General features: G+C 35.0%; 1 protein-coding gene across 1 annotated transcript; it reads left to right on the top strand.

The window, feature by feature from the left end:
* The first annotated feature begins 29,573 nt into the window (after nucleotides 1–29,573).
* On the top strand, nucleotides 29,574–130,712 carry NDFIP2 (Nedd4 family interacting protein 2). The gene is made up of 8 exons (XM_044670574.1): nucleotides 29,574–29,752; nucleotides 83,777–83,933; nucleotides 88,180–88,313; nucleotides 105,711–105,798; nucleotides 122,953–123,077; nucleotides 125,993–126,059; nucleotides 128,802–128,907; nucleotides 130,586–130,712. The coding sequence occupies exons 1-7, from the start codon at nucleotides 29,711–29,713 to the stop codon at nucleotides 128,903–128,905; spliced, it is 717 nt and encodes a 238-aa protein (XP_044526509.1). The 5' UTR covers nucleotides 29,574–29,710; the 3' UTR covers nucleotides 128,906–128,907; nucleotides 130,586–130,712.
* The last annotated feature ends 6,825 nt before the right edge of the window (nucleotides 130,713–137,537 follow it).

The raw sequence follows: 137,537 nt of genomic DNA, 5'->3' as shown, positions 1-137,537 counted from the left end.
CTGGTCATTTTTGGTCTTCAGTTGACTTGTCTCACTTTCCAAATGCGAAATTCTGCCTTTTAAACTGTTATTTTCTTGTCAGATTTCTTCCATCTTCCTCAGCATTTCATTTTTAAACTCTTCCATAGCTTGTGACCAGCTTTCATTTTTTGGGGGAGGTTTGGATTTTTGTTTTCCCTCCTCTGTTGTCTGGATTTTCTCTGTGTAGAAGTTGTCCAGTGTTCCAGAGTTTCTCTTGATAGTCTTTTTCTTCTGGACATCCTTATTGCTGGCCATTGTTAGCCCCGCCCCTTTTCCCGCTTTGTCTTTGCACTCAGGGTCTGCCTGGGCCTTGCAAGCTCCCGGGGGCTCTGGGGTCTCCTTGTCCTCGGGGTCAGGCCTCCTGGTAGTTCCCGGTCTGCCCCTCTGCCCGAGGTTCCTTCAGCAGTCTTTGGGGCTGCTTCCACAGCCACGCTCTGGTCTGCACAGGGTCCTCACTGGAGGTCCAAGCCTGGGCTGGAGATAGTGATTCAAGCCTAGGCACTGCCTTTGCCTGAGCAGATGCTCTTAGGGCCTGCCTTCACCCCCAGAGGAAGGTAGTGAAAGTCTGTGGGCTAGAGATCTTTATTCGCACCTGAGGCAATGCCTTCAGTGCTTGGGAAAGGCCGTGTTTTAGAGGCCTTTATCCAGGCCCAAGGCGGTGCCTTCACCCACAGGGACGCTGGGGGAAAGTCCGTGGGCACCCCCAGCCACCTGGGGTCCCTTTTCTTGCAGCACACAGGTACAAGCCCCGGGGCTGCCAGTGATTATCTGGTTGCCCCAGTCCTGTTTTCACACTTGTGCGTTGGCATTGTGTGAGGTGTGGGGGGTGGGGATGGGGGAGGGGCTTCTTCCTCTCCCGTTTTAGTGAGAGCTGTTTCTCCCCTTTATAGCGTGGAAATGCCCCGATTCTGCGTACCTTCAATGCTGCGCCTTGTTGTGGGGTTCCTTCGTTCCTCTGGACTCGTTTTTATTTCCCCTTGAGGAGTCCTGTATGGTTCGGTCAGGAGAGATCAAGGAGCTGCTCCTTACACTGCCTCCATCTTAACCGGAAGTCCCAGAATATGTAGGTTATAAATGCATTGCTTTCATAAGGAACAGTAAATGTCCTTGCGGTTTATAGGTGGACCTTGTAGTCAGTCATCTTGTCTAACTAAGATAATGAAATTGAAACTCTAGAGAGGATAATTTGACTTGCAAAATATTACTGGGCTTGTTATAGTATTGTTCTTAAGCAGAAAATATCTGGTTCATAGGCTTGGTTCTGATATTCTTGCTAATTGTAGCCTCAAACTTTTTTCTTTGTGAAATTTTTGTTTTGTCCTTTGTTTTTATTCCTGCCATCTTATCTATCAAATTAGAAGCATTAAGAATTTGATAAATGAAACAGGTGATTGAGAAATATTATATAGGCAGAGAACTATTTTTTGCAAATGTCTATAAAGAATCTGAAATAAAGAATTTCATGCCATTATTATAATGATAGAAACTCAAATTGGCAGAGAAATGACTAGTCCTAACTGTTCATTGTGACATAGCATTGAATGTTTACTCTGCCTCTTGAACAAGTCATTAGAAAACAAAATTAATGGGTAGTGGCATATTCTCCTATAGGTTTAAATTTCATCAGAGCTTCCTTGGATACAAATCTGTATGTTTTTCTTTTTCATTCTTTCTACAGACTTAAAATCATAGTAGTCATTATCTTGATCAAACTTGACCCAAAAAATGAAACCTTTTTTTCAGAGTTAGAAGACTACAGGTGTGGAACATTACAATAATGGCAGACTTTTTCAATATGTTGGTGAGTTATGAGTTATGATGGCCTTTTTTTCTTATTTATTTTAAGGGATGGCTCTCTATTCATCAACAAAGTACTAGGACATGGAAACAGAAAATTATATCTATAACAACGAACAACAGGAAATGATGATGGGCTGGTTAGAAAGAATATTTGTTTTAATATTTCAAAGATCTTCAATTTCAGTGAGGAGAGTAGTCTCTTCATTGACTCTGATTACAACTTTGCTTTAGCTTACTAGATGATTTTTGAGAGTTCTTATGGCCAAAAAAATAATCACCACATAGAAATTTATAGATTTTGAGTACTTTATACCAACTCTTTCTCTTACTAGATGAATTTATTGGGCCACACGTCAAACTCAGTTGGAGAGACCCTAAGCCCTCCCCATCCAGAATTTTAAAGCATTTAACTTTCTAATGTAACCAAGCAGAAATAGAGAGGAAAGAGACCCTCATTGCCTGATGAATATACACTAATTCTAGCTTAGCCATTCAAGAATCTGCCTTTTTACCCTGTGTTTACCAGATTGGAATGAGTTATAGAATGTTAGAGCATCCTCCAAATTGAGGAGTAGGACATTCCCATGACAAGTCATGGTGTCTTTCCAAAAGCAGCCTCCTTAACCCCTGCCACATAGACTGGCAGCAGGGATGGAACCCCATTGGCTGACGCCCATGACAACAACACAACCAACCTGGTGATAAGTCTCTCACCTTACATAGGCTGGTCCTGGGACAACAGATACAGTCTGTTACTGGGCCACTACAATAAAATTCTCTAATGCCCCATCCCAGTGTGAAGGTGAAGCCGTCCAGCAGCTTCACGAAGATTCCTAGTGGGTTGGACACTTAGAAAGGGGAACCAAGGACTGAGTGAAAATGGGTTACGGGTTAAGGATTAATGGAAAGAGAACATAAGGCGAAAATAAAGACACACAGACACAGAAAGTTTTGGCACAAGGTAGACAGACAGCGAGTAAACTCTGATGGTCTAGAGCTCTCTTGCCAACTGATTTCTTGTCACTTTTATTGGGGTTACAACAGTATGGGGGGAAGGGGAGAGGCCAGTGGCCTGATACATTAACATTATGAGGTAATCATCATAAGATGCAAACTGCCAAAACCTGAAACAATAGGTAGAGCTAAGATCTGGATCCAGAGCGGATATGGCCTAAGGCATCTACTGATGTTTGATACCTATGTTAATTGATCATTGAAGGAAAAGTAAGGAGACTGAGATAACTGACCTCTCTTCTGAGGTGTAGCCTTAGGGAAGGGCTAGGGATTTGGCAAGATCCAGGTTCAATTTGACTCAAGATTAAAGAGATCAATCATTAGCAATATAAGAGTTTGGTTTTTTTTGAATACTTCTTAAAATAATATCACAATTAATGTATACCTGGATTGCTTCAGAAGGTAATGCTTGAAGCAATGTGCAAGCTCTGGCAGGTTCTATCAATCAGGAAATACTTTGAAAATGGGCTTGTGGATGATTAGGAAGAATTTTTTTAAATCAAATTCCTAAAGACCTCTAGAATTTACTAAGTTTTTCTTTTTGCCTCGAAGCAGGAATAACTTTAAACTGTTTTGTTCAGAAAGGTTGAAATCTTACCAGGGAGTGTCTTCACTATCTCCCATAGCAACTCCTCAATGTTATGTAATCAATTGTAATTCAAGGCAGTATGTGATGCAGTGTTTCAGACTGAGGGAAGCAAAGAGGAATAAAACTAGGTGGGTAGAAAGGGGAGGAATAGAATTGAGGAGGGAAGGGAAGTATAAAATTGAGGAAAGAAAGGATAGATAAAGTGAAGAAGGCTGATGTCATCTATGGACTGTTGTACCCAAATTTTAATAACTAACCCAGGTTCCTGGCCAAAGGAAGAATCACACTGACAATGCAATATGCAAGAAGAGGCTCATTCTTTACTAGCAATAATAGCTAGGGTGGCTAGGCAGAGAGGCATGCCTGAACGACCCCTTGGAATTCTCAGCCAAGAGTTTATATAGAAATGTTTGGGGAAGGGGGTTGGTACATACATAATTATCAAGGTAGTGTCAGGGACAGGTGGTCAGGAAGCATCTGGGGAGGGGGGTTTCAGGGTCAGGAGTCTGGAAGTATTTGGCAAATATACATTAAGTAGGCAAATATTGTTAAGCAGGCAAACATAGACAAACATTCCTCAAGAAGGTTAATATCCATCAGATAAGATAGCTTCAGTTTTAGGTTTATGATAGGGGGAGATAAAAAAGACTGTACTGGGAAACATTGGGGGCTGGGGGTAGCTTGTCCAGGCCAGAAATAGTTCAGTAGACTGCCAGACTGATTTTTAAATCCAACATGGACCTCCAACTTCTCTTTGTTCTCTTCTTCCTTTTTCTTCTCTTGGATAGGTTTGCCTAAGTTTAGGCAGGCTATTAGCCCATGGCTCCTGGAATCTCACCATATTGGTGCTGAACTTAGTGCAAACTTAAATTGACAGCCTTCTGCAATTCAGAATGCCCATGCACCAAATATTCAGTTTATATCTTATTTTATGAAACATTGTACACATATTCTTGCATATCTTACATAAATTTATTTGTAGACATGATGATTTATTGACTAAATCAATTACATTAGGTGGGAATTCATCTTTATTGAATCAAATCAATTAATATCATTCCAGCTAAATGTGAAAAGGTCTAATTTATTAATATGTATTATATACCTCCTTTGTCACTGTAGAAATCACATTTTGCCTGTTAGCATTTAGAATGATGCTATGCACACAATAGATGTTGAAAAAATTAAAATTAAAAGGTAGCTAAGTTAGTACAATGGATAGAATTCCAGGTTTGGAGTAAGGAAGACCTGAATTCAAATTTGACCTCTAATAATTCCTAGTTGTATGACCTTGGGCAAGTCACTTTCCCCTAATTGCTTAGCCCTGCTTGCTGTTCTGTCTTAGAATTTATACTGACAGAAGACAAGGATTTAATTTTTTTAAAAATCATGATAATTATAAAATAAATTATTGCAAATAAGGGGTTCATCTTCCTTAATAGCACCAGCAATGATTGATGAATGGATGCCAACTGGTCCTACCTCTAGATCAAACCTTACATTTGACTCATTTTGCTATATATTTGAGAAATGAGGCCTTTATTAGAGAGACTTGCAAAACTTTTTTGTACCATTATGATTACTGGGTATTACTTTCTATCTATTTCTCATTATTTAGCTTCTGATCACTACATCCCCCAATTTGGCCTCTTTTCTATCAGTCCCAAACTCATTTTTTTTATCCCTTTGTCGTTCTTACTGTGAAGATAGGATTAACTCTCCCCTTGCCTATTTTTTTAGCTAATTAAATAAAGAACTTAAAATACCCCTACTTGACACCAAGTGAGTTTTCAAGTCACTTGCTAAAGTGGGTGACAACTCCAGAGGCCACTGCCCCACCCCTGGGAAGTGCTAGGCAAATGGAAAGACTGCAATTGGTTCCCATAAAGTGGGGAAGGGACAGGAAGTGACATGGAAAAAGGACAATAAAAAGTCCTGAACTTCCTGTTCAAGGGACTTCTCCTTTGGAGTTTGTCTTTGGGCTCTTTCTGTGTTGGTGAGCTGGACTGAAGGAGGATACTCTTCCCCTGGATCCTGCATTGGCTTTCTGGGTGAGTAGCTGGCCTTCTTTTCCTAGCTTCTGGAGAGACTGGTTCCAGAGAGACCTTCCTTTCCTGGAGGAGGCTGTGTTGGTGGAACCCTTGCTGAAAACACCACTGGGACTCCTGCCTTAAGAGACCACCACAATGCTACGTGGAGATTGGGACTTGAGAGCCCTTGCTGATTGGTGAGCTAGACTTCTTTGGACAGAAATTATAGGGTATCAAGCTAGGCAATACTTTCTACTTCCTTCCTATATTTCTCTCTTTTACTATATCTCTATTAAACTAAATTGTTAAAAGCAGCTAACAGACTCATGACTTAAGAGTTAATTTTTTAAATCAGCAGCCACAATATTACTTTAGAACTTTCATATTAGCATAAAACCTAATTTTTAAATTCTTACATTACTTTTCTGTAGGGTAAGATAGATTTCTATACTTAACTGAGTATGTATGTTCTTCCCTCTTTAAGCCAATTCTGATGAGGATATGGTTCACACACTCCTTCCTTAGCTCTTCTTTTCCTCTTACAAAAGCTTTTTCAGGCCTCTTTTATGGATAGTAATTTATCTCATTCTGTTTTTCCCTTCCTGCTCCTCCCAATGCATTTCTATTTCTCATGCCTTAAATTTTTTTTATAGCATCTCATCATATTCAACTCACACCCTTGCCCTCTGTGTGTACTCTTTCCAACTGCCCTAATAATAATGCTCTTGGGAGTTACAAGAATCATCTTTACATGGAAGGATATAAATAGTTTAACCTTACTGAATGTCTTTTGATTTCTCTTTCTTCTTTACCTTTTTATGCTTCTTTTGAGTCTTGTATTTGAGAGTCAAATTTTACATTATCTCTGATCTTTTCATCAGGAATGTTTGAAAGCCCTTTATTTCACTGAATTCCCATTTTCCCTCAATTTTGCTGGATAAGAGATTGTTGGTCGAAGTCCTAACTCCTTTGCCCTCTAGTATGCCATATTTCAGGTTCTCATATCTTTTAATGTAGAAATTGCTAAACCTTGTGCTATCTTGACTGTGGTTCTGTGTTATTTGAATTGTTTCATTTTGGTTGCTTGCAATATTTTTTCCTTAACCTGCAAGTTCTGGAATTTGGCTATCATATTCCTGGTAGTTATCCTTTTGGGATCTCTTTCAGTGGGTTCTTCCAATTTTTGTTTTACCCTATGGTCCAAGAATATCAGGGCAGTTTACTTTGATAATTTTTTGAGAGATGATGTCTAAGCTCCTTTTTTGAACATAATTTTCTTTTTTTGTTTTTTTGATTTTTATTTGTTTATAAAAACCCTTACCTTCCATCTTAGATTCTATTGATTCTAAAGCAGAAGAGTGGTGAGGGCTAAGCAATGGGAATCAAGTGACTTGCCTAGGGTTACACAGCTAAGAAATGTCTGAGGCCAGAAAGGAACCCAGGACTTCCCATCTGTGGGCCTGATTCTAAATCCACTGAGCCACCCAGCTGCCCCTTGAACATAATTTTCAGGTAATCCAAAAATGCTTAGATTATTTCTCTTAGTTTTATTCTCTAGATCACTTGTTTTCCAAAGATATAATTTACATTTTACATTTTCTTTTTTTCATTTATTTGACTTTGATTGTTTCTTAATATCTCATGGAGTCATTAGCTTCCATTTGTCCAATTCTAACTTTTAGGAAATTCTTTTCTTGAGTGAGTTCTTGTACCTCTTTTTCCATTTGGCCAATTCTACTTTTTAAATAATTCTTCTCCTCAGTGAATTTTTAACCTCTTTTCCTAACATGGCCAGTTCTGTCTTTTTTGAAAATCTTGTTTTCAGTGCACTTTTGTATATCTTTTTCCATTTGGCCAATTATGTTTTTAATAATTTACCCTTTTTATTGGATTTTTATGCCTCTTTTACCAATTGGCTTATTTGAATTTTTAAGAGATTCATTTCTTTTTTTTTAAATTTTTATTTAGAATATTTTTCCATGGTCATATGATTCATGAACCCCAACCCTCACTTTCTCCTCCCCACTGCCAAAGCTGGCAAGCAGTTCCACTGGGTTATATATCTTTGTTCAAAACCTATTTATATGCTATTCATATTTGCTGTAACATCAAAACCCTAATCACATCCCTATTGCACTATGTGGTTGACCATATGTTTTTCTAAGCCATTTCTGTTCCACAGTTTTTTCTCTGGATGTGGATAGCATTCTTTCTCCAGTTCCTATGGATTGACCTGGGTCATTGCATTGCTACAGGGAGAAAAGTCCATAACATATGATTATGCCAAAATGTATCAGTCTTTGTGTACAATGTTCTTCTGGTTCTACTCCTTTCGCTCTGCATCAACTCCTGGAGGTCTTTCCAGTTCACATGGAATTTCTCCATTTCTTTATTCCTTTCAACACAACAATAGTCCATCACCAACATATACCACAATTTATTTATCCATTCCCAAACTGATGGACACCCACTCATTTTCCAATTTTTTGCCACCACAAAGAGCAGGGCTATGAATATTTTTGTACAAGTCTTTTTCCTTATTTTCTCTTTGGGGTACAAATCCATCAGTAGTATGGCTGGATCAAAGGGCAGGCATTCATTTAAAGCCCTTTGTGCATACTTCTAATTGCCCTCCAGAATGGTTCAACCAATTCACAACTCCACCAGCAGTGTATTAGTGTCCCAATTTTGTCACATCCCTTCCAACATTTATCACTTTCCTTTGCTGCCATATTGGCCAATCTGCTAGATATAATAAGGTGGTGCCACAGAGTTGTCTTTATGTGCATTTCGCTAATCAGGAAGGATTTAGAATACTTTTTCATGTGCTTATTGATAGTTTTGATTTCATCATGTGAAAACTACCTATTCATGTCCCTTGACCATTTGTCAATTGTGGAATGGCTTGATTTTTTTTGTCAATTTGACTTAGTTCCTTATATATTTGGGAAATTAAACCATTGTCAGAGAGTTTTGTTATAAAAATGTTTTCCCAGTTTGTTGCTTTCCTTCTAATTTTGGTTGCATGGGTTTTGTTTGTACAAAACCTTTTTAATTTGAAATAATCAAAGTCATTCATTTTATATTTTGCAATGCTCTCCATGTCTTGCTTGGTCTTAAATTCCTTTTTTTCCCTACAGATCTGACAGGTATACTAATCTATGTTCACCTAATTTATTTATTATTTCACTCTTTATATTTAAGTCATTTACCCATTTTGAATTTATATTGGTAGAGGGTGTAAGATGTTGATCTAAACCTCATTTTCCCCATACTGTTTTCCAAGTTCTTGTCTCAAAAGCTGGGGTCTTAGGGTTTATCAAACACTAGCTTACTGAGGTCATTTACCTCTAATCTATTCCATTGATCCTCCCTTCTGTATCTTAGGCAGTACCATATTGTTTTGATGACCACTGCTTTATAGTACAGTTTAATATCTGTTACTGCTAGGCCCCTGACCTTCTTATTTTTTTCCATTTCCCTAGCTATTCTTGATCTTTTGTTCTTCCAGATGAATTTTGTTATAATTTTTTCTATTTCTCCAAAAAAGCTTTTTGGTAGTTTGATAGGTATGGCACTGAATAAGCAGATTAATTTGGGTAGGCTTTTCATTTTTATTATATTAGCTTGTCCTACTCATGAGTAATTAATGTTTTTCCAATTACTTATATCTAGTTTTAATTGTGTGAAAACTGTTTTGTAGTTGTGTTCATATAATTCCTGTGTTTGTCTTGGTAGATAGATTCCCAAATATTTTATTGTCTAGAGTGATTTTAAATGGAGTTTCTCTTTCTAACTTTAGCTGCTAGCTGATTATTTATGTGGGTTTATTTTGTACCCTGCAACTTTGCTAAAGTTGTTAATAATTTCCATTAGCATTTTAATTGATTTTCTGGGGTTCTTTAAATATACCATCATATCATCTACAAAGAGTGATAGGTTATTCTCCTCCCTGTCTACTTTAATCCCTTCAATTTCTTTTTCTTCTCTAATTGCTACTGCTAGCTTTTCTAGTACAATATTGAATAAAAGAGGTGATAATGGGCATCCTTGCCTCACTCCTGATCTTATTGGGAAGGCGTATTAATTTCTTTAGTATATTTTTGTGACTCCTTTACCAAGCTGTTGACTCTTTTTTCACAATTTTCTTGTATCACTCTCATTTCTTTTCCCAATTTTTCTTCTAAATTCCTTATTTGATTTTTAAAACCATTTTTGAGCTCCTCCATTAATTCTTTTTGGGCTTGAGATGAATTCATATTTTTCTGGAAGGATTTGGATGCATCAGTATTGATTTTGTTGTCTTCTTGTACATTTATGTTTTGGTCTCCCTTGTCATCAAAATAACTCTTATGGTGAGTTTCTTTTTTTATTGTTTGCTCATTTTCCTGGCTTTTTCTTTTCTTTAAATTAAAAAAACAGATAAAATTGGGCTCTGAAACTGTGTGAAAGGAGCATTGTTCCAAGCTTTGAGTTCTTTCTGCAGCTGCCTTCATAGCTAGCTATGGAGATCTATAAGCTTTCAGTTCTTCCAAGATGATTTGACGTAAGGAGAGGTATGTTTAATACTCTCTTGGCTTGTGCTGTGGATTATGAGCAACTACAAGCACTCTTTTCTGTCTTAGAACTGTGACTAGGTTTCCCTGGTTTCCCAGCCACCAGCATTGTTGTGTGTTATTGCTCCTCCTCACCCTGAGACCAGACTGGGACCTGTATCTATCTGTATATGGGCAATGTGACAATAGTCTTGTACTTAGAGTCAGCAAAAGTACCCCTATAATCTTCTCAGGAGTTGTCTGACTCCCTACCCCTTATCATCTGTATTTGAGAGGTCAGAAAACATTTGCTACTGATTTAGTTGCCCCAAATGCCTGTTGCATGCTGCTTTGTGCTAGTCTTCTAATTAGTTTTAGGCTGAAAAATTATTTCACTTCATCTTTTTGTGATTTCTGCACCTCCAGAACTCATTTCAAGGCATTATGACAGTTTTTTGGAGGGTAATTTGGTAAAAAAATCAGGTGGTACTGTGTATCTTCTTCACTATCTTTACCCCTGCCCCCATATTATTTTATTATTTGCAAAAATAACATATACTAAGAACTTGGAGACTAATTTTCTATTCCTTATCAGTGTAGAAAAACATCCACAAGGCATACGAATAACTTATATGCAAGACTTAATTTCCTCATGTATTTCTCCCTCTTTCTCATTATTTGATTATATTAGATCCTTTCTCCATTCGGAATGATATTAAACTTGGGGTATACAAGAATATTCTTCTGTAACTAAATCCTGAATACTTAGAAGATTAAAAAAACATATTGAAAGCAAGGTAGTGGTAGAACATTATTTTGTATTCTCATCAGATTATTTCTATGTCTCTATGTAGGATTAGATCCTGGGCAGTATTTCATCCTATATCTGGGGGAGGGGGAGAGAGGAGGGAGAATTGGAAAGTTATCCTAAAGGTCCATAGACTAAGATTTTTTTAAAAAGCAATTTTATGGAAAAATATCACTAGTCACTGGGACGAGGAAAGCAGATCTTCCAGAGAAGATGCTGTGAGAATCATTATGATTCCAGACAAAAAAATGACAGCAGTAGGGGATGTTTCCAGAAATTAAACACTATAATCATGAAACACTGAGTGAGCCTTTGGATATAATGAACTGAACTGTGTAGGGTTGGGCCCTTCATCCACTTCTGTCCTTCCCATGTACCATTATTTTATCTTGATTGCAAAACCTTTTTGCTAGAAAAGGGGAATGTCCCCAATTGCTCCTTATCAATGCATCTATCAATCATTTTTAATATGTTAAAAAACACCCACTTGTAATTAGATTCTTCAAGAAATGCACAATATTTTGGGGCCTTTATGCACCTTGGTTAGACAATCCTGATTTATTGGGGAGACTAATATGTTTCCTAAAGAATAAGAAGATGGATTGTGAGAATTGAATGCCAGTTTGCAGGCCTTTTCTTAATACCCTAAGATTAGTCTTGGGGTGTTTCTCTAGTGAATTGGATTTCAGTTTACCCCTCACCCTTTGATAGGTTTGAAAAAAGACCTAATTGTTATCTGGATAAGGGGGTTGCATGCTTACTATGGGAGGATGCCAGAAGTCTCATAGCTCTCTGGTGTTTCAGAAGATGCTTGCCTCTTGTTCTACTTGACTGGCATCTCAGAGGACCCCTGCCGTTTTTCTCACGTGATTTGTGGCACCAAGAAGACCAGTGTCTGATCCAGACTGAGGTCATCTGTCTAATGAAAAAGTGATGTCATTGGGTGTGTGTGTGTATAAATTATGGATCTAGGAAGCTTGAGGTTTCCTTTTTTTTTTTTTTCCTGGCAAGCAGCAATCTTTCCTGACCAAGGAATAGTCTGTTCTGGTGAAACAGCTGGAGCAAATGGAGATGTGAGTTGAGCAGCTAGGTTAGCTGGGTGATCAACCATACAATGAATTAATATACAGTCTCCAGAGAATTTTAATCTTGACAATAGTTCATGTATTTAGATCTTAATTCAAGCATGCTATTTACTGTGTGTAATGCCAAATATGCAATGTTTTATATTTCTTTATTGTCTTTCGTCACAAGATCTGAGAAAATACTACAGATAATAATTAAGCTCCTCTATGACATAAGATATAGAAATGTATAATAAAAGTAGCTTCCTCAAACTAACCAAATAGGTTATTGCTTTGAGACTAGAACTTAACATATTGGACCTAAGCTCTCTATTAAAGTTATCCTTAAATATAGATTGGTTTAGGAATATCACCAATTGTAAGAATTAAAAATGATAAGGGCTGCTATAAATATATAAATTAGTATTTTAATTAAAGCCATGTTGATAGATAAAATCATTAGACCACGCGCTTGTAAGCATTCAAAACTGCCGCCTCCATACTGCCTCCTAGCCAAGCCCTACTCGCCAAAGAAGAGCACTCCCTCCTAACCCACGAGATTTAAGCGCTCCCCTGCGTCAAGACGTCGGAAACGGAAACCAGTTGGACCATGTTGGATCACGGGAAATGTAGTTTTGATACATTTCCCTTGTCCATAGAAATATATACATTTTTAGATGGTTTCTTCCAATTTCCTTTTTACAATTCCCCGTGAGGTCCGGCAAAAAAAAAGGTTAGTCCTTTTTTCTTCGCTGGACCTGTAAAAATAGACAACTTCTAAATTTTTCAGGAATTTGGGGATAAAGAAATAGATGAACAAATGGTTAAAATTAGACGCATTGACAAAAAAAAACAATTTGGGGGGCTGTCCCCCACTGGCACAACAGTGTACAATTTAAAACAATACATACAACTCAATTTCAACTCCCCATAGTTCAATCAACTGCACCCCAAAGTTCAAAGTTTGGTCTTCATGGTACAGTGAAGGCTTTTCAGACACCTTCATGGTGTCTTCACCAAAACAAGTTCGTCATCTGGATTCTGGGGAGATGGCAAGATCCTTATCCTGAAATTATTCTCAAAAGAATTTAAACTTTACATTATAGATTACAAAACATACATTTTCTTCTAAGATTTTATATAATTCCCCGTGAAATTACTCCTAAAAGAGTTAAATAAATATACATATATTTTCACATTATCGAATTTTAAAAAACTTAACAGATATCCCCGTGAGGTAATTCTTAAACACACCTTTTTTCTAAAAAAGGGTATCTCAGGTCAGGTAAGGATGACAAAATACAAAGAATAGAATTCAAGAAAAAAGATGAAAAATTAACTTGTGAAATGAAATGTAAAATGTGCAAAAAAATCTAGGGAAAATAAACTTAGACCTTTGAATGAAGGTCTAATTAAAGTGAATTCAACAGTGTGCAATTACCCATTCAGAGCCAGGACTTAAGGAAATGTCTCTCTCTGATCTGACTTATCATCAGCTTTTTAGGGAAGTGAGCCAAATAATTAACCAATCTTAGGTGCTTTCTAGGAATCTAAGTCGAGGGGACCCACGTCCTCTAAAGTTTTAGAAAAGACTGGGACTCCAGGACTCAACCCCAATTTTTCAAGCCCTAAAGTATTGGCATAGAACTGCTATTTTGCAGATCTTAAGTCAGTCAAGTCTCTGACCATGTGCTTTCTTTAGCACTATTAATGGCTTTCATATTCCCTTCTGGAATCAGAGAGGCATTTAAATCACAGTCCTATAGGCTCAGGTATTTGCTGTAGAATCAGAAAAAAAGATAAATAATGATTATATATGTACTTCCAGTACAAGATGATAAAAAGGAAAATCAATTTCTCATTAGAAAAATGTTTCAAAAATCAAAAAAATATATATATATATATACATATATATATATAGCTTAGAATTAGAAGGGTATGTTACCCAAAAATGAGACTTTCTGTGAGAGAAAGTGGGTTTTACAAAATAGCAGATTCACAATGCACATTCAAATAGAGTACCATTATTTCCAATAGCACATTTTAAAACAATAAATTAATGATGTTTAAAATCATATACTTGTTACAACTTTTAACCCTTGGCAAATGCTGTTATTGCTTCCATAGCAAAGTGTGATATTTAAAAAAGAAACCTTCTGGTATAATCATCCTCAGATAAGAATATACAGGAGCTCCTTGGCTTCCTGTTTTAAAAAAAATCCTGGATAGGAATGCTTCTACCCATTTAAGGCAATAATATCTCTTATAATAAAATATATAAGCTTTATCCTATAAGACAACAATTTCTTAAGGATTTAAAGTAAAAGTTAAAAAAGATCTCTTGTAAAATTACAAGGTAATATTTAAAGCATGGAAACTTTCAAGGTTCTTTGCAATTACCAAGACAGAATAAATTTTAAAAGACATGTGCTCTATAAGATGTTCATAGGTGGTACATATAACCGCATTGCTTTTGATACAGTAAGCTTTTAAGTAAATTAGGAAAATATAATAACATCATAAGCAGAAACTTCATTAGCGTAAAATGATTCAGTGCAACAGGAAAATCAACGAAGTAAGCAAGATTAATTAACAAAACTAATTAGCAATATACAGTAAGATACAGTCTTTTTAAAACAGAAATAAAGCTCATTCAGTTCCGAGGTTTTTAAAGTTCACCCCTGATTTCAATTTTAAGGTTCTTTTGATTGAGTTCTGCTGAGTTTAAGGGTTTTTTTTTTTTTCTTCTAAAAGTTCAAAGTTCTTCCCCTGAGTTCAGTTTTTTAATCACAAGAAAGTCTGAATAGGCAGTTAGGCCGATAGGTCCACGTGGTGTCGTCCACATGGCTCGGGGTTAGTGGAGAAAAGCTCAGGAAAACTACCCACGTGTAGAGTCTGTGTGGGTTGTTGCCTAATTAGGTCTTTAGAGAAACACGTGGAAGGCTAGAAATAGGGAGAAAGGGGAATATACCCAAATGGTTTGCGTCAGAGCTGAAGCAGTCTCTGGAGGTCTCGATCTCAGCAAAGGTGGCAGGTCATCGCTGTTGGGGCTCGGGGTTCTGGAGTGGAATTAGCAGGATCAGCAGCACCAGAATCGGGGATCACAGGGACTGGAACGCTGGCAGGCTTGTAGGCTTTCGGCGCGGCAGGAATGGAGATCAAGTCAGGAGATAGCCAGTAGGAATGGAGATCAGCAGCAGAGAGTAGCGGCAGAGCACATTGGCTGGGCTCCGGCATTTTAGTTTAAAGCCAAAAGCCCGAATCGGCTGGCCTGACCTCCCTCCCAAGGTGGCTTGGGCTGGACTGGCCGGCTGAGTCCCACTGGAGGCAAAAACGTGCTCTTGCTTTTAGCAAAAGCATGGCAAGGAAAGTCACTTTCCTTTTTTAAAAAAGTGCTCAAAAGAGCTGAGCCAGGCCAAAAAGCAGGCATGGCTATCGTTAGGCTATCTGGAAGATTCGCTTCTGAGACTCTGGGTCCCAGAGCCGCATGGCTTTTTCTTAGGCTATCTGGAAAATTGAGAGTTCGAATTTCGACCTTCTGGTTCGCCAAATTGTTAATATGAAAAATGATAAAGGCTGGTATAATAATATATATTAGTATTTTAATTAAAGCCATGTTGATAGGTAAAATCATTAGACCACGCGCTTGTAAGCATTCAAAACTGCCGCCCCCATACTGCCTCCTAGCCAAGCCCTACTCGCCAAAGAAGAGCACTCCCTCCTAACCCACGAGATTTAAGCGCTCCCCTGCGTCAAGACGTCGGAAACGGAAACCAGTTGGACCATGTTGGATCACGGGAAATGTAGTTTTGATACATTTCCCTTGTCCATAGAAATATATACATTTTTAGATGGTTTCTTCCAATTTCCTTTTTACACTATATGTTTTACATATTATAAATTATGCTTATAAATGTAGAGTAAGTATTTGAATATACATTGACCATCAGAAATTAAAGGTAATTACATGATATCTCAGCTAATGTTAACTTGATTTTAAAGCAATTTCTAAAAGAGTGCATGTGAATGTTAGACATAATATTTTTTATTAGATGCTCTACTATTTCAGATTATTGCAAAAGTTCAGGAAAAAATGTCTAAAGGTTTGGCTAAGGGGCAACTAGATGGCTCAGTGGATAGAGAACCAGACTTAGAGATAGGAGGTTCAAATATGAATTCAAGCACTTACTAGCTGTGTAACCATGTGCTACTTAGTCACTTAATTCCAATTCTCCAACCTTTACCTCTCTTCTGCCTTAATACAAATACTTCGTGCCAATTAAAAAAGAAAAGGTAAGGCTTTTAAAGAGAAAATAATAGTTTGGCTAGTTTTCTCCTAGATAAATTAGTAGGTGTTTCTTGTAGCAATCAGTTTAGTTCTAAAGTTTGTAAATATTTTTCTTTCTAAAAAAACAATGACTAACCATTTAAAAAGTTGTTTTATATATTAGAAAAATGGAGAGTTTTTTTCAATTTTTTTTTGAGAGAAGTGCTGAACAAAAAAATAGGTGGTAGGCCCTCCTTGAACTCGAAAGTGCTCTAATTTTTCTGCCTCCCTGAGGATGGTAAATGGATTGGAAGATAAATGACACGATCCAGAAGAACATGTTTTACAAACAATTCTTTTCCTTCATTATTTAAAGCACCACAGAATCAAGCAAGCAAACAAAAATACTTGAAATATAATTAATTATGCTATTTATAGACTTGCTACTCAACATATACATACATAAATATTCAAGGTCTGTCTGATCCTTTATTGACTAAATTTCTTGGTCTGGCCACAAGAAAGTGCAAATGAATATTATTGCATTGTTCCATAACTCCTATTTTATAGACTATTGAATTTCTACTGCCCAGTCCACAGTATCCTTTTATTCAATAATTTCTCCTTCTTGAACCTTTCTCAAGAAATATCTTGAAAAGGACATAAAGAGCCAGAGAGGTCAAATACACTAGCTTTTTCCTTATTATCATCTGGTGCCTGGTAACGAGCTGGAGTCTGTGAACTGGGTGGAGTCATTTTGCCTGATGATTTCAGATTAAGTAATCCAGTGGACTTAGTTCTCTGTTTTAAAGTATGAAATAAAAATACACTTACATCCTGCCTTCCAGTGTGTAAATATAGTTGGAAAATCATTTTTGTTATTTTATCATTGTAACTGTAATACAAGCAAGGCAGATTCAGTTATTTCCCTTTCATACATAAGGAGATGGAGGGTCAGATGGACTTGTTCAAATTTAAATAGCTAATAGTGACAGAATTAGGATTCAATCCAAATCTTTTGATTCCAGGTTTCTTGCTCTTGACACTATACCACATGGCTAAAGGGCTCTTTATGATAAATAATAACCTACAAAAGAGGATCCTCTCTTTGCTTATGAAGTTTAACTTTTGTCAGCACAGTCAAGAATACCTTGTAATTTAAAAACATCTCACGGCGGGACTCTTGTACTATAATTTCTAGCTATTAGCATTTTCTTTACATTGACATTCTCTTGAGATTTCTCATCTTAATTTGGGTCAGAAGCGCCTTAAGAATATAAGCTGAACTTCTTAGTCTAGAAAAGCAGGTTGTATGAGAAAAAGGAGAGGATCTTTTCTGTAAGACTAAAGAGGTATAATATAGTTTATCCCAAGGTCAAAGGGAGGAATTAAGTTAAAAGAAGTTGGATCTGCTGTCACTTACATTTGTATTTCTATCCAATCCACATTAAAGTGGAAACCTATCGCTACAATGCACAGGAGGGTAAAATTATTGTCATTGTTAATATATGTGTATATATAAGCTATATATATGTCTATAATAACAAATGTAAGTATCCAATAAATTTATAATCACTAAAAATTTGAGGGAATGTATGAAAGGTGTATCATTTTTTTAAAGTGGTAACACTTAAGAGGGCAATTATATTCATCCATTCTTTTTTGACTGTTGTAGCCCCCGTGCCAGAGGTACCTGCAGCAGAAAGGATTACCAGGGTTTTTCTGGCTTAAGTACTTCTTGTCCTAGGTAAAATATTTCCACTAGATAGCCCAGAAGGCAACAATTTTCTCTGACAAATATGTCGATCACAATATGTCAGAAAACTATTTTATCAAAAGTTAAAGTAAACTGCCTCTACCTGAGCCTTTTATCTCCTACCTTCCTCCTCAACAGTATACATAAGATCATAGATATTCTACAGTAGTATTTCTCCTATCAGGAAACACAGATAAGAAAACAACTTTATCCTGGATCCTTTGGTTTAGGGGAGAACATGGAATAAAAACGGCTCACAATTTACGTAACACTTCATGGTTTACAAAATTATTTTCTTATAACACACCTGTGAGGAATGTAGTATACATATTATATACATTTAATAAAACTGTAGAATACAATAGCTAGAGATGCTCTCAGAAACCATCTGGTCAAATCTCTACCTGTCAGTCACCCTCCTCCATGCTTGTGTTTGAAGTCCCTCCCAGAGAATGTCTTCCTAGACACAACCTGGTGACACAGGTGACTCATTCTACTTTTAAATTGCTCTAATGATTTAGAAGTTTTTCCTTATGTCACAATAAAAACTATTTATATTTCTACCCACTACTCTCAGTTCTTCATCCAGGAGCCAAATAGAGTAATTTTAATTCTGCTTCCACATGTCATCCTTTCAAATACTTGAAAACAGTTTTGTTCCCCTATAAATTTTTTCTCCTTTTGGTTGAACATCCCCAGTTTCTTCAACCCACTCTCATATGGCATGATGTCAAATCCCTTCAACATTCTGGTTCCTGCCCTCCAGTTGCTTTCTAGTTTATCAATTGTCATTTCTAAAATGTGGTACCCAGAAAAACACTAGGGAAATGATCAGACTAGTGCAGAGTACCAAGAAATGATCATTTCCTTTTTTTTGGTACATTATCCTTTTCTTAATGAAGACTAAGCAATATTCATTCTTATCTTTGTTTTTCTTAATATGTAGTGGGCAGATAATGTAGTTAAAAAAAGTTGGTAGATTTGGAGTTAGAATATCTTCTTTCAAACAAAAAAATAAGAAACTCATTATAAGGTCTATGCAGTTACTGGCTTCACATAATAAAGAACAGTATGAAAGTTTGGCAATCAGAAGTCAGAAAAATAATGAAGTTACCAGGTTTTTGTTGAGAGTAAGGGGATTGGAGAGTCAAGAGAAAGGTCTGGCTCTGGAGGGGCAGGCAGGTCAATATAGTAGTACTAAAAAGCAGAAACCCTGAAGAGAATCTGATCATGTCAATTCAGTAATGACTTACATGATGTCTACTATGTTGTAGACCTGTGATAGACCCTTAGAATACAAGAAAAAAAATGTAGGTCTCTGCCTTACGGGAGCTCAAGTCAAAGAGGAAGCATGGCTAGTTGTCTGTGGGGAACTATTATTCTCAGTGTTGTTTGGTTCAGTGTCTTGGGCAGTCTCCATTGAAATTTGAGGGGAGGTGATGTAATGATTTGACTTAGTGCATACTCATTCCTGTCTTTCCCTAAGGGTCCTTTACAGTATTACTCATTGTGGAAAACTCCTTAAGGACAACAATTGAGAAAAGGCCATTGAATTGACTAAGAGATCATTTATAATCTTGTCAAGGGGATTTTTTCAGTAGGGTTTAAAGCAACATTGTAAGAGGTGGAGGAGTGGAAAGTGAGGAAGTGAGGGCATTGAATGTAAACAGCTTTTTCTAGGAGTTTGGCTATAACAAGAAAGAAACACATACAAATTGATAGCTTGAAGGGATGGCAGAGTCAAGCAAAGATTTTTTTTTAAGATGGAAAAGATAGAAATATAAGGTGGAAAAGATGGGAACAGGGGGCAGCGCGTACCAGATGAGTCAAACCACCACTACTACCTCCCCTCAGATTTCAATATAGGCAGCTTATGACACTGAACCCCAAAGCCCTAAGAATTACAGTGCCTTCTAGCTGTGCTTCCTCCTTGATCCTCACAGCCATCATTGAGGGGTGCAAGAGAAATAGAACCCATAAATAAGGAAAGATGGAAATTAGGGAACCTGTGTGATTGAATGGTGGCAAAATTCTAGAGAAGTGTGGATGGGATCAATGGCATAAGGCGAGTAGTTTTTGTCAAGTAGAAAGACCACGTCATCTTGAGCCTGGAACAAAGGAGACTAGAATGAGGGATGGAGTTTATAGAATATAAGGTATAGAATGTATGGAAAAAAAGGAGCTAGTGGTGAACATTTTCAACTTGGGGTTAGGGATCAATTTTTGAGCCAAGATTCTCTCCTAAGAAGAAAGGAGAAGAGATACCTAACTTGGCTTAAGGAAAGGAGAAGAGATTTTGAATGCTCCATGGAAACTGTAATGATTCAAAATAAGGAACACTAGAAGGATTTATAAGTAGTCATGGGTCCATTTGAGATTAAATAAAAATAATAGTTATAGTGAAATAATTTGACTTTACACTGGACCCAATATAAATTGATTTTAACTATAGTAGAAAGATTTTGTTGGAAGGGAAATAAGGTAAGAGCTTAGATGATGGCTTGGGAGATCAGGGAAGAATAGGGATACTAGAGGTTATAGTGAGGATTCTATAGCCTGACACATGACTGTCTTCTTCTATGATGACAGAGAGGTTCTTCAGAGTGAGGGGGGAAGATGAGAGAATAGCAAATATGCTAGAGGGGTAGAGCTAGAGGGTTGTCAGTGATTTAATAAAAATCCACGCATCAAAGCTTTCAGAGAGAAATAAATAACTAGAGAAATGAGTAGAAAGCTATCTATTAGATTTAGACTTTGAAAATTAAATGGCAAACAAATTAGAGTCAGTGTGAAGCCTCCCAAAATGGAAGAATATACAGAGTACAGGGCTCAAAGGCTAGGAATTACTGAACTCAGGAGTCCTGGGCAGGATATACTTCATTCAAATAGCCTGTGATGCTATTTTTTGAGGTGGGCAGGGCACTAGCTAATTGGAATCTCCCCTTTCTATTCAAGGAATTCTAACTTGATTATAGCCAGCAGTAGACTTTGGCTCAGACGATATTTCCCATTGAATATAGGTGATCCTCACATTACCAGTGCATATGAGTAATTTATAGCCTATGAATATTTACTGAAGGAATTACCCTGATGCTGCATTCCTCAGCATTGATAGAGCCTATCTTCCTCAGGGGATAAGTGCTCACTTACTAGCCTCTATCCTTTCATACTGTAAGGAAAGGAAAAAGATAGATGCAAGTTGATAGCTTGAAGGGGTGGCAGAGTCAAGTTTATTTTTTTTAAAGTGGAAAAGATGGATAGTATTGGCACTGACAACATTCACTATCTAGAATCAAAAAGGAGGTATGAGGGGCAGCTGGGTAGCTCAGTGGATTGAGAGTCAGGCCTAGAGATGGGAGGTCCTAGGTTCAAATCTGGCCTCAGTCACTTCCCAGCTGTGTGACCCTGGGCAAGTCACTTGACCCCCATTGCCTATCCTTACCACTCTTCTGCCTTGGAGCCAATACACAGTATTGACTCCAAGACGGAAGGTAAGGGTTTTTAAAAAAAAAAAGGAGGTATGAAATGCGTTAATCTGATATTGAACACCCTGAAATCAAGCAACCCCATTCTTTGATTAATTTATCATAAGCACTATACTGTGCCTAATAGATCAGGGATAGCGTCTGTTATGTTACAAAAGTGGGAAAATGACTATTAATATGTAGAGAAAATTTCTGCTTCCATGACAAAGGTAAGATAATTCCAGTCCTGGAATTAATCATTATATTCTACTTTTATTATTCCTATCTTGTCTTTTTCAGATCTTTGGACCCTATTTCTGGTTTTTCAGTACGAAAACCAAGTTTGTCTAGCTTCAGCCTTTAATTATTCATTTGCCATGCTTGCTTTTCTTTTTGGATTGATCCTTTGGCCTTCCAGTCTTGATGCCAACTCTCAGTCTATTTTCTTTACTATGCATATTGTTCTTGGGCCAAAGGTACGACCAGCTAATTCCAGACTTCCATCTCAGATTCCCAATCTTGCCCATATCTAAAAGCATTTTAGAAACAACCTTAGTTTTACTCTCAGAACTCATAGTAACCATTAGATTTTTCGAAGGCCAATATAATACAATGCAAATATAGAAATATTTAATAATTATTATCCTGTGCATAAAATATTTATTTTAAGCTAATGGGGAGGTATAGAAGTTTACATAATACTGTTGTTGCTTTCACAGGACTTGAGGTCTCTTGGAGAGATATGGAGATATATACATTATTAAAAATATACAGTAATATATGTTTATTGCATAAGAGAAGTACAAAAAGCAATATGTAAGGGTGAAGAGGATGAAATAGAGGTTGTTATCAACTTGGTGGAGTGAAGCCGTTACTCTCTAAAAACTTGCTGGAAATAGTTGCGTTTGAATTAGGCTTTAATAGATGGGTAGAAATTCCAGAGGAGTAATTGCTAAAGGCATTCTAGGCAGAAAGAATAGTGTGAACAAAAGCATGGAGACAGAAAAACACAGGATGCATGTGGGTGATGGTGAATTAAGGTTCCACCAGATGGTGGGAAATTCTTTAATTTCAGGCAGAGGAGTCTGAACTTCATATGATAGGCAAATGGGAGTTTCTGAAGATTTTTTAATAGAATAGTTACATAATCACACCTATGTATATGAAAGATTATTCTAACATTCATACAAAGGATGGCTTGGAAGGAGAGAGTGAAGGTCAAGAGACCTGCTAGGAAACTACTACAATAGCAGAATAAAAATGGCATTGGCAGAAATCGTCATTAACTGTTAGATACTTAAGTTTGGGGGTGGGGGAATACTAGAGATAGAGTTTGGACTTGAGTGTTTGTTATAGGACACTCCTGGATGAGGAAACTCTCAGGTCAGTCCCTTCTTTGCAAGTTATATTCTTAATTTTCTAGTGGACTGTGAGACTAAATGACTTGTCTAATGTTACACAGACAACATGAGTCAGAAGTGGATCTTGAACTTGAGTCTTCATGGTTCTAAGACTGTTTCTCCAACTGCTATGTTATGCTGACTTTGAAGCTGATAAACTTTATGTTACATGTATTGAGTTTGAGATGTTTTGTACACAGAGATGTAAATCTGAAGCTTGAGAAAGAAATTGAGAGAGACATGGCAATGAAGTCAGAGGAATAGTCAAGAAGTAGGGGGATGAGAAGGTAGGGAAAAGAAAGAGAAGACATATTCATACTTTTTTACTTGAAATTCCAGATATTAAAGAATTCCTCTTCCATAAGTAGAATATATAGATTTTCCATGAGTTAAATTCATAAAATATGTGAAGCAAGAAATAGTAGTGGAAATACTTTGTAGTATAGTGAGGTTGTCAGAGACTACATAGATATGGAGATAATCTTTTTTTAGGTTGTCTTTGTACATTCCTAACTCTTTTGGTATCGGAAATTTTCCCATGTTAGAGTCTGGAATCAAAAAGTAGGTGTGAAACATGTTAATCTGACTATTGACAACATTCTATACCATCTGATATGAAATGCTGTGAAATCAAGCAACCCTATTCTTTGATTACTTTAACAAAAGCAGTATACTGAGCCTAATAAATAAGGGATAGTTTTTGTTGCATTAAAAAATGGGAAAATGACTATTAATATGTTGAGAAAATGTTGATATGAAGGAAAGTGTTATGTTTATTCATACTGATATAACAACATAATCACTGGATCAAAAGTGGCTGTGGCATTTGCCCTGTTCTGTCATGGTTGCCAACTTTGGACTTACAATAGTACCAGAAAGGAAGTTCCAGACAGAGAGTTTTATGATATAAATTCTACTGAGATAAAGAAGAAATTGAGAGCAGAATTTATTTTCCTTTTAAAATCTGTCTAGCAGGTAGTTCTTCCTATTGGCTGTTGGCTTTATACTGTTTCATCTCAAATTGCAAAGTTCTTTGATACTGATCAAGAGTCCACATGGACCACTGGAATTTTTACAAGGTCTCTTAAAGGGGCCTCACTTGTTTATCCCTATTACATTAATATATAATTATATATGTGTATATATATATTTATTCCTTTACACCAAGGGCTATATTTTGGGCACTTCAAACTTGATTGGGAAAAAAGTTTATTTTCACACATCTCTAAGTGAAATTTAGTATTTCCTCAAATTCTTTAAAAGCATTATTCTGAGAAAAGAATGACAGCCATTAACAAATGGCAAAAGGAGTCCATGACATAGACAAAAGGTTAAGAATCCTTGTTTTATATGATAGCTATATATGAGTAAAGGGTCACTATCATAATAGTGTGATGATCACTGTCATCACTATCCATTTGTGAATGAGACCATTTTGCTTGCAAGAGAAAAAAATATAACCACAAAGTATACATAATCCTGCTCTAGTGTGGTCAAAAACCAACTTCATATATTTAATGTAAAGCAAACATAGTTTATGAGTTACTACAAATTAAAACTGGAAATATCAAGGTGAAAACTAATTTTGATTTGTTCATGTTTATTGTTTATGACAAAATTAATGAGGCCTGGTAAGGAGCTAATAAGATTAGCTTTTGAGAATTTACGAATCCCTTTTCTAAAATTGCTTTGTAAGTCAGTCTACACATGTGTTAAAAACAAAAGAATGATGGAATATAGCATCTTGAAGAAGTAAATTATAAATGAGGATCTTTCATCTTTATCACTTTTACTGGTAATAGAGAATCAAACATAAGCATGACTACAATTGTCTGCATAGATAATGCTTAGCACTTGTAAATGCTTGATAAATAGTTTTTGGTTTATTTTCATTAATTCATTACAGGAAAGGCAGGGAAGGTAACCAAGGACAGTAGAGACTGAATTGCAGAAAATGTGTGTGTACAATGGAAGATTTTTTCAATTTAAAAAAATTATGAAGGAAAGACTGTTAAGGGTAGTCTTAAAAATAGGTTTAGGTAATGAGGCTATTTTGAACTTCAAGTTTTTAAACTACTTAAAGAATTTTATAAATATAATAGAGAAAGTATTTTCTATAGTAAGGCGGATGCTTATTTTTATACTGCAGGTTAAAAATGATTGGCTTTTGTTGTTTTCTTTTTATCTCCAATTGGAGTTTGGTGTGTGGAAAAATTGAGGTTAAGGAATTTGTGTTAGCTAAAGAAGCTTTTAGGCAAAGAATGTTTATTAGTCTTCCAGAATTTTCCAGATAAACATGAAAAATCATGCATTTCAGATACAGTTATTAGTACTTATGATCACACATTAGTCAGATATTATGAAGTATTCATTTCAGTTTAAAGCCAAGTAGACAAAAAATTTAACTAGAAATTTAGAACTAGTATTAGAAATTGGGCCATCTGTATTCTTTAATGATTCCATTGACTTGCCATGAAATCTGTGGAAGTCACTCTCAGACATTTGTATCTAATTTTTCTTAGCTAGTGAAAATTTCAACAGTAATTTCGTACTTGGGAAGGTTGTAGATATTCTGCACATGAAAAACAGCTTGTTGAACAGTTGACTATAGAGTGGTTGGTTCTAGAGAAAGTGGTATGAGACTTTCTTTTCATTTCATATTTCTCTGAATGGAAAACCACTGGTTTTCCTGGTAGGGATTTATAGAAGAGCTAGGCTGGCTTAGTTGTTGTTTAAAAATAACTTTCATAGCTCTATTTTAAGTAGCATTGAAAAAAATTATATGATTAATAGAGTAGGAATCTGGAATTTAGGAAAATTAGTTTGGAGCTTTGTGACAAATTGCTATTGTTTTAGCACTGTTTTCCCTGCAACCTTTATGAATAGTGATAAGAAAGAAAAAATGTTTTAAAAAGAAAAAATTAAGGGAGCAGCTGGGTAGCTCAGTGGATTGAGAGCCAGGCCTAGAGATGGGAGGTCCTGTGTTCAAATCTGACTTAAGACACTCCCTAGCTATGTGACCCTTGGCAAGTCACTTAATCCCCATTGCCTAGCCCTTACCACTCTTCTGCCTTGAAACCAATATGCAGTATTGAGTCCAAGATGGAAGGTAATGCTTTAAAATAATTAAAATAGTATTTTACTTTCCCTCAATCATATGTAAAAACAATTTTAGCATTCATTTAAAAACCAAATTCTCTCTCTCCTTCTCATCCTCCCTCCTTCATTCCTTCCTTCCCTATATCTCTCCAAAAGGTAGGTAATCTGATATAGATTTTATTTGTGCAGTCATGTAATACATTTTTCCGTATTAGTAATTTTGTGAAAGAGATATCAAACAAAAAAGAAGAAAGAAAGTGAAATATAACCTGTTTTGATCTGTATTCTTACCCAGTTCTTTCTCTGAAGGCAGATGGCATTTTTCATCATGAGTCTCTGGGGTAGTCTTGGATCACTGTATTACTGTGAATAGCTAGGTCATTCCCAATTGTTCATCAAAAAAATATTGCTGAACCTGGGTACAATGCTCTGCTGGTTCTGCTCACTTCACTTTGCATCAGTTGATATAAGTCTTTCCAGGTTTTTCTGAAATCATCCTGCTCATCATTTCTTATATCACAATAGTATTCCATTACAATCATATAACACAACTTGTTCAGCCATTCCTCAATTGATGGACATCCCTTTGGTTTCCAGTTCTTTGTCACCACAGAAAAGCTGCTATAAATATTTTTGTACAGGTAGGCTCCCTGCTTCCCCTCTACCCCTCATCTTTAATCTCTTTGGATACAGACCTAGTAGTGGTATTGATAGATCAAAAGGTATGCATAATTTTAGAGCCCTTTTGATATAGTTCCTGGATAGCTGGATCAGCTTAGAACTCCACCAACTGTGCAGTAGTGTCCCAATTTTCCCGCATCCTCTCCAACATTTATCATTTAATCAAAAAGAAAATTATAAACAGGTATTTTCTGTCTTTTGTCTGAAAATATGCCTTCCTTATATTACCTAACTTCTAGCATGTTGGGATCTTTAGGTTAGCAAAATGTTAAGTGTGGGCCTTAAGAAAGAAGTGTGAAACATATAGAATTGGTTATTCAAATTGTATTCTTATAGACATTTTAGTCAGTTGTTTAGCTCTACTCTAAACACATAAAATATCTTTGCACTGTGGGAACACTGAAATACTTATATTCAGCAGCGTCCTTACCCTCAAGGGATTCATAATCTCAAGAGAAAATGTGATTAATACATACATTTTATTTTATTATTATTTTTACACTACATTTTACTTTATTTTTTTAAACATTTATTAATATTTATTTTTTAGAAAAGTTAACATGGTTACATCATTCATGCTCTTACTTTCCCCTTCACCTCCCCCCCCAGCACCCCTCCTTGGCTGATGTGTATTTCTACTGGTTTTAACAAATACATACATTTTAATTAGTGAACAAGATGTTAATAACTAAGTATTAAATTGCCTTGTGCTAAATTTGAATTCTTATAGAGGTACAAATGCACTGATGGAGCTTATTTTCTTGATCATTTGAAGTTACCAAGAAATGACAATTTTCATGAAATTGCAAAAGTGAAATCTTTTACCTGTAACAGCAGTGTAAATATACAACTACCAACATTTCTAAGATATAAAAGAAATTGGCCTGGGTTTAAAAGGAATTACTTTTGCTAAACAACTTAAAAGAAAACAAATTAAATGACAATAGCATTGATATTGAATTTTTTTCAGGTTACAGATACTCTTTGCCATTAGCTGAATTATCGACTGTTGGAAGAGGTTGGAAATTTTGTGGGCTGATTGGTTCAATAAAAATACACAAGAAAGCTCTTTGTTTTTATATATATGACCTTCATTTGGCCGTTTTCTTTTAATTCTATCTTTCCTGCTGATGTTACAGATGATCTAAGTAATATAGGGATCAAGCAATCATTATTTTCAACATATGATAAACAGGAAGCTGTATGACCTTCAGTAATTTATTTCCCCATTCTGGGCTTCCATTTTCTAAATTGGAAAAAAAGGTACTGGGCTAGCTAATTTTCATTAAGTTTTCCTTTTTAAAAAAATTATTTTTTTGTCATGCAAAACACACTTCCATATTGGCCCTTATTTTAAGAGCAGATTCATACATAACCAAAGCCCCAAAATAAAACCGTAAAAACAGTGATGTGAAAGATATTATGATTTGATCTGCATCCATCTGACTCCAACAGTTAGAACCAGGCTCCCACATTATTCCCACTCCTTCCTCTAGGTAGCCTAATGTGTGACAGTTATGAAGAAACAATGAACTATGTGTTGAGCTAATTCTATCAAAGACATAACCAAACTGTTAATCAAGGATACTTTATTTTCAGTTGATAGAAACCTACTTCTTGTCTGCCTATATGTTGTCTCTTGATCACATAAAGCTTATGAACTTACTGTACTTAGGATTCATAGATTTTGAGGTGGAAGGAGGCTTAAAATGTATTTAATCCAACTCTTTCAATTTACAAACGAAGAAGCTGAGGCTAAGAAGAGTTTAAGGGACTTTTCACCACTGTCACACAGGTAGCCTGTTGAGAGTCAGAACTTGAATCTGGATCTTCCTGGCTACAAGTCTAGCTCTCTGTCCACTTTACTGAGATACTTAAGCACTGAGGATTCCTAATCGCTTGTTTCTGTAATATATAATAATTAACATTTATATAACCGCTTTCTAAGATATATGGAGCATTTTGCACACATTGTCATTTGTTCATCACAAAAACCTTCTGAGGGAAAAGCTATTATTATTCCCATTTTGCAAATGAGAAAATGGAGGCAGCCATGGCTAAGTATAATTGAATTTTCATTTGTCAGATATTCAGGTATATTTGGGAATACCCTTTGATATCTTGCTGAAAAAGTAACCCTATCTCACTCTAGCCTCTTAGAGAACTTTCTGGGGAATTCCTTTTATTTTTTTGCAATGAATCGATTAATTAACAAGCACTTTCTATGTGCCAAGCATCATACTAGGCAGATGCCAGGAAGACACAAGGATAAAATGAAAGACCCCTTGCTTTAAAGGACCTTACATTCTGAACTATACATACACATTAAAGTATATGCAGGAGAATACACAATGCTGCATTAAGGTTTGCACAGCTCTTTATATAAAAGGTGTCCGACTTTTGGGACACACTGTATCATATTTCATCCTCATCACTGATACAGGTGTTATTGTGATCCAGACAAGAAAGCTGAGGGGGGATGGGTTAAGTGATTGACTTGTCGCTAGATTCTACAGCTAACTAGTGTATGACTCATTTCGGCACTCTATCCACTAAACTACCAGTTTTTGTTTGTTTGTTTTTTGAGGGAAAGGGAAATAGGGAGAGCCTGAGACAGCTGCGGCGTGAAAAACGAGTTTTCTCGAAGGAAAAGGGATGAGTGAAAAATCCTAAACCTGAGGAACTCTGTGATCTGGCTTTGTCTTGTGTATGTGTGTGTTTGTGCGTAATCTAGTCTAGCCATGACTAGTAATAAGTTCCACTGTCGCGGTCACAGCCCACGCGCACTTAAGCCACCACCACCTAGTCAGCTCTTCTTTTCCTCCCAGTCTCTCTACTTCACTCCTCCCAAAGAGAAGTTTAACCTATCTCTAGAAAAGCCTTAGGGGCACTTAAAAAAAAAAAAAAGTCATCGAGCATGCGCGTGTGCCCAAGTGGAGCATGCTCAGTAGCTCCAGCAGGTTCCAGATGCAGACTGCAGCGCCTAGTCCTGACCACGGACAGCGCGGAGGTCTCGGTCTCGGCAGGGGCAGGAAGTGAGTCGGCTCCGTCTGGAGGCGGCGGCGGTGGTAGCGGCAGTAGCTGCAGCAAAAGCAAAAGCGTCCGAGTGTCCCGGAACCTCGGACACCCCCTTTCTCCTTCAGCCCTCTTCTAGTCCAAGAGGTTCTTGCAGCCCGGCGGGGATGGATCTTCATAAGCCGATGACCACTCGCCGCTACCAAGTGGTGAGTGAAGCCGACCCTTCGTCAGTCACCTTCGGGGCGGGATCCCGCTTCGGGAGCTGTCCCCTCACATCAGGCCGCGCAGCGGGAGGAGGAGGCTGGGCTTCCTCCCTCCCTCCCCTATCCAGTCCCGGTCTGGGCTCGGAGCTCGCTGTGGGAGCTCGCGCTCGCGCGCTCTCTCCTCCCCCGCCCCCGCCCTCTCTTCCTTGCAATCAGTTTTCATTGCTCAGATTCCTTCCCTGCTTCCCCAGGACTTGTGTGTGACTTGGCGGTTCGGGTAGGGTGGATGGGTTTCCTTTTGGAAAAGGGCTCTGCGTTCTGGGAGCTCCCTGGATGGGTGGGTGGGAGGCGGGCAGGTACGTGGGCTGCGGAAACTGGGTGGGGTTGTGGAATTTAGTAAACATTTGGGTTAAGCATTTGACTTCTGTTTTGGAATCTTTTTTTCTCTCTTTGGAGTTGCCAGTGGCTTATTCTGACTGCCTTAAATAGATTGTGGACTTTGGAATTAGAAAGACCCGGATTCGGAATCTTGCCTTTGGAACTTGCCAGCAGTGCCACCATGGGCACAGTCCCCTCAGCGTCTCTGAGCCTCAGTTTCTTCTGCTGTAAAATGGAACAGTTGTAGGTTCTCCGTCACAAAAAGGAAAATATGAAGTCTCAAGCGAGATAAATATATGTAGATGATTTCAAATTTTAAAAGAGCTATACAAATACCTATTATATTTTTAGCCTAGATCTGAGATTATTCCCTTGGGAGAGGTAGCTCCCACTACCTGTGCAAATTAGCAATTTATCTAATTTACAATTTATAGTCTGGAGTAGCATTTCTCAAACTTTTAGGTCTCAGGAAGTCTTTACATTCTTAAAAATCAACCCCCCCCCCGGAGCTTTTTAAATATGAAATATATATGTATGTTGCATTATAAATTAAGAGTCTTAGTATTGTTATGAAAGTAATTTTGATTTTGAGGACTCCCTAGGGTCCCTGGATCACTATTCTGGAATGGCTGGTGTAGACTAGACTTCCAGTTAAGATTTAGAGAAGTAAACCTCTTTACCGTCTCAGTGATTTCCTTTTCCAATTTTCTTTTCCCCTTTTTCTTTCTCCTTTCTTTTCCTCATTCTTCTTCCCCTTCCCCTCTTTATTTTCCTTTGTATTCTTCTGTTTTACACATTTTGGGGGCATTCTGTAGTAGAGCTCTTCCAATCATAAAATCTACTTAAGGGTGACTTGAAGTAGTAGTGTTCACTTCCGAATTTAATAATAACTCCATTTGTTCCATAAACTTTCAAGAGGTAAAAGAATTTGGATGAGAGTAGGGCTGAGAGAAACTGAGACTCCATCACATAATCTATTGGTTTTTCTGTTGATGCAACAAATAAAGTGAATTATTTTACCATTTCTAAATGTTTAAAAACCTAGCTATGTTACATAGTATATAGGTTTCAAATTTCACTTTTCATGTCTACTTGTTTTGTTTAAGAATTATTTCATTAACCATTTACTGAGCTGTAGGGCATTGACTTTTGAGTATGTCTAAATGCTCAAAATCATATCAGTTCAAATTGTAATTTTATTTGTAACTATTTTGTGTAAAAATACATTTAGAAATTTACATGACACATTTTCAATAGCTTTTAAAATTCTTCTTTTTTAGAAGGTCCAAAAGACCTTCTAAAAATCCTTTCTGTAATTTCAGAACAGTTCTAATATTGTCTCTATTTTTGGAGGGCCTTTCTATTTTATTAGTGAACTTCATCAATTTTAGTATTATGCTTTAAAAAACTTACTCATTTTGCAGAAATTAGCAAAAATATTCTGAAATAGAAAAAGTTTCCTTTTCTTCCCATTTTGTCTTTTCAAATTCTTATCTTCTTAGGAGAAGGAGGATGATCAACTTTAGAGGAGGAACTTATGCTAAGGAAATTAGACATCTTTTGAAGCATTGAATTCATTAAAAGTAGACAAAGCAGTAGACAAAGATTTTCTCACTCTCACTTTTTTTAAATTTTCATTCTTTACATATAAAGAACCCTCATATGCAGGATATAATTCAAAACAAGTTAAATCACCAACAATAATTGACCTCTAAGGTTATTCTTTCTCTAATCCCTGTGACTAGCTAAACAATTCATTTTTAAAACCTCTGAAATGAAAATACTAATAGAAATTTTTGTATTTTATTTCTGGATTAAAAAAAAATACAACAAACCAACCCAACAACACTCCTTTCCCCCATTCCCTCATCTTCTGGAAATAACATGGAAATCATTGTCTTTATAATGTTTCCTCCTTCTCCCCCCAAACTGAAGAATTCTATGCCTTTTTACCAAAATGAAGAGAATTTCTTGGTATTACTAGATACTACTTTTGGGGGTACATGGTTTTCCACATTCTTCCCATGTTTCCTTTCCTCTCAACATTCTCCAGTCTGACTTTCCACCTCATTCTGCTGAAACTGCTATTCAAAACTTAGTGATGTCTCAGTTGGCTTTTTTCTCAGTCTTCATTTACTTCTCTGAAGCCTTTAAGGCTGTCAGTCACTCTCATCTCCTTGATACTCTCATCTCTCCAGTGTTTCATGACACTGCTCTTTCTTAGTTCATTTTCTATCTTTCTAACTACCCCTCAGTTTCATTTGCTGCATCTTCATCCAGGTAGGGCCTGCTAACCAGTGCCCCTTGGGGCAGTCTCTTGTCTCTTCTATTTCCTTTAATTGGTACTATTCCCTTGGTGGTCACATCACCTCTAGTAGATTCCTTATCATTCTTATGCTGATGATTCCCAGATATGTTTTTCCTACTCTGACCTCTCTTTTGACCTACAGACTCAGATCTCCAGTTGTTGGACATCTCAAATTGGATGTCCTGACTTCTTGAACTGTTTGTCCAGAATAGAACTTCTTATCTTTCCCTCTCTATCCCAAGCTCTCTCCCCTCTTCTGAATTTATTTTAACACTGTCGAGACTACCATCTACCTCCTTGTCACTTAGTGCAGATGATATCTTGGGCTTGACACTTTCTTTCAACCCTTCCATCCATTTCCAGTCTGTTGCCAAGGCTGTTGATTTACCTTCAAAACATCTTTCATGTATACCCCCTTGACACTGCCAAACCTGCTTCCAGCTGTCCTAATCTTGCCCTAGGCTATTGCAATAGTTTCCTGGTTCATTTCCTTGCCTTGTCTCTTCCCATTCTGCTCCATTGCTCCTCCACTCATTGGTCATATTGATCTTTCTCATTGGAAGGTCTGACTATATGTCCTCTCCAACCCTCAATTTAGTAATCTCTAGTGGCTACCAGTTACCTCCAAGATTGAATAGAAAATCTCTATGTGTTGTTTAAAGGCCTGTCTAACATGTTTCCTTCCTACTTTTCTAGTTTTCTTACACCTTAACAATGCCCTTCTTGTCCCCCAATCTTTGATTTAGTGACAATTGCTTCCTGGCAGTTCCCCATGGAAAGCATTCTGTCTCCCAATTTTGGACATTTTCATTGGCTCTCTCTTTTCCCTAGAATTCTTTCTTTCCTTCTTTCCACCTCTTGAATTCCTTCAAATCTCAGCAAAAAACCCATCTTATAAATGAAATCGGTTTCATACCCCATCCCCATGCTAGTTCCTTTCCTCTTTTAATTAGCATCAGTTTATCCTGTATATATCTTGTTTGCATGTAATCATTGGTATGTCATTTTTATCATTAAACTATGAGATTTTTGAGAAGAGGTTTTTATTTTTTAACCTTTCTTTGGGTCTCCAGGACTTAGCTCTGTATCTGGCATAGTAGTGCTTATAATAAATGCTGGCCAATTTAACAGATGCAAAGCTGAGTTTATCTTTCCTCCTAATATTCTCCCTTATGACTTCTCTACTTTTTTTTATCAATGGTACCACCATTTACTCAATGTCTAGGTTAAACTTCAGGGTTATGTCGGAATCTTCTTTTTTCTTCATTTCTCATAACAAGACCTCCTTGTTTTTGTCTCTGTCTCATTGTATTGTTATTATTTTTTGTTCTTCCGCTACTCTACTTGAAAGATTGCGAATAGCTTTATAACAGGCCTTCTGTTTTTTGCTTTTGTTTTCTTAAATCTTTTGCTTACCAGTCTTTTGCTTAGATCTTATGATGTCTTCTCTGCTCATAAATTCAATGACTCTTGAGGCCTTCCATCCTATTTTTTCAGCCTCATCTCATATCTGTCACAAGTTTGACACCTTAGATTAGATTTGAATTGAAATTGAATTGACAAAATTGCTCAATTCCTCAATAGTGCTCTGAATTAGTGTCACCACTCCCACCTCAGTTAAATAGACATGTATTAGTTCACAAAGTGTACTAGGTACAATAGAGGATGTAGCCTTTGACTTTGTAGACCTTACCCTCTAGTGATAGGCAGAGGCAAGACACGAACAGACCATTACATTACACAGTTTATACAAACTAGATTATTGCAGACAGTTGTTTTAAAGGATATGAAAGAATTCAAAAAAGGGAGGAGAGAGGCCAGTCCAGCTATAGGATTCATTGTGAGAAATGGGACTGTAGGGGCAGAATGTATGGAGTGTGTTCTTGGAAAAGAGAGCAAACCTGTTTGGCTACAGCATACAGTTTATGAAGGAGTTTATAGTATAATAATAATAGCTCAACTATTATTAATACTAACATAGCTAATAATAACAACATAGCAATTTAAGCTTAAAACAAAATTCTTTTATTATTATTTTCTTCCCACTGATATTCCTTGCCCCTCTTCCCCCCCAGTCATTTAGCGAATTATATCTAACAACTGAAAAAATAAAGCTCTCGATACATAGATGTGTAGTTTGGCAAACCAAATTTCCACAGTAGCCATGTCTGAAAATGTATGTCTCATGCTGAATTTTAAAGTATCACCTTTTTAACAGAAAGTGAGTGGTATGTTTTGTGTTCATTCTTTTAGAATAGTGGTTTATCATTACATTGATTAACATTTTAAAGTCTAATGACTTTGTTTTTCTCTATAATGTTATTATTATTGTTATAAATTATTCTCCTATTTCTGTTCATTTCATTCTCCATCACTTCATAGCTCTGTCAGTTTCCTCTAAACTACCTATTTTGTCATTTCTAATGGTCTACTAATATTCCGTTATATTTCCATATCACAATTTGTGTAGTCATTCCCTAAAAGGAGAATAACCTTTTAGTTTTCAGTTTTTAGCTCCTACAGAAAGAGCTATTGTAAATATTTTTTAAACATACAGGTCTTATTCCTCTTTTTTGATTTCTTTGGGGTATTGGCTTAGTAAAGGCATGAAATAGTACACAAAATAAAACAAATTAAGGATAACAGATCTCTTTTTTGCCGAGTTATCTAGGTCAAAGTAACAAGTACACTTAGTAACTCCTTGGTCACAGTTCCAAATTATTTTCCATATTTGAAGCTCTACCAGCAGTGCACCAGTTTTCCTCTTCTGAAGTCCTTCCAACATTTGTCATTTTCATCTTTTGTCATCTTTGCCAATCAGATAGTTGTGAGGTAAAACCCCAATGTTGCTTTAATATGCATTTCTCTAGTTTTTAGTGATTTAGAGCACTTAAAAATATGATTGTTGATAATTTGAATTTCTTTCTTTGAAAACTGCATGTTTATATTTTTTGTGTATTTATTGGAGAACAGTCATGTATTTGAACTTGTTCCTTATATATCTTGGATATGAGACCTTTTACAAGATAAATTTGTTACAGTAATTTTTGCTCAGTTACCATTTCCCTTTAAGTTTTGTTTTTTTTTTTTTTTAATTTTTAAACCCTTAACTTCTGTGTATTGACTTATAGGTGGAATGGTAAGGGTAGGTAATGGGGGGCAAGTGACTTGCCCAGGGTCACACAGCTGGGAAGTATCTGAGGTCGGATTTGAACCTAGGACCTCCCATCTCTAGGCCTGGCTCTCAATTCACTGAGCTACCCAGCTGCCCTCCCTTTAAGTTTTTAACTATCTTAGATTTGCTTATTCAAAACCTTTTGGGTTTCATAGAATTAAAATTGACAGTTTTATGTTGTTTAAACTTGTTAATTGTTTCTGCACAAACTCTTCTTTTAGCCATAGATCTGACAGATTATTTCTTTTTCACTCCTCTAATTTAGTTATGATGTGACCTTTATATTTAGGCTATTTAACCATTTGGAGCTTATCTTGGAATATGGTATAACCTATTGATCTAAATCTAATTTCTGCCAGACCACTATCCAGTTTTTGTCAAATAATGAATCCTCCCAGTAACTGGTGTCTTTGAGTTTATCAAACATTGTTTATTTCTGTATATTGTATATCCAATCTGTTGTATTGATCAAATTTTCTCCCCCCCCCCCCCATTTTGGAAACTAGCATCAAAAGATTTTAATGATTACTTTTTTGGTACAACAATTTGAGATCTAGTACTAATTAAGTTATCTTTCTTGCCACTTTTTTTTCATTGTTAACTTTGAGATTCTTGACTTTCTGTTCCTCTGTACAAATTTTGTATTTGTATTTTTTACTTTTATAAAATACTCTTTTGGTAGTTTGGTTGGTACACATTAAGTAAATTATCCTGTACCTTCCTGTATGGCTTTATTCATACTCTTCTCTATATCTGGATATCATCCTTGCCCTTATTTATTGATCCAGGTTTTTAGACCCAACTTCCAGGTCCAATTTACATACCACTTCCTTCAAGGGATTGAATGTGTTATGTGAAATTAGTGTGAGGTAGTGGTCATTGAGTCATTTAAAATTTCATCCAACTCTTTGTGATCCCATTTGGGGTTTCCTTGGCAAAGACATGGGAATGGTTTACCATTTCCTTCTCTAGCTCATTTTACAGAGGAGGAACCAGAGGCAAACAAGGTTAAGTGACTTGTCTAGGATCACACAGCTAGTAAGTATCTGAGTCCTGATTTGATCTCAGGAATGGTTTTGGGATGATCGTTTCCCATATTGAGTATGAGGTTTGAATACAAGTTTAGTAATTTGTCTTCTAATAATCTGGGCAAGTTTGGAGAAGGATTACATTTTTTAGCCATGGTAACTTTTGAAGATAGTCTGTTAAATCAGAGGTATCAGAGGTATTGTAACTGATATACATTAATACTAACAAAATCGTGTATCTTTGAAGTATTTATTATAGAAGAAAACATTTTAGGTGCCAGATAATCTAAGTGTACAGTTCTACTAGTGGGTAGAGATATTCAGTTAGAGTTAAATAAAGGCATCATAAAAGATAACATTTAAAGGTGCTGTTGAAATTAAGCAATAGAATGTAGAGAAAGAATTAGAAAGCTGAAGACTTAAAGAGAGTGTGATAAAGTGGAAAGCTCACTATTTAGTGTCACAGGTCAAATTCTGGATCTATTACTAACTGCCTTTGTAACTTTGGGCAAGTCACTTAACCCCTCTGGGCCTTAGTTTTCTCATCTCCATCATTTCTTGCCACACAATACTTTTCTATTACATGGAAATATCATAATTTGTTTAGCTATTTCCCCATTGATGGGCATCCCCTTAGTTTTCCTTTCTTTGCCGCCACATAAAAGAGCTGCTGTAAAGATTTTTGTTTGTTTAAAACCTACTCTTTCTTTGATTTTTTTTTGGGGTGTAGGCCTAGTACTGGTACCAGTTGGGCAAAAGTTATATCCATTTTGGTGTCCTTTGGTATAGGTCCAGACTACTTTCCAATATGGTTATACCATTTCAGAGCTCCATTCCATCCAAATTCAGAGCTATCGTTCCATCCAAACATTTGTCATTTTCTTTTCTGTCAACTTTGCCAGGCAGATGGGTATGAGATGGAACTTCAGCTTGCTTTAGTTTGCAATTCTTTAATTATTAGTGATTTGGAACATTGGAAAGATTATGGAGAATGAGGAATTTGGAAGGCATGAGGAAAGGAAAAAAGTTTGGAATATCTTCTAAAGAGAGTGGAATCAATAAGGGAAGAATAAAAAGATTATGCCACTGTAATGTAAGTCCAATTGAAGTTAGATAACATGAATTTATAGAGTACTCAGATACTTTGGTTGTGAAACTACTCCAGCTTGTTTAATTGCATGTGAGTAGGAGATGAAGACAGAAGTGGTGGGAGTATTACAGGACTGAGAATTTGACTGGGGAATGAGTAGATAAAAGATGAGGACTTTTGACTGTGTAGAATTAATGGATTAACTATAGGGCTGTGATTAGGAAGGGAGGAAAATGAATTAAGTACCCTTTTGTGAATGTGTGGAAAATATATAGGTTGAAAGTAATGTGTGAAATTAGTATGAGTTGGTGGTTGTTGCAGTGTTTTTAATTGTGTCCAGCTCTTTGTGACCCCAATTGGGGTTTTCTTTGCAAAGATACTGGAATGTCTTGCCATTTCCTTCTCTAGCCCACTTTACAGAGGAGGAAACCATGGCAAAGTTAAGTGACTTGCCCAGAGTTACATAGCCAGTAAGTATCTGAGGCCAGATTTGATCCTCACCAGAAAGAGCCTTTCCAACTCTAAGCCTGGAACTCTAATTACTGTGCCACCTAACTGTCCCTTAGTATTAGTTGGTACCATGGGTTCCATGTAAATAAATCGAACTTCTCAGATGATATGTAGAAGAAGCTTATGATTTGAGAAAAGTTTTTCTTAAAAATCATTTTTCAACTTTATATCTACTTTGGACAATTAAAAATATTATTTCAGTTCCTTCAACTCATTTTCCTACCATATGTAGAATTTCCCATCTCAAATCATGATTGTCTTAATTGTTGATAGTTTTTGTAAAATTTTACTGGTGTAAATGAGTCAAAAGGGAAGCTATGTTTATAAGCTTAAAGGTGAAATAATTTTACTACTTAGGACTTAAGCCAATTGTTTGGGGGGGAAATTTTTCAAAGAACTTTCCCCACCTCCATCATCTCTTAGTTTATGTACAGTTCCATTTCCTGTATTATTAGCAAATTTACTACCAAGAGATAGGAATCTTAACTAGAAACTTCCTTTTTATCTTTGAAAGTTTTGTTACTGTTAGCTTTAGAGTTGTCATGAGTCAGTCAAGCTGGAGTCTAGACTGAAGGAAATTCCACTTCACATAGTTGTGATGTCATAACTAAAGCACAAATTTAAATTTTACTGATAAAAAGTTTTTTAGAGTAACATTTTAAACATGGAGAACCAATATCAGGATAGTAATCTTACTGTTAGAAAGCATAGCCTTTTTGTATGACATATATTTTGAATTTGATCATGATTGAGTTTGAACATGATTATCAGAAAATTTGGATAATCATATAATGTGAAAAATATAGAGTGTGCACATTTTGTGTTAAAGTAATTAGATTAAGTTAATAATGAACATTTTTTTGTTGAACTATATTGATTTGAATGACTTGATTGTTTTTATGATTTAAATACTTTTGGTTTACTTTGCCATGTGTGCAAATTAGGGTGCATTTTATTTAAAGCTCTAATAGGAAAATTCAGTTCATTTTCACTCCTCTAATCTGAAATAATTTCTTAAATAATACTCATGAACATTTCAGGTACATTAGGTGTTATTCATAATAATGACCCTGAGGTACCCGTGCACTTCTGAAATAACTTCTAAATTAAAAAGGGTTAATGAATTCTTTGTGTCTATAAGTGTGACCATATAGTTGTGCACAATAAAATTAATGGCCATTATTATATTCACATTAAAATTTAATGCCATATATCCTAATTTTAAAACTGTGATTAATTAGAGATAGCCATTATATTATGTCAGACATGTGTAAGTAGATATGGAGGTTTTGTAGTTCCTATTAGTGAAGAAATTTTTCTGATGAGATTTTAGATGAATCTAAATAAAAATTTTACTTTTTGTTTTTAGATAGGCTCTAACTATATAAATGTTGATAGAGTTACACCTCCTGTTTGTCAGAGCTACTAATGAGAAAGGTTTCCCTCCACTCTCCCCTTTCTCCATATAATTTCCAATTTCTAGGTTGATTGGTGAAGTTTAAGAAATGTTGTTTGTGAGATAGGTAGAGAGCAGATATGTACTCACTTAAATCTCCACTTGGAACTCAGAATGTAGTTCTTCACAGAAACATTATTACAAAGGTTCTAATCTCATTAGTAATAGCAAGAGTAATGGTTAAATGGAATTTTGTGGTTGGGAATCAAACCACCCTTATTAACATTCTTTCTAATGGGAAAATGTGTTTGAGTCTTATTTGATTCTGAATTTTATCTCTGGAACTGCTGCCCTGCCTTGCACCCCATTAATGACTATCTCTCTTCTGACCCACTATTTTGTGAAGCTATGCCTCACTTCACTGGTTCCTCCCTAGCCTTCAATAATGTCTTTAACAGTTTTTCCATGCTCCTGCCCACTCCTTAACAGTTAAAGAAGCATGATCAGAACCTTCTCCATTATTGTACCTGGAAGGAGTGCTTTAATTCTTGTAGCCTCATTCACTGTCTCTATAGCTTTAAAAACCAAAGTACCCCTCCAAGACTATTCATATCACCCCTATTAGAAAGTATGATTCTTGGGGGCAGCTGGGTAGCTCAGTGGATTGAGAGTCAGTCCTAGAGACAGGAGGTCCTAGGTTCAAATCTGGCCTCGGACACTTCCCAGCTGTGTGACCCTGGGCAGGTCACTTGACCCCCATTGCCCACCCTTACCAATCTTCCACCTATGAAACAATACACAGAAGTTAAGGGTTTAAACAAAACAAAACAAAACAAAAAAAAAGAAAGTATGATTCTTGAAGGCAGAAATTGCCCTTACTCTTGTAAGCCCAGAGTTTAGAGGAAGATTTTTAAAAAATCCTTACCTTCTGTTTTAGAATAAATAATATTTTTATGTTGTTATAATAACTGCCCTCTAGAAGAATGTTGTTATAACCATGTAATAAGAGCTAGCTTTGGGGACAGCTAAGTGAGAGCCAGGTCTTTATAGGCAGGAGGTCCTGGGTTCAAATCTGCTCTCAGACATGTCCTAACTATATGATTTTGGGCAAGTCACTTAACTCCCCATTGCCTATCCCTTACTACTCTTCTGCCTTGCAACTGGTACATAGTATTGATTCTAAAATGGAAGGCAAGGGTTTAAAAAACAAAACAAAAACAAAAAGAACTCACATTGCCCAGAAGATCCAAGTTCAAGCCTCTTCCTTGATACATATTGGCTGTGTGACCCCAAGCAAATTGCTCTCATATTTACTCCTTGTGCTGTAGGTCCTCAAATGATTGACCTGCACTGGTGGAGGAAACATTTCCTCTTTTGGTCATACCCTATACTCGTTTTGGCTGGAGCATGCTAGAGGGGACTGCTCCTTTGTCCCTCTCCATGAGCCTGAGGACATTTCCTGCCCCTCTGTCCAGCAGTCCAGTGGGGGCACTTGCTCCCTCCCCTTTTTGGGGTAAGGGGATGGCAGCTCATACAGGTGTAAAGGTGGCAGTTTGGGCACCCAGTCTTTAAAAGGTTCACCATCTCTGCCCTATACTAATAAAATCATAACTCTAGACCAGTGATTCCCAAAGTGGGCGCTACTGCCCCCTGATGGGTGCTGCAGCCATCCAGGGGAGCGGTGATGGCCACAGGTGCATTTATCTTTCCTATTAATTGTTATTAAAATTAAAAAAATTAATTTCCACGGGGCTAAGTAGTATTTTTTCTGGAAAGGGGGTAGTAGGCCAAAAAATTTTGGGAACCACTGGTCTTGCCCTAGCTATCCCTAGAGCTTAGTACAGTGTTTAGCATATGCATAGTAAATATTTAACAGATGCTTTTTCATTCATATTCATTCCTTTCAAAACCTAGGGACTTTGCCTGTATTTTGAAGACTGTTGTTGGAAAACTGTCTAATTAAATTATTAATTAAACTCATTTATTTAAAATTTTAATGAATAAATTAATTACATTTAAGACCTTGGATTAATTCTTTAATTATTAAGTACATTCCTAGTTTATATTTTTCCTTATTATGACTGATATACAAAATCATAGTTATCACTTTAATATAATTTCAAGTATATTAATGAAAGAGAAGATTTTCTGTTTTTATTTAAAGATTATGCAGTAGAATTTTAACAAATACCTTTGTCATCCCCCTTGAATATTCCTATGACTTGCTGATCCTTCACTTTTAATTAATACTATGTATAATGCTTTTATAATTCTTTGTTATTTCAAGAGTCAATTCAGTGATGCTTTTTTGGTGGCTGATTTGCACAAAACAACTATTGAATATCGTTACACAAATATTAATACAGTTTCAAACACTTTTCGAAATACATTGCTGTTTTAAAAATCCTTTCTCTTTTTTTTTTAAACCCTACTTTCCATCTTAGAATCAATACTGTATATTGGTTCCAAGACAGAAGAGTGGTAAGGGTTAGGCAATGGGGATTAAGTGAGTTGCCCAGGGTCACATAGTTAGGAACTGTCTGAGGTCAGATTTGAACCCAGTATCTCCCATCTCTAGGTCTGGCTCTCAATCCACTGAACTACCTAGCTCTTTCTCTTTGCTACAAATGAAGGTTATTTCCTGTGCCTATGTGGTATATTGTAAAAAAAAATCATATCAATAAAACCTAAAAGAAAAGTCATCATTGGATCTATAAATTGGGTCTTCGTTCACTTGATAGTAGTGATTAGAGTAGTAGGGAATCTTTTGCAAAGGTTTTAACACTTTTTTCATGTAATTTATTATTATTTTTTTACCAATTACATGTAATACATTTCTAATAAGAAAGTTATATGATCCAAATTGTCTCCATTCCCTACCCCCTTGTGGGGCTATAAAGTAATTTGATCTGAGTCATATGTATATCATATTGTTCATTTTTGTTGGTGAATAATCATTTAAAACAAACCCCAAAACAAACAAGTAAAAATTGTATATTTTCATCTGCATTCTGACTAGCAATTCTTTCCTTGGAGTTGGATAGCATTCTTTGTCCTAAGTCCAGAATTATCCTGGATCCTCATTGTATTGCTGAGAGTAGCTAAGTCTATCACAGTTGATCATTCCACAGTGTTGCTGTTACTGTAACACTTTTTAAAAAATGTATGTCAAGTCATTCTTTTTTGGGAGGAATGAAGATACCAATCTATGTGAGATTTGGGAGACTTGGGACATGGAATTACAAGTTAAATTCCATACCATTCATGGCTCATCTAATGAAAACACACACTTCTCTCTTTGAGAGCCACTAGCCTAATTGGAGATGGTCAATCAGAGAACTTGATTTCAAAATCTGGTTCTTTAATTTGCTACCTATTTGACTTAATAACGAATCTTTTATGTCTGTGGGACAGGTTTCTCATCTGTTAAATGAGGAAATGGTAAGTAATCTCTGTTGTCCCTCCTAGTTATAATTATAAGTCTTGTGATCTGTGACATAATCATTGTCTGTCATCCTGAATCACAAACCCGTCCTCTTCATTCTTTTTAGTTTAGTTTTATGATTCTTTTTTTCTAAAAACACAACTTTAGAATCTAAAAATTATTTGATATTTCATTCCTGTATATGTACATCAGTCATTTATTTATTTATTTGTTTGTTTGTTTATTTATTTTAAACCCTTAACTTCTGTGTATTGGCTCTTAGGCCGAAGAGTGGTAAGGATGGGCAATGGGGGTCAAGTGACTTGCCCAGGGTCACACAGCTGGGAAGTGTCTGAGGCTGGATTTGAACCCAGGACCTCCTTTCTTTAGGCCTGACTCTCAATCCACTGAGCTACCCAGCTGCCCCCTCAGTTATATATTTAATGGAATAAGTATGTATTACAGTTTTAAAATCAGTTTGAATTTTGCCTAAGTCTTATCTATCATCATAAAAATTGTCCAAGGTTTTGTTGATAAGGTACTACTGGCAATTATACTTATCATCATGTACTGACATTTTAACAAGAAGTTTATTTTATGCTTAGCATAGATAGACCCCTAGTATAAAAAAACCTAGTGATCTTTAGGCATCGGTTTCAGCAACCTCTTTTAGGTTTGGTCTGATCAGGCTGGAGAGATTCACTGGAATTTTACAGAGGGAAGAAATAAGAAAAGGGTAAAGCTTTCAAAGAACAGATTGTATAAGGGAAAGTTCTTCATCCAAAATTATAAACCAGTCAGTAAACATTAGGGAAAAAATTGGAATTTTTGGAGCTAAACCTGGTTACTTGACATGCTCACTTTAAGTAAATAGAGGTAATAAAATTGAACCAGAAATTCTCTTATCACTAACTAGCTAAAATTTGATGTAAGCTAAAGTCTGCAAGGCCCAGCCAGTTCTGTGACTTGGTCTTAAAGAAATGGTGATCAAAAAGCTAATATAGAACTATTCTCTTATCACACACTATGAATAGCTCCAGGTAATTTTTTTCCTGAAAATGTTACAAATAGTAATCATATAGGGTTTATTTCTCATTTCAAAACTTCTGTCATTTACTCCTTATTTACCTCACCCCTTTATAGATCCTTATTGGGAGAAATTGATTACATTTAGAAAATACTGAAATTTCCAGAAGATCAACTTTAGATACTTTATGCCCTAGTGTTTATTGACTGTTGTTGGTACTGAAATATTATATAACTGTTAGTCATTATTAATAATAATAATAAAGATGTATCCTTAGTTCTTGTCAGAACTAGGCAGCCAGCATATTTAGTTGAAACTAATTCCTGAAAATAAGAAGATAGGTATACCCTAGACCAGGGGTCGGCAACGTATGGCTCTCGAGTCATATCTGGCTCTTTTGAGGGCCAGATATGGCTCTTTCTGCAGGAGCTATAAAGTCAATTTTTTTTCAGACGCTGTTACAGGAGCGAGCACTGTGAGCACTGTATGGCTCTCATGAAATTACATTTTAAAAAATGTGGTGTTTATGGCTCTCATGGCCAAAAAGGTTGCCAGCCCCTGCCCTAGACTTAACATCATATGCATGTGATACTGACTTAGAAGCCTTACAAAAACACTTACAGCATCAAAAAAAATGATTGGACTGGAGATAGAGAACTTTAGGTAGTTTGGGTGAAGCTAAGTTGTGTGGGCATGGGAAAAAATCCTACAAACCAGAAAGAGCATGTCATATCTTCAGTAGACCATATTCAACTCTGATCTATTAGTTCAGAGATCTGCCTGTATATTGTTTTGTTGGTTTGGGTAGTCCTTACGCTAATACAAATTGTAACTCCTTTATAATATACTAAACAGTCTGGGAATTGCTTTGACTGAATTATTCACAATTCTTCAATAATGCATTTGTCCCAATTTTGTCACCTCTTTTCCAACATTTATCACTTTCCTTTACTGTCATATTAGCCAATCTGTATATCTTTAAAACATTTATTAAAAAAAGAAAAGAGGATTAAGGAACTGAATATGAATTACATAAGAAAATCAAGCAATATATATTAAATATGGAAAAGGAGATATTAAAAATTATAAAAACTAGAAACCCCCAAATGTATAGAAATGACAAATAAAACTAAAAGCTCCTTCTTTGAAAAGATGATGAATCTTTTCATTCTGATTATAGAGAAAAAAGTAGAAATTCATATCTATAAAATAGCAAATTGAAATCACAAGAAAACCAAAAAAAATTATTAGTTTTTTAAGCATAATTATATACTGCCAAAACTGAGAACACAAAGTAGAGAAATACTTAAAAAAAGCAAAATCCTCAAAGTTGTATAATATTCAATAGTTTTTAAAGTAATCTTATCTGAAAAAATGAAATAAAAAATAAAAAAATAAATGGAAATAGTTTTATAGAACAAAAAAAACAAAAAACAACAAAAAACCAAACCCAAACTGCCAAACAATCCTGATGAATCCCTAAGATTTAAATCAATGTCCAATACGACAGGTATTATGTTTTATGTTTATTAATAATCACTTGAAGTAAAGGAATAAAAAGGTAATTATCTAACAAAATAAGACCATGTGAGCAAAACTCCCGTTTCTCACCTCACACCCCCTCCACCAAATGGGATCACAGGAAGAGAGAGCGAGAGGCAAGGCTACCCAAAATTTATATCCTCTCTGTGTTAGCACATAATGTGAGGAGGAACATAGGATGCTGGGAATTGTAGTTCTGGGTTTCAAATTGTAATTAAACAAATTTTATCATGCTTTAGGGATTGTTAGCTAGCACAGCGGATAGAACACTAGACCTAGAGTTGGGAGAACCTGAATTTAAATTTGGCCTCTTACATTTTCTACTTGTGTGGCGTACAAGTCATTTAACCCTAATTGCCTAACTTTTGTTGCTTTTCTGTCATAGAATTGATCCTAAGACCAATAAATAAGTGGTCAAAGGATATGAACAAACAATACTCAGAAGAAGGACTGTAGAATATTAACCATATGAAAGAATGTGAAAAAAATATGAAAGAAACTAGTAATAATAAGAGAAGTGCAAATCAAAACAAGCCTGAGGTTTTACACCACCCCCTGCAAACTGGCCAAGTTGAAAAAAAGACTGTCAGTGTTGGATAGCTTGTGGGAAGATATTTCCACTTATTCATTGTTGTTAGACTGAATCTTTGCAACCATTTTGGAAAATGGTTTCAGATCATACAATTCATGACTAAAGTCCATACCCTTTTTACCCAATGATTCCTCTAAGGCTTATATGCCGTAGTGGCCATTGCCAAGATGAAAATCTCCATATACAATAAAATACTTATAGCAGTGCTTTTTGTGATGGTAAAGAATTGGAAACAAAGTAGACACCCATTGATTATGTGAATTGCCTAACCAAATTTGATCTATAATTGTATTAGAATATCTGCTATAAGAAATTATAAATATTATGATACAGAGAAGCATGAAGTGATTTACATGATATGATTTAGAGTGAAGTTAAAAGAGCCAAGAAAACAACAGACATAATGACTAGAACAATGGAAATGGGAAGATAAAAATAAATCAGAAGTTAATATTTCAAAATTTCAAAAAATGAGTTCTAAAATCAGAGAGATGAGAAGAAATCTCTACTCAGAGTTAGGAGGTCCATAAGTGTGGTGCATTGTGAAAATATTTCCCAATTTTTTCCTCTTTATTGATAACTTTTGCTAACCCCACCTCCTTTATGATATTTAAAAATATTTGTTATTTTGGGTGACTGTCTTAGAAATTATGGGGAGGGAGAAAATTTTGGTTATGTAAAAGTACTACAATAAAATTAATTTTTTAAAAAATGGACACAGAGAACAGATGGAATATCTTGTGTGAAGAATAGCAAAAATACTGCATCTTAGAATACAGAGAAGAGTATACATCGTAAGGGGACTGGAAAGGTAGAGAAGTTGAGTTCATAAAGGACTTAAAAAGTCAAAAAGATAATCTTTATGTTTAAAGTCTTAGATATTTTAGTGAAGGGAAATGTGAGGTGACATGGCCAGGCCTGTACTTTAGGAAGATACTTTGGTTGGCGAATACTGGATTTGGGCGTGACTTGAGACAAGGAGACATGCAGAGTTGTAGCAGTGCTAGAGGAGAGAAAGGGTGGTATACAGTTATTTTTGTAAGTATGGTTGTCAAGATTGGTAACATTAGATACTAGACTAGTCATAGACTCCTTAGGATCTCAAGTGACTGAGGATGATTGTATCTTTGACAGTAATAGAAGAATTATAATGAGAGTAAGTTTTCTTTATTGCTCATCCTTCCTAAGATTGTATTTTTATATGGAAATGCTGTTGACTTTTGAGATTTTATTTTGTAACCCATGACTTTGTTGAAACTATTGTCTCAAATCAGTATCTTCTTGAATTCCTTAAGATTTTCTAAGTAAACTATCATGTTATCAGCAAATAGGGATGCGTTTTTATCTCATCTTTACCTATGTGTATGTCTCTAATTTGTTGTCTTATTGCTATTGCTAGCTTTTTAAGACTAGGCAGCAGAATGGAAATGAAGGGTGAGAGAGTTAGGAGTTGATTATAGAAAGTTATAAACCTGTGTGACTGAGAGGATGCCACCATCAGGTCTCAGCATTAATAGGAAAATTACAGACTAACTGATCAACATAATGACACACTATAGTTCTAAAGGACTTATGATGAAAAATGCTCTCTATTTCCAGATAGAGAACTTATGGATTTAGAGTTCAGATTGAAGCATGTTGTTTCTCTTTCTTTTTCTTGTTCTGGCCCCCAGTCCTCTTCTCCCATTCCCCTGAACATGACTAATGTAGAAATTTGTTTTGTTTGTTTACATATTTGTAATGAGTTTTGTATTTCTTGCCCTCTCAAGGCAAGGAGAGGAGAAGGGGGAGGAAGAGAATGTGGAATTGAAAATAAAATTGATTTGGAAAAGAAAAAAATTGATCTTACAAAAGAAAAATGTTATAAATAGGAAAAAAGTTAGGGCTTGGGGTAGGGAAGATGAATTCAGTTTTGAATATGTAGGCAGGACAATCTGTGGTTGTAGAATGTTTTAGTAAAATGTTATTACTTTTGGAAAGATTTTTCTGTAGCTAATCCCATCCATAACACACACACAGGTATGGGCTTTTCCAGAATGGAGTATCTACCTTTCCCTTAGATTTTGGGATCTAAATTGCAAGCAGTGGTCACTATTTACCCAGGAATCTGGCTATGAATACAAAATGACCTTAACATTTCTGCCTTGAAGGTACTACACATGGCTTCATCTATTATGATAGAGCCATTTTTGTTAAAGTAGAAAATGAGACTTTCAGAAGTTTGTCATAGTCACTCTTATTCCTTCTTCTTTATCCCTCTCTAACTTGGAGTTATTCATTGCTTTGGTTCTTGCTATTTTGTTTAGCAGCCTGGGAGAAGATATTATGTTAAAACAGTCACTTAGCATGAATTGAGATTTAATAAAAACAGTCACTTAGCATGAATTGAGATTGAATAAAAACATTGTATTTATAGATTCTGGATATTCACAAGCCAGTGTTGTATGTTGGAAAAAAGTACCCAACTAGATGTCAAGACCTCAGCTTGCCTATAAAGGGATAGCAAGGCAGTGGGACTCTTCCATTTCTAAAATTTTCTGTGTGTGTGTGCACCTATGGATATCATAAATTTTATTACTGGAGTTTCTCTGGAGATATGCTGAAAGAAATATTAGAAAACAGTAACTGCAGAAAGTTACAAGTGTGTGGCTTTAGGAATACAAACTTATGATGGAATTGTTTGTTTCCATGAGCATTTTGGCCTGAAGCCATGATTTCTGCATGTGATCACTGAATACTGCATTGTTGAGCAAAATTATATTCTGAGAAGCATTTGCATCATCATGTAACCATGTGTCACTGGCTTCAGCCTTTGTCAACAGTTGTGATTCATGCATCAATCATGTCAAATATGTTTGAAGTTTGCATGTGTATATGTTTATATGTGTTTTGGGGGAGTGTAGAGGGGCAGAGATACAAAATAAATTTCAGAAATGAGTGAAATTGGTTGGAATTATAAACTTATTTAAATGGATAAGATAAGAAAGTAACCTTCCATTGTTGAAAGGCCCCTAAGGAAATTTTAGGCTGGTGTATGATTAGATGTCTAGAGAACAAGATTGTCTCTGATTTCATATTTTGCTTTGAAGGCTCATCCTGTTTGCCATCTCATGAAACCTTTCACTGATCCTTTCAGTTATTAGCATTCTCTCCCTTTTCAAATTACCTGTATTTATTTACTTTTTACTTGTCGAATCCTGTCAGTTGAATGTGTAAGGATGGGATTTGTGCAAGGGGGATGGGACAAAAGGAGCCAGAGAAGGCAGTTGCTGACAATTGAGACCAGGAGAATTTTGGGAATCTCAAGGAAGAAGAGGGAGGAGAGGTCTTTGGGCAGACTACTGGGAAGAGGGAGGAGGAGGACAACCCAGCTTGGATCCAGTTCTGAAGGTTTCCTGAGGATCTTTCTTTTGGGAATTGAAACCTTGATTCCCCTATCAAAGCCATTCCATCGCATCTCACCTATCAAGACTTAACTATAGAGTCAGCTAAGTTTGGACTCCGTTTTGGGAGCAATTTCTTAGTGTCCTTCACCCAGAAAGAGATCCTTTCAGTCAAAACTTGCAATTATAGAAGAGGATAGAAAGAGAAAACTAGAAATGGAAACAGAAGGAGAAGGGAGGGAGAAGCTTAGGTGTGGGAACCCCAAAGGTTCCTTCCTAAGTGGCAGACCCCATAGAAATAGAGAAGAGGGCATCCCAAAATCCCTCTGCCATTCACCCCTTTCCCCAATCCATGAATCATGAATAATAAAAGCCATTCAACAGTCAGATAGCATTCCAGAGTGCCTGAGAGACAACAAGGGAGAGTGGAACTATAGCTTGGTCTGATTGCCTCCATCTTGAAGTCAGACCACCTGCTGTGAAATTAACTGATCGGGGGGTGGTTTGTGAGAACCCCATCCTTTTTCAGGATTGGATTGGGGTACCACATACCTTCTCTTATAGGGAAGCCTCGCCCCCGACTCCTGTGGGGCAGCACGACCATCCAGGTCACCCATTTTCGGGGTGACACCCCCTAGAAGTCTCTGAGTGTATATTTGGCCCCAGTGGAGAAAGACTCACCACATAGACTCTCTATCTCCCATTCTATCAAACATTGGTTACTGGGACTCTTTTAATTATTACAATGTTAACTCCTTTGTTGCAAGGGGCTATTTAATTTCTGACCTTATATCACCAGTGCATAGCATACCATTTTGTACATTTTATTTAAAAATTTTGTTTATGATGCAGATAGGAGTTAAGAGGTATGGTTTAGGTATGAGATTTCATCTTTCTGGAGAACCTTTATTACGGAAACTCCTTAATCTGTGCACAGCAGCAGGTCTGCTGTAGCCTATAGTCTTAATTGCCTGAGAGCACTGAGAGGTTAAGTGATTTACCCATGGTCAAATAGGATTTGAAGCAGCTCCTAGGCTGGCCCTCTAAGTGATGTGCAATTCTCCTCCTTGCACGTGATAAGTACTCACTATATTGTTTGCCATGTTATTGAGGATCAAGTGAGATGATATGTAAGACTTCTTGTAAACTATAAAACAATATAAATGTAAATTGCTCTTCCTCTGAAGGACCTACTTTAGTAGTTTCTTGCCTTGTGCAAATGATATGGGACTTGTGGCATTGGAGTGCAAGCTTGCTTGCTCTAGCAGTTTCCTTCCAATCTGGAAAAGCACATTATAACTATACATCTTTGTTTGGAGGTTTTGTTTTAGTTCTAGGTCTTTTTAGAGTAGCTTATTACCATAAGCATGACTATTAAATGATTTACTTTTTGGCCATAGCAATTCATTAAATCATCTTTAGTATTATGGGATGGTGATGCATTCTGCATTGGTATAGGATTACCCATATAGATGAAAATACATATTTTTGTATTACTAAAGTACAGATATTAATATTGCTGTTACTGCTGTTAGATACTATTTTGTACATGTCAGACAAATAATGGGAGCAAAGTTGTTATCTCAGATTTTACCATGGAATATGAAGAGAATGATTACTTGAAAAAGCATTTATTTATTTAGTGCCTGTTATGTGCCAGGCATTGTGATAAGTGCTCTATAAATTGTGTAATTAAAATTTCTGTATCCTAAAATTACTATTCCCAGTACCCCATTCTCCTTCTCACGTTACATGTTGATGTAGGGAGGATATAAATTTTGTGTAGCCCTGCCTCTTGCTTTCTCTTGCTCTGGTGGAAGTGGAGTGGGTGAGTGCCAGGAGAGTTTTGCTCATGTTGTTTTAATTTTGTTAAATAATTAATTTTTTTTACTTCTATTTCCCTTTTATTCCTTCTACTTCAAGTGATTATTAATAAACTTAATAAAATATAATTCTTGGAGTGTTGGATATTAATTTAAATCCTACATTTATGGTGATCAGAAGTAGGGTTTAGAACTCTTAATTCTTTTTAAATGAGTAAATTAGTTTGAAAAGAAACTGCATTTTGCTTCTGCCATGGCCTTCTTGCCCTCCTCTTTGTCCTGCCTCTTCCTCTTTTTCTCTTGCTCCCTCCTCTGGCTCAGACCCTTCCTCCTCTACCCAACTCACCACCTCCCCTTCCCCTCCTCCCAAACCCAACCCCCATTCCTCCCCTGCCCTTCTCCCAAACCCCACCTCTGTTCCTCCCATCATGCCTCCCCATCTCCAGACCAACCCCTCCCTCTTAGCTTACCTACTCCTCCCCCTTCCCTCACCTGCTCCACAGCAACCCAAGCATCCAGCCAAGAGACAGATATCCCAAATAATTCGGTTAAAGGCCTATTCCCCTTAAAAGAAGTACCCACCTTCAGTAATGCTGAAGAGTGCCCTTAAGACACTATACACTCTTCACCTCACTAGATATTGAGAGATTCAAGCAAAATACTTCTTCCTTTGAAGATGAGCCTATTGTAGTCATTGAAAATATCTGTAAAATATATGATCTGGTTTGGTAGGACTCAATTTACTCCACAATTTCTTGACAGAAAGAGAAAAAAATAAAATCATCTCTCTTGCTAATGATGAGGCTCAAGGAAGGAGAGCAGTTCTTTGGCCACGTGAAGACCCAAAATGGAAATACAGAGGAAGATTACTTAAAACTATGCCAGGCCAGAGATGCATTACTTACAGCAATGAGAGCTTGCTCTGTTAGGTCTGGCACATGGGCAACATTTGAGAATGTTAGATAAAAACAATAGGAAAATCCCTCCCAGTTTATGGATAGACTTATTGAGCTGGGAGGTAGATATATAGACTTAGACTTGTTCAGAGAAAGGGATGTTAGACAAATACATAGGCAATTCATTAAAAGTTGCCATAAAGTGGTTTGAGACTATTTTAAGACTAGCCCCCTGAATTGGGACTCTGTGGATCTTGAGGAATTGAGGAGGATAACAGTCTGTGTTTAAGAGTCATGAACAGAAAGATGAGAACAGTAACATAGTGTAGGACTTAAGGAAAGAAATAAAAATTCTAAAGGAGGAAATTAAAAAAGAAAAAGAGAATTATGGAGTGGCCATAGCCCCTTTGCAAGAATCCACAAATCAATCATTAATGTGCTACTTCTGTGGAAAAAGGAGTCACATAATGATGAATTGTAGGAAATGGAATCAGGTGATTAGAAATAATAACTTTGGAAATAATAACAATTATAGAATTAATAATCCAAGTGAGACAAACACTTAACTCACACCAAAATGCCCAACAACAATATAACCAAAGTGGGGCTCATCCATGCTATAAACAGGGTGAAAATGCCCCTCAGCATGGGGATCCCAGAGAAATACCCAAGGATTTTTATAAAGGGGTGTGTGTATTGGGGGTGGGTAAGGGCCCTGGAATCAAAGAGTGAAATCTTTGATTTCCCAGACCCTGATGTTTTTAATGCCAATTATCCCCATCCATTCCCCCCTTCCCCATAGTGATGAACCTCATGTTACCCTAAAAGTTGGAAGCACATATTATGATTGCCTCTTAGACACTGGAGCATCCAGATCAGTATTAATGAGTAAACCTGATTCTGAATGCTATTCTATTGGCCTGCTAAATGTAGTGGGGGTATCAGGGCTACCCCAAAAGGCACCAAAGCTTTCCTCTCAAATGGTGTCCATGGGACCCCTGTCAGTAGAACATTCTTTCCTCCTAATGCCTAATTCTCCTATAAATTTGCTAGGAAGAGAATTTTTTATGCAAGCTTAGAGCCACAATAACTTGCTCTCCAGATGGCTCTATGTCACTAAAATTGCCTGAGGAATCTTTAACTTTACTCCCTGTACTTCTTTCAGACAGTAAGGAGATGAAGGAGACTCCCACCTTTGAAATTCCGGCTGATATACCTGAGTCTCTCTGGGCCACATCATCTTCTGATATTGGCCTACTTAAATCATCTATTCCTGTTCAAATTAGGTCAAAAGGTGGGCCACCTCCTTCAATACCTCAATATCCTCTATCAAAAGAGGCAATTGACAGAATTACCCAGTGATAGATTCATTAATTGAGCAAGGAATAATAATTCCATGCAAATCTGAATATAATACCCGCCCCCCCCCATCCTACCTGTAAAAAAGCCAAAATTAGACCCTGATGGAAAAATTGTCTCTCGATTTCTCCAAGATTTAAGGGCTGTAAATAACCATGTCATAAAAAGACATCTTGTGGTTCCAAACCCAAACACAATTATCTCCTCTATTCCTAGCACAGCCACATACTTTACTGTAGTAGACTTGTGCTCAGCATTTTCCTCAATACCAATTCATGAGAATTCAAGGATTATATTTGCTTTCACCTGGAAAGGTTTTCAGTGGACTCGGTCCTGACTGCCACAAGGGTTCGTGGATAACCCTACAGTGTTCTGACAAATTTTGAGTCAAGATACAGATAATATTAAATTTAATAGTCATTTAATTCATTATATGGATGATTTACTCTTGGCCTCACCAAATGCCACAACATGCCAAGAAGATAGCAAAAAATCTTCATTTAGAACTACATAAGAGAGGTCACAAGGTCTTAAAGGCAAAAAGTTCAGTGGTGTTTTCCTAAAGTCAAATATTTAGGGTTCCTTTTAACTGCTTGTGCCTGCTCCATTTCCCCTAAGTGCTTTGAAGTTATTCAAAAATTGTGTGCACTTTCTACTAAGAAACAGTTTAGGGCAATACTTAGAGCCAACAGGGTTTTGTAGGCAGTGGATCCCTTGGCTGTGGTGAAATCAGTAAGCTCCTTATTGCTCTGGCAAAAAATTCAGTCCCTGTCTGCCCCTGCTCTAGGCATTCCAGATTACAGCAAGCCATTTACTTTGTATTTACACAAAGAGAGAGAGGTAGCTTCAGGTGTTTTAACTCAATCTTTGGGACCTGTTCAGTATCCAGTTGCTTACTTATTATTTGGCCCAGCTCGACCCAGTAGCTTCTGGAGGACAATCAAGTCTTAGAGGTGTAGCTGCCTCATTCTTACTGGTAATTAAATCTGCTAATTAATCATAGGATGCTCATTAACCATAATGTGCCCACATGAAGTCAAAGCATTGTTGCTAAGACATAGAACACAGGCATTTTCTGATCAGAGACTTGCTAGGTATGAGGGAACTTTGTTAGGTAATGAGAATATTACCATAAAAAGCTATACAGTTAGGGGGCAGCTGGGTAGCTCAGTGGAGTGAGAGTCAGGCCTAGAGACAGGAGGTCCTAGGTTCAAACCCGGCCTCAGCCACTTCCCAGCTGTGTGACCCTGGGCAAGTCACTTGACCCCCATTGCCCACCCTTACCACTCTTCCACCTATGAGACAATACACCGAAAGTTAAGGGTTTAAAAAAAAAAAAGCTATACAGTTCTAAATCCTTCAACCTTCCTTCCTGATTTACCAGTCTCAGGAGAACCAATGCATAGTTGTGAATCTTTAGTGTCCATGGCTGAAAAGCCTTGAGACAATATCCTGGATACTCCTTTAAATAATCCCGAATTTATTCAGTGATTGTTCCTCTTTCATGAGGGTTGGCATATGCTGCACAGGAGCTGCTGTAGTTACAGAATTTGCCACTCTGTGGTCAGCTTCACTGCTCTCAAATATAAGTGCTCAAAGTGCAGAACTGATAGCTCTTAAGCATGCCTATATAATTGCCAAAGGTAAGAAGGCAACAATTTACACAGACTCTAGATATGCCTTTGGAATATGTCATGCAGTGGGTATGCTATGGCTTCAGAGGGGATTTTTAACATCAGCTGGAAAATGTATAGCTAATGCAGAAATGATTAATGAAGTTCTTTCTGCCCTTCAGCTCACTGAAACACTAACTGTAGTTCATTGCCCTGTCCATAAAAGTGGCACTGACCCTGTCTCTAGGAGGAATGACTGGGTGGATACCACTGCAAAGCTAGCAGCCTTAGAAGAGCCTGAGTATATTTAAAATGGACAACTATTGATGACTTAAATTTATCCCTTTCTTATAATGAAAAGGAATTGGAAAAATGGAAGTAAAAATTTAAGGCTAAATAGATAAATGGAGTATAGGTATCATCTGAAGGAAAACCCCTGCTCCCTGGAAGTTTTTATAACCAAATTTGCCAATCCATACACAAAAATTGTCACTTTGGTACTTATGGTATTGTGGACTCTGTTAAAAGAGTCCTGGCATAACTACCATGGCCTCTAAAGTGTGTTTAGCCTGCCTTGTATGCCAAGTGTTCAATCAGCACTCCTTTTGTGGCAAAACTTTTGGTGGTGTGAGATGGTAATTAGTTTGGTGACTGGGTTTGATTGAACCCAATCTTGGGTGGTGATGAATCTTCCCAGGCCCAGAGAGCAAGATGGCTACTCTCTGTGCAAAGTCTTTAGACATGCACTCTGACTAACTTTAAAACACTAACAGGTTTATTAAAGAGGATAATGTGGATTAGGTATGGATTGAGGGCTTGGAGATTCCCTGACACTAACAAAATCTACCCTTTCCCAGATCTATCACCTTGCAGAAGGTTGCTTCGGTCCCCAACAAATTTTGGGACTACACTGTTCTCCCTTACTGCCTAAATTCCCATTGTAACAAGGCTAAGCCCACAAAAATAGAGTCTTTGGTGAAAAGCCAGAGACGGCAGTTGAGTCAGTAGCTGGTGCCAGCAGTGACCTAGGGTGATAATTGGATTAAGTCTACACTGCACATCTTTAGATTTAATCACCAAAGGTGAGAGCACCTCTAATTCTGGGAGGTCTGTAACCCAAGTGTGCTAGAGTGGGTGACAAATCAGAATAAACTGACTGTCCCCTAGGCAGTACTATGAGAATCAATATTGTGCTTGGACATGCAAATTAGGAAGGAGGCACAGGAAGTGACGCATAAGTGACCCCTTTAAAAAGAGGGAGTTGAGTGAGAGGTCTTTGGTTGATGAGAACATCTGGTGACGGACCTCTTCTGGTTCATGGAGGAGTGTTGGAATGCTGAGACCCTGGTGAGACTACTTTAAATATCTTCTTTGAATTCCATGTGGTGAATTAAAGACTGACTGAATCTTCCTGAACTTCTCTTAAGAAAATTCTTTTAGTAGACTAGGTGAATGAAGTTTGCACCATTCACCTCTGGCCTTTGGCTCTCTAACTCTCGGCTGAGGGTTAAGATCTACCTGGATTAATTAGAGGATTGTAATAAATTACTTATTGGGTTAGATTCTTATTTCCTTATTTCCTCTCTCTCTTCTTAATTGTAAATAAACTTCCACAAAAGTCAGTTTTGACGAGATTATTCTTAATTAATGATAATAGTTCAATCCTCTGGTGACCATCTTTTAATATATTGAACAAACAAAAAAATCAAACCCTTTCCCCCCTTATACTAGTCACCCAGGTAGTGGCAAAGCCCACCAAGGTAACTCAGTAGTTCATGCTACTGCCAATGATACGTTTTCTTGAGAGGTCTCTAGGAGTTGCTTCAATATCTGGGATTGTAGAGGGATAACAGAAATCACAGGCGATGGTTTGGATGGGTTTTCCATAGGATCAGGAGAAAGAGATTTGATACAGAGCTGTTGCTTGCTCTCTGGGTCCTTACTCTCTCCTAGATGACCTTTAATCCCTTCAGAATACTTCCCCAGGATTCTAAGATCTTCCCCTGTATTTCCTGGTTTCTTGCATTCCATCCAACTTCTGTTTCTCTACTCTGGTCCTTTTCCTTTTCCCCAAATTCCCCCTTATCAGTGGGTGTCCTTTGGCTTACACAGCTTTTGAGAACTTGCAAATTGATTTTATCACTATACCAAAGGCTGGACAGTATAAATTTTGTCTAGTCTTAGTGGATCAACTGACCAGATAGCTGGAAGCATTTCCTACCACCCTGGCCAGAGCCGCTTTTGTTGCTAAGGTGCTCTTAAAAGAGATTATTCTTTGCTTTGGCCTGCCTGCATGTATTGATTCAGACTCATTTTACTGATTCAGTTTTATCTCAAGTATATTCTTGTTTGAGGATAACTTCCAAATTCCATGTACTGTATTATCCCCAGAGCTCAGGCCAAGTTGAGAGAATGAAGAAAGGCCTTAAAACCATGATTGACAAATTGTGCACAAAGACTCATTTAAAATGGCCTGAAGTTCTCCTTCTGGCCCTATTTTATCTTAGAAACAGGTCCAGGGGAGATCTATACATCTCACCATATGAGATGCTTTTTGGACATCCCTCTATGCAGGCTAAGCCTTTATCTCCTACATATACATCATTGCTAGGTAGAGACACTTCTATTGCCTCATATATACAGGATTTGCAAATCAAATTGTGAGAACTCCATGAATCTGGAGCTGCTGTACAAGCAGGTCTTATAGACTTCTCGCTCCATGACCTACACCCAGGAGACAAGGTATGTATAAAGAACTTCCAGTGTACTGGGGTGACCCAACCTATCTGGGAAGATCCCTTTTAAGTCCTGTTAATCACTCCAGCAGCTATTAAAATTGGTGAAAAGCACTCTTGGATTCATTGCTCTCATGTAAAAAGAGCACCTTCTGTTGACACTGAGTGACTCTATCCTATCACATTTATTGTATTTTCTGCTTATTTGTTTTAAGTGTTAATTTTGTTTTGTTAAGTTCACATATTGATCTAATCTAATATATTCTGTTATACTATGTCACTTTAAGTTACTGTGTTTTAGTTCTGTTATACTGTTTCTACTTGTACCATCCTACTATCTTTATTTGTGATGTCCTATACCTGAAGTTGAGATAATACCATTGTAAAAGCTCATAGTCAAGTTGGGCAAAGCTTTTCCATTGCAAAAAGATAAGTCCTTATGCATACTAGGTTTGTCACCAGATTGCAAGGTCACATATTGCCTATACAGCCTTTTGTGCCTTAATACCTTTGGTAATTGTCACATAGATAATGAATGCACTCCATCAAACTGGTTACAACCTGTATCAGTAACTTTTGTAGAATTTATGACCTCTTGTGATTTTTGGGATTTTGGTACTTCTTTGAATGTGCATTAGCTGTTATGCTACAGTTTTGCAAAGCTGTTACTTGGTAAAAATCATTTGTGCTCACACTGTGGATCATGGCCAAGTTAAGAAGGAAATGGATCTCATTTTTGAGTGAGAAACCTCTGTATTCTGCCTCCCCTTGACAAACACAGAGTGTCACTGATTGTGAACTATATATTTTTGAATCTTTTAAAAAATTTGTTATTGTTTTTCCTTGTATGTGCAATAGAGTATTTGAGTTTTCTTTCTTTTCTCATTTTTTATACTTGAAGCATGTTACCAGTATTAATTTTTTTTGACTTTGCACTAATATAAGTTTCAATATCCATTAGCCCTAATACTAATGCATACCCCAAAGCTTTAGACTATGGAAACCTGCCATTAATTGTTAAATATTATGGGACTTCGATTAATGATTTTGTCTGATTCCAGGAGAAGAGATCAGAAAAGAACCATTATATAGTGCCAGGAAGCACAAGGTCAATGAGACTAAACAATCCCAGTGGGATTGATGAGAATATGCTCCAAGACAGAGGACTTGTTTGAGGTTGAGGCTGTTTGACATACATCAGACAGAGATCTTCCCTGTGCCACATTTTGACAAGTACCTAAGTTTGGCTACTATCTTGGCTCCCATATCCCCGAGAGCAAAGGTAAAATCAGACCAGGGAATGTTATTTCCCATTTGCTGCTAAAATCTAGTTCCTTTTCTGTCTTTCATAAGTGTGGCAATTTTTTGTAGTCTTGGCTGTTGATTGGGTAAGTGCATATTGCTGCAATGGTCCTACAGGCTCGTGGGAATTGAATCACTTTATTTGGCCCTAATTTTAGGACCTGTTATAGGTTTATTCTTGCCTACTCAGAATTTTTATATACTATTTAATTTTCACTTTTTTCTTTTCTTCTATTTGTTTTTTTTTAATGTTTTTTACTTCCTTTTTACAATTGATTCACATACCTCATGACTCAGTCATGTATCATTGGGTGAGCCATGTGTTTGTCAATACCCTCCTCAGGGGGGAATTGTATAATTATCATATAATTCTAGACTCATAAAAATTTTTCTTGTTTGAGAATAATTTTAGGATAAGAAACTTGCTACCTCCCTGAATCCAGAAAGTGAACTATTTGGAGAAATGTAAGGATGAGGGATGAGACAAAAAGAGCAGAAGAAGGCTATTAGTGACAGTTACTGACAATTGGGACCAAGGAGGATTCTGGGTAATTCTCTGGGGGAAGGAGGAGGACTTCTGGTGGAGGTTCTTTGAGGAAAGAGGAGAGGTTCTAAGGAGGATAGTCCAGCTCGGATCCAGTCCTGAGGATCTTTCTTTGGACATTGAAATCCCGATTCCCTGGTCAAAGGCATCCTATCGCATCTCACCTAGCAAGACTTCAATCATCGAGTTAGCAAAGTGTCTGGACTCCATTTTGGGAGGGACCTCTTAGACTCCTAACCCCATTACCCAAACTTGCTGAGAGACCCTTTCCAGTCAAACTTACAATCATAGGAAAGGGTAGAAATAGAAATAGAGGAGAAGAGACAAGGGAGAAGCTTAGAAGTGGGAACCATTGGGTTTCCCACCTAAGTGAGGGACCCCACAGAAATAGAGAAGAGGACACCCTGAAATCCCTCTGCCCTTCACCCCTTTCCCTAACCCATTAATTGCGAAGAATAAAAGCCATTCATTAGTCAGATAGCATTCCAGAGTGCCTGAGAGACAACAAGGGGGAGGGAAATCACAGCTTGGTCTCGCTGCCTCCATTTTGGAGCCAGACCCCCCTTGGTAAAGTTGACTGACCTCAGGGGAGGCTTGTGTGAATCCCACCCTCATTCAGAATTGGATTGGGGTCCCCCATACCTCATCTTTTAGGGAAGCCTCACCCTCAACTCCTGTGGAGTAGCATGAACTTCCAGGTCACCCAGTTTCATGGTGACACCCCCTTAAAGTCTCAAAGTGCATATTTGGCAAGAGGGGAGACCTAGGAGAGAGTCTCACACATCGTAGACCAGTGGTTCCCAAACTTTTTTGGCCTACGGCCCCCTTTCCAGAAAAATTATTACTTAGCGCCCCCTGTCACATACTATCACTGCTCTCTTACAGTTATTCACCGCTCCCAAATACCCCTGTGGCCATCACTGTCCCCCCTGGATCGCTGCAGCACCCACCAGGGGGCGGTGGTGCCCACTTTGGGAATTACTGTCATAGACTCTCTCTCTCTCCGCCTTCTATACAACATTGGTTACTAGGCTCTGTTTATTATTATAGAAAGCACCATGAAGATGCCTACAGAAACCTCACACTGCACCAAAAGATCCAGAATGAACTTTGGGATGTAGTGAAATTGAACTGTGGGGGGTTGAAACATATTTATTTTGAATGTATGCTTTTATGGCAAAGGGGACTGCCCCCAATTGGCTTTCTGTCAATGTGCCTAGCAACCATTGGTTTCATTTTCTTTCTCTTTTCTTTCCCTTTTGTTCCCAAATTATTATAATTTCCCCTTAGAAAGTGCAATATTGTATATACCTCTAGTTGAAGATCTTTAGAGATGCAAGTTGTGTACTGATTCCATCGAGAAACTAGGCATTTAAATCTGGAAGATTTCTACATGCTTGTTTTCCATGGGAATCATGGGGGGGGGGATTGTGCAATTATAATTTCTGTAACCTAAAACTACTATTCCCAGCACCCAACTCTCCTCATGTTATGTTCTGATGTAGAGAGGATTTAAATTTTGTGTAGCCCTGTCCCTCTCTCTTGCTCTGATCCGTTTTGTAGAAGTGGCATGGGTGAGTGCCAGGAGAGTTTTGCTCATGTGATTTAAATTTTGTTAAATAGGTTTTTTTTATTTCTATTTCCCTTTTATTCCTTCTACTTCAAGTGATTATTAATAAACTTTATACAATGCAATTCTTGGAGTGTTGGATATTAATTTAAATCCTACAAAATTTTGATTCATTTGATCATCACAGCAATAGGTAGGTATTATTATTATTATTATTATTATTATTATTATTATTATTATTATTTCTGTTTTGCCCAAAATACTCTGGTTAAGTATCTAAAGTCATATTTGAACTCAGCTCTGACTTTAGGTACAGTGTGCCTCCAGGCCTGCCTATTGACTTGACAGGCAGTCCTACTCTATCTTATTTCTTAATGGGAAGAATACACTAAGGGGATTTAAGTGGTTAATGGGAGTGAATGTTAGTGATTTTCACAGAAAGACTTGGCCACTTTGTATAATATAAAAGACTTTTCCTTCTTAATACTAATTTCTCCAAACTCAGACTAGTGGTCCAAATCTTATCTGTTTGTTTTAAATTTTTTAATAATTAATTATTATTAATATTCCAAATGTTTACAAATCCAAATAAAATAGTATTTCCATATATGAAGAAAAAGAATATATTACACTAATGAAATCATAAATCCTCATTATACTAACTACTTTTCTTAATATCAACAAATCGATTCCATCCACAAGTGTCCCAACTTCTCCCCAACTTCCCTGCATCATAGGGAGGCCACATGTTGATATAAATTATCTTTCAAGTTTTATCTTACTGTTCACTTTGTGGAAATAATATTCTTAGTTTATTATTCCAATATTAATTCTGTGGCTGTGTATAATGTTCTCCTGGTTCTACTCATTTCACTGTTCATTATCTTGTACAGTTCTTTCCAGGTTTTAAAAAATTAGTTTGTTCATTGTTTCTTATTGTGCATTCGTATTCTATCACAATTATATGCCACAATTTATTTAGCCATTCCCCAATTGATGGGCATCCCCTCAGTTTCCAGTTCTTTGCCACCACAAAGAGAGATGCTGTAAATATTTTGGAACATATGTGTTCTTTTTTCCTCTGTCCCTGATCTTCTTGGTTGTGGGTTGCCGACTGGGGAAAGGGGGGTAGGTTTTGGGATTATAGGAGGGCCAATATCTTCTAAGAACCATGCAGACAAGTCTCTTAGAGCAGTGGCAAAGTTTATTGGGTTGGGGTCTACAATTTATAGGGAAAATGAGGTAGTTTAAGAGATTAGGAAAACCTTTTGTAGGGACTTAGTAATGATTTTTACAAGATGGATACAAAAGATTTAGATTACCTCAGTGGTTCTGAATAGAGTTTTTTATAAGCTAATAAATCACAGGTGAATATGTAACCATCTAGTCCAGATTCTCAGGGAAATGTTTGGCTTCTGTGAGTTTGTATAGAATTTGTATAGTCATTTACCAAGTACATCAGGGAGGGGCTTGGGAGCCTCATGTGAAGAGTGATTCTGGCCAGACAATGGCTTTGATTTTACTGGGGCCTGCTCTCATTACTGGAGGCTACACTTCAGAAATAGATCCAGATAGTGGTGGTATTGCTGGGTCTAAGCTTAAAAACAGTTTTATAACTCTTTGCATGTAATTCCAAATTGCTCTCCAAATGGTTGGATCAGTTCTTAGCTCCAGTAACAGTGCATTTTGTGTCCCTATTTTCCATATCCCCTCTAACATTCGTCACTTTGCCTTTTTGTCATTTTAGCCAATCTGGTATGAGGTTATATCTTAGTGTTGTTTTGTTTTGTTTTTCTAATCAGTAGTGATTTAAAGCATTGTTTCATCTATGTGTATATGACTTTGATTTCCTCTTATAAAATTGTCTGTTTGAATCTTTTGCTTGTTTTTCAGTTAGGGGGATGGCTTTTATTTTTATAAATTTGATAAAGTCCATTATATATTTTAGATAGAAGACCTCTATCTGAGAGACTGTCCATAAAATGCCTTCTCCTCAATTTTCTGCTTTCTTTTTATTCTTGGCAGGATTTATTTTATTTATAGAAAACACTTTTAATTTAATGTATTAAAAATTATCCATTTTATGTTTCACAATGTTCTCCATCTCTTGTTGACTCATAAATTCCTCTCCTATCCATAAATCTTATAGGTAGCATGTTTACTCCAAGCAGTGATTTGTTATCCACAAATCCTGGATCTGTGGTTTTCTTAAATAACAGCTTACTATAATCTTTTACTGCTGTTTGTTGTATGACTTTTCTGTTCTATTGGCCTACCTTTCTATTTCTTAGCCAGGACCAGATAGTTTTGATAATTACTGCTTTATTATATAATTCAAAATCTGGAACTGCTATACCTTCTTCCTTTACATTTTTAAAAATTAATTCTTTTTGACATTCTTGATCTTTTATTTTCCAAAATGAATTTTATTATTTTTTCTAACTAATAAAATTTTTTTTGTTAATTTAATTGGATGACATAGAATAAGTAGATTAGGTAAAATTGTCATTTTAATTATATTGGCTCTGCTCATTCAGGAACAATTAAAATATTTCTCCATTTATTTAGATCTGACTTTGTCTATAAAGTATTTTGTAGGGGGCAGCTTAGGTGGCTCAGTGGATTGAGAGGCAGGCCCAGAGATGAGAGGTCCTGAGTTCAAATCTGGTTTCAGATCCTTCCTGTGTGACCCTGGGCAAGTCACTTACCCTCTATTGCCTAGCCCTCACCACTCTTCTGCCTTAGAACCAATACACAGTATTGATTCTAAGATGGAAGCTAAGAGTTTTAAAAAAAAATTATGTCCCTATATTTCTGGGTTTATTTTGGCACGTATTTTATTCCAGGTTTTTTATTGTCTGTACTTATTTTAAATGGAATATCTCTTCTTGCAGGACTTTGTTAGTAATATGTAAAAATGATGATGATTTATGTGAGTTTATTTTATATCCTGCTACTTCGTTAAAATTATCTGTAGTTTCAACTAACTTTTTAGTTGATTTTCTACATATACCATCATGTCATCAGCAGACAGATAGTTTTGTTATCTCTCTGCCCATTTTGATTCTTTTGTTTTCGTTTTCTTTTTCTTTTCTTATTGCTATTGGTAGCATTTTTATTTAAATTTTAAATTTAAATTTTGAATATTTCCCATAGTTACATGTTTCATGTTCTTTCCTTCTCCCCCAAGCCTCCCTAACCCCCCTTAACAGCCACACAATTCCACTGGGTTTTACATGTATCATTGATTAAGACCTAATTTCATATTATTGATAATTGGACTAGAGTTATCATTTAGTATCTTCATCCCCAATAATATCTCCATCAGCCCATGGATTCAAGCAGTTGTTTTTCTTCAGTGTTTCTCCTCCCACAGTTCTTCCTCTGAATGTGGCTAGTTTTCTTTCTCATTAGTCCCTCAGCCTTGCTCTGGATCCTTGCATTGCTGCTAGTAGAGAAGTCCATTATGTTCGATTGTACCACAGTGTATCAGTCTCAGTGTACAATGTTCTCCTGGATCTGCTTCTTTCACTCTGCATCAATTCCTGGAGGTCATTCCAGTTCACATGGAATTCCTCCAGTTCTTTATTCTTTTGAGCACAATAGTATTCCATCATATTGGTAGCATTTTTAATACTATGTTAAATAATATTAATGATTTTCGGTATTTGTTTCACTTGTTTCACTCCTGATCTTTGCTGATGGTTATAGGTAGATGTTTTGCATCATTTTTAGAAAAACTCCATTTATACTTATGTTTTCCAGTGATTTTAAAATGTTATTTTTTTGGTTGTTTGTTTTTAAAGAAGGAAGGATGAGGATGGGAGAAGGTAGAAGGGAAAAAAGGAAGGGAAGGAAGGTACCTGGGGTAGCCCTCAGCCCCGGTGGGGAAATTAACCTGAGCCTTTTGTAGCAGAACAAAAATCAGGCTAGGATTTCATAGGGATATTAAAGCTGGGTTTATTTAGGTTAGGGAAAGAAAGGTTTGGGAAAGCTAGGAATTAGATATCTGAAGCAAAAGGCTCTCTTGGGGGGAAAAAGGTGCTCTCCCCCCTTTTCCAAAAAAGGTACCAAAACCTGCGCTCTCTCTTCTTTTTATACTTTCTCAGACACCTCCCACAAAGAAAGTGGGAGGTGTCTGAGGAAGTTAAGGTAGAGAGTTCTGGGAGATGTAGTCTTCCAGGGTTCAGAGCCATTCCAAAACACGCAAAAAGGAAAGAGTGTTGCATTTTGTCAAAAGATTTTTCTACATCTATTGATATAATTACATGGTTTTTATTACTTTGACATTGATATTATCATTTATGTTAATAGTTGCTAAACCATCCCTGCATTCCTGGTATAAATCCTCTTTTGTCCCAATGTGTTATCTTTTTGACTTAGTATTGTTGACTTCTGGCTTGTATTTTGTTTAGGACTTTTGCATTTACATTAATTAATGAGATTGGTCTATAATTTTCTTTCTCTGTTTTTGCTCTTCTAATTTAGATATTACCACCATATTTGTTTCATAAAAAGAGGTTAGTAAAACTTCTTTACCTCTCATTTCATGTAATTTGTTTAATTAGAATTAGTTGGTTCTTAAATGTTTGGTAGAATTCATTTGTAATACCATATGGTTTTGGTGCTTTTTTTCTTTAGGAATTCATTTATGGCTTGTTCAATTTCTTTTTCTAAAATAGATTTATTCAGGTGTTCTATTTCTTGCTCTGATATTCTAGGCAGTTAAATTTTTTGTAAGTATTCTTTTATTTCTCTTTCATTGTTAAATTTGTTTTCAAATTGTTGAGCAAAATAACTCCTAATAGTTCCATTAATTTCATCTTTGTTGGTGGTAGAATCATCTTTAATGCAAGTGATTTGGTTTTCTTCTCTCATTTTTTTACATTAACCAATATTTTACCAATTTTATTGTTTTTTTCATAAAACTGACTCAGATTTATTTAATTAATTTCTTCAATTTTATTGATGTTACTCTTAATTTTTAGGATTTTTAATTTGGTGTTCAGATGGGGATTTTTAATTTGTTCTTTTTCTAGTTTTAAAAATTACATTCCCAATTCATTCATCTTTTCTTTCTATATTTTATATATTTTTAAATTATTAACATCAGCATTTAGAGACCGCATCTCATAAATTTTGGTATGTTGCCACTTCATTTTCTTTCTCTTTAATAAAATTATTGTTTCTATGATTTTTACTTTGACTCATTCATTCTTTAGCATAAGATTATTTAGTTTCCACTTAATTTTTAGTCTTTCTGCTACCCATTTTGGAATGTAATTCTTATTGCATTATGATCTGAAAAGTATGCATTCAGTATTTCTATTTTTCTACATTTAGTTGTAAAGTTTTTGTGCCTTATTATATGGTCAATTAAAAAAAAACCCAAACCCTTTACCTTCTGTCTTAGAATCAAGAGGCAGAATACCTTCTGTCTTAGTATCAAGAGGCAAGGGCTAGGCAATGAAGGTTGAGTAATTTGCCGAGGGTCACACAGCTAGGATGTGTCTGAGGCCAGATTTGAACCTAAGACCTCTCCTGTCTTCAGATCTGGCTTTCTATCCTTTGAACCAACAAATGGCCCTCATTATGGTTAGTTTTTCGTGAAGGTGCCATGTACTGCCGAGAAAAAACCACATTCCTTTCTATTTCTTTTCAGTTTTCTCCAGAGGTCTATTGTATCTAACTTTATATATAAAGTTTTATTTATATCTATAATTTCTCATTTATTTTCAATTGGTTTTATCTACTTCTGAGAGCAGAAAATTGAGGTCTCCTGGTAGTTTTACTATTTCCTCTTTTAACTTCTACAACTTTCCATTTAGGAATTTGGATACTGTACCGTTTGGTACATATTTGTTTAGGATTGATACTGTTTCATTGTCTATTATGCCTTTTATCAAGATGTAATTTCCTTTCTCATCTCTTTTGATTAGATCTATTTTTACTTTTTCTGTCTCTGAGATCATGATTTCTATCCCTGCTTTAATTTACTTTAGTTGAGCTATAATAGATTTTGCTTCAACCTCTTACTTTTACTCTTTGTGTGACTCACTTTAAATTTGTTTTGTATACACAGGATATTGTAGGATTTTGATTTTAATACACTGTCATACTTTTCTATATTATGGGTGAGTTCATCTCATTCACTTTCACAATTACTAATTGTATTTCCCTACATCCTGTTTAACCTCTTTCCTTTGAGCCTTTCTTTGTTTACAAAAATTTTGCTTCCAGCCACTATCTCCCTGAGTTCACCCTCCTCCTCCTCCTTTCTCTTATTCCCTTTTCCCTACTACTTTCCTATAGAGTAAGGTAAGTTTCTATAGCTGGCTGAGTGGGGAGATGCAGTGGGTAATGCTTTGAACTCTACTCTCATCAGAATTAGTTCAAAATTACCCACTGCATCTCCCCATCTTCTCCTTCACTATACTGACTCTTAGGCACTGCTCTGTATGATATAGTTTATATACCCTTCTATCTTTCTTTTTCTCATTTCCCTGCCTGTTCCACTTTACCATCTCATTTTTTGTTGTTGTTTGGATATCAATCCATCATATTCTGCTTACTCCTTTCTGTCTATGTATACTCTTTACTATCCTAATAGTGATAAAGTTCTTAAGTATCTAAAGTACTTTAAGGATCTCGAATACCTTAAGTACCTTTTACGACTCAAGTATCATATACATCTTAAGTACCTTAAGTATCACCTTTCCAGGTATGCATTTACTTAATATAACTTTATTGAAATGCTTAAGTTTTCAGTTTTATGTTTACCTTTTTATCATTCTGAATATTGAATTTGGTCTTCAAATTTTCTTATCAGCTTGTGTGTGTGTGTGTGTGTAAAATCTGGAAATCTTCTATTTCATTGTGTCACTTTCTTCCTCAAAGAGTGTTATGCTCAGTTTTGCTGGGTATATGATTCTTGGTTGTAAGTCCTAATTCCTTGTCTTCTGAAATATATTCCATGCCTTCAGGTCCTTTAATGTAGGTAAGCTGCCAGGCCTTGTGTAATCCTGACTGTGGTTCCATGGTATTTAAATTGCTTAATTCTGGCTGTTTGTAGTACTTTTCTGTTGGCCAGGGAGTTTTTGAATTTTACTATGATAGTTCTAGGGTGTTTTATTGCAAGGTCTTTTTCAGGAAGTGATTAGTATATTCTTTCAATTTCTGTTTTTCTCTCTTGTATGAGGATATCAGAGCAACATTCTCTAATGATTTTTTGTAATAAGGAATTTAGGCTTTTCTAAAAAGCAAAGTTTTCAGGTATTCCAGTGGTTCTTAAGATTGTCTTTCCTAGAGCTTTTTTCTGCCAGTTCTTTAATTTTTTTCTTCTATTTTTTCATTCTTTTGACTTTGTTTTTACAGTTTTCTTGTGCTTTATGGTGTTATTAACTTCCATTTGCTTAATTCTAAATTTTTAGGTAGTTATTTTCTTCCTTGAGCTTTTGTGTTTCCTTTTCCATTGGGTCTATTCGAGAGAGAGAGAGAGAGAGAGAGAGAGAGAGAGAGAGAGAGAGAGAGAGAGAGAGAGAGAGAGAATGAGAGAGAATACTCTCTTACTGGCCCATTCTAGTCTTTAGGAAATGATTTTCTTCATTTTTTTTTTAGACCTTTATTTCCATTTGGTACATTCAGGTTTCCAGTTTGTCATTTCTTTTATTATTTGATTTTTATAACTTTTTTTCCAAGTTTTTCCAAGAGATCTTTTGGCACTTGACATTCTAACTTTCCTTTGAGGCTGCATGTTTCCTTTTTGCTAATGTTGTCTTCTTCTGAGTTTATATTTTGATCTTCCCTATCACTAAAGTCACCTTCTAAGGTTAGGCTTTTTTCCTTTATCTTTTGTCCACATTTTTAGTTATTGTTTCCCCCTTGCCACCTTGTCTATCTGTTGGAATTGGGTTCTACCCATGGGATAGAGGGAGTGCTCTTCTAAGCTTGTAGTGTAACTTTCTCTGGTACTTGGGTCCCTCATTGTTCAGTTCCACAGGACGAACTGCTTTCCTTCTTGTGGAGAGGCTTGCAGCAGGTTTTTCAATGTATTCTGCTCCCCCTGCTTTTGGTTTCCCTGTTGTCTCCTGTGTTTGGCTCTTCCCCACTCTGCCCTTTTATTACCTCAGGCCATGTGGAAGTGAATAAGGCTGGATTCAGACTATGCATGGGACTTATCCTGACTCTGAAGTTTCCTTATGGCAGGCCAATATTGGACTTTTCTTGGCTGTTTCCTGTCTGTTGTTTTGCCACTTGAAGATGCTTCCTTACGAGAGGCCTTATTGTCTCAGGCCACATGGGAATGCTCTTCAAGCTTCTTTTCTTCCTTCTTCCTGATCCTGCACTCTATAAGTTCCCCCCAGTGTAGTACTCACTGGGCTATTCTCACCCCTTTCACCCAATAAGAACTGTCCCTTCTGCTTTTCTTTGGTTAAGGTACTTTATGTTCTATTTTTCTGTGTTTGGTATGTCTGAGGGGTTTTTGTGTCTTTTCTTCTGCCATCTTAATTCCTAGCATGCAACTTGCTCTAACTTTATTTCTAGGGAATTAGACACGTTGCTTTTGATGTCTGAAATTCCCCTTTATCTTGAACCAATAAGGAAACTGAATTTGTTTAGAGGAAAAAAGTCAAATCAAGTAGCATGCCTACTTCTTCTGGTATTTGAAAATACTAGACTTCTGGCCAGAGGTTGGGTTCCAGGCCCAGCACTATCACTTAACTAGTTGTATGTGTTTCCTTAGAAGAAGTTTCATACTCTGAACCCATTTTCTTATTTGTAAAATAAGGTTATATAATAATATATACCTAAATGTTATGAGACAACTGATCAAAAAGTTTTATTATTGAAAAAAGTTAATATAAGTTGCTATTGTCATTTGTTTCTTAAAAATTACATGGGTGGGGGGCAGCTGGGTAGCTCAGTGGATTGAGAGCCAGGCCTAGAGACAGGAGGTCCTAGGTTCAAATCCGGCCTCAGACACTTCCCAGCTGTGTGACCCTGGGCAAGTCACTTGACCCCCATTGCCTACCCTTGCCAATCTTCCACCTATAAGTCAATACACAGAAGTTAAGGATTTAAAATAAAAAAAAATTATATGAGTACAAGAGGTTCTGAACCTAATTTTTGCTGTTTCTGCTTATTTTACTCTTTTGACACCCTGTCTTCTCTGGAAGTAGATGATGGTAAAGTAAGTATGTATGTACACAGATCCACACATATGTGTATAAAAACATAGTTATTTTCTTTCATGAAAACAACAGGGTAAATATACATTGGTAAATAAAGCTCAGAAATTTGTTAACACTGCATACATTTGTATTATAACAATATACCTTTTAAGTAATTATAGAGCAAGACCTTCATTAGTCATCATTCAATTCTTTTAACCTCAAGCTTTTTTTAAGGAGCATTAAAATATTTGTTCTTGAATAATGATAAAGCCTTTTATGGATAATCATCTTTCTTTGACTTAATCCAGAATAATTGATGAAGATTAAGATGCATCTCTCTAAATGTAAAGGCTGTAATAGTGTAAAATTTTTAACAGGGTTGATGAATGTACATACTTTATTACCTGGGCCTGTTGTGACCAACATACATTTATATTATGTTATGAATAAAAATTAATCTTGAAGGTTTATTGCCAGATTTATAATAATTTTTTAGTAAAGAGAAAGAGAGAAATTAAGTTTCCAGCCTTTCTAACATGATAAAAATCTAGTCCTCCATTGCAGGCAGCAGTCCCCTCCATGCCACCTCTTGCTAGAGATCAAGAGATAAGATAAAAAGCTCAGAACAAAGTGCCAGTTAGAGACAGATATAGAAGCAAAGAGACCATCTCCACTTCCCGTGCTAGCTTTTCAAATCTCCCTCTCAGCTTCTCCCTCTGATCTTTTCAGTTCCTTCAATTGGCCAATGACTTTTATATGTCACACTGTCATGCTGTCACACCAACCTTGTATTGGGATGCTGGGGTTAGGCCATCAAACACATGACTCTGATTCCTATGCTGAACCTTTCTGAGATGTAGGTCCCCTAGATAATGTTAATTAACATAATCCCGCCTTCTGATTCTTTGGGAGACCAGCATGTTAAGTCTCCTCACTTTTGGTTCTCCAGGAGATTAACATGCTGGTCTCCCCATATATGGAGTCTATACATTTAGGATTTTTCCATCAGGGTGCATCAGAGTGCAAAAGATATTGTAAATTTCATGGAGGGAGTTAACTACAATTCAGGTAATTCAAGAATGAAAAGGAGAGAAAAGGAAAAAAAAAATGGTTGATAGGTGTATTGACAAAGAGCTATTAGTGGGCATTTCCCTTTTACCCAAATGTTCATAATCAGGATTAATGGAGGACTCAACACCCCCCCCCCCACGCAATTAAATTCATTTTATCCAAAGTTTCACTCCTAATCTCCTAATGTAGTGTTTGATTTCTGTAAGCTTCCTTACAGCATCTTCTACAGAACATTTGCTTTCCTGGTCTAGGTTATTGGCTGTCATCTTTCCTTAAAATTGCTTTAAAAAGGTCTTAGACTTTTAGGATAATTACACAATTATAATGTGTTTAGGGATAAAGGTAACCATAGAATAGAAGAATATTTTCCACTGTGTGGAAGGAAACTGGATGATCTAGGAAATAAATCTTTGATTTTGGTGTTGTTTACCAACAAAGCTTATAAAAACACATTGAAAAAGTAGAAAAATGTAAAAAAAGTAGAAAACCAAATGAATATTTATATTCTCAGCTTAAGCTCTTTTTTGAATCCCTTTGATTCTTCAATGAATTTGTGGCTTCATCTATGTCTATGTGATCCCTCACCTATTGTAGGAGTTATGTTCCAGAGACCCCTGCAATGGGTGAAAAATCCCAGAAGTAGTGGCATTATATTTATTTTATTATGTATATATATATATATATATTTAAGGCTTTATAAACCCTTCCCACTGTCCTATAAACCTTTTCCACACTTATTAACGTGTAGTCACTGAGTCAATCAGTGCCCAGGATACAGAATACAGTACTATGGTTGGTCGCCTTCCATTCCATCAACCAGTAGAGTACTGTGATAAGGTAACTCTGTGATACAGAATTAGATATATATTTTTTGTGAAGCTGGGATAAGTGAAATACTATAGCGAGTGATGACTATTCCCAATAATAATACAAAATGCAACCCATTCTCACCTTCTTATCCAGTTTGTCTTTTGTCCTGGCCCTCTCGTATAAATCCTTATAGTCTAGTCTACATGCCCTTCCTCTTTTTTATGACATTTGTGTACATATTAATGAATATTAATATGGCATCTCTCAATTGTTTCTTGTTCTTTTTACGTGATATACCCACCTTCTTTTCCCCTCATAAATCACTTTGATGGGGGTGGAGCTAAGATGGCTGAGGACTAGCAGAAACTTTCTAAATCTCCTTCCAACCAATCAATACAAAACATCTCAAAGGACAAAAATCAAAATCAGACATGTAAAAGGGCAATCCCATGGGATGCAGCTATAAAGGTAGGCCGTGTTTGGGAATTTCCATGCTATAAGGGGGCTAAACTACACTTATCAAAGTGCGGGAGCTGATCACCCCTCCCCCACACTACCTACCCTACTGGAGTCAGAATGAGGGCCAGGCAATAAATTGTGGAGAGCTGGCTGACCACAGACTTACCCCTGAAGGCAGTGCAAGGCCTTGGCAGTGAGACTTGGGTTCTGAGGCTGAAGAATATGGGGCAGCCGAACACAGAGATTGGGCAGAAGTGGAGCTGGCCTCAGCAGAGGCATCAGGGACTAGAAAAATGGCCTTAGGGCAAAATGATTTAGAGTAAGCTACACAAAGAACTGCCTGGAAGATACTACCAAGACAAAGCCCTTTGAGACCAAAGCTAAGAAAGCAATGTCCACCAACATGCCAGAACCACAGTCCACAAGTAGCAAAAGAAATAAGCAACATAAATCACTTTGATGACATCTTTTATATAAAGCTGCTTCTCCCAATATAATTCTTTCTTGGTAATAAGTTGCAACCTACTCACACCCACCATGATCTTTTGAATAACTACAACTTTTAATTCTTCAGAAACTGTGGTATCAATGACTCATAGAAAATCCCTAGGATTCACTTTAACCCTTTAACTAGATTATAGCTAAGTGATGTTGCCTTGCATTGTCTCTAAAAGACTTGCATAGGTAGCCAAGAAAATTAAAGCCACTCTTGTTTGTCCATAGTTAGTGTATTTTGTCTTTGATTCTGTTTGTCCCTACCCTTGCTTACAATCTTCCTTTCCCAGAAACAGCAAGAATCCAGAATAGCCCTACCTGCTGGGCCAGCATTATAAGAGTTTTTCCTCCTACATGACTCAAATCTTATCTACAAGCTTTCAGTAATCAGCTTTATCCAATCAAAAAATGCCCCTTATACAGTTTACCTCCTTCCTAATTTTTTTTAACGAATTATATGAAGAAAAATTTTAACATTAGTTTTCTAAAATATTGAATTCCAAATTCATTCCCTGTCTCCCACTCCTTTCCCTTCCCCAAGATAGTAAGCAATTTAATATAGGCTGTACATGTTATGTCATACACAACATATTTCCATATTAGTCATTTTGGAGAAGAAAATACATATCAAACATACAAACAAAAACTTCATAAAGAAAAAATAAGCTGACAAATAGTATGCCTCAATCTGCATTCAGACTCCGTTAGTTCTTTCTCTGGAAGTAGATAGCATTTTTCATCATAAGTCCTTCAGAATTATCTTAGATCATTGTGTTGTCTTTCATAGTTGATCATTGTATAATATTGCTTTTATTATACACATTGTTCTGGTTCCATCATGCAAGTCTTTCCAGATTTTTCTGAACAACTCCTGTTTGTCATTTCTTATAGCACAATAGTATCCCATTACAATGATAAACCAAACTTGTTCACACTCCCCAATTGATGGATATGCTCTCAGTTTCCAATTATTTGCCACTATAAGAAGAGCTGCTATAAATATTTTTTGTACAAATAGATCCTTTCTCCCTTGTTTTTCACTTGGCATATGAACTTAGTAGTGGTATTTCAGGATCAAAGGGTATACATAGTTTTATGGCTTTTTGACCTCCTGTGTAACTAAAACAAGTATAATCCTTGTCTTTGTTTCTTTAGGAAGTCTCTGCCCACAGAGTTTGCTGCCAAATAATAAATTTACACTGGTTCCTAAATTTCTGGTTCTGGTTTCAGTTTGTTCTGGCATTGACAATTTTACCCACAGTGACAATAGAAAAAATTTTCTCTTGCTTCCTTAAAACTGTAATCCCCAGAGTTGGTTGTGTACATTGGATTTTTAAGATGAGCCATAGTTTAGGTGTTTGATGAAGAGTATCTTAGTATATACTTAGTAGCATCCACACCAGCCCCACTTCCCACCTTGTCACTCTGCCACAGGCTTATCACCTTATTAATTCTTTATTGCTTGGGTTTGGAGGCAGTCATTCAAATAGGCATACTTTGTTTTATTCTTATTAATTTCCAAAAAAGCATGTACTCAAATTGACTTGGCTCCTACCATAAAATAAAATCGGGGCAAACTCATCTGCCATGGATAGCTTCTCTCTCAACCTCAAGTGCCAAACAGAGAAAATCAATATTAATTGCCATAAAAATTTTAGAATATCAAGTAATAAAGAAATATTTTAAGATGCCTAAATAAGCTATAAGCAGTAATGGTACTCACATCTAGGGTTACTTTCGTGCTTTGAGAAAGTAGAGAAAAGGCCTATTAACTGAATTTAGAGCTCCAACTGCTGCTTTTGCCTGGTTTCATCACCATTTAATGTCTTCAGAAGAAAGATGCTTGTTTGCATCTACATTTGGTACCCACAAACTTGGGTGAAAGTCTCTTCAAGGCTTTTAGAATTCCAAAACCAAGCTCAGGTCTCCTGAACAAACTAAAAAAAAAATTTTTTTTTGTACCTCGATTCTAGCCCTTCACAGGCCTGTTAAACGGTCTGTGTTCTTTTAAGGGTGTAGTCACCATCTTCAAAGTCTGTGATTATAGTCGAAATGAACAACCATCATTTACAAATCTTCTCTGTCCTCCAGGATATACAATGGATATTATGAAAAATAGTAAGTTATATTAAATCAGTGATCTTTAAAAAAATAACATTAGAGAGAGGGTGGGATTGGACTTGTTATTTCATTGGTATAAGGAACTTTCAGATAAGAAAAATCCCTTTCCCTGTGGAAGGTGGCACCTCTTCTGAGTTTTGTATCTTAGAAGGTTGTTTAGAGCACTGTGAACTTAGTTGTCTTCAGCAAGTCCCACAGCTAGTCTGTATCAGAGGTGCTATTTGAACCCAGGTCATTCTGGTTTTGAGACTAACACTGATTGTTAACTCTTTGAATCTTTTAGAAGTAGGAAAGCTCTTAGAATATTGTCTTGTCTAGCCTCCTACCCTAGTGCTGGAATCCTCTCTCTATCAAGAGTCCCCGTTGATCTTTATTACTGTCCTTTGGGAGCTTTAGAGAATTGTCTTGGGTTCTATATAATCTAGGATCTATAAACTTGTTACATTTTTAAAAATATTTATATAACAATATTGGTTAAAGGAAATTAGTAGAGTATCTACTCCTAGCATGTGAAGACTTTCCCAGGTGGAAGGTACAGATGAGAATAATTTGTTCCAGTAGACATGAAGTCTGTGAGAGCCCTTAGAGCTTGGGTAGACATTGGAAAAATTAGTCATTCATTGCATCCCAAGCCATCACCAACTGTCTTGACTTTTATCTTACCACCAAACTTTGAATCAGAAGACATCACCCAGTTATGCCATTTTGGTCTTCTTTGAGTATAAAGAATAACAGCTAATCAACCAGTGAACTAAAGTGGCTTCCTTTGTCATCCTTTGTTTTTTATGTATTTGAAGACGTGATTCAGAGAAGGTCATAGGCTTTTACCAGACAAAGGGATCTGTGACATAAAAAAAAGGCTAGCTTCCTGACCAATATTTTTTAATAGTTTTTTATTATTATTAAAAAAACCCTTACCTTCTGTCTTGGAACCAAGGCATAAGAGTAGTAAGGGCTAGGCAATGGAGGTTAAGTGACTTGCCCAAGGTCACACAGCTGGGAAATGTCTAAGGCCAGATTTTTAACCTACCACCTGTCTTTAGGCCTGGCTCTCAATCCACTGGGCCACCTTCCTGCCCCCTATTTTTTTTTTTTTATATTTGAACAATATTTGAAAGTAGCTATCACTTGCTCATCCCACCTCCAATTATTTTCAGGTTTCAGATGCTACATATTATCAGCTGCTTTATATTGGTATGTATGTGTAATATGTATATATGTGTATATATAAAAATTTGATTTCCTAGCTTTTCATTTTTTTTTGATTACCAAGAAGTTACAGGTGATTTATACTATTTTTCATTTTCCCAGATCACTGCTATGCAGAAGACCTAGGATGAATATCCATTTTGTCACATCATGAAACAAGGAACTGGACCTATATCATTATTATTTATAGCTAACCCAATTTTCATGCTGGTAGATTTCATATGTAGGCTGCTACTTCAGAGAATAGAATATGAAACAGCAGTTGAACAGTAAAATATTAGGGAAATTGATACAAATTTTCCCCAAAAGACAAGTTAGATCATTAAGTAAATGTTGTAATTTGATCTTCCATACTTCAAAACTTCAGAGTATCTTATTGATATGGGTACTTCATTGGCACAGTTTATATTTTTTCACATTGTTATAATCTTGGCTTTGTTAACCCATAGATTTTCTACATAGGGAATCTACTTGGCATGCTGGAGTCTTTTTATTTTGCCTGACTACCAGAGCACATTTATGCTGTCCATTTCTTCTCCCTTCTTCTCATTACATGATAAGGCAGCATCATTTTTTGACCTTACATTTCCTGGAGGATATTTTCAGTACCACTTGCATATGAGCTATTGGTAATATGAAGCAGTCTTTCCTTTGTCTTTTGGTACATCTGCAATTTTGGTTATTCAGAGATTGTGTTAAGCTGATTTACAGACATTTTAACATTGGGAAAATGAGAATATTGAGCTTTTGTGTCAGTACCATGGGATTCTTTTGAGTGCTGCACAATTTTCTAAATGTAATCTATCTACCTTTCTAGAACTCTTGCATTAAATTGAAAAAAATTTCAAAATTGGTGTCTTTATACAGAGATAACATAATTTGTAAAACATTATCATAGCCACAACGTTCAAATTGAGTTCAAACTGGTAAAGTATGTTACTGTTCAGCCATGTCCTATTCTTCATGACCCCATTTGGGATTTTATTGGCAAAGATATGAGACTAGTTTGCCAATTCTTTTTATAGCTCATTTTACATATGAAGAACTGAGGCAAACTGGATGAAATGACTTGTCCAGCGTCACATAGCTGGTAAGTGTCTGAGGTGAGATTTGAACTCATAAAGATGAGTTTTCCTGATTCCAGGCCTAGTACTCTATCCACTGTTCTACCTAGCTTCCTATACAGTAGGCTATATTGGTGTGTGTGGAGTAGGAAGGAATAGATCTAATTACATATAACATCTAGCATGGAATATTGGAAAAAGTGCTGACCTTGAAGTCAGAAGGGACTGAATTTAAATCTTACCTCTAATAGAAGTTGACGCTGTGATCCTTGGAATGCCATTTAGCCTCTTAATATTTTAGGTAACTTTATATTGAGACTAAATTGCACAGATACTAACCTCCATTGGTAAAGGAAATTCCTCATCAGGAAGGCTCTATATCAGGAAGTCACAAGTCTAGTTCCTATGTTTATAATGCATGAAGAAAATGTTCAGTGTATAGTGTGTATATACTAGAATATGGCACCTAGCGAGTAGGATCATAGGATTTTACTTACAAGGCCTAAATGTTAAGTGACTGTACAGTATCTCATGTGTCTCACAAATCAGTCAGAGATAGGATTGAATTCTCAGGTCTTCTGACCTGAAATACAATGCTTTTTTCCCCTATGTACCATTGACTTAGTAGATAAATCTTTTTTGCAGTCAATTCAGTTTGTTAAATTATCTTTTTTCCTGCTTCTCCCAAAAAGCCAGAACTGGAGGTGGAGGGTAATATTAAAACATGTTATGCAAAAAAAATATTTTGTGCATTCCTAAACACTTGGATTTGAGTATAAATTTGTAGTTAGGTGAACCTGGTAACTAGATGTTTTCTGCAGAAACAGGAAATTTGTGAAGGGGGTGAGGTTTTTGTTTCGTTTTGTGTTTGTTTTTAGGGAAAATTACTTCCATTTTGAACACATTGGGTTTGAGATACTTTGGGACATACAGGTAGAACTGTTCATCTTCTCAAATCCAGCTACTTTCTTCACTCCCACAGCTACTGTCTGAGTTCATATCTTTATTACTTCTTAACCAGATTATTGCACAGCCTGTTAATTGTTCTCTTCCCACTTTAGTCCTTCCTACAGACTCTTGACAAAGTAATTTCCTAAGGGGGTAGATCTGACAGTGTAACTCTCCTACTCAATAAACACAATTGCTCCCTATTATCTCTAACTCTCAAAAAGCCTTGCACACTTGACCCCAAGACTGTCTTTCTAGCATCATTGTCCATTACTCTCCTTACTTCTTGTACTCTGTGATCCAGGCTAACTGTTTTGTCTGTTCTTAACACAGGATCTTATATCCCCCCTCTCCTGCACCTGGCTCTTTCTTTAACTCCACTCATAGAATGTATTGTACACCATAGCAATATTGTATACCATAGCAATATTGTACAATGGTCATCTATGAAAGACCCAATTACTCTGATCAATACAGTGATTGACAACAGTTCCAAAAGACTAATGATGCAAAATGCTATCCATCTTCAGAGAGAGAACTAATAGAACTCTGAATGCAGATTGCTTTTAACTTTATTTTCTTGCCTTTCTTTTGGTTTTGGCAATATGGCTAATATGAAAGTATGATTTGCATAACTTCTTATGTGTATAGTGGATATTGTGTTTCTTACCTTCTCAGTGGGTGGGGAAGGGAGTGGAGGGAAGGAGAGAATTTGAAACTGAAAATAAATTTTAAAAAATTACCATTTTATTGTGCAGCTTTTTAAAAATTCTATTTAGGCCCTTAACACCTTTCTTAATTACTTCCTTTTGTTAATTTGCCAGGGTCTAAAGCAGTGATTCCCAAAGTGGGTGCTACCGCCCCCTGGTGGGTGCTGCAGAGATCCAGTGGGGTCGGGTGATGGCCATTTTTTTTTTTTTTTGTATTACATTCTATTCTGACTTCAATAAATAGTTTCATAGTTTCCAGGGGATGCTAAGTAATATTTTTTCTGGAAAGGGGGCGGTAGGCCAAAAAAGTTTGGGAACCACTGGTCTAAAGGGAGTATTTCAAGGGCCTCCGCTGTTAAATTTTTACTATTTATTTCTCCATGCTGTTCAATTAATATTTCCCTTATTTATCTCTCATGCCATTGGGTGCAGGCATATTGAGAATTGACACTTAATTTGCTTATGGTACTTTTAAGCAAAATATAATTTCCCTGTTTAAATTTCTTAACTATCTGAATTTTTACTGTTACCTTTTCTGAAATCATTACTATTACCCATGCTTTTTTGAGTTTACCTGAAGCATAATATTTTCCTTTTGAACTGCTTATTTTAACTCTGTGTGAATCATTGTTTCAAGTGTTTCTTGTTAGTAATGTGGAATTCTGCTTTAAGAATCTATTTTTCTATATGCTTGTTTTAAGGGTGACTTCATCATGATTGTATTCAGTTATGGTTGTTAATTGTTCACATTCTCCCATCCTGTCCTTTTATAATCTCTTCTTCATCCTCAGTAAGGAATAAGAAACTAGAAAAAGAGAAAATATGTGATAACTTTCATTTTTTATTTTTTCAGTTACATGTAAAATTTTTTTTTGACAATTGTTTTCTGACATTTTACAATTCAGATTTCCCCTATCCATCTCCTTCCCTCTTCCCAGGCAGTAGTCTGATATAGATTATATCCATACTTTTATGTACTACATATTTACATATTGCTTATGATATGATAGAAGACACATATCACAATACAATAAAAATCTCATGAAGGAAATAAAGTGGAAGATGGCATGCTTTGTTCTACATTCAGACTCCCACAGTTCCTTCTTTGGCTGTGGATAGCATTTTCATCATCAGTCCCCTATGGTTGTCTTGGAAACCTGCTTTACTGACAATTTCATTCACAGTTGATCATTGAATGGTATTTCTGTCACTGGATACATTGTTCTCCTGGTTCTGCTCACTTCACTTTGTATCAGTTCATTTAAGTCTTTCCAGGTTTTTCTGAACTCCTCCTGTTTCTTGTTTCCTATGGTGTGATAGTATTCCTTTACAACCACGTATTATGACTTGTTCATCCATTCCCCAAGAGATGGATAATTCCTAAGTTTCCAATTTTTCTGCCACTACAAAAGAAGCTGCTAAAAATATTATGGTACAAGTAGGTCCTTTCTTGTTATCTCTGATCTATTTGGGCCAGTAGTGGTACTGTTGGGTCAAAGCATATGCGTAGTTTTGTGGCCCTTTGATGCTATTTCCATATGTCTTTCCAGAATGGTCATATCAGTTCACAATTCTGCCAACCATGTATTAGTGTCCCCAATTTGACCACATTCCCTCCAACATTTATCATTTTCCTTTTTAGACATATTAGCCAATCTAATAAATATGAGTTTGTATCTCAGGGTTGGTTTAATTTGCTTTTCTCTAATCAATAGTGATTCGGAACATTTTTCATGTTACTATGGATAGTTTTAATTTTTTCCTCTGAGAACTGGTTTTGTGATCAGCTTTTAATGATTTGTAATTAAAGTGATCTGTTTCCAACTTGCCTGTTTTCAGTTTCTTTCAGCTAGATCTTTATGATGCCTGCTCTGAAATTATTTTGTTTAGATTATATATTCTTTGTTGTACCTTTCTGAACCTCATCGTTCCATTTTCTTTAATTTAAAATACTTCTAAACTAAATTCTGTATGTATTTTCAATTTTCTTTTGTTCTATTAAAAAGTATGATCTTATACTGTTCATTCCTCTCCTACTCCTTTTTCCATATTCTTTACTCCCATTATGAGAAATAACAAATTTTTACGTACATTTTCATAATTTCTTCTTTCAGATGTTAATTTTTTGCTTCTATTTTCTTTCTTAAGGATATTAAAAACAGAGTGAAAATTACATAGATCTTTGTTTTGGCTTTTTTAATCCCCTCAGTGACCCATTAACACATTAGAATTCTGAACGGAAATTTGTATTTTTTCCTCCTAGAAGAATGAAAGCATGTCATATTTTAGATCTTTCTAGTCATTCATATCATTTACTTTACTAGGTTTTAGTTGATTTCTCTGTCATTTCTAGCCTTCATCTAGCATTTATCCCTCACCTTCAGGAATACTTCAAAGTACCTTTTTTTAAGTGTTCATGATTTATTTAATCTTTCAGGGTTAAGTTGTTCTTTGGTTTAGGCTATCATTTTTGCTTTTTTGGAATATTATATTCCAAGATTTTCTCTTCTTTTAAGTAGTACCTTCAAAGTCTTATGTAATGCTAACTATATTTCTCTGAACTCTTTCCTTCTGATTGTTTGAAATATTTTTTAATTTTGGTGATAACATTTCTGGGTATTCTTCCATTTGGAATTTGTTTCAGAAGGTTACCAAGGTATTCTTCCTAATTCTCTAATTATTTTCATTTATTATTTCTTGAAGTATGGAATTTAGATTTTTTTATTTTGTCATTTTTTTGGGGGGGAATCCAGTGATTTTCTTGTTTTTTAAATAGTCTTGTTTTTATTATATCTAATATCTATTCTAATATCTAATAATTTTATCAAATTATATATTTTCCTTCTATAATTCATTTCTCTAGGACTTTTATGTGTTATTTTAGTTTATTTTTTAATCTTGCTTCATTCCTTTCAAGTACTAATTCTTAGAAGTTCTTGTGACCAAGCTATATAATAATTATTTTTATTTTTGAAGCTCTGATCATAGTTCTGAAATTACTGCCTTATTCTGGTCATATCCTTTAGTCATCTTTTGATTCATAATATTTCTTCAAAATGTTCATTGTATTCTTACTCATAACTCCAATATCAGTTTCTGAATTGGGGTTTTGTATTAGGCCTAAGCTTTACATCCTCCTCCATTGTCCTTATCATTCATTCCAAATGGTATAATTGTGGTTTCTCTGAAGAGATTTTGGTCTGTATCCGTAGGATTCTCGTTTGTTTACCTGCTTTTGCTCTGGCTTTTTTGATCCATGCCAGAGTGCATGTAAGGGAACCACATTTCCATATTGCTATCTTTAACAGGATGTGACTTAAAAACTTTTTACTTTCATTGATATATTTGGTTCACATTGATATAATTTTTTTTGAATTTTGATTCCAAAAGTGTCTTTGAAATTTCAGATTTGTTAAATGTCAATGATTTTGTAATTTCATCCAATAAACTTTAATAGTAAAAATTCGATTTACCTCCCTTTTGTTTTTTATTTATCTACCTTTGGAAAATCACTTAACAAATGCGTGCCTTTTATCTAGAGGAAGGCACATTAAGTATTTTATAGAATTGTATACAATAAGTTTATAATACATGAGAGAGTTATAGATTAGAAATGGATGTAATTTTTTTTGACTAGATTTTTTTTTCAGACTGACAATCCTTAACTTCATTTACAATGGACTGTCCTATTAGTGGGATGATAGGGTTGAGAATTTCTAACCTATTTAGGAGGAATGGGGAGTATCTTCTTTTTTTTTTTTTTTTAATTTTTTTTAAACCCTTAACTTCTGTGTATTGGCTCCTTGGTAGAAGAGTGGTAAGGGTGGGCAATGGGGGTCAAGTGACTTGCCCAGGGTCATACAGCTGGGAAGTGTCTGAGGCTGGATTTGAACCTAGGACCTCCTGTCTCTAGGCCTGACTCTCAATCCACTGAGCTACCCAGCTGCCCCCTAGGGGAGTATCTTCTATATTTACCTTGGAATCAGCTTCCTTTTTTGTTTTTATTATGTTAAATCCTTTTTTAAATGTTAAACTTTTTAAATATATTAAATCCTTTTTTTAATGGCTAATGAATTTATGTGACTTGGCTTTAACTTTTTAGATATGGAAAGCAAAACACAATATTTATTAACTCTTATAAATATTCTTTAGTTTACTAATTTTTATAATTACATCAGTTCAACATTGTTTCAGAGGTTCTCAGAAATTAGGTTTTGATTTTCATTTTTTTACATTTTATAAATTATATTTAATAAATTCCATTTTTTTCAGCTTCATAATGAAGATGATAATTCAGAGTCACCTGTGGTTGAGCCACCATCAACTTCAACACAGATACTAAGGACTTCTCCTTCTGCACCAATACTTGAACCTGAGACTTCTCCTCCACCTTATAGTAGCATTACTGTGGAAGCAGCTGCAACTTCAGGTAATTTCTTGAATTATTTAAACCTGATAATTTAAGAATTTTTATGTTCATCTCAGATTAGGGATATTTAGCTTTTATGTGACAGGAGAAATATATACCTGTATATATAATCCCAGTTTTAAAAAAATGTTATTGGTAGTTGCTGACCACATAATTTTCTTCTGTATACTTAGCACAGGCAGCTAGGTGGCACATACCTAGAGTTAGGGGATTCATCTTCATAAATTCAAATATGGCCTCAGACACATATTAGCTATGTGACCCTGGGTAAATCATTTTACCCAATTTGCCTCAATTTCCTCATTTGTAAAATGAGTTGAAGAGGGAAATGGCAAATGAATCCAGGATCTTTGCGAAGAAAACTCCAAATGTTGTCATAAAGAATTGGACAAAACTGAGAGACAACTGACTAAACAACACCTACTTAGGACAATAGTTAGTTTGAAGTAATGTTTTTTTGAGTTTATTACTATTTGCAACTCTTCTGCTTTTCTTTTCAGACTGTCTCTTTTTCAAAAAAAAAATGGAATCATTTCATATGTTGTTTGTGTGTCTAGTTGTTTTTTCTGCTGCCACTTTGTGGCATTTCATTTCTGGTGATCACATGTAATTTAACAGTATAGATGATTTCTAGCTTTCTGTCTTATATTTAGACCCTAAAGTGCTATCCGTTGCATAGAACATGCTATTATACTTTATTTTCCCCAAGAGTCACAACTTCCCGATTATTCCATTTTTGTACTTTTTTCTTAGAATTTTCCTAAACATTTTATATATTTGTCAAAAAAAATTTACCGTTTTAAACCATTATCCCTGATAGTATTTCTATGTGTAGAATATATCTAGTTTTCCTTGAAATTACTTTACTTTCATTATTAAATCACTCTTAAAAGTTATCCTTTAACTTTCTTTGTTGGACCTTTGCTTGTTCCTAATTTTCCTTTTTTATATCATATGCTTGCTCTTTTTGTATGAATTGAAAAAGTCCTTAAAGATTATCTCTTTTAGTCCCAATTGGCGTATAGTCATCTAAAATTTGCAAAGTACTCCATTCTCTTTCAATTTTTTTTGAGCATACCTGATTTATTATAATCAGTTGTTATAATTGATCAAAGCCCATTTGATTTCCCATTTAGATCCCAGTCAAATGGATGATTTACAGAACTTAGTTATATAGTTAATAAAAAAAAGAAATTTACAAAACATAGAAAAATTTTTTCTTTCTTTATTTCTTTTCTTTTTTATTTTTAGAAAAATTTTCCATGGTTACATGATTCATGTTTTTACTTTTCCCTTCACCCCTTCAAACTCCCCCCCCCCCCATAGCTCAAACCCCATATTCAAGGAGTTGTTTTTCTTCTGTGGGTAGGGTTCTTTACCATAAATCCCTCAGAATTGTCCTGGGTCATTGCTCTGTGTACAACATTCTTCTGGCTCTGCTCCTTTCACTCTGCATCAATTCCTGAAGGTCTTTTCAGTTCACATGGAATTCCTCCAGTTTATTATTCCTTTGAGCACAATAGTATTCCATCACCAACATATACCACAATTTGTTCAGCCATTCCCCAATTGAAGGACATACCCTCATTTTCCAGTTTTTTGCCACCACAAAGTGCCCAGCTATAAATATTTTTGTACAAGTCTGTTTATCTATGATCTCTTTGGGGCACAAACCCAGCAATGGTATGGCTGGATCAAAGGGCAGGCATTCTTTTATCGCTCTTTGGGCATAATTCCAAATTGCCATCCAGAATGGTTGGATCCGTTCACAACTCCATCAGCAGTGCATTAATGTCCCAATTTTGCCACATCCCCTCCAACATTCATTACTCTCCCCTGCTATCATTTTAACCAATCTGCTAGGTGTGAGGTGACACCTCAGAGTTGTTTTGATTTGCATTTCTCTAATTATTAGAGATTTAGAACACTTTCTCATGTGCTTATTGATACTTTTGATTTCTTTATCTGAAAATTTCCTATTTATGTCCCTTGCCCATGATTATCAATTGGGGAATGGCTTGATTTTTTTATACAGTTGATTTAGTTCCTTGTATATTTGAGTAATTATACCTCTGTCAGAATTTTTTGTTATAAAGATTTTTTCCCAGTTTGTTGTTTCCCTTCTGATTTTGGTTGCATTGTTTTTGTTTGTACAAAACCTTTTTAATTTAATATAATCAAAATTATTCATTTTACATTTTGTAATTTTTTCTAACTCTAAAATGACAAAGATCTTAAACTTTTTTTTTTTTTTTGGACAAGACAGGTCACTTTGACCAAAGTGTTATTGTTGTGAATAACAGATTACAGTTTTGGAGGTAACTCTTATACTCATTTTTTCTAATATTGCCAACTTTAAGATTGTGGATGTTTAAGAAACTCTTTAGATTTCAGGACCTTGATGCTGTAAGGGGTAAAGCACTCCATTCTTGAAAACCTCCTTGATAACTGTCATTCCATAACCCTTCTCTGTTCTGTGAAGTTTGATTTGAGATTTTTTTTGAGAGGTTTCTCTATAGTTGGTATCCTCTCTTCCTTTCCTCCCTTTTCTTTTGCAGTCTAGCTTCCCACAATATCATTCAACTAAAACTTCTCTTTCCAAAGTTACAAGGGGTCTCTTAATTGCCAAATTTAATCGCCCTTTCTTACTCTTCTTTGTTCTTGATCTCTTTGAAGCCTTCGGCATTTCCAGAGACCCTTTTCTCCTTATTACTTGTTTCTCCAAAGATGGCTATGAAAATATTCTACCCTGGTTTTCCTATTTTCTTAGACAACTCCTCTGTTGTCTTTGTTGAACCTTTGCTTAAGTCACTTTAGGTAAACCAGCAAACAGCTGTAGGGAAACAAAAAGCCCAGAGGTATTAGATAATTTGATTAAGTTTTCACAGCTAGGTATTGGCAGAACTGAAATTAGAACACAGGATTCTTAGCTCTCAGGACAGTGTTATTTTTTGCTGTGTCATAATACTAATATATAAAATGCTATAAAGATAATGACACATTTTATAATTAGAAATTGGGTAGGGCAAAGTACTTCTGGTACCTTTATTTTTCATGCTCAAGATTCTAAAATAAAAGGTCTAACTTACAGTTTTTACAAATATTTAAACATTATAATACCTCTTTGGAAAAGTAACATGAATAACTATCATATGACTTTTTTTGCATATAGAATTCCCTGATTTTTGAAATAGTTCTTTTCCTGGAAATCCTAATTTAAAAAAATAATTAAATAATAATTTAACATGAAGTACTAATGTATATATTATGATAATAAAATAGACTAGATGTTGGATACCATCTGGCCTTGGAAGTCTAGTTAGAGTGATATGCCAATATAAATTAGACTATTTTAAGGCACAATAAGAATTCATGAGGAAGGGATGAATCATCTGGATGAAAAGATCAGGAAAGACAGAATTTATGATAGGTAGGATTTTAACTGGTAAGACAGGCAGTGGGTGTCATCTTATATCTAGGAAAAAACACATAAGTTTATAGTATATAAATAGGAGGGCCTATGTTTTCAGGTACATAGTCCAGTTTGCCTGGAACATAGACTATGTGAATAAGAGTCCTGTGAGATAAGGCTGCAAAGATAGACTGAAATTAGATTATGAAAGGATTATTCATATCAGGCTAAAGAGTATAAATTTCATTTAACATTTGGTGGTGGGCCACTAAAGATTTTTCAGTAGAAGTGCATTGGTCAAAGTTGTACATTAGAAAATGAAATAGTATGTTTATAGGATCGAATTGGAAGGGGTTATACTGAAGACAGACTGAATAGAAGGCAGCGATGAGCTGAACTAGAATTATAGGCTCTAGGTTATTATTAGAAAGTAGGAGGTACTGAGATCATTTAGTCTAACCCCTTATCTTTTAGATAAAGACCCTTAGGCTTAGACCAAACAAGTTGCCTAAAATAATGGAGTTAATAAATGGTAGAGCTGAGGTTTTTTTACTTCCTAGTCTAATTCATATTCTAGTTCCTCATTCACTTTGCTTCTTTTATGGTAGTATAAGTAGACCTGGAAAGGAAGAAATAATCTTTTAGAGATTAAAAAATATTCTGTCTTAAATAATTTTAGTTCCTTTTCCCTCTTGGCTACTTAACTATATAGATAATTTTTACAAATTATAATTGATATAGAGTTGTACAAAATGTGCAAAATTTTACAATCTATAACAAATTCATAACACATACCTTATTTTATCATGTTTATCTTTTTTCTTTTTTCATCAGAACCTGAAACTCACAGTGAATTTTATCCTGTGCCACCACCCTACAGTGTAGCTACCTCTCTTCCTACTTACGATGAAGCAGAGAAAGCCAAAGCTGCTGCAATGGCAGCTGCTGCAGCAGAACCATCTCTGAGAGTAAGAAAAAGAATTATCATCCTTTTTAGAAATGCTGTTTTTGTTTGCCTTTGACCATTTTATCTCCTGCCTCAAATAGAATTGCTTCATCCTTCAGCTGTCTTTAATGTTTGAATCACTTTTTTTTTTCCCCAGGGAATCTTCTTTTATCCAGCTTATGAGATCATTTCTCCTGCTTGAAAGTTCCCAGCACTTTTTCTGGATTCCTCCTTTGTGCTTATCACATTCTTTCTTGTATAACAGTTTTTTGGTGTACTTTTCTTACCTCCTATATTATATTTTAAAACTAATGATATATTATTTTTATATTTATAGTACCTCTTATAAAGGGTGTCTTGTTTGATGAATTCATTTCAGTTTGGATGGCATTATGGAAACAAACAAGGACAATTCATCCTGCTTAAGTCTATATTAAACTTGATGCACAAATGACCCATGTAATTTAAAAATCTAACCTGGGGTACAATATTCTAACGCTATCATTATTAAAAAATCATCTAAGTGTCTATGTGTGTTGCACTGCCAAGTGTTATCAGAAGAATTAGGTAATAATCCAACATCTAGACAGACAGCACTGATATGGATGCATGTTTATAGATTAGATACTTTATATAGATTAGACACTTTTACCTTAAGAAATACATCAATATTGAACTAGTAAGATATATATTATATGTAGTTGAAGAGAATAATCTGTCAGGGTGGTGAATTGCTTTAAAATTCATTAAAACTTTGTGGTTGGAGAAGATGAAATTTCAGGAGCTGTTTAATGATTAGTTAACTGGAGTGCTTTTTAGTAAGAGGTAGGATGTAGCAGTCAGAAGGAGGCTCAGGGATTTGTGCTCAAGTAAACATGGAAGTGGATTGTGTTGTAGGAAAAACAAAGGCAATAATACAGTCCAAGATATATATATATACATATATATATATATTTTTTTTTTTAACCCTTACCTTCCGTCTTAGAGTCAATACTGTGTATTGGTTCCAAGGCAGAAGAGTGGTAAGGGTAGGCAATGGGGGTCAAGTGACTTGCCCAGGGTCACACAGCTGGGAAGTGTCTGAGGCCAGATTTGAACCTAGGACCTCCCGTCTCTAGGCTTGGCTCTCAATCCACTGAGCTACCCAGCTGCCCCCAAGTCCAAGATATTTTTGAAATGATTTTTTAAGAATTTAGACTTAGGAAAATGCAAAATAACAATTATAATGTGTAACAGTTAAAATATGGACAAAATAACTTCTGCAATAGCAGGAGAATAAGCTAAAGGCAAGCCATCTGGTAAGGAGGAAGCTACCATACTCTAGGCATGAGGGGACAAGTTTCTAGAGCTCGAGTAGAGGAAAAAAGACAAACAGAAAGTATAGGTTTAGGTGAAAAAAGAAGCAGCATAATTTAGTTACTTGTTTAACTGGATAGCTGTAGGCTAACTGATTCAGAGATCACTCTTAAATTCCTGACTTAGGGAATTACCTGATATGGTAAAGTTTGACACAACGAATCAGTATCAAAGGAATATGAGGTTAAATGTATTGCTCTTTACATCCTAAGTTGATGACCAGACAGTCCTAAATATAAAACTCTCTGTACTTATGATGTACATTTTTTGAGGAAAAAGGATAGCTTTTTTTTCTTTCTCCTTAATTTTGGGATCTAATAGATCTAGAATTAGGAAGGCAAAAACAAAATATTTCTTGCTCTCATTGGGATACACCATGGGCATAGACAAATAAAACAGGAAATTTGTAAGCGAGAAAGAAAGCATTAACAAATAGAGTGATCAGGGAAAGCTTACTGGAGGAGATAGTAGCAGAGTCATGAAGAGAAGGATTTTGAGAAGTGGAGGTAGAGAATTCCAAGTATTTCGAGTGGGGACAGGATGGAACTGCACAGCTTGTACAAATGCATAGAGGTAGGAGATGAAAGATAAAATTCAGGAATATCCAATAATACAATTTGGCTAGAATGTTTACTGTATGAAGTGAAATAAGCTAAAATAAATCTGGAAAGCTAAGTTAATCAAGATTGGGAAGACTGGGATAGGAAGATCCAAAGTGCCAGGCTGAAGAGTTTGTATTTTATGCTGCAGACTAAAGGGTACTACAAAGTCTTTTTGAGCAGGGTAGTAAAATGGTAGGACCTCTGCCTTAGGATGATTATATTGGGAAGTATGTGGAGGATGACTGGAGAGGAGAGAGACTAAGATGATTTTAGCAACACTATGGGAGAGGGAGAGACAGGAAGCAATGAGATCTTAGGAACTCACCCTGAACTGGAGTAGTTGCAGCAGTGAAAGGAAAGACAGCACTGGATATGGAGATGTTATGGAGGTAAGACTGGAGGACTGATTTAATGTGGCAGCTGCAGAAGAGAGAAAAGCTGAAGTATTGACTCAGAGATGATGAACTTGGATTACTAATAAGTGTTCATTGGGTTAACCTGAATGACTAGATGCATAGTAGGGCCCTCAAAAAGAAAGGGAAGCTTGGAATATGATGACAGAAGCACAATGAAGACATTTAATTATTCCCCATAGAGTGGAAAATACCTATTTCTGACATATATTAGTGATGTCTCATCAGTTGCCTTGCTTCTTGGAAGGCCTAGAGTAATGATTGCCCAACACAGGTATGACTATATTTGGGGTGCTTGACTTTTTTTTTTTAGCATTTATTAATATTCATTTTTAACATGGTTACATGATTCATGCTCCTCCTTTCCCCTTCACCCCCCGCACTCCCCCCACCCATGGCCGATGTGCATTTCCACTAGTTTTGTCATGTGTCCTTGATCAAGATCTATTTCCAAATTGTTGGTAGTTGCATTGGTGTGGTAGTTTCGAGTCCACACCCTCAATCATGTCCACCCCGACCCATGCGTTCAAGCAGTTGGGGGTGCTTGACTTTTGATAAACATGGTGCCTTGGGAATTTGGACAAAGGACTTCTCCCTTAGGAATGAAGGATTTAATGATCATATTATGTATATATGAGAGTCAGTAAGCACTTATTAAGTACCATTCCTGTGCTAAGTACTCAGGATACAAAGAGAAGCCAAAGACAGTTCCTTTCAAATGAATAAGTATGTACAAATAAACTATATAAAGGATAAATAGGAAATAATTAACAGGGGAGAAGTATAGGATTAAGGGGCACTGGGAATGCTTCCATAAAAGGGAAGATATTAGTTAGGATTTGAGAGAAAGAAGCTAGAAGGTAGAGTTGAGGAAGAAGAGTATTCTGGACATGGGAGACAGCCAGAGAAAATTCCTGGAGCTGAGTTGGAGTATCTTGTTTACGGAATGGCCAGGAAGCCTAGGGTCACAGAATTGAAGAGAATGTGGTGGAGGGTTGGGTTAGGGGTAGGGTATGAAAGGTTTTAAGTGTCAGAGAATTTTGTATTTAATCCTAGAGGTGATAGGGAGTCAATGGATTATTAAATATGGGAGCGATGTGGTCAGACATACACTTTAGGGGAAACATTTTAGTGGTTGAATGAAGTGTAGACAGGAGTGGAGAGACTTGTGTCAGACAGACCAACTAGTCTATTAAAAAAGTCAAGGCATGGTGAGATTAGGACCTGTATCAGGATGTTGGCAGTAGGGAGGAGAGAAGGAAACCTGTTAGAAAGTGGTTGCTGAGGTGAAATTGACAAACCTTCATAGCAGATTATGACTTCAGATATTTGAGAGGTGATTGAAGATGTGAGGCTGATGGTTTGCAGAGAGCTAAACCTGAGAATCACCAGCATAGAGATGATAATTAAATCAATGAGAACTGATGAAGTATAGAAGGAGAAGAAAAGGGGCCCAGGAGAGAGTCCTGTGGAACATTCCAGGGTAGTGCACTTGACTTGAATTAAAATCCAGCAAAGGAGATTGAGCAGAAATGGTCAGAAAGTTTGAAGGAGAATCAGGAGAGGGTATTAGTTTGAAAACCTAGAGAAGAACATATCAAAGAACAGAGGGTGATCAGTAGTGTCAAAAGTAATAAAGAAGTCAAGAGAATGAAGATTGAAAAAAGGGTATGAGTTTGGAAATTAGAACATTGGTAATTTTGAAGTGAGCAATTTGGGTTAGAATGATGAGTTCAAGAGAGGTTTATAGGGAATTAAGAAGAGAGTGAGAGAGAGTGGAGGTATCTATATTATTTTTCAATACTTGTCAAAGACATTAATCACCAAAAACAGAATAGAAATGGGGAAGGATCAAGTGAGGATTTTTTGAGGAAAGAGGAGACATGTGCATGTTTATAAGCAGAAAGAAAGGAGCTGATAAAAAGAGAACTTGAAGATAAGTCATGTGGGTGTTTGAGTGCTGGCTCTTGGAAGAGATCTTTCTTCTGTATGCATGCACACACAATTAGATTTTAACAAATCCAAGCTAAGTAGGGAATTTGAAGTGAAACTGTATGGTCACTAGGATCTCTTAACAACTCTAAAAGTCTGTGATTCCATAATTCTTAGTAGAAATAATGCATGTTTTCTAGGTTTGTCTTCCTTTTATTTTTCAATTACTATTCCCCCCTAGAATGAGAAAAAACTATTGATGATAAAATATGCATTTTAATTTTTGCCAGAGGGACAAAGTAGTTGTGAGGAAGGAAATAGTAAGATTGAATATTATTCATAATTTTAAGATAAAATAAATAATTTCTGAGTCTTTTTTTACCTCAAATGAGAGAGGTCCTGTCTCTGTAGAATATGACTTGGTATTCTTGAAAGTACTATTTGGGGAAGAATTTTCTAATTCAATTATGATGAAAAGATGTCTTGTGGGCCTACTCTTGAATTTTTGGGATATAGGTCTATATTTTTTATGTAGTATTCAGATAATCTATTGATTACATGGAGATACTTTCTATCACTAAAAATGACCCTAATGCCATGTTTAGTTTTAATAGACTAATGTTATAAGTATTTCTAATTTGTCATTTTTATATTTTTCTTCACTTTTTTCAATAGTTTCCAGATTGTGTTGATCACATTAAAAAAGCAAAAAGAATCCCCAAACCCTCTACAGTTGTAAGGTAGTAGTAGATATATGAAAACTGCTGTGGATTAATCTCAAATTTATGTGGGGAATGTATTCTTGAGTTGGAACTCTTTGAGATCAAGAACTGTCATTTTTTTTCTTTATATCTGTAACTCTTAGCACAATCACTTTTACAGAAGGATGCTTACTAAATGTTTGAGTCATTTAATCCAAGTCTTTTATCTAATACTGCTGAAAACCAAGCTTTGTTCTTTGAAGTATGAAAGTTTTGTATTTTGCCCTGTTGAACACAGTCATTGTGATGAAAAAACGTGTCATTTGAATAGACCAAATATATAGATCAGTTTAAGTGAAATGCAGGTGTATTATGTAGCTGTGAGTATAGGACAAAGCCTTTAAGTTATTTCTATTTTGTTAATATTTTATTTTAGTTTTATTTTAAATAAATGTATTACTGAGATACTTAGAGAAGGAAGAAAGATGAAAAATCAGAATAGATTATTATATGATGCAATTTTGTCACAAAATGATGTCTCTAAATCTGACATTTGTTGTAGATTTATTTTATATTTAGCTTAATTTATTATGTCATACTTAGTGGGTCCATGCAATTTTCATATGATTAGTTCAGAGATCTAAAACTTAACCTCTGAATTAAGGAAGTGTATTGAACCCTTGTTTTAGACACTTTTTTACTTTGTGACCCTGAGAAAGTCACAACCTCTCCCAGCATCAATTTCCTCATCTGAAAAATGAGAATAACATCATAGCACCTACTTCCCCAGGTCATTGTCAGGATGAAATGATTTATCACATATAAAGCAAACCTTAAAGTGCTATTTAAATACTAGTTATTATTTTCATTAAAATATATTTGAGAAGTAGCATAGTACATATAGGTTATTAATTCAATGTTATTTCCAGAAGTCAGAATTTAAATATCATTGTGATATGACCTTTATGCTTATTTCTTTAGGAAAAAAAAAGCTAAATAGATTATTTTTTATTTGTTTATCCAGTGTAACATCAATTTCAAAATGGTATTGGTGTATATATGTTGCATATATAGTAGCAATGAAAAAGTATATATGTATGTATTATGTATGTATAGGTTTCATTAACATATGCTATTAGATGAAACAACATTGTAGGAAGCAGTTAATTACTGTAAGAACAATTTTATAAATTAATAACCTAGGGTCAAGATGTACTTGTGAAAGGGCTCTGGATGAAAAAGACTAGGAACAATTTGTCTTTTATGCTATGTAATATTACAGTGGTATTGTGTAGATTTATGGCACAATTTATTGTGTATTAACAATGATATTGTAAAACTTCTGTCATGGCTATGTTGTGTGAGGTATACCTGTATATACAGTTGAAAAATCTTTGATTTCTAAAAGATCCCCTCAGGATTATAAAAATAAGCAATCATTATATCTGCCAAAAATGTAAATAAGTGAAGTTGAAAGAGGGTTTGGCCACTGAGTCAGAGGTCAGGGTTTACGTCTTGCTTCTCACAAAACTAGCTGTAAGGATGTGATTCTTTAACTCTTGTGAAAGAGGAAAATATGTGTTAAGGAATAGAAGTTGAGTTCATAGACCTTGCTGCAAACAAGAATAATCTAGTTTAAGTCATCTGAACTAATTGTTTGGAGAGAGAAGCATTATGGCTATTGCAAAATAATGGATAAGCAGTTAATTCCAAGTTTGGAAAGCAATTAGACAGAAACACACATGTGCTCTTCCTGGAAGTCTTGCTTGCTCTCTCTCACATTTATATATCCTGCCATGCCAGCATGATCTAAAGAAGATGGTTTCTTATTGCTGGGAATAATATACATTATTATTATACAATATACAATAAATATTAGAGGTCATCGATCATTTGAAAGCTTCCAAATCATCCAGTTTTATTGTATGGAAATTGACATATTTTCCAAGAATAAACCATGTGTTTTTAAAAAATGTCTACTGAGGAATTGCTTGTTAACTCAGGGAGGGAGGGAGGAAGGAAGAGGGGAGGGAAAAAACATGAATCATGTAACTGAAAAAAATATTCCAAATAAATAAATTAATTAATTGAAAAAATCTACTGATCTCTTAAGTATGTATTATACCTGAAACATTCACTGTTTTATAGAATGCCTTTATTAAGAGGCAGAGAGGTGGCACAGTTGATATAGATAGTGCTGGGCTTGGAGTTCAGATGTGATACTAATTCTGTGACCTTGGGCAAGTCACTTAACCTCTGTTTGCTTAATCCACTGGTGAAGGAAATAGCATACTGTTTCAGTTTTTTTGCTAGGAAAATTCCATGGACAGCGTTTGTATGCTATGGTCCACAGGTTCACAAAGAACTGGACATGACTGAACAATTGAACAACAATAATTATTCATAAAATTTTGGGTTGTTAAATTGGAGTAATTTTTGATAGTTTTGAATTTGAAAATTCAGATATTTAAATTTTTGTCTCTGGTGATGCCAAAAAAACCTCAAAATGTTGACAATGTTTAGCTTATGTATTATGAGTAATTTTCACAATTTTTAGTTTTCATCTTATATTTTTCTGTTTTATTGTTTTACATGCTTAGCACGGACAGTTTAGGGAATCTAGGAGTCTATTTGATGAAATATTCCTGCACTCACCAGAGGTATGGTACAGTTCTACATAGTTTAGACTTTGTGATAATTTTTTTTCTGGCAAATGAATGTGTTTTGTGTTTTTAGTAATATTTTGATAACTAGATTTTGTTATAGTTGGTTTCCTTTATAATTCTATGTATTTTATGCATTTAAAAGCATTATTCTAAGAAGGGGTCCAGGAGAAGTTTCTGAGGGTAATAAGAAGATTTCAGCAGACTGCCAAAGGAGTTCACGCCACAAAAAAGGTTATGAACTCTTACTTTAGTTTGTTATTGCCTTTCCTGAAATGTGATTCTAGAACTAAATATGGTGGTACAGATTTTGTCTGACTAGAACACAGTATGCAAACCATGTAACCAGAGATATCCTAGTTTTTTAATTTAGCCAGTTGTTAAAATTTTAGGGTGAGCATTTTCATCTTGAAAATTGGCAAATGCTACAAATTGGGGCTTAATATAGTATTCGTTTGATTAATCTAAACTTAAGAAAGTGATGGAGGAAATGTTAATAATTCAGATTAAACTTAAAAGTGTGTCATTTGTACTTTGTAAAAAATAAAGATCCAGTTGCTCACCAACACATACTTGTTTACGACCATCCTGTGGCCTTTATTGTGAATAAAAGAGAATTACTGGGCTTCCACAACACACTATTGACTCATATTGAACTCGCATTATACTAAAAACCATTCTTATTTTTTTCAAAGTAGAGGCATGCCTTCTCCAATTTTTACCTGTGAAATTGATTTTTTAAAAAATTCAATATAAAACTTAGTTTAATAGGGATAAATGTAATATTGTTAGAGTCAGCCTAATGTAGTATTTTGTCAAGAACTTTTTGAAATCCTTGGGGCAGCTAGGTATCTAAGTGGATTGAGAGCCAGAGACGGAGGCCCTGGGTTCAAATCTGGCCTCAGAATCTTCCTAGCTATGTGATCCTCGGTAAGTTACTTAATCCCCATTGCCTAGCCCTTATCATTCTTCTGCCTTGGAACCAATACACAGTATTGATTCCAAGATGGAAGGTAAGGGTTTTTTTTTTTTAATGGACTTTTTGAAATCCTAGAGTCATTTAACATTAAATCTTTCCTAATCTTGTTTCATTTTCATATTTGATAAGAGAAGCATATTTACCCAGAATTGTTTGAAATAATAGGCCTACTTTGCTCTGTTTTTTCTTTAGATTTTATAAGCAATTACCTAGGTGCTCTTGGTAAGTTCAGATCACCTAGTTTCAGTGAACAATATTTTATCCAGTTGCTAAAAGAACTGGAAGATGTGATTGCTGTCTTTGAAAGATGGTGACACTGAGAAGTTCCATAGGAATAGAAAAGAACAAATATCTCAATTTTCAAAAAAGGAAAAGAGAATGGGATCTTATAGTATGTCAGGGGGGGTCTGACTTTGATAACTATGAAGGGAAATTTTATGAAAGAGGAATAGTTTTGGTCCATTTTGGCCCCAGAAGGAAAGACTAGGAAAGATGGAAGTGCAGAGAAATCAGATTTACATGTAGCAAAGAAAGACTTTCTAATTAAGCCATTTTGCTATATGTGCTATCTATCTATCTATCTATCTATCTATCTATCTATCTATCTATCTATCTATCTATCTATCCTATACATAAGCTATATATAGCCAATAAATGGAATGGTTTTTTTAGGAAATAATGATTTTTTTTCACTTGAGGTAAGTTACTTGAGAATGGACAACCCATTGGTTAGATAGTGATTTTTTCAAAGAGATACTCTTGTTCAGATATGGGATGAACTATTGATGCTTCCCTTTTAATACTATAATCGTGTGAATCTACCTCTCATTTATAATTTTGCATGGGCAGATATATTCTTGACTTTAGAAAATTTCTCTTGGAAACTCAACCTATTCGTGTTGTTGACTGTGCTATAAATTTATAGTGAGTAGGGATAATTTGTTTAAAAAAAACTTTGATAAACTGATGCCATGTGCCATGTTAAATATTAACCATTCAAACAATATATGTTCATTGTGTCCTAGGCAGAATCCTTTAATAAATACAAAATTGCATAAGGCATGTTCTTATGTTGAAAACCTTTAGGAAGACATGATTAACATGAGATCGTATTTGATAGATCCATGAATTCATCTATGTGGGTACTTTTTCCATCATTTCAGATCACAAGTTTTCATCCTTTCCAAATTTTGTCTGTGCCCTCATGTAAATTGCCCTCAGGTCATTCTCCTGGGGCCCTTCTAGATCTTTTGCTGTTACATGAATGGTAATGGTAAATGTGGCTAGCCATTGGTTATCCATTCTTTGAACATGATGGAGTAGCCTTTTTAATGATCATAAATTTCCCTAATTATGGCCTTTATGCTTCTCCTACACAATTATTCACTACAATACGTTGCTGGCTACACATGCCCTCTGGGAATCTTTCCATTGCCCTTTAAGTGATCTTCAATTTCATTTCTTCAGAGATTTATATTCCATTCATTATAGCCATATAGTATCATTGGAAGAATACATATGCAAGACCGAGTATCAACTTCTGTCCTTAGTATTCAATAATAACAACTCAAAACTATCTTTCAAGCCTCATTATGTACATTTCTTCTCTCCAACACAGTTGGCTCAACCAACTGGCTTTTTTTTAAAGCTATTCTTCATACATGACACTCTATTTTGTCTCCAGTGTCTTTGCACTGTCTGTCCTTTGAACTTCCTCATCTCCTCCATCTCTTAGAACCCCTAGTTTCCTAAATGGTTCTGTTCAAGCACTACTTTCTATATGAAGACTTTCTCTTCCCCCATCCTCACTTCTAGTATCTCCTGTCCCCTAAATTGCCCTATATTCATTTTGTATATATGTATATGTTTTGTCCTTTGACTAGATGATAAGTTCCTTGAGATAAGGAATTATTTTTTTTTATCCTGACTGTTTGGCATTGTGTGGCATATATCAGGTGCTTAAGGACAGCTTGCTGATTGATTTTCTTTGGGGTTGGGGAAATGGATGGTTAAGTGGGTAGTTAAAACAAGAGCTGACATTCCTCTCATGCTTTAAAGTCTGAAAAGGTATTTATATACCTTATATCATTTAAGTCTTACAACAACAACTCTATTAGGCTTATATAATACATCTTATGTATTCCTTGTTTTATAGTCAGGGAGACTGACACTCAAGTGTTTTGGACATAATACAATTTATAAATGGCGGAAACAGGATTTAAACAAGCCCAGTCCATACAGTATATCCCTGTGACTAATAATGCCTTAAGATATCTGCTAAGCCCTTGATATTTAATCTTCTATCAGATATGTTAAGATTTGATTCTTTAACATCCTCAGCATTATGTCTTCTGAAGTCCAAATCTTCTCTGTATGTACTTGATCTAGTCCAGCTACTTCCCTAGAAAAGATAAACTTTGATACTAAGAGTTAAAATGTAGTAATTTCACTGTCATTAATGGGGAAAAAAGAGTTCTAGAAATATTTACAGTTTTGTTCCACCTTTCCTCTGTTCATTGTCCCACCAGTCAATTTCAAACTTAAATTCTCTTTAGGATAATTTGCTCTTGGGAAGCTTTTTGTAAGCTTGTTTTTCCTTCTTGTTTCTTACTGTTTTTTGAGGTCATATGGTTCATATTCTTCTAACATCTCATTCCATAAGATATACATAAGTTCATATTCTGAACTGATGTTTCCCTTGGCTACCACAAAGCTCCAATTGGCAGAGAAAGTGTTTGTTGGTTTCTGGGCTTTTTGATGCTCCCTATTATAGCAAATTATTTATATCACTTTGGAATCAGCTAGGTAGCCTAGTGGTTAGAGCCCTGAGCCTGGAGTCAGGAAGACCTGAGTTCAAATTTAATCTCAGATAGTTACTAATGTATGTCCCTGGGCAAGTCTTAACCTCTATTTGCTTTATCCACTGGAAAAGGAAATGACAGTCCAATATTCTTGTCAAGAAAACTCTATGGATGATATGGTTCACAGGGTCACAAAGAGTCAAGCATAACTGAATCACTGAACAACAACACTTCTTAAGGAACTAGTGATAGTCTATTGATGCCTATTCTTTTATCTATTTTTCATCTTTATGCATCTATATCTTTTAAAAAATAGTTTAGATTGGAGTTCCTCTATTTCTGTGTCAAATCTAATTTTACTAGTTCTTATTTGGTGCTGATTTTTATCTTTGTCCTATAAAGTCAATACATAGCTGCTTTGAAAGTAAACACCACATCATTAACCAGTCTGTTAAAATACAATAAATTTCCATTTGAGATGTCATTTTGTGCTTGCTACAATTAAAATGTAGGAAATCATTATTAAATAATATGAGAGTATTTTTAAATTGTGTTTATATAGACAGCAAGCAATAAAGATTGTAAAACATAATGAAGCCATTGATATTGAGAGATATTATCGAGACTCCAGGGACACATTGGTGCTTAATCTGGGTCTTGGAAGTGAACTAGGATTTGGATTTGTGAAATGGAGAAGGGAAGACAGCAGAAAAGGGGAATAACATGGGTAAAATGTTTTAAAAAATTACGAAACATATACTATGTATAGACTACTATACTTATCCTTATATACTGCTCTGAGGAAATTATAAAGTTTAGTAGCAAATTGTGCCCTTGCTGTTGAAGTTGTACTGTGCATAGCACGTTCATATAAAACCAAGTGATTGGTCTTCCCAAAACAGAGTTTATTTTGGGAGCAATCGGAAATAAGAATCTATAAAGATTAACAAAGATATTTATTCAGTAACTACAAAGCAGTTTGCATTAATTTTGTAATTTGGTGCTCAAAACTCCATAAAGTAGTTAGCATAAATATGATCTTCCTTTATGGGGATCAGAAAACTGAGGCTTAGAGAAATTATAATTTACCTAATGTAGATTATGAAGCATCTTGTTAGTCATCTAGAGTAGTTTAACCCTGTTGAAGGAGGCTATTAAAATTTTTCGAGAGTAATAATATACTATTATAAAATACTACAAAATTAATGACATGATATATTAATGAATCTCAAATTGTCCTTTCTACTTTGTACATGAAGAAAAGAGAGTTTTCTGCACATTTGTTTTGAATACATGCCAAGCAAAAGTGATGCTGAGAAATACCTTTTTTGAGGAATAAAATTGTCTAGGAAATAAATGCTAGACTCAGTGGTAATAACCCTATGCTACTGTCTGTATTTGTGTTATTTGTTATTCTCCCTAAATTATATAAAATTTTTTTATTCCTCTTGGTGTCATATTGATAATCCTTTCTTTTTTTTAACAATAAGTAGGCATTTATTTCTTCCATCACTTAGAAATGCTGTAGACTTTTGAAAATGAATTCTATCGAAAGATTTCCTGGTTGATATACATCATTCTAAATTAGTATTAGTATTTTTAGTTTAGTAGTATTGCCTTTTGGTTTCATTAGTAAAGAAAAAAAACTGTTTAAGCCGGCAACCTTTCATTATATTAAAATGATCCCATCTATTCATATATATTACTATAATCTTACAGATTTTATTTGTTTATTAAATATTTTAATTTTTATTTTTTTCTAGTAACATGTAGAAAACACATTTTCACATTTTAAAAAAAAGTTTGAGTTCCAAATTCTTTTCCTCTTCTCCCCTCTTCCTGAAATGGAAATTTGGTATAGATTACACATATGCTGTCATGCAAAACACATTTTCTTATTAGTCATGTTGTTAAAGAAAATAGACCAAAATGGAAACAAACGAACAAGAAAAATAAAAGAAAGTTTTAAGAAGTATGCTTTGGTCTGCATTCAGACTCTTTTCAGTTCTTTCTCTAGAGATGTATAACATTTTTCATCTTAAGATTTGGAATTGTCTTGGATCATTGTATTACTGTTCCCAAACTCCCAGAAGTCTCTGCTCTCATAACTGTCATTTGCACTTCCCACTCCTGCCAACATTCCATGCCTTTTGCAAGAATTTCATGCCTTGCTTTAATTCTCACACCTGGCTCTGCTCATTTCTCTTTGCCTTAGTTCATTTGAGTTCAGATTTTTTCTGAGAGTATCCCACTAGTCATTACTTATAGCACAATAGTATTCCATCACCTGTTCATGTATCATAACTTGTTTAGCCATCCCTTACCTGGCACATCCCTTAAATTTTCAATTCTTTGCCACCATAAAAATAACTGCTGTAAATATTTTTCTCTTCAAGGCCTCCCCCGCCCCCTTTATGTCTTTCAGATGCAGACCTAATAGTGGTCTATGTATTGCTGGGTATGTAAATTTTTATAGCCCTTGGGCATAGTTCCAAAATGCTTTCTAGAAACTCTACCACTAGGGCATTAGTGTCTCAATTTTCCCACATCACCTATATTTCTTCTTTTCTGTCATATTAGCTAATTTGCATTTTTCTAAATAGTAGTGATTTAAAGCATTTTTTCTTATGACTATAGAGAGCTTTGATTACTTCATCTGAAAACTGTTTGTTCAAATCCTTTGACCATATTGGAGAAAGACCTGCATTCTTAGAAATTTGATTCAATACTCTATATATTTGAGAAATGAGGCCTTAATCAGAGAAATTTGCTATAAATTTTTTTCATAGTTATGCTTACTTTGTATTGCCAGCCATCTTATTTTCCCAGTTTATCCTCTTCTGTCTCTTTTTTACCCTGTCCATCCTTAAAAATGGTTTGCTTCTGACCACCATCTCCCCTAATACACCTACCCTTATATCAGCTCCCTATCCCTTTCCCTTCCTACTTCTCTGTAGGGTAAGGTAGATTTCTATACCCAACTGAGTATGTATGTTATTCCCTCTCTGAGCCAGTTCCAATGAGAGTAAGTAAGGTTCAAGTGCTCCCTCCATCTCCCTCTTTTTCACCTCCATTCTAAAAACTTTTTCATGCCTCTTTTATGTGTTATAATTTATCCTTTGTTATCTCCCCCTACCTTTTTTTTCTAATTCACTCATTCCTCAATTTTATTATTTTAGATATAATTCCATCATATTCAATTCAAATCCATCCCCTCTCTGTGAGTATATGTGTGCATATTTATTTGTATAATCATACATACTTATATCTGCTCTAATAGTATAATTATCATCTTCCTTCAGATATAGGAATGTAAACAGATTAACCTTATTGAATCCTAAATGATTTTTCATTCCTATTTACTCTTTTGTGTTTCTTGAGTCTTGTATTTAAAAAGTCATATTTTCTATTCAGCTCTTGTTTTTTCATCAGGAAGGAAAGCTCGAAAGTCCTCAGTTTCATTGAATGTTCATTTACCCCCATAAAGGATTATACTCAGTTTTTCTAGCTAGGTGATTGTTGCTTATAATCCTAGCTCTTTTGTCCTCTGGAATTTCATATTCTGAGCCCTCTGATCCTTCAATGTAGTTTTTGCTAAATCTTATGTTATTCTAACTGTGACTCCATGATATTTGAATTTGTTTCTTTTTTTGGCTGTTTGCAGTATTTTCTCTTTGACCCTCTGAGAGCTCTGGAATTTGGCAGAAATATTCTTGGGAGTTTTCATTTTGGGATCTATTTTAAGAAATGATGATTTAATTTTTTCAATTTCTTTTTTTTCCCTTTGGTTCTAGAATATCAGAGCAATTTTCCTTGACAGTTAATTGAAATATGTCGTGTAGATATTATTTTTTGATTGTAGCTTTCAGGTAGTCCAATAATTCTTATATTATCCCTCTTGGATCTATTTTCTAGGTCATTTGTTTTTCCAGTGAGATATTTCACATTTTCTTCTAGATTTTTTTATTCTTTTGACTTTTATTTTATGGTTTCTTGATGTTTTATGGAATTATTAGCTTTTACTTGCCCAATTCTAATTTTTAAGACATGATTTTTTTGAATGAGCTTTTGTACCTCCTTTTCTATTTGTCCAATTCTACTTTTAAAGAAGTTCTTTAGTGAATTTTTGTACATCTTTTTTTTTTACCTTTTTTAAATTTTTTTCTTTATTTTAAATCCTCAACTTCTGTATATTGACTTATAGGTGGAAGAGTGGTAAGGGTAGGCAATGGGGGTCAAGTGACTTGCCCAGGGTCACACAGCTAGGAAGTGTCTGAGGCCGGATTTGAACCTAGGTCCTCCTGTCTCTAGGCCTGGCTCTCAATCCACTGAGCTACCCAGCTGCCCCTGTACATCTTTTTCCACATGACCAATTCTTTTTAAGAAATTCTTTTTGTAAGTGAATTTTTGTATGTCTTTTAACAGTTGACTATTCTGTTTTTAAGGCTTTATTTTCTTTACTCTTCCTTAACCAAGCGTTTAACTCTTTTTAAATGATTTTTTTGGTATAATTTTCATTTCTTTCCCCAAATTTTTCCCTCTGCCTCTCTTATTTGGTTTTTAAGATCCATTTTGAGCTCTTTTCGGAATTCTTTTTTGACCTAATACCAATTCATGTTTTTCTTTTTGAATCTTTGGATATAGGAATTTTGAATTTCTTCTTCTGAGTTTGTGTTTTGATCTCCCCTTTCACCTTGGTAACTTTATAGGGTCAAGTTCTTTTTTGTTATTGTTTGCTCATTTTCTACCCTGTTTCTTGACTTTTAATTAAAAAATTAGTTAAAATTGGACTCTGATCCTGGAGTAGAAGGGGCACTGTTCTAAGCTTTTTTTGTGCAGCTGCCTTCAGAGCTACTTCTGGGGTTCTATAAGTTTTTAGTTCTTCCTAGGTCTTCTTAGATCTCCTTATGGTCTAAGGAGAGGTGTCTTTACTCTCTTTTGGCCTGCACTCTGGTTTGTGAGCAACCACAAACATATTTTTCCCCACCTGGAACTGTGACCAGGGTCTATACTCCTTACTTTGCTTAAATATGCTTGGGTACTTACCCTGAGACTGTAACCCTGGATTGTGTCTTGTATCTGCACATGGGCAATGCCACACTCAGGGCCAACAAAGGAACCACTGTAATCTCTTGACCAGTTGACCAACCCCCTTACTATTTGTGGGCTGAGAGCTCTGGAAGATGCTGCCACTGATTCAGTGCCTCTGAGCCCAGTTTCTGGCTTGCCTAAGCATGGCATGCCCTTACACAACCTGCATTATTAGACTGTATTTGACTCTTATCTCAGTGTGACAGACTTTCCTGCTGACCCTCTTTCCTTTTGTGGGTTCCACTCCTCCAAAATTCGTTTTGAGGTGTCTTAAGTTTTTTGGAAAGGAATTTGGGAGAGCTCAGACAAACCTCTGCCTTTTCTTTGCCATTTACTTAGTTTACATTGAGGGAGAGACAGAGACAGAGACACAAAGAGAATACATGGTTTTAAAAATCATGACTAAAAACTAAATAAATTGCCATTTGGCATGATACGGAACTCTAAAGTGTTACTAAGCTTTTCAGATATTAAAAAATGATACTTGATGCTTCTTTGTAACATGATTTTAAATGTTAGGGATAGTTACCTTCATAATTTAGTAAAATATTGCATTAGTCATTAACATTTTTAAATTTTATCATCTGTAAACTTTTTTAAATACCATGGGTATTTAAAAATCTTCATAATTTTTATTAATGAAGTAAATTAATATTTTATAATATAATATAAATTATATAAAATTATATTCTTATTTAATTTTATAAATAGTGAAATGTGGAAATTATATCTTCATTAGTAAAATTTTTAAGTTCATGTTTTTTAAAAAAAACTAATAAAGATGGGTTATGTTTGATTATACTGTTGTCATTACATTTAAGACTATTTCTTCTCTATGATTTTAATGGGAAATTCTTAATTTGCATATCCTATAAATTCAGGAAGAAGAGTTTCCTCCAAGAGATGACTTCAGTGATGCAGATCAGCTTAGAGTGGGGAATGATGGTATCTTCATGCTGGCTTTTTTCAGTAAGTTATTTTCATTTCTAAACCATTTTTATAGAGATATCACACCTAAATAGTAATTGTAGACTTTTTAAAAATAAAACATGGTAGAGAAGAGCAAACATTTTATTTATTTTGGTTATATTTAGGAGATTTCTAAAAAAAGTTATAATTATGGAAATATCCATTAATGTTGACGTATAGCTCTATTTTCCCCTCTCTACACAATCTTTAAGAATAATTACAAGAGGGGGGCAGCTGGGTAGCTCAGTGGATTGAGAGCCAGGTCCTAGGTTCAAATCTGGCCTCAGACACTTCCCAGTTGTGTGACCCTGGGCAAGTCACTTAACCGCCATTGCCTAGCCCTTACCACTCTTCTGCCTTGGAGCCAATACACAGTATTGACTCCCAAGACGGAAGGTAAGGGTTTAATAATAATAAAAAAAGAAGAATTACAAGAGATAATAAAAATGTCATTGATCTAGATGTGAAAGAAAAAGCAGAAAAACTTATGAAAATTACATTCTATAGTAAAACACATTATTATAGTCTTACAGTTGACAGAAAGGTACAGAAAATCAAAGATCCAGCTCATTGTTGACAAAAAAAATTTGTTTCCATAAACCAAAATACAGCTTTAAGGGCTCTCTTCCAATAATGTCTTTAATGTTTATGTCAATTAGTTAGCTTCAGCAAGCATTTATTGAAGTGCTTTCTCTATGATCTAGGTACTATAAGTAGAAAGATAAGTCAAGACAAGGCAATAGACATTTATTAAATGCTTTGTGTGTGCCAGGTATGCGATAAGACCTCAGAATATACAAAAGAGACAAGCATGGATACAACTGTGTACATATAAGATATCTACAGAGTAAATTGGAAGTAATATCAGAGGCAGAGCACATCGAGGGGAACCAGGAAAAAAAAAACCTCTTGTGAAAGATAAGATTGAAGAGTCAAATCCTAAAAAGAAAAGGGAATTAGGAAAAAGAACATTCTAGGTATAAGGGCAGCCAGTAAAAATGTTCAGAATTTGGAGATGGAATGTTTTGTTGGGGAAAAGCAAGAAGTCTGGATCCTAGAGTATATGGTGAGATTTGTAATAAGACTAGAAAGGTAGGAAAGGGGTCTGACCACAGTCTAGGCATGAGCTAATTAGGACCCCTACCAGGTAATGCCTGTGTCAGAAGAGAGAAGGGAACCTGTATAAGATCCTGCAAAGGTAGAAAACACAGGACTTGGCAACAGATTGGAAATGTGGGTTCAGTGAGAGGGAGGAGTTGAAAATGAGAGAAATAAATACCTTGTGGATTTGGAGGATGGTGATACCCTTGACAATGATAGGGAAGTTATGAAACATAATAAAAAGGTCCTTAGTCTCATGGAACTTATATTAATTATACTGGGGGGAAAGAACATTTATAAAGATAAGTAATTAAAATATGAATATAAAACAGTTCCTGGTAGGGAGTGGTGAATACTAACAACTATTGGAGTCTGGGAAAGATCTCTTAGGAGATAGTCCCTTGAACTAAACTTAAAGGAATCCAGGATTTCCAGGAAGTAGAAATAAAGGGCAGGCTATGCAAAAAGATACAATGTTGGGGGCAGCTGGGTAGCTCAGTGGATTGAGAGTCAGGCCTAGAGACAGGAGGTTCTAGGTTCAAACCCGGCCTCAGCCACTTCCCAGCTGTGTGACCCTGGGCAAGTCACTTGACCCCCATTGCCCACCCTTACCAATCTTCCATCTATGAGACAATACATCGAAGTACAAGGGTTTAAAAATAAAAAAGATACAATGTTACATGTGGAGAAATTAGCAAGTAAGCCAGTTTGGTTAGAATGTAAAGTGCTTGCTGGAGAGTGATGTGAAATCTAGAAAGTTAGGGTTTTAAATGTGAGTTGTTGTTTTGTCCTAGAGGCAATAAGGAGTCAATGAAGCTTTTTTGAACAGAAGATTGACATTCTCAGACCTGTGCTTTAGGAAGCTTTAGGAAGACTGGAAAGGTAGAAACTAGATTCAGAAAAATGAAATAGGAGCTTATTTCTAATTGTGATAAAGTGAGATTTGTGGATTTAAAAATAAGATGAGAGGGCTTGTTTCTATTATGTACTGTGCTAAGTGCTGAGGATACAAATAAGAAAAAGAAAGAGCATCCCTACCCTCAAAGAACCTTTGACAAGCAAAAGATAAAATGACTGAGGAAACAAAGGTTTGATATGAGCTTGTCCATTTATTTAAGAAGTATATGCCAAATGCCTAACATCAGGACCAAGCCCTTTCCTCAGTTAAGGGTTGGACCCCAAATACAAGGGAAGACATGCTTTTATACATTAAACACAAATAATCAAGTAAGACCAATAAATTAAAAGAAAACACAACATTAGGTAATCTAATTTCTAATTGGATAAAGGATTAGGGACTTTCCAAGTTGGGAGGGGGAGGGTGAAAAGGTGAAGTTCCCTAAATTCAGGAAAAGAGGTATCTCATTCCTTCCCAACTATCTGCAAACAGTCAGAGGAATATGGAAACAATAATGGATTGGTCAGTATGGGGCCAGTTTTCAGATGAAACATATAGGTTGCTTGGGATGTACAATTATGAGAAAACTCCTTATATCAGTCTTTCGATCTGATTGTTTCTGGTCAATATAATTTAAGTTTTTGCTTAAGGGTCTCTATTGTGACAGGGAAAATTAGGATTTTAAAGTAAGGAGCATAAAGCAACAGCCAGAGCTGACAGGCAAGGCCTGAGAATTCTAATCACGGAATATTGGACAGAGGAGGGACTTTTCTCAGTGATTCTGTTGGTAATGGCAGTTGGGTTGGTTGGCTTAGCTGTTTAAGTGAAGAGCCTGGGAAAAGTGGATTGTCTCCAGCAAGAAACATCTATCCAGCGAAGGAAGCTCAGGTTGAGCATAGAATTAAGTTCTGCATGGTGGACATGCAGACATACTCATCTCCCTGACTTCATTTACCCTGTGGATTAACTGCTGTGATACCTGTGTTCCTGTGGAAGCTGAGATCATCTGTGGAGCTGAAGTGGACACATTAGTGAGAAACCTTTTTTCCCCTCCTGACCAGCCAGGCTTGACCTGCCTGACTGCTGCTTTAGTTATTGTGTAGTGAGTCCTAACCTTCCAGCCTCTTGAGTTCATTCATAGCTGATAAGAGTTAGTGTGGCTCTTTCCCTCATTACTTACCCCTTAAGAATAACATTAAACTTTTTTGTAAGCTTCCTGTCTTTCCTCTCCTCCAGACCAAGAACCCACAGAGTTACATTTCCCTGGCTAGTTTGGAGTTGGCAGTTAAATTGTCTGGTACCCAGTTAAACTGTGATTCCTTTATACATCACCTATTTCCCAAATCCCTTGTATATTTCATTTATTTTATAATTTCATTCCTTTCCCTAGTGAGGTTTGTGTGTGTTTCCCATTGTGTTTATTCTCCTGTGTGGCTCCAGTCTCCCAATCAGCCAGTAACAGTTAAATAGCTTTTTTCATTATACAGCAGGTTCAGTGGTCTAGTTTCCTAGCCATGTAGAGGTATATTCAAATAGTACAATCAAATTTTCTTCCAATTCTCAGAATTGAATAAATTTTTATCACAAGACAAAAGTTGATTGGACCCATAATTGACTAGAAAGGAAACTAAGGTAACTTCAGAATTGAATCACAACATGGAGTCAGTGTGTTTCACTCATTTGCCAAAATTAACCCCTTACTGTCCTTCCACACTTGGAAAACATCAAATTAATATTACATATATTGTATTGTGTTTTCATTTATTTTGTTGAACATTTCCCAGTTACATTTTAATCAAGTTTCTGCTGCTTTGGAAGTTTTGTTGAGTTTGACACCTCTTCTTTATAATAAAACTTGCCTACTGTTGTTAAATTAATGGGAATAAGTATTCCAAACCTGAATATTAGTTCATTACTTAACCTCAGCTACTCCCTCACTAGACGCTGGATATTTCCAAAATTCTATTCGTGGATATTTTCATAGTTCTATTTGACTTCCCACAATGACAATAATAAATATTTTCCTAACTTTTTCAAGTCCTTAGTTATACTTGATTGGCTTTTCCCATTTATAACAGATGACTATTTTTGTAAGTAAACTTTATGTCACCCTCAGTGTCTTCAAACATTGAAAGGTATATGCTTACTAAATATTTGAGTTGAAAAGAGGTGAGAAAAAAACTACCTCGAATTTGAAAAAGAAGTGGGGCTAACATGGTTGAAATAACTGGATTTTCTGGGAGGGCTGAGTAATTTCATAAGTATAGGGAATTTTTGAGGTAGAAATCCTGTCATCAATGCAGATTGATAGTTTTCTGTGAGTTAAAGACTTAGAGATTACTTGAGGGATTCAAAGGTTAATAACTGGTATTTGTCAGAGAGAGGAATTAAACTTTGGGTCTTATTGTATTGAGTTCTCTGCCTATTATGATTTCTTATGTATATAGAAGTTCCCAATTTAGTTTTTGACTTAGAATATTGAAATCATTGGACATAGAAATTCCATCTTTCCATTTTAAAATTCATATATTTATGATTATAATTTTAAAGTTACCTAATTTAAAAGTGCTGAAAAAAAAGTTAAGGTTTTATGCTTTCTAGGCCTGATTTTAGTATGCTGGTTTTAATAATTCACCTTATTGCTCTGTCCCCCTACCCCCTAAATCTGAGGCCTAGTGTCCTTAACCTTGCTGTTTTCTTGAACAAGACATTTCATCTTCCAAATCTGGACATTTTCATTGGATGTCTTTTATGCTTGGACTTCTTTCCTACTTCATCTCTGCATTTTCTTTAAGTCCCAGCTAACATTTCATCTTCTAGGGGTAGCTGGGTGGTTTAATTGATTGAGAGCCAGGCCTAGAGACAGGAGGTCTGGGGTTTCATATCTGTCCCCATACACTTCCTACCTGTGTGACCCTGGGCAAGTCACTTACCCCCCAATGCCTAGCCATTACTGCTCTTTTGCTTTGGAACCCAATACCCTTGGAATAACAATACTTGATTCTAAAATGGAATGTAATGATTTAAAACAAAACAAAACAAAACAAAAAACTTAAAATTCCATCTTCTACCGATAACTTTTCCCAGTCCCCCTTAATTCTAGTGCCTTCTTTCTTTTGATTATTTCTAATTCATTATGTACATCTGTGTATATGCTCATATGCATGTAAACACACATGCAGATATATGCATTTTTGGCTAAGTTCATTATAAATCTGTTTCTAAGTTATATTACATGAATTTATAAGATTTAAGTCTTAATTCTCTATATGATTTCAGGATTATACAAAGAAAGGCACATATAACAATCAATGTTTTATTTCTAACTTAAAGAATATTATTGATAATTACTACAAATTTATTTTGAATTGGTAATCATATGTTAAATATTAAGGAATTTTGTATGTTTCAGTTGAAGTCTTAATACATTCTCTCCAGTAGCATGTTACGTTTCTAAATAGCCTATTTTCTTAACAACTGATTAAAAATCTATCTGTTCTTGTTTTTGTATGTTACTTCCTTTGGAAAATACTCAAAAATATGATAATTTGAATATTATTTTCTAGGAATAAAGTAAACTGTTATTTGGTGATAGCAACTCTAATTTTAAGATTCTAGTTCTCATTAAATCTTCACATTTCAACATTCATTTGGGATGAGTTCATTCTTGTATTCCTTTCTAGTCTTTTAAAAAACAAACCTCATGTTCATCATTTAAGTGTTTCAGTAAATTTAAATAAAATGTAATCTAATCATTATATCAATCTTATTAGTTAATTTTATTAATAACTGTATAAGCATTTCTAGCCTGAAACACTCTTACTTAACTATATCCCTGATAGATATTTTAGAACTTTTTTCCATATTGAAGAGATGTTCTATTAACATTGTGACAAATGAATCTAACTCATTCATCTTCTTTTCCTATCTGATTTATATTTCCCTTTGGCTTTATTTGGAACTGAATTTATCTAATAGTTTCATTAGGCATAGGTCTATTTGTGATCATTAGCTACCATCTAGTGGCAAAAGTCTAAATTGCAATTTGAGCCATTCTTTACAGGCCATCTAGTGGTCATTCTGCATTTGACATTTCTTTATAGCTGTTCTCTATAGATGAGAGCACTATAAAACAGGTTATATTTAATGTAGTTTGAAACATTTGACTTTTAAATTCTTGCTATTAAATTTTGTAAAAAGGTTATTATCCAAAGAAAAGTAGTCATCTTAATAATTATGTCAGTGGTCATATCTTCTTTCTTAATATAATAAGCATTTAACAAATGCTCGTTGAATTACTTACATTCCTTGTAAAGCTCTTATCTGCCTAATAGCTATAAAAGGAAAATAAAGATCAATTGAGCATGTGAGTTCCAAAGTTTGATAGCATACATAAACATACACATAGCATATATACACATGTATGCACACACTTAAATTTTTTCATTTGTTGGTAATTAGTCATTCAGTAAACTTTTATTAAATACCTAACTTGTTCTAAGTACTATGCTAAGCACTGGAAATACAAAGAAAGGTAAAAGAGAGTCATTGTTCCGAAGGAGGTTACAATCTACTGGAAGAGGAAATAGACAAACTATACATAAACTATATATAGGATAAACTGGATATGATCCACAGAAGTGAAGGCATTTGAATTAAGAGCAATTGAGGGAAGTTTCCTTTAGAAAGTAGAATTTTAATTAGTATCTGAAGGAAGTCAGAAAGTAGTAATGAAAAGAAAGAACATTCCATGTACAAGGGACAGTCATTGAAAATGCCTGGAATAGAGACATGAAAAACTCTTGACTGAGGAATAGCAATGAGTCCATCCAGTGTCACTGGATCTAGGAGTATATGGGACAGGAGGAATGTCAGGTATAAAAAAGACTGGAAAAGTAGGGAGGGACCAGGTTATAAAGGGTTCTGAAAGCCAAACAGAGGACTTTATATTTGATTCTGGAAGTGAGATGGAGCCATTGGAGTTTATTGAGTCAGGAAGTGATCTGGTTCCGCCTAGTCTTTAGGAAGATTACTTTGACAAGAGAATAGATGGGAGAAGGAAGACACTGGTGGCAAGGAGACCAAGAGCTGGGTTTCTGCCATGGACTGATAAAGTGACAAAGGCCTATGCCAGGGTGGTGGCAATGTCAAAGGAGAGAAAGGAGCATATGTGAGAGATGCTATGAAAGAAAAATAGGCTTTGATAGGCTTTGGCAACAGGTTGGATGTGAGAGAGTGAGTGACTAAGGAGATGAGGGTGATATCTAGGTTGTGAGCACGGGCCTACATGGTGATAGTAACGAGGGAGTTTGGAAAGAGAATGCATTCAATTCTGGACATGCCAGGTTTAGGCAATCTTCGGGACATCCATTTTGAGATGTCTGAAAGGCAGTTGGAAATGTGAGGCAGGATTTCAGCAGAGAGGTTAGGGCTGGATAGGTGTGTTTAAGAATCATCATCACAAAGACCCAAGTCATACTCTACAGATGATCCATTTTTCTTTTGTTATCATGGTTATATTTTATATCCCTTCTACATTATGTACAAGTATTCTTTCCTCATGACTGATCTCTATGTATTTATATTTTAAGTCAATCCTCTCTTGCCTTGTTGCTAAGCCAATGGGAAAATAGTTTATTTATTGAAAATGTAAATGAAAATCTAGAAGATCTCTTTAATTGTATATCTGTGTCCCTGCAGATATAGCACTATATAGCACTTCAGTATATGTCTATTTAGAAAATATTTTTTTGACAAGTTTGATTTTTTTACACAATGTTTACTCTTTCTATTAACCTAATGTGATGCTTATTAAGAATTCTCAGAACATAATATTAACTGTCTGCTAAAGGATTTTAAAGAATGTTTGATGAAGAATTTTAGATGTATGCATATTTAGGATCACGGTTTTGTCTAGCATTTTTTAAAGCATAAATATGATGCCCTTTTTCTATTGTGATGCTTTTTAGGTTGAACTCATTTTTATTGATAGTACCACTTCTCTTTTCAAAAAAAATTGACAGCTTGTAGTTTTAGAGTAGGCCTTAATTTAAAATTTATTTTAATGTTTCCAATTAAAAGGTGTTTCTATAAACAGTATATTTTCAAATTCTGCTTTTTATTCATTCTGTAATTTTTTATAATTTATTGCATACTTTAGCCCATTTCTTTTCAGTATTATTAGTGTTAATATTTGTCTTACTTTTTATTTTCCTAAAAAGGCATATATTCTGGTTTTTATTATTAATTATAATTTATTATTAATTCAGTTTAAATAAGACATTTCTATATAAAGTTCTTCCATCTTATCATATATAGTAAGTAGGTTAGTTTTATTTGGATTTCCTCTTTTTAAAGAAAAGAGCTTTGCTTAGGAATCTCCTAGCTAAGACCCTCAAGATCTTTCTCAGACATTTATAGTACTTTTGTTAGTGGTTTCACTGCTTCTCATCTCCTCTCTACTTCAGTACATCTTTCACATTGCTGCTAAAATAATCTTGGCACAGTTCTCACCATGTTACTGAAGTGTTCAGAAACCTTCAGTAGCTTTTGCTGTTTGTTGCCTCTAGGATAAAATACAAACTCTTTAGCCCAGTATTTAAATTCTTCTATACTCTTGACTCCAACCAACCCTTCTTAGTCTTATTTCTTATTACTTTTAATTTTATTACATTCCATTTACACTTAAATTGAACTCTTACTTAAATACTGTCACATATGATTTTACTTCTGCAATATCTCATACTTGAACACTCCTTCATTACTTTCAACTATTAGTATCCATATTTTCCTTCTGAGAGTTTCAAATCAGATGATAATTCATCTATGCAGCAGTCCCTGTTCCTCCCAGTTTTCTCTCTCTTCATTTTTTCAAGAACACTTTTGACTGACACCACTTTTGCCTCTATTGATATCCTACTTTGTTTCACACTGTTTGAATGTCTTATTCTCCCTCCTTTATCTTCTTTCAATAAGATGTAAACCTCTTGAAGTATGGACCTGTTTTGTTTTGTCTTTGTTATTCCAGGACCTCGAATAGTATCAACTCATCTTAAATGTAGTAAGCACTTAACAAATGCTTGTTTGGACTGAATTAGACACAGAATTTTTATACTTTTAATTTGTTTACTATGGCTTTTACCTCTAAAATGCATTTATCTTAAACCTATATTTTGTCTGTATAGTATGTACATTTGTGACTACTTGGTAAATATTAATGTATGATAGAGAGTTGGGAGAAGTCTAAAATTCTTTGATTAGCATCTATTACAGGGACCTACAATTTAAAATATTTAAAAGATTTTTTATGTTAATACATGCTAACTGTTTTTGTATCCTAGTGAAAATGTACTACTTCATTTCTTATTCTTTTTCTTCCATTCACTATCTCTCTCATTGGGCAAGATAATGTGGTACAGAGGAAAGAACATTGGCTGTGGAGTTAGAAGACCTAGGCTCAAATCTTTCCTGTAATGCTAACTGTTTGCATGACATTAGGCAAGTCTGACTATTCCACAGGTTCGCCTTACATTGGAATTAATTTAAATCTATTAGTAGAAACATTGGAGGGCTTCACCGAACCAGAACAAATTGCAAAGGCCTACTCAAAGTGCTCTTTGAGTATATAATAAAAAATATATTTTACCCAAAGATTTGGCATAGTGCCTGATTTCCCATCCTAAACTTTTATTTTTCCTCAGGCCAGTAATTTATACTTTACAAAGTAGTTTCTTCTGAAGTGCAAATTAGAATATTGCTAATTATGTTAAATCTTATTCAATTTCATAATGTTTTTGTATAGGGTTAACTGCTGAATTATGCTTCTTGTTGGATTTACAGGAAAATATATAACTCCTTTAAGAGTTAGTAATTAGTTTTTTATTCAATATACATAAAACTAGGTAAGTTTGATGAGTGGTAGTTTGAAATGATTGGAAGTTTGAATTACAAAATATATCCAAAATCAGGCTTTATTAATTTTTCAGGCATATATAGTAACATAATTAGTATAGGAAATTATTTTCAAGTAAAGATAATTGAGGTCTACTTTATTGGTAACTGTATATAAATGGGGGCTTCTAAAATGTTTTAAATTAGATAAGTTAAGCATGTAGGTTAAGTAACTTCCAATCTTTTTTATATTACTATTTAGCAAACTTCATTTGTATAATATAGAAACAAACATCTGCTTATCTTTGGTTGAATTATTACCACTTTCAAATTAGGAGGTTCTGAATTAATGACATTTTGATTTACTGGAGAATAGGTCCTAAATTTGTATTTGTGAAGTAGTTTCAGAAAGTATCACTTCTTCTAGCTGATCATTAAAAGGAGTTCTGCAATTTAAAAATTCTATTCAGTGTTCAAAGTAAACTATTTCCCTAGGGGTTCATTATAGTTATGCATTATTTCAAACTCATCACTTGGGATTACTGGTTACTGCTCCTTGAGGCCCCACACTCTAACGTTTTGAGGGTTTCTTTTGAGTATCTTAAGGCTTTTCAGTATCTAGAGTTGTTGGAGTTACCATCTGTAAGTATTGTTGGGGCTAGGTTGGGAATGATGACTTCTAACAGCTACACAGATTTTTCTCAGTCCTTGGTTTACAGTGCAAAAGCTGATAAATCCAATTTATTGTAATTTGTGGTGTTTTTTTTATCACTCAGAGGGACATGGTCAAGTAATCAGTTGCCTTTATTAAACTCCTACTGTGTATCAGATACTGTGTTAGATAATGGGGATACAAAAGTGAGATAGTCCTTTCCCTTAAAGCCTTTAAATTCTATTAGGATATAGAATATTCTTTGATAGCTACATAGAATACACACACACACACACACACACACACACACACACACATTTCTATGCCTATGTCCATCTGTATCTGTGTAAGTATGTGTGTGTATATCAGTGCCTTACTAGCACTGGCTTAAAGTAGATTGGTAGTAATCTGGGACAATAACATAGCTTTGTTGTTTTATTTTTAATTTTATGTGTATGAAGTTTGCTTTTTTTCCATTCCTCTCTTGTTTGTTGATTTGTTTCAGATGGTACAATTTCTTATTGTTCTTGAGATAGTTTTAGAAAAAGCTGAGTTTAGCTTGAAACATTCGCTTTACCATCTTAACTGCCCTATAAAGGAGTTGAGAAAGAACCCCTCAAAAATAGTTGTTTGGCTTCACAACACCTCTGTGAGGGAGGTACTGTAGCTTTTTATTGACTTCATTTTAACAGATTAAGAAACTGAAGTTCAGATTGTTTAAATGACTTTTCCATGGTCACATAACTAATAAGTATCCCTAGGTGGGAGTCTGCCAGACTTCTAGTTCTTTCTACCATACAAAACTCTTATGACCCCAAAAGAGTTTGTTCGGAGTGAAACAGGAACTATCTACTAATACAGTTCAGAAATGAGTAGTGTAGGATGAATTATATGACTTGTATAACATTTACTTGTTTTTGTCAAGGCAGATATCCTTCAAAAATCTATAGCATATAATTACATATCATCCTCAAAAACTATAATTTAGTTTTCTTTTCTAATCTTGTTTCTACTCTTCTTCCTTCTCTTCTTTTCCTCTTCTCCATGTCTTCTGGGCCATTCCCTTTGCCCTAGTGATCCAAATTTATAATCTATTCAAAGTCTCTCTTCTGAGTATTAGTTCCCTATCACAAACCACCTACTAGAACCATAAGCATCTCAAACTTAACAAGTCAAATATACTACCCTTTCAAACTTTCTTATTTCTGTCAAAGATAGCATTATCCTTCCAGTCACCTAACTCTGAAATGGTTCAGCTATCCTTGATTTCTTACTCTTAATCCATAGATTGGTTGCCAGGTTTTTTTGTTATTACTTCTGTTACATCTCTCAGGTATATCTCCTCCTTTCCACTCATAAAACCACCTCCCTAATTTAGTCCTTCATTATTTCTTCTGGCTTATCTGAGATGAGTAAATAGAATCTCCTTACTGAAAAACTATAGAAAATTATTAATGTAAATCAGGTTCCCTAAGATAATTATTTTAGTAATAAAAGTGAATATTTCTAAGTAAAAACAAACGTATAAATATTATTTTTCAGAGATCATCAGGGTTTTGGTCAAAGACAGATTCCAAAATGTGTCTTTTAAATAATTTTGAACTGACCATTTAAAAATATCATTAAAGTATTATAGAATATATATATGTATATATATTTGAGATATATGGACCCATTTATTTTTCATGGAGGAGGAAATGATTTTCCTTGTTTCCTACCTGAAAGTTGTGCTATCAACATTTCTCAGAAAAAAGGATATGAATTTAGAGGGCTGTGTGTGTATAAATAACTTTAGTATCTTGGATGTACAAAAATCATTAGGCTAAGTGAAAAGCAGTTTGTAGAATTGAACTTTATGGCATTTATGTGATTCTAGATGGAAGAAGGGGAAATTTCTTATTTTACATTTTGTCCTTTAGATTAAAAAGAAATAAATTGTTCTTCTCTACATCTTGGACCCTGGGGTTCATACTTCTATATCTACTCTTTGTCAAATTCACACTTTTATTATCTTATTTGAGAAATATTTTCTTTCTTACTCTTGTCATATACATGATTCTGTTCTAGTTAAGTAGCTTAATGTGATAAGGCTATCATAAGAACAGATGATTTTGTGTATCCTTGTTTAACTTTAAATTAATTCTAGATTTAAACTTGGTTAACATATTACTGGTATATGGAATTTTCCAGAGGCATTAGCCCTCTCTGCTCATCACTTTTTAGGAAGAATACGCAAAAATTCCTTTGCTCTCACAAAATACTTTGAACAGCAAAAAAGTATGAATTTAATTCTTATGTGGGGGCACAGTTTTACTATTCCTGTATACAAGTAAAATTTATGATTAAATTATAAATACCAAGAAAACACAAAAGACCTATTTCAACCATGTGTTTTCCCTTTGTTTTTTTTTTCTTCATTTTCACTTTCAAGGTCCTAGAGTTATGATGGCAAACCTATGGCACAGGTGCCAAAGATGGCATTCAGAGACATCTGTTAGGTATGCATGCCATTGCCTGCCAGAGTTAGTTACTAGAAAGGCAAAGGGACTTGGGTGGGGCTGCTCCCTTCCCCTTCTCCTTCCCACCTCCATGCCCCTCTTCCTAGCAGCCCTGTGGAAGGGCTTCCTCCCTCCCCTGAGTGGAATGCTGGGGCCATGGCCTCCCTTTCTCCCTCCTCTGTCTGGGATAAGGGGTTGAGGATGGGGGAAGGCTGGTACTTGGTCTTTTGAGGGGCAGGGCATAGCACACAGTTTGGGGGGGGATGGGGTACAGCACATTGTCTCTTAAAAGGTTCACCAACACTGTCTTAGGGCATATTGTTGTATAGCCCTCTGACATTATGGTTACTTTGTTCTTCTCTTTATCAGTCTTAACATTGCCATTTTTAATCTTTAGTCAATTAGCATTTAGTAAATGTCTAATTTATGCCAGTTATTGTGCAGAGAATACAAAGATAGAAAAAAAGAAAAAACAAAACAAAACATCAGTTCTAATCTCAAGGAACTCATAGTCTAAAGGGGGAGCCAAAATACAGAAAAAGGGAGCCTATCATTTAGGTTCAGAAGGGAGAAAGAAATCCGTGGCTTCCTTCATTTGGAGTAGATATTGCTGATCTCTCTTTTTGCTGCTCTTTAATGGACTGGGGCATGAGAAGAGATTTAAGATGGGACCTAAGCCTAATTTCTACTATATTGCTTAAGAGTTTCCCCAGAGATTCTTGTCAAATAGGAGTTGTTTCCTAGGTAATTTCTCATTGAAATTTTATTGAACAGTGAATTATTGAGTTCAACTGTTTCTTATTCTTCTTTGTATAGGCTGTCACTGATCAGTTTTTTTTTTCAGGATAGGGATAAAAGACTAGAGCTGTAATTTCATTATTTTATGTAGGGATCTCTGTGGTCAAAGAAATATAATTTACTAATTAATATCTGCATTTTCTTAGCATTGTAGTTTTATGGAGTTGCCTAGAGCCTTGAAAAGTTAAGTGACTTACCCAAAGTCATACAACTAATGTGTCAGAACTGAGACTTAAACTCTGCTTTTTTTGGATTTAAAACTAGCTCTTTAAACACATTACACTGTTTTTTATACAGTACTAAATGAACTTTGATAATTACTTCTTTACAATAGAATTCGAGGTCTCAAAGTGCTTCATACATATTTTCTTTCAGCATTTTCGGCTTTCAAAACATAACCTTCTACACTTCAGTCTTTTTACACCTTATTTCCAGACATATACTCTTTGATCCAGTCACATTGGCCTCCTGGATGCTTCACAAACAAGTCACTCTATTTCTCTACAGCAGGCAAACTCTGACTGTCCCCCATTCCAGTAGATATTTTTTTCTCCCTCTTCTGCTCCAACTTCTGATCTCATTAACTTCCTGTAAGTTCCAACTCAAATTCCACCTTCTTCAGGAAATATTTCCAAATCCCTCTTAATTATAGTACCTTTCCTCTGCTAATTATTTCCTTTTTATCTTGTGTATATCTTGCTTTGTATAAATTTACATGTCTCTCCTGTTAGATTGAAGGCAGGGACTGTCTTTTGTCTCTTTTTATATTTTATTGTCCTCATTGTTTATCACAGTGCCTGATATGTAGTAATCATTTAGCAAATGATTACTGATTGATTGATTTCCCTTGGTATTCTACATCTTTTGTTCCTCCAAAGAAATTTCATTATTCTTTTACCTTACTCTGCAAAGCATCCCTTTGTTAGTTGGTGGCATAGTATTAAATCTGTTGATTCACTCCAGTAATAATGTCTTACTTTTTTTAAGCATAGGAATCATATACTCTGTATCCCTAACATCATGAATACTGTGCTAATAGAGACAGAATAAGAACTTATTTGATGGATTGAAAAGTAAATTAGTATAGTTCAGTGAACACATACTAAGTGTCTGCTATATACAAGACACTTAATATAAATGTGAATATGATGTGGTTCTGTCAAAAAAAAGTATCATCTCAGAGGAGAAACTAGACATATCTAAAACAGACAAGCTTCATAGGAATTCAAAATTCTGTGAATTGAGAAGGGAAGAGACTTCAGAAATAAAGAATATTTAACAAATTTTGATATTATTCTTGCTTAGTGGAATGTTTGTGATCAACAAGAAGTTATGTAACTATTTATAATTCTGTTCCATAAAGTGGTTTTTATATGTTGATTGGTGACTACAGATTTTATCTTATTTTGGTGGAAAATAATTTTGGGCCCAGAAAGTATTGTGTATTTTATTCAGAGTGTGCAGATGGTAATAATATATAAAACTTTACATAGTTTCTACAGAATGAGAAAAAAATGATCACACACAGGATGAAAAACATTTGGTCACATTTTTGTTCTGCTGATACCAACTAGTTCAGCATTTCTCAGGCTAGTTCCCCATAATAATGGGTTCTTATGTGGAACAAAAAAATCAGGTTAATGATATTATCTGTCCCATTTAGTTCTAAGTATGAAGAATACCTAAAATTTTAGGCTCTGGCATACTTATATATGAGGTTAAGTAAATATTAGTTAAAATTAATAATTTTTCAATTAATAAGTAGCACTAAGTTCTTACTATCCTTTATCCTATAGTTATCTTATGACTGTGTATTTTGAACCCCAGAGTTGTTCTTGTTGAAAATGCTCCAGTAAATACATCAATCTAATTAATTTATTAATATTAAAGTTAACCTTTAAGTTAGTATATCAGATAACACTAGAATTACCTCCATCTCAGACCCACTGCTTACAACACTGGGAACCAAAAAATTCATTTTATTTTATGTGTGATTTTGGCCCAAAATGGCAGTCTTACATGGTTGCCATTTCTAGCACATGAAGCATCAAACTGTAGCATGCATGAAAATAAGTCAAGAGAAAGGGTTGTAGGATGAAAACAAATCTTTAAAGTTAAAGCACATTTCAGGAAAAAGCCAGAATCTAGACTAGGTCAATTTTATTGCAGGATTTTACTTAGAATAGAAATGGAAAGCCATTTATGTAGAAAAGATACTCTTCCTTTCCCCAATACTCCAAAAAATATGGGAGGAAAAATTTAAAGGTTTTTGAATTAATTGTAATTTTAAACCCTATGTTACAGTTTTATTTATATTTTCAAATACTTGGAGTTTGGCAGAATTCTGTTTTTGAAAATCCTGGGTTATCAAAAATAGAAGAAATTCTGCTTTTAACATTTTCATTTATTCCTATTTTTCTTTCCTTCTCTTCTCTTCTCTTTTTTCTTTTCTTTGGCCTCTACAATTTTTGTAGCTCACTTTTAAGTCTAATCTTCCCATGTTCAAAAGATAAATTTTATTTAAATAATTTTTATGTACATTATTTTAGCCTTCACCAATTCAGAATTCCTGATAGTTCCATCAGAGTTAGGACTTTGTTTTACCTTTGTATTATTCATGAAAAAAAAGTTTATCAAACAGATAAAGAGTTTAAGGAAAATATTATGTCATGTTTAACCTATTTATGAGAACAAACTTTGCTCCGTTGATAAGTAGACATTTAATGTGGTAATTACAAAAGAATCAAAATTCAGTAAAGCAAATTGGGAACATTCTCTCCCAGACATCATTTTGTTTTATTTAAATTCTACTGTTATATATTTTTAAAAGTAAAATGATGGCCTTTAAAATTGTTCCATGGCAGAGTTGTTGGTGCTTCAGTGGATAGAGAACCAGACCTGAAAGATGGGAGATCGTGGATTCAAATTTGATCTCAAACACTTCTTGCTTTGTGATCCTCAGCAAGTCACTTAACCCCTATTGCCTTTGCCCTTACTGCCCTTTTGCTTTGGAACTGATACTTAGTATCCATTCTGTGATAGAAGACAAGTTTTAAAAAACGTTTCAAGGATTCATATTTTTCATTTTGAAGGACTTCTAAAGATTATAAGACTTGCAGTGTTAACATATATGTTTATATGATTTCATGAATGCTTGAATTAAAGCAACTTTCTGGATTTTTTTGTGGTTTCCCCTCAAAAACATTTTTAATGAATATTAATGAATATAAATTAGCATTATTTTATCAATAATAAATGTTCCTGACAAATGTGTTAATTTGGTTTGCTTTAAGAGGGATGATGTCTCTTTCCTATAGTGGCATTCATTTTCAACTGGATTGGATTTTGTTTATCCTTCTGTATAACTAATACCATTGCTGGAAGATATGGTGCCATTTGTGGATTTGGCCTTTCATTGATCAAATGGATCCTCATTGTTCGGGTAAGTTTCCTTTTAGAAAATTATTTAGTAAAAATGTGGAGAAATGAATCGATATTTGGTCATTTTATCAATATATTAAGTGCTTATTTTGACTTTTTTCTTGATCTTTGTAAGGTTTTATAGAATCACATAGATGTTGGTAGTTTTATGGTTTGGTGAAATAAAAGCATAGAATTATAGTGTTAGGAGGATCATCAGGTGTTATGTATTCCATTATTAGATACATATGCTATTTTATTCCATTGGTTTTTTTTTTCTTTGTTTTTAAATTTGGAGTTTTTCCTCCCTTCTTAATTTTTGAGATTGTTTGTTTCTAAGTGGTTTCATGTAATGAAAATAGTATTGGACTTGTGGCCAGTTCTGGATTGAGTCTTGCCTTATCTTTGGACCACGTCAATTAAGTCCACTCTTTGAACCTTAATTTCTTTAGGTATAAAATGATGATAGGATATTTTTGTCACTTCTTAGGCCTGTTTATTGTTAGACTTCGTAAATTATGAGGATACATAAATGACAGCAACTATTTCCCTCATATTCTTGTAATGAAAGTATTTTGCTAACTATATTTATATGAATGTGATTTGTCATTTAAACTTCTTTAAACTAAGATATACAAAGATTGATAATCAAAAGCTTTGAGAGTTTTATAAAACTGACGAACATATTTTACTCTGTAGGAAATCCACTTTCATAAAATGTTATGTAAATTTCTTCAAATCTTATAACTACATGACATAACATAAAGAGTAAGATGAATTTTTTTTAGGAAGTCAAAAATCAAGTCATGATTTGGTTTAAGAAAGCCATTAAGAAATATTTTTAAAATCTTTTGATGTATAAAGTAATTAACTAGCTCTTCTCACATTTCCTAATTTCTTAGTGATGATATATTTTTGCCAGTTAGTAGCACTGACCTTAAAAAAAAGAGTAAATTTCTATAACATTAACATTTTTTATAGTCTAAATTTTTTTTAATCATGGCTGTGTTAAAGGCTATGACTAGTTAGTTTCATAAATAAGTAGCGTTGTTCTGAAGATGTTACATTTAAGTTTTTAAAAATTCTGTTAAAACCATCAGCATCATTGTTGCAGTGTGTTGCCTATTTTCTATCTATTTTTTGAGATTTAAAGGTAATTGAAGTCATCACTTAAAATAAAGAAAAAGACAGCGTTTTCTGGGTGAATCTTGACTGTTCTTAATCTCTCTGCTGATGGCCCCCCTGGTAGCATTTAATGACCTAAATGTGCTCATTTTAATTTTTTTTTTGTTTTTGGCATTTTCCTTATTTTTAACTGTCTCTAATTTTAAAAACATGTTCGATATTATTTGTCTGAATAGAATTGCCCGGGATCTGTTATTATTTTAAAAATTTATCTCCCTTAATACAAATAGCATACTCCTAACTTCAAGGGTATTTAAAAGAAGAAACAAGGTTAAAAAATAATTCCTTTTATTTTAGAAGGAAAGCACAGGGAAATATGGGATTTCAAACTTTTTCTTAGATGCTTCAAAAATATCTTGATTTCTTAGATCAAGATTAGCTTCCTTTACTGATATAAAAAGTTAGAGCTCAAGTGATTTATTTTTCAATTGGATAATACCTTAATATTTTAGAGATCTTTTACAGTGTATCCATAGATTATGTTCCCATTTTTAGTGGATATTCCTTTCCAATGGTGATGCTTTTTGAAATTTGTTAACATATTCACTATTTCTAAAATTGTATTTTAAAGACTTCATGAAAATGGCACTAAACAATTGGAAATAATTGCTTATAAAGTTGGAGACATAGTCTTCTAATTAGTTTCAGATTGGAGTGGAGCACATACTTCTATTCTCTGGATATGACTGGATATAAATAAATGTAATTTATTTTGGAGTCCAATGAGAACATATTGTATATAAAAAATGCTTTAAGACGAGCTCACATCTTAAAGGAATAGTATCAAAAGTGCATTAAATGTAATTAAACTACTTCTAAACTTATTTTTAGTAATTGCTTAGCAAAAAGCCGAAAGTGTTAGAAAAAGGAATACAAAGTATCTGAAATAAGATCTGTGGACATTTGATTAGATTAGATTTTTTTTAAACCAGTGAAGCATGTAGTCTGGAGTCTGGTCAAGGAAACGATACCTGTCTCCAATATCATCACACCCTGCCCTCCAGCTGCCTGTTCATATTCCCACATCACAGAGAATATAAAACTGTCTACCATGGTCACTAACAGGAACAGTTGAAATGCCACTTCAAGGTTCATTTAGCTGCGCTCAGCTCACTGCTGGGAACTGAATGCTGGAGCATCTAGTTTGAAAATGAAAAGACTTTAATGAGTTGGGGGTCTTTATGTGACTAGTATTCTTGGCAGCGATTAACAGTAGGGGGTGTACAGAAGGTCAAAAGCTCTTCTTTTGAGGGGTCACCAGAACATCCCCATCTGATAAGATTAAACTAATGTGGCTTTTGGTGTTAATATCTAAAGCAGCGGGTTGCTGCAGTGTTTGGAATAGTAGTTGTGGCTTTGAGAAAACTGACATTGACTCTTTAATGGAAAAAATGTTTGGTTCAGATAAAGTATTTGCTTACTTTTTTATTAACATCTAAATTGCTTTTGTTTTCTAAAACACTAAAAATTAGGTTACCATTGCATAAAAGATAATTTTCAAATTCTTATAGCTTTATTTGTGTCTCTGTGTGTTTGCACACGTGTGTGTATGTTTGTATGTGGTATGTATGTGTATAAAATCTAAGTAATTATTTTTCCTGTCACTTCTGTTTTCCATTTTTTTTTTGCATTATATGTTAAATTAAGATTATATGTATAGGTAGAAAGACTTTCCAAAACCACAATGTTTTCTTGGGCTATCTTATTTTCTTATTTAATTATCACTTAATTTTATTCACGTTCTTTTCATAGTTTTCTGATTTTTTTACTGGATATGTCAATGGACAATACTGGCTTTGGTGGATATTTCTTGTTCTTGGTAAGTTCACTCTTGTCATTTAATGATATTACAGCATAATTTTGTGTAATTTTTTTTAGCATGTTAGTTAACTCATTGGAATACTGTACTGATATTACCCTTAGGTAAAAAAAATATAACACATAGTCAAAATTATATGTTTTCTTCCCATTAAGTACCTGTATCACCAGTACATAGGTTTATAACAACTCTTAACTCTTCTTGCATTCACAGATAATTTCAGTGGAGTGATACTAATTTCCATGGATCAGGAAATTACATAATTTATGGAATCAGTAAAGGACCACATGATAATTTAGTACCATATAACTTATTAGAAATTATAATATAAATTTAACTAAAAAAGGTGTTAACCTTTAACACTCATATAAAAGCAGTCTTTAAAGATCGTAGAGGAAGTTAAGGTGGGGGGTTATGACTAAATTTGGATTTTATATCTGTCCTCTTGTTTTTGAATTATGGAAACATCCTTTTTGCCTTTGAAATGCATACTGCATTAATCATTAGTCAGTCAGGCATAGGGAAAGGCTTCATGCCTGCTGATCACAGTGTTTCCGTTCAGTTGTCTTCTTAAAAAGTCTGTCTTTTCATTCATGTTAAGGAGCTTTATGGATTTTCAATTTTTGCCTCCTTGGATCCGTATAAGTTATAAAGGACTTGCAAGTTAAAATCAGATGCTTTTAGGGGGTACATTTTTACTTCTATATTTGTAGTGTATGATGTTAAAAAGAAAACAAACATTTCTTCCTTTATCTCACAGTAACTAGTTGTAATTAACATCTCTAGAGTTATAACAGAAAATGGTGTTGGCAGTTCAGTAGGTGGCACTCTTTGTGTATTTATTTAATCGCTGATGATAGATATTTAGGATCAGAAGAAACACAGGTTCTTGGTAGTTCATTCTGTTTAATAGAGATTAGTAGTGATGTTTAATTTTTAAAAAATATAACAAGGTTATAAATATGGTGTTTTTATGACAATTTTACATTAATTTTTTCCTAACCAAATTTTCATGTATTTGAATAGTGAATAGCCAAGCAAAGGAAATAGAAATTTCTGCTAAATATTTGAGCTTAGTAAGTGACTACATTTGATTATATCTCTGGGTGATATGGAGATTAGAAAAACTTTAGGGGGATAGGGTAGTGAAGTGAAGAGAAGTATCCTGAGATCCAAATCACTTCTATAATTTCTTGTGTAAATCAAGGTCATAAAAACTTAGTTTTTACTCATGATGGAATTATCCTCCAAAGACATGACCTAAGTATGGAATGTAGGGAAAAAAGTAGCAGCTAGTCATTTACTAAAACAGTGGTCATCAATGGAGTGACTTTTTAGAACAAAGACTTTGCTTGATCTTTGAGAGAGGAAAAACATACCTTATTAGCAGCAAAATATGTTTCTGAAACCACATCAACCAAAGTAGAAATCTTTACAGAACATACAGTCACAACCTTTTTTTTTTTGCAACACTCCTACACATCAATAACTACAGCATTGTCTTTGAGTAGTGTCTGAAATATAATTTTAGTGGTGGGATCAGAAATGGAGGCAATTAAACATATGGGAAATAGATGGGATACTTTTATTGTTTTCCTAAATTGATACCACTTGTTTTGTCATAATTTCTTTATCTCTGTTCATTCTATGATTGTATCTGCATCCTATGTTTTTGCCTTATATGCATTTTTAATATTATTAGGCTCTGAGGTACCCTTTGGTTTTTGACTCACCACTTCTCTTGAATCTTTACCCACTATCACATATATCTTCTGCTTCACCTTCCCACCTTGTTGTACCTTTTATAAATGTTTGCTGGAGAATTAGATGATGCTTACAAATCCTCAGAGTACATATTTTATACTGGAAGAGAATATTTTACAGAGAGAGAAATATTTAAGCTCCCTTAATAAGTCACAATTGACTTAAATTTCCAAAGCATCTTACATAGCATTTACATGTTTTTCCCTTTTAACTATTCACAAATTTGTCTGCTGTGTATCATTTCAAAGTACTACCATTTCTAAATACTGATCATTGAGTAACCAATAATTTGAATGTGTAATAATTATACATGTCTAGATAAGCGTGTGCACATTTACTGATATTTATAAAACAGCACTGATTATAGCAATATGCCTTAAATGTCTCTCTGTCTTGAATACTTTATTTTATCCCATAGATATATTTCTGAAAAGTTGTCTTGTGAATTGGAAATTTTTAAAAGTGAATAATTTAAAGTACATTAGGGAATTTAGCTATAAAAGGAATCTATGGCAAACTCCCTTTAAAAACAAATAATCTTAAATGTATCTTTTATTCAATTCTGGATTTTTTTCATAAACCTTGTGATTTACATTAGGATATAAGTATGCACAAAAGTTTGGTATGTTTCTTTTTTTACCTTAACTTTAGGAACTCTTAATTCAATGTGATAGAATTGATATAACATAATGGTATGTTATATTACTGTATAAGTTAAACACAAAGCTGCTTAAAATTTTTATCCTTTTATTTTATATAATCTTACAACAATGAGATTAAAGTTCTATTATATATTTCTTCATGATAAAATTAATAACATAGTAGAATTTATTTTTGAATGGATAAACTTTTGTAAACGAAATTCTCAGATTAACTCTTTAGCAACAAGATTTCAAGATGTACTTTATATTTTTCACATCTTTTTCTGTCAAATATGTGGTATGTCTCAAATGTAAATGTTATTATATTAATTTGCAGGCCTTCTCCTTTTCTTCAGAGGATTTGTCAATTATCTTAAGGTCAGAAACATGTCAGAAAGTATGGCAGCTGCTCATAGGACAAGGTTTTTCTTCTTGTATTAATGGTAAGGAAAAGTTATGAATGAGCATATTTATTTAGCTTATTTCTATTGAATTCAGTAGTATTCTTACTGAAATTTAATACTTCCAAGTGGAGGATATTAGATATTTATATTAGATAGTAGATATTTTGGATAATTTTTATTAGATATTAGCTATATTAGATAATTTTTAGACTTTTACTTTGTAAATAATATGAGCTTTCATTTTTCATTTTATAACTTCAAAATATCATACTTGCTCAAAAAATGTATAGATTCTAATTGAAACTTAACTAATATAATCAGACTTTCTTAAATGGTCTTTAAAGCTTGGCCATTGAAGGAATATGGTATAATAATCAGAAGAACAGTTTTGAAGTCTGAACAGGTATAACAAAATTCTTCCATAGAAGGTGTATGCATATTAGGTAGAACTATAAAGTCCTTACAAACGTCTGGTATAAAAACATCTGTCATTGGAAAATAGAATTGTCACATACCGAATCTTAAACAATCTGGATTAAGGAAGAAAAACTGAATAAGTAAAATAGAAATTCTGTTGCTTACAAAAAGTTAACTGTCAGTTTACATCAAAGTTTAAAGAAACCATGTGAATAAAAATATATAAAGAAACACTCTCCCTCCCACCCTGACCCACTTACAAAGTCTCCATTCTGGATATTGAAAGAACATAAAAATATTTTTTTCTTTTCCTAGGAGTAATATTTTTCTCCACAGAATATGATAGTATCTTCAGATGAAGGCTATAACTTTTTTCTTTGCTGCCTCTAATAAGTCTTAAAAAATCTACTGTGTTAGGGGGCAGCTGGGTAGCTCAGTGGAGTGAGAGTCAGGCCTAGAGACAGGAGGTCCTAGGTTCAAACCCGGCCTCAGCCACTTCCCAGCTGTGTGACCCTGGGCAAGTCACTTGACCCCCATTGCCCACCCTTACCAATCTTCCACCTATGAGACAATACAACGAAGTACAAGGGTTAAAAAAAAAAAAAAATCTACTGTGTACTTGAAATTTAGAAATAGTTCTAGTTTCTTAGGGCACATAAAGTAGGAAAAAGAAACAATAAATTTGCAAGAATATAAATATATCCAAGCAGTTTTAGAATTACTATAATCATTCTATCACAAATTACCCTGAAGTATGGATTGTGATATTGATATTACTTTTTTGATGTCAGTAAAAATTTGTCCATAAGATTATGTAATTTGCCTCTTAATGTGTTACATTTTACATTTTTTCCCTTGAAGAGAAAGATAGCCAGTCAATATTTCTAGTCACAAAGCTACGATGAGTTTTATTGTCAAATTAAATTTTCCCTAAACTGTTTCACAGTGGTGAGATTTGGGTGAAGGCTTAGTAAAAACTTGAAAACAATTGCAAGGATTGGTATCGTCATTTAATTCACCTGTGTTAAGTATTTAAACTAATTGTCAAAGAAAATGCCAACATTTGAAATTATCTTCAAGTGTTTTTTTTTTTGCCAGTGGGATTATTCTATATAAATTTTGAACTGTGAAAAAATACTATGTCATTTTTATGGTCAAAGCTCTCCCAATTATTCTCATATTCTTTTATACCTTTGATGATGTTTAGTGTAAATAACTTTAAAAAAATGTGGGGCTGTCATAAATGAGCTCATTAATGCAATCTAATAAATTTTATGAATGATCCTCTCTTTATCTCTAGACTGCATCGACCAGACATTCCTTTCCTATACCAATGTGAAATTTCCAGATGATCTGTAAGCCTCCAGCCTAATAGGATAGAAGACTACTAACAACAGAAGACCAATTAGAGAAGAAAATAAATTGAATGACAGGGTGGTTTATGCTTAAATGCCATCTCTGTTCATTCTATTAAATATTTGTTACCTTTGTTTTTTGCACATTTGCATATGTTTCATTTAAAAGGAAAGAATTCACATGATAAAACAACTTGTGTAATAGAGATAAGGTGCAGTTAGACTTGGTTATTAATCAGTGTTCATTTACCTGAAAGACTTGAGTGGTAAATTCTCTTATAAGCATGTATGTACCACTGATACAGTAATCTGAAGTTTAGTTGCATAAAAAATTAAATTTACTTAATTCAGGTTAGGTAGGTCAGACTCTTAATTAGTTTTATGGATAACAAATTCATCTAGTGATTATTCATATGGAATATCATTTGTTATAAAGTTTTCCAGAACTTGCAATGCTGATTATTAGAGGAGTTGTCAAGTTTTGACCAGGGTATTACTTCATCCACCAAAAACCTTTTCCTCTGTAAATAACCATACATTAATTTCTTTTCAGATTACTTTCTTAGAGATTATGTCTAAATCTTTTCCTTCATTTAAAGTTGTTTACTTTTAATAAATATGGGATATATGTGAATCTCTAGACATACCTATAGATAAATATAGATCTTTTAGGTGTTAATGACATAGATTATTTTGGAACAGAATTTCAGAGGGGATATGTGTACCAAATGACTGTCTGGATAAGTTTTCTTTTGAGCTTCAATGATAGCTAAAGAAGTAACTTGGTTTGTAGTGTGATCCATATTATTTGAGCAAGAGTTTGTTTTAGGTATTAACATCACATCTGATCTATTAAATTAAAATTTTTTGAAAATTATTTTTGAATTATACTAGTCTCACTTTGAGATAACCCTAAAAAAAGAGCAGTCTTGATAGATGTAGATGTCTTTTTAATAATAATAATAATAATAATAATAATGACTTTTCTCTTTAGTTATTTATTTAAGCTCAGCTAACAAGTAAAGACCTTCACTATAAATAGCTTCTTGCTTCATAGTAATGGTGTTAAGTTTTGAGAAAATCATCTCTTGTAACTAGATGTGTAAAACTTAAGAAAATTACCAATGGGCTTTGTGCCATACTTTAAGAATTCACCCTCTCAGCCATTATCAACATAACTGGAATCCAGGTTTCAGTAATTAAATTAATGTATTTTGCACCTTTCAGAAACATTTCTCATCAGTTTTTATTTTTTAAATTATAATTTTATTTTCTAATGTTAGAAATGGTGGAGTCTGTGTCAAATCCTCAAAATTTAACCTTATATCTATATGGGATGTAAAAATGGCAAATATTGACCATATTATTCTCTGAAGGCTACTAAAAAGTGAATAAAACTTTTCAGAGAGATATATGCTTTCTACTTGATGAAATACAATTTATTGTGTTTAGCATCTTTTGAATTTCATCTTTATACTCTTCTGTTTTTTCCCATTGTCTTTATGAATGGCAAATAAAAACATATAGTTTTGTTTTGCTAATTGAGACTTCTGTTTTTGGCTTCCTCATGTTCTTTTGCATCCGTCTACATTCCCTAAATCTTTGGCAAATAAAATAGAAATTTTGGCAACTAAGATATAAATTGAATTGTAAGTTAAAACAACTAATGGTTTTCCTTTTCCTCTCCCATTTCTTTTAATATTTAGAATTTATTTCCTGAAGATTTGATTATTTTATCATTAAAAAATTGTATAGGAATTATGTAAGGTTTTTTTGTTGCTTTTAGGCTTGATTAACAAGTTGAGCTAAAAGCCAGGAACTTTATCAAAATACTGCTTTTTAATTTAATTTTTCTTCAATTTGCAATCTGTTTTCTGAATGTGGATTATCATTTTCTGGCCAACATCAAAATGCTACCTCCTTGTTTAACTCTTCAGTGCTAAATCTGTATTAGGTTAAAGTTTACATGTTATCTAAGCTTCTTTAGTTGGTGTACAGTATTGTGGTAGCCTGAAATCTCATCATTAGGAACAAGAGAATTGGGACATCATTCTCAAAGGCATAGCAATTTCTTCCAGATGTATCAAAGGGCTGCATATTTCTTTGCTATTTCCTGTGAGCTTTGGTAGGAACAACTCCCCCTGTGTTTTAGGGATACCTTAATGAGCTATGCCTTCTGCCTTAAAACTTGGAAACCAAAAATCATATCATGTTATTATAAAATGAGGTGAAATGATTTTGAGTGGACACAGACAAAACCTTGGAAGTTAGTTAGAATTTCCTTAAAATTTTTTCATTATTTTTGTATATATTATATACCTTCACATGACAGTATTTTAATGTATATATCTTATGCAATCTGTGTAGGCCATTCAATGCCCACCTCACTAAAGTCTAGCATGGGACAAGGAAAATGTTTGTAGAATTAGAAAAATTCTGCTTCTTATGCTCAGTCCCTATGTGACCTTGGGCAAGTCATGTGGCCCTTCTGGGTCTCAGTTTCCTCATTTGTAAAATAAGGCTGTTGGACCTGATGATCTCTATGACACTTCTCTCTCTAAATCTGTTATTTTTTCTTTACCAATGGTCTCATCTTTCTTCTTTTTGGAACTTAAGTTTAAATAATTTAAATTGATTTGGAACAAATCTCATCATCATGAATGTCTGGATATTCAAAGCATTTCTAAATCCTAGCTAGTTCCCCAATTTTTGTTGTAAGCAATATTCAGAACAATGAATTTTTAGTAAATAAAATACATTGAACATTATCTGAGGTTCACTATATTTAATTTCTAATATCTTTCTGAAAAAGCTGGTATTCTTAAAAAATCCATTGAAGCACAATGAGTGGTGGATTTGGAGTCAGAGACCCTGGATGCCAACCTTGGCTCAGCCATCATACTTGCTATGTTGCCTTGGTCAAATCCCTTTACCGCTTTGCTCTTCAGTTTCATCTGTAAAATGAGACTATTGGATGAGTTAATCTTTTAAGGTCCTTTCTGTCTGCAAATCTTTGATTGTTCCTTCCCTCCACCTATCCTATTTGCCTTTAGACAGTAACTTAATGAAACATTTATGATTAGAATTTAAAAAATTATATTAGCATAATTAATCAACAAGAGTTTATTAAGTACTTCTTTATGCCAGATATTTTGCTGTAGGGGCAAAAGGTGTGTGTGGGGGAATACAAAGATATCTAAAACCACATAAAATCTCAAGGACCTTACATGTGAATGGAATTACATACTAATGGGAGAAACTAAATATAAATAAATTGGCACCTAAAAGATGGATACAGAGTAGAAAGAATATAATCTTAGATGGGAAAACTCAAGCGATTGGGGGAAATGGAAAAGCCTTCTGCAGAAGGTTGCATTTGAGTTGAATCTTGAAAGACAGACAATGCAAAAGCACAAAGGTGAGCAAAGGTGTTCAAGGAGTTTTAGTTGGATGTTAGGCTGAAATCGTAATCATAGAATGTGTGGAGGGGAAAATAAAATGTGAAAAGACTGGAAAGGTAGGAATAGGCCATAAAGATCCTGAAGTCCCAAACAAAAGACATTCTCTCTGATCCTGAAGATATTCGAGAGTCACTTAAGTACAACTAGTGGTGAGGAGTGGGAATGTAGGACATGATCAGACCTGTGCTTTGTAAGAAAATCATTTTTGCAGCTGTGGAGAAAGGATTGGAATGGGAAAGACGAGGTAGGGCAACTGACCAGAAGAGGACTCTTGCAATAATTTGGGCTGTATTAAGTGAGCGTCTGAACTAAGGTGGTTTCTATATGAGTAGAGAGGGACATACCTGAGATGTTGTGAAGGGAGAAATAAGATTTGTCACAGTTTTAGGTAGGTGAGGTGAATGACAAGGTATTGAGGATTCCGAGATTGTGAACTTGGACAACTGTGGGGATGGTGGTGCGTGGCAGAAATTGTTTGGAAGTTTGTACAAGGAGAACATCTGGAGAAAAGATAAATTCCATTTTGGACATCTTGAGTTTGGAAAGGCCAGTAGATAGTTGGAGATTCAGAGGAGGAATTCAGGAGAGAGATTAGGGCTGGATTTATAGATCTGGGAATTGTAAATAACTAAATGCATGAAGATTGATGAAATGATCAGGGATAATAATATATAAAGAAGAGAAGAAAGCATATGTGGAAATAACTTAGGAGTAAGAAATTATCTGTCTTTTGAAAACCTAATTGTATTTTGACATAATAACCATGAATTCCGTGTTGGAGGAGAATATAATTTTGTACTTCTAAGTTTTTTGGTAAGTCTCTTTTTGGAGTGTGTATATGATTTTTATGGCAGGATTTTAAAAACTTGGAGTCTAATGTATATATTAGGTTGATGTGGAAATGGAGTGAGAAATGTATGAAACAAAAACCCTTTTGTTAGTGTACTTTGTGGATATAGGAAAGACCTTTTATTCCCATTATTAAAGAAAAAAAACCCCTTAACTTCTGTCTTAGAATCAATATTAAGTATCAGTTCTAAAAGAGAAGAGTGGTAAAAGTTAGGCAATTGGGGTTAAGTGACTTGTCTGGGGTCACACAGCCAGGAGGTGTTGAGGCCAGATTTAAATCCTTATACTCCCCGCTCCAGGCCTGGCTCTCTATTCACTGTGCTACCTAGCTGCCCCATTCCCATTATTTGAAAAAAAAAAATGTTTTTGTGGATGGCTTTAAAAAATCATTGTCTCATCCTACTTACTCTCTTCACCCTTTTAACAAGTAAATATGGCCAAACAAAAAACACATTTGCTGTGGGTAACACACACATTTCTTTCTGTACTGCTACCCCTCTGCCTCTCTGCTGAGCAATAGAAAAAAATGTTTCATCATCATTCTTTGGAATTTCATGATTGGCCACTGCAGAGTTTTGAATTCTTTTGAGTGTTGTTTACTTTTACATTATTATGGTCATTCTGAAAATGAGCCTACTTCTTTTACTTTGCATCCTGCCCCTTGTATGAATATAGGAAATATGACATGGAGGAATATTCCATTTACAGAAAAAATTTAAAGATGGAAAAGAAAGCTTTCTATAGGAGGATTCAGATGAGGGAAAATAATTCAAAGACAGATAAATAATATTTTTTCAATGCTTTACAGTTACAACATGCTTTCACCTATATTCTCATTTAATTCTAATAATAGTCCCATCAAATACTGCAGATTTCATGCCTAGTTTACACATGAATAAACTGAGAATTATTGAGGTGAATGACTCATTGAGTATACTTAACTAGTAAGTATTAAAGGTTGACCTAAAACCCAGGTTTTCCGATTCCTAAGACCAGTGTTACTTCCACCATACTTGCCACTCTTGTGTATGATGTTTTATAGACAAGAGATCTGCTTTCTCCTGAGGCACTTAACCTCAATTACATGTTTCAAACCTTGAACCAAATGTTTATTGTACTGTGTATAATGTATGTGACTTTGCTGTGCCTAGGAAATCATCTATATTTGTGCCTGTAGAAGTCACTGAAGATCATTAAAAATTAAGGCTGTAGCTTCCTAAAGAAAGATTCAACTAAAAACTCATATAACATAATTCTCAAGTTTCTACTTGGACTCACAAAATGAGTACTTTTTACCTGGATATGTGTGTTCCGGAAGAATACTGACTTTGTGAATGTACCTATTAATGGAACTTTAGATACAGAGTTGTCATTAATTCAGGTTTTTATAGAGAAAATGGTTGGTTATGAAATAATTTGGTATTAATATTAAGATTTGTTTTGCATTTATTCTCTTGGCTCTTTTGTGTGTGTATTCTTAGAAAAATCACAGTTTTGGAGAGGTGGGGGCAGAGACATTAAAGATACACTTTGTTTCTTAACATGGTTATTGAAGTCATAAGCAAGACCAACACCAGTTTCTAGGAATGTGTTTTAAGTCCATATATGAGGTATGTATGTGTATTAGTATGTAGAGGGAATTTTGTTGTAGTTAACAGGATTCTCTGAATTTAGAAAATCCAGATAGATTTAAAGGGAAAATGGGAAAAATAGGAAAGATATTTTGGTTCTCAACAGCGTGTGTACACATGTTTATGCATACAAATACATAAAAGGGGACAAAGTAAAAAATATACCATACACTTAAATTTAAAGTAAGAAAAATTCCCCCTTTTAAAAGAATACAAGGCACTGTTATTAATATTTCAGTTGGCTTTGTTTTGAGGGCTTGGGGGAGGAAGTGAGAATCTTATCTAAAAATTTGTTCATTTTTGTCCTTCTTCCCAGTACACTACCCATGCATACCTTAATATGATATCATTTAACTTTTTTGATTTTTAAAAATGGGATCCTACTAGATATTTAGATATCAATGCTATGGTTTATCAGTGATTGATTTTATGATCTTTCATTTATTGTACATGACAACTTTAACTTGTTTGAAACTTAGATTTCAAACCAAAATATGTTTTGCCATCTCCAGTATGTTCAGTTTGTAGTAATTCTAACCTTTAAAAAATCTTCCCTTGAACAATATTGTCCCCTACCCTATCTATTTTATTTATATAATTTCTTCATTATATGACATATCTTAAAATTAAATACCTATATAGTACTTCAATGTCTATGCAAAAGCGATTCAGTTTTTGCCTTGACAGAGTGCTGTATGTTTGTAGTGGTAATTACTTGTGTGAATATAGAACTCTTCTGGCAAATGGCAAAGAAAATAATTCTAAAGAACTTGAGTCAAAATACTGGCTATCATGATGAAACTATGCAAATATACTATTGCAGACTTGTAGTAATTTGAATGAAGTATGTTTATAATAGTTATGGACCCTTTGCAACCTCCAAATGTTTGTGACAAAATTAAATTAGGCATTCTAAACTCTGCAGGCTCATTTTGTATTTCTTAATTGGCTGAAAT

The sequence above is a fragment of the Gracilinanus agilis genome, chromosome 3 (assembly GCF_016433145.1).
Source record: "Gracilinanus agilis isolate LMUSP501 chromosome 3, AgileGrace, whole genome shotgun sequence".
NCBI classification, from domain to species: domain Eukaryota; kingdom Metazoa; phylum Chordata; class Mammalia; order Didelphimorphia; family Didelphidae; genus Gracilinanus; species Gracilinanus agilis.
This window is presented reverse-complemented; position numbering and strand designations above follow the sequence as displayed.

Excerpts from the sequence above, each read along its gene's own strand:
- NDFIP2 (XM_044670574.1), top strand. The coding sequence starts at position 29,711 with ATGGATCTTCATAAGCCGATGACCACTCGCCGCTACCAAGTG. Across the intron at positions 88,314-105,710 it reads CAGCAGAACCATCTCTGAGA|GAAGAAGAGTTTCCTCCAAG; the intron begins GTAAGAAAAAGA and ends CTATAAATTCAG. Across the intron at positions 105,799-122,952 it reads CTTCATGCTGGCTTTTTTCA|TGGCATTCATTTTCAACTGG; the intron begins GTAAGTTATTTT and ends TCTTTCCTATAG.